This window comes from Anguilla anguilla, chromosome 11 (assembly GCF_013347855.1).
Source record: "Anguilla anguilla isolate fAngAng1 chromosome 11, fAngAng1.pri, whole genome shotgun sequence".
Taxonomy (NCBI): domain Eukaryota; kingdom Metazoa; phylum Chordata; class Actinopteri; order Anguilliformes; family Anguillidae; genus Anguilla; species Anguilla anguilla.
Genome location: NC_049211.1, coordinates 6953280 through 7079330, shown reverse-complemented (window position 1 = coordinate 7079330; position 126051 = coordinate 6953280). Strand labels below are relative to the sequence as shown.

At 44.8% G+C, this 126051-nt stretch overlaps 4 protein-coding genes and 1 long non-coding RNA gene across 16 annotated transcripts in view; 3 read left to right on the top strand and 2 right to left on the bottom strand.

Annotated features, from left to right (window-relative positions):
* Positions 1 to 36945: 36945 nt before the first annotated feature.
* Positions 36946 to 60899, bottom strand: LOC118208158. Its single transcript, XR_004761522.1, has 3 exons — positions 60817 to 60899; positions 44120 to 44349; positions 36946 to 37083 (listed from the first exon to the last, which is right to left on the bottom strand). It is a non-coding gene; the product is annotated as an uncharacterized LOC118208158 (long non-coding RNA).
* LOC118208155 (solute carrier family 2, facilitated glucose transporter member 5-like) lies at positions 58764 to 69042 on the top strand. Of its 3 annotated transcripts, none has more exons than XM_035382546.1 (13): positions 58764 to 58911; positions 59867 to 59930; positions 60874 to 60972; positions 61247 to 61407; positions 62091 to 62215; positions 62511 to 62663; positions 63293 to 63418; positions 64419 to 64606; positions 65177 to 65287; positions 65655 to 65756; positions 66272 to 66347; positions 66756 to 66883; positions 67611 to 69042. In XM_035382546.1, exons 2-13 carry the CDS (start codon positions 59886 to 59888, stop codon positions 67839 to 67841), a joined length of 1545 nt encoding a protein of 514 aa, XP_035238437.1. In that variant the 5' UTR covers positions 58764 to 58911; positions 59867 to 59885; the 3' UTR covers positions 67842 to 69042. The 3 variants fall into 3 exon arrangements, 2 of the variants coding, with proteins under 2 accessions (XP_035238437.1, XP_035238436.1); XR_004761521.1 differs by lacking the exon at positions 58764 to 58911 and having other exon boundaries at positions 59772 to 59930; positions 67611 to 67916; positions 68052 to 69042; XM_035382545.1 differs by lacking the exon at positions 58764 to 58911 and having other exon boundaries at positions 59772 to 59930.
* On the bottom strand, positions 69012 to 84004 carry LOC118208154 (carbonic anhydrase 6-like). 2 transcript variants are annotated; one of them, XM_035382544.1, is made up of 10 exons: positions 83417 to 84004; positions 76350 to 76529; positions 74622 to 74770; positions 74123 to 74218; positions 72809 to 72875; positions 72357 to 72514; positions 71834 to 71960; positions 70538 to 70620; positions 70320 to 70350; positions 69012 to 70210 (listed from the first exon to the last, which is right to left on the bottom strand). In XM_035382544.1, exons 2-10 carry the CDS (start codon positions 76510 to 76512, stop codon positions 69585 to 69587), a joined length of 1500 nt encoding a protein of 499 aa, XP_035238435.1. In that variant the 5' UTR covers positions 76513 to 76529; positions 83417 to 84004; the 3' UTR covers positions 69012 to 69584. The 2 variants fall into 2 exon arrangements, with proteins under 2 accessions (XP_035238435.1, XP_035238434.1); XM_035382543.1 differs by lacking the exon at positions 83417 to 84004 and adding an exon at positions 77404 to 77585 and having other exon boundaries at positions 70320 to 70349; positions 70537 to 70620.
* Positions 82468 to 97795, top strand: LOC118208157 (alpha-enolase). Of its 3 annotated transcripts, none has more exons than XM_035382548.1 (12): positions 82468 to 82625; positions 85850 to 85944; positions 89517 to 89612; positions 91296 to 91354; positions 92174 to 92243; positions 92388 to 92521; positions 92960 to 93182; positions 94788 to 94980; positions 96036 to 96242; positions 96361 to 96469; positions 96692 to 96750; positions 97352 to 97795. In XM_035382548.1, the coding sequence occupies exons 2-12, from the start codon at positions 85860 to 85862 to the stop codon at positions 97416 to 97418; spliced, it is 1302 nt and encodes a 433-aa protein (XP_035238439.1). In that variant the 5' UTR covers positions 82468 to 82625; positions 85850 to 85859; the 3' UTR covers positions 97419 to 97795. The 3 variants fall into 3 exon arrangements, with proteins under 3 accessions (XP_035238439.1, XP_035238438.1, XP_035238440.1); XM_035382547.1 differs by having other exon boundaries at positions 82469 to 82625; positions 94788 to 94985; positions 96041 to 96242; XM_035382549.1 differs by lacking the exons at positions 82468 to 82625; positions 85850 to 85944; positions 89517 to 89612 and adding an exon at positions 89625 to 89655 and having other exon boundaries at positions 94788 to 94985; positions 96041 to 96242.
* Positions 97796 to 104666: 6871 nt separating this feature from the next.
* The window catches only part of LOC118207290 (arginine-glutamic acid dipeptide repeats protein-like), a 183462-nt gene continuing 162077 nt past the window's right edge, over positions 104667 to 126051 (top strand). For all 7 annotated transcript variants that reach the window (XM_035380702.1, XM_035380704.1, XM_035380703.1 and 4 more), the window contains exon 1: positions 104667 to 104928. The gene's annotated coding sequence lies outside the window, so the exon portion shown is untranslated. The remainder of the gene's footprint in view (positions 104929 to 126051) is intronic.

Below are 126051 nucleotides of genomic sequence, written 5' to 3'. Positions count from 1 at the left end.
GTGTTTAAAAAAAAAAACATACATGTCGATGATTATCATAATTCCAAGGTCTTCGGTAAAACAAGTAGGGGGGGAGCATCATTTTTTCAACCAGAGCAAAAATACAAAGTAGCAGTACTTACAGCTACGCTGTCTCTGCGTGGTCTGAGTCTGCATTTGAGGGTAGCGTCGCCCTCCCAGCGAACATTTCTGTGGTGAAAATTGAATGGAGCACTGTCCAGGCTTTCGGGTGAAAACCCGGCTACATTCAGAGTGAAAGTTTTCTGGCCGACTTGGACATAGCCAGGCTATATCCCGGGTAAAACCTGAGCTATATCGGGGGTAGCCGAGTCCATTTACATCAAAACGTCTCTTAACCTCGATTCCCGCCCCTCTAGATGTCTAGATTCCGGCTTTTGCTCAGTGGGCTACTGCTAATGGACTGCAGGACCTATCTGACCCAGGCGTAGACATCCCCACACAGTAAAATGGAAAGTGTCAAATCAACTCTCACGGAGTACATATGGTCCCTATTGGACTCAATTAGCAGTGGACATTTGCTGTGTATTCTCAATTTTATCCTTCGATGACACAGATTTCTGCAATGTACCAAAAAAAAAAAAGTTGATAGACTAATGTTAATGATTTCCAGTTCTGTTCATTTAATGAATCACAGGAGTCTTTCAGGGTCAGGGATGGTCTACTCTCATGGCTGTGGGCCTCAGTACAGGTACACCTTTAAAAAATGTGTGTTTTAACAAGTGTTTCAGTCTTGTAATGAGACTTGAATTAATCTTATTCTGTTTTGTTTAAGTAGAAAATATTACCCTGTTTTAAATGACTGTTTGGCTTGACAAGTGAAATTTTCTTACCCCATAGGCAAATCTGCAAATGACTCAAATTGTGGTCACCTCACAGCAAGAAGGTCCTCGGTTTGAATCTGGCTGGGCCAGTCTATGTGGAGTTTTCATGTTCTCCCCATGTCCGCATGAATTTCCTCTGGGTACTCTGGTTTCCTCCCACAGTCCAAAGACATGCAGTCGGCTGATTAGAGGGTGTATTTCCGCCTCTTGTCCAATGCACGCTGGGATAGGCTCCATTACCCCTGCCCCTGCCCAGAATAAGCAGGTACAGATAATGGATGGATGGATAATAGAAATACGATTATAAATCTTGTTATAAGGCTAAAATCTGTTGTAGTCTGTATTTCCCGGTCACTTGTCTCCCCAGTACTGTCTCTGTGTCTGTGTTCCCTGAGCTGCTTCACTCCCATGTACTTGTGTGATTTCACTATTCGGGTGGTTCCGGGTTTTCGTGGTTTCCCCCCTTCTTTCCAGTCTCGCTTTACTTTCTTCCTGCTGATTTCTAGTTTTACTAATTTCTACTAATCCCTACTAACTTATAGATTGTAAAGTACTAACCTCACTAATATACTAACATGTGAATATTACTAATGGACTAACACACACTAGTTTTGGGTTTTTGATAGTTTAGATCACTATACTAATACATTAACCAGTCTCCCCTTTTCCATGCTGCGCTGTAGCTCCGCCCCTTTTCTTTCTAGCCTGCTCTACGCTGAGTTCTGCAATTGCCTGCACCTGTCTCTTGCTCTAACTGCACCTCTCTCTCTCTGCACGTGTTTACCTGCTTCACCCAGGCCGTCTATTATCATTGTTGTCTATGTGATTCCAGTCCGCGTTTTGTCAGTCCCCTGTCATTGAATTAGTTTTCCTAATGTTCTTCACCTGGATGTTGTTTGTTACTCCTCCCTCACTCACTTAACCCCTCCTTGATTGTTATCTTCCCCAGTGTATAAATGTCAGTCTTTTCCACTTGTTTCGTGTCAGAACGTTGATCATATTCATTGTGCCGATTATTTGTAAGCCTTTGTTTATTGAGATTCTTGCGACACCCCTTTGCCCGACTTCGAGTTTGCCTTCCCCTTTTGGTTTTGTTTGATCTGGTTCGACCTTCGCTTTTCTTTGACTTCTCTTTTGCCTGCCCCTTTGTACCTTCGCTATTTCTGATCTCCTGGTTTTTGACTTTTTTGCCTGTCTTTTTACTTTTCTTTTGGAAACTCGATTCTGTACCGCACTCTCTCTGATCACCTGGCTTCGAACTTCGCACTGATTAAAGACAACGTTTTTTGGATTTCCCTGGTCTGCGTGTGGGTCCTTACACAGAACATCACAGTACGTTCTGACCAGGATGGACCCAGCGGACCCTGCCCAGGTACAATTTGTACTTGGGCAGCAGGGAGCCATGTTGGGACGCCACCAGTCCCACTTGGAGTCGGTCTCTCACCAGCTGCAGACCCTAACCTCCTGTGTGGCGGAGCTGATATCTGCACTCCGGGCTTCCTCGCCTGGCTTCGCTCCCCAGCAACCTGCGGCTCCCGCTACGCCTGACATCCCACCTGTACGTGCTCGTGAGCCCGACCTTCCTCCTCCGGAGAAGTACGACGGAGAACCTGGTGGCTGCCGCCCATTCCTTACCCAGTGCCGGCTGATCTTCCAGCTACAGCCAGCTACCTTCCCCACTGAGCAGGCCCGAGTTGCCTACATCATCACGCAGCTCACCGGGCGAGCTAGGAAGTGGGGAACGGCTGCCTGGGAGGAGGGGCTTCCCTGCGTGCAGACCTCCACGCTGCTCGCAGAAGAGATGAAACGGGTCTTCGACCGCTCCAAGCACGGCCATGATGCGGCGCAAGAACTCCTGCGCATGCGCCAAGGGGGAATGACGGTGTCGGACTTCGCCATCGACTTTCGTACTCTGGCTACCGCCAGTGGCTGGGAGGAGAAATCTCAGTACGACACCTTCCTCAATGGCCTGTCTGAGAGCGTGAAGGACGAGCTGCTGACCCGGGACCTGCCCGAGGACCTAAACGATCTCATTGCCCTGGCTATCCGCGTGGATTCACGCATCCGAGAGCGCCAACGGGCTCGCAGTCAAGGGGTCTACAACCGAGCAGTCACTGAGAGGTCCAGAACCACTGCTGCACCTTCTACCAATCTCAAACCTCCTCCAGTCATGATGTCGGACCCGGAGCCGATGCAAGTCAACCGTGCTCGCCTGACCAAGGAGGAGAGGGATAGAAGAATGCACACCAGGTTATGCCTCTACTGTGGGAAACCAGGCCACTATGTCGCAGCCTGCCCGCTAAAAAGACAACGCCCGCTAGTGTGTCGAGAAGCACTAGTGGGTATGATTCCAACCGAATCCTCCTCCAAACACCGGACTTGCCTGCCTGTCAACATTGAGTGGGATGGACGAACCAAAGGGACCACCGCTCTCATCGACTCCGGGGCCGAGGAGAACTTCTTGGACGCTGGGGCCGCCGAGAGATGGGGGATCCCCTTGGAGAAGATGTCATGCCCCCTAGTGGCCAACTCGCTCAATGGTCAAAGGTTGGCGAATATTACTCACACCAGCGTTCCTCTCAAGGTTCGGCTCTCCGGCAACCATCAAGAGGAGCTTCGGCTCCACATCATTGAATCTCCCCACTCACCCATCATTCTCGGGCATCCCTGGCTTGAGAAGCACAACCCCACCTTGGAGTGGAACTCGCACAAGATTTTGGGCTGGAGCCCATTCTGTTTAGCATCTTGTCTGCGAGAGGCCCATTCTTCTGTTCCTGAGTCACCTCCTCCCGAGAAGCCGACGGACCTGTCGGCGGTTCCTCCCGAGTACCTGGACCTTGAAGAGGTCTTCAGCAAGTCCCGAGCCACCTCTCTGCCTCCTCACCGCCCTTACGACTGCACCATTGACCTGAAGCCCGGCACCACTCCCACCAGAGGTCGATTGTTCTCTCTGTCTCGGCCGGAGACGGAAGCTATGAATAAATACCTCCAGGAGTCCTTGACTGCCGGCATCATCCGTCCTTCATCCTCACCAGCAGGGGCCGGATTCTTCTTTGTGGGGAAGAAGGATGGCTCACTCCGGCCTTGCGTCGACTACCGAGCCCTCAATGACATTACGATCAAGAACCGTTACCCACTCCCCCTCATGGCTTCCGCCTTTGAACTCCTGCAAGGAGCCACCATATTCACCAAGCTGGACCTGCGCAACGCCTATCACCTGGTGCGCATTCGAGAGGGCGATGAATGGAAGACAGCCTTCAACACTCCTACCGGACACTGGGAGTATTTGGTGATGCCCTTCGGGCTCACAAACGCACCAGCTATTTTCCAGACACTGGTGAATGATGTTCTGAGGGACTGGATAAATAAGTTTGTTTTTGTATACCTGGATGACATCCTGATCTTTTCCAAAACTAAGGAGGAACATATCATCCAGGTCCGCAAGGTGCTCCAGAGACTGTTGGAGAACCGCTTATTTGTCAAGGCGGAGAAATGTGAGTTTAGTTGCAACACCACTTCTTTCCTGGGATACATCATCTCCGCCGGCAGCATTCAGATGGACCCCCAGAAGATCCGGGCGGTTGTGGAATGGCCTCAGCCAGACTGTCGTCGGGAACTGCAACGTTTCCTGGGCTTCGCCAACTTTTACCGCCGTTTCATCCGTAATTACAGTTCTCTGGCAGCCCCACTCACCGCCCTCACATCCATTAAGACCCGATTCCAGTGGAACGCCCAGGCTGAAACAGCCTTCCGAGCCCTCAAAAACCACTTCACCTCTGCACCCATCCTTGTTCATCCTGACTCTGCGGCTCAGTTCATCGTAGAGGTTGATGCCTCCAACATTGGGGTGGGAGCCGTTCTCTCTCAGCGTTCCTCCAGGGACAATAAGATCCATCCCTGTGCCTACTTCTCTCACCGCCTGACACCCACAGAACAGAACTATGACATTGGGAACCGTGAGCTGTTGGCGGTGAGGATGGCTTTGGGAGAATGGCGCCATTGGCTTGAGGGCTCTCAAACACCTTTCCTGGTGTGGACTGATCATAAGAACCTGGAGTACCTTCACACAGCCAAACGCCTCAACTCTCGCCAGGCCCGATGGGCACTATTCTTCTCCAGATTTGACTTTACCCTTGCTTACCGCCCCGGGTCAAAGAATACCAAGCCTGACGCCCTCTCCCGCCGGTTTGAACCACCCACCAAAGATCCTTCACCTGACACCATCCTCCCGCGGAGCTGTTTCATCAATGCCATTCACTTGGACATCGAGGAGATGGTTCGTAAGGCCCAGGAGGATGAGGCTGGTCCAAGTAATTGCCCAGCGGATCGTCTCTACGTTCCTGCCCAAGTCCGCTCTCAAGTTCTCCTTTGGGGCCACGCTTCGCAACTCTCATGCCACCCGGGGGCCACCAGAACCAGGACATTTATTCAGAGACGTTTTTGGTGGCCCTCCATGAAACAAGAGATCTTGGACTTTGTGGCTGCCTGCTTAGTCTGTGCCCAGAACAAACCCTCTCACCACCCACCCTCAGGTCTGTTACAGCCCCTCCCCATCCCACACCGCCCCTGGTCTCACATAGCATTAGATTTCATCACAGGCTTACCCCCATCCAACACTTTCACCACTATCCTCACCATAGTTGATAGGTTCTCTAAAGCTGTTCACTTCGTTCCCCTCACCAAGCTTCCCTCTGCCAAAGAAACCGCCAACTTACTCATTCATCACGTTATTAGATTACACGGCATCCCCACTAATATAGTTTCCGATAGAGGCCCCCAGTTCACTGCACGTTTCTGGAAAGCTTTCTGCTCACTGTTGGGTTCCTCCATTAGCCTATCCTCAGGATTTCACCCCCAGACCAATGGCCAGACCGAGCGGGCCAATCAAGTGATCGAAACTGTCCTTAGATGCCTCTGCTCCAAGAACCCCACCTCATGGTCTTATCAACTACCCTGGGCAGAGTATGCCATTAACTCACACACCTCCGCTTCCAAACTTTCTCCGTTCGAGTGCTGCCTAGGGTACCAGCCGCCTCTATTCCCTAGTCAGGAGGAGGAGGTGGGGGTCCCCTCAGCTGAAGCCTTCATCCGGCGCTGCAGGAGAACATGGAAGACCGCTCGCCTCAACTTGCTTCGCGCCAGCGCCAGGATGAAGGTGACGGCCGATCGCCGCCGCTCTAAAGCCCCCTCCTACAGAGTTGGACAGCGTGTTTGGCTCACCACCAGAGACATTCCCCTACGTGTTGAGTCCCAGAAGTTAGCTCCTCGTTTTATTGGCCCCTTCCCTATTGTTAAAATCCTCAGCCCCACTGCTGTTATATTAAAGTTACCCTCCACCATGCGCAGAATTCACCCCACTTTTCATGTTTCCCGCTTAAAACCCGTTGTTACCCATCCCCTCTGCCCTGCCCCTGAGCCCCCCCCCCCCCCCCGACTCATTGATGGTGGTGATGCCTACACCGTGAACAAACTGTTGGATGTTCGTCGTCGGGGTCGCGGCCTTCAGTACCTGGTGGACTGGGAAGGCTACGGCCCCGAGGAAAGAAGCTGGATCCCCTCTCGCTTCATTTTGGATAAGCAGATGGTTAAGGACTTTCATGTCAAACACCCTGTACCACCGGTGAAAACGCCAAGAGGCGTTTCCTAGGGGGGGGGGTACTGTTGTAGTCTGTATTTCCCGGTCACTTGTCTCCCCAGTACTGTCTCTGTGTCTGTGTTCCCTGAGCTGCTTCACTCCCATGTACTTGTGTGATTTCACTATTCGGGTGGTTCCGGGTTTTCGTGGTTTCCCCCCTTCTTTCCAGTCTCGCTTTACTTTCTTCCTGCTGATTTCTAGTTTTACTAATTTCTACTAATCCCTACTAACTTATAGATTGTAAAGTACTAACCTCACTAATATACTAACATGTGAATATTACTAATGGACTAACACACACTAGTTTTGGGTTTTTGATAGTTTAGATCACTATACTAATACATTAACCAGTCTCCCCTTTTCCATGCTGCGCTGTAGCTCCGCCCCTTTTCTTTCTAGCCTGCTCTACGCTGAGTTCTGCAATTGCCTGCACCTGTCTCTTGCTCTAACTGCACCTCTCTCTCTCTGCACGTGTTTACCTGCTTCACCCAGGCCGTCTATTATCATTGTTGTCTATGTGATTCCAGTCCGCGTTTTGTCAGTCCCCTGTCATTGAATTAGTTTTCCTAATGTTCTTCACCTGGATGTTGTTTGTTACTCCTCCCTCACTCACTTAACCCCTCCTTGATTGTTATCTTCCCCAGTGTATAAATGTCAGTCTTTTCCACTTGTTTCGTGTCAGAACGTTGATCATATTCATTGTGCCGATTATTTGTAAGCCTTTGTTTATTGAGATTCTTGCGACACCCCTTTGCCCGACTTCGAGTTTGCCTTCCCCTTTTGGTTTTGTTTGATCTGGTTCGACCTTCGCTTTTCTTTGACTTCTCTTTTGCCTGCCCCTTTGTACCTTCGCTATTTCTGATCTCCTGGTTTTTGACTTTTTTGCCTGTCTTTTTACTTTTCTTTTGGAAACTCGATTCTGTACCGCACTCTCTCTGATCACCTGGCTTCGAACTTCGCACTGATTAAAGACAACGTTTTTTGGATTTCCCTGGTCTGCGTGTGGGTCCTTACACAGAACATCACAAAAATCCTTGTTGACATTTACTTATTTTTTGGTTTTTGCAGTGAAAACACAAAAGATCTATGCATTGTGGGATAGCCTTAGGATACAGATGGCTCTGTGTAGTTCAGTGCCAGCATGGCCATACAGAAGAAAGAATATACTGCAGCTCATTACAGTATCAGCCCCATGGAATCTTGTCTGCTGTTGGGATACCATGCAGATCCAGTTTATCAGTGTGTTTGTGTGTGTGCCTGCGTGTCTGAGCCCTCTTGTGTTTTATTAGCTCTTGGGCCTGACCTCCTGCGGGAGAATAACACTCGCGACTTGTGTGTTTGTTCAGCGCATTTCCTAATCTTGGGGTAACTCGCATAGCTCGCGTCTCGCGTATGATCCATTATACAGGTGGCCGCTTAATAGTGATGCGCGCTCGCGCACATGCGGCTCTGTTTGAATAGCCTCTCTTAACGGACGCCTACCTCCCTCTCGTGTCGCTTCAGATACAAGCGTCTACCAAATAAATGTAACGTAAATGTCGTTTAAAAATGTTTTTAAAAAACGGTAAATGTCGTGCGTGCCTGCCGTAATAACACCTGTTCCATTCCAAATAGCTTGCTCACCCAGGACATTTCGTTACCGTGAGTCAACAAGCCAGCTGAGCGGTCGGGCTACTGTAACCGTCTGGAGACGCGCAGTGAGCTCATCCTCCCCGCGGTGCGCCCGCTGACCTCACCCCCCCCCCCCCCCCCCCCCCCCCCCCCCCCAAGTGCTCTCTGACTCCGAGCCCCCACCCCCCTCTGACTCAGCCCCTCCCAAGTCTAGAGATAACAGATTAACCACGCCGCCCTGTCGTGGAACCGCTGTTTCTCAATCAGACTTACAGGGATGGGGGGGGGAGGGGGGGCAGAAAAGAACTGGCTCCATGTTTTGCACTGTAAACGCTTAATGGTGCTGAGCTTTACAGCTGTCAGGGGGGAAAGACACATTTTTCACTCTCCCCCACCCACCCAGCTCCCCAAGCAACTGGGCCCACTCTGAATCACCCACTTCACTGGTCATCACAAGTTCACACGAAAAAAAAATCCAGAAAATAAAAATAATTTAAAAAACATTAAAACGAAACAAGAAAAACCATATTTTAAAAAAAGAATAAAAACTATTGTTTGAGTCTGTTTACCAACCTTCAGTACCTGAACGTTTCAAAATGGACAGAATTTGGGGTGCTGAGATGGTATCACCTAAGCCTGGGAGACAGGCTGTGTGCTAGCTGAGTTTAAGCTGGATGCCTTCTGGGTCCGGTATCGCTCTTCTGTGCTGTCATCGCAACACATTGTAAACAGCAGCACTTTGCCCAAAAAGTGGTTGCGCATACCAATTAGTCAACACATGAAAGTGTTATCAGTGACAAGGTCTTGCAAGAACAATGAATTTGGTTGTACAACAATCAAAACAGCTGCAATCCAATCAAGATAGCGCTAAATCACAGGCTAGTATGTTCGTAGTGCTTTGCTGAACTAAAAAAATGAAATGGTGCCGTGCGGTGCCCAACATTAATCCATCACTCGTGTTATATTGAACAAACACTGACTTCCTAAGTTGTGTAGGAAAATAAACTGCTCAGAATAACGGCACAGTCCTTTCTCAAGGCCTTTGCCCTGACCGAATCGCAGGCTAACTTAACTCAGGGACAGAATTTCTGTGCTTCTTTGTTACCACCAAGAGGGCATGGCACATGTGTTGACAAGGACTGTTCTGTGCCGGGAGAGAATGATCCACTTTGTCGAAGGCCAAGAACCCCGGAGCAGTCAGTAATATCTTACTCAATAACGTCTTCACTCAACACACCATTCATTGTGTGCTGGGAACCAGCAGGACCACTGATCCCTTATCTCACCAGGGCAGACGCACACACTGTGTGAACCTGGTCTCGTGACCAGGCCGGGCGTGATGACCCACAGTTGTAGGCCCTCCGTTTGACACGGTGTACTGGTGATGGCCTCATGTTCATCCGTGTCACATAGCTATTTACATCGCATCCATTTACATGGACATATACTGAAGCAATGCAGGTTAAGTACCTTGCTCTAGGGTTACAATGGCAGTGTCCATCCCGGAAATCAAACCTGTGGCCTTTAGGTTACAGGACCAGCTCCTTAGTTATTATACTACACTGCCAGCACATGTCTGTCAGAAGCTGCTCTGACACCCCCCCCCCCCCCCCCCCCCCCCCCCCCCCCCCCCCCCCGGCTGCCTGGAAGAGGCTTCCTCTTCTTCTCCTACACCGAGGCCGACCCCCCAGAGCTGGGTGGCGTGGCCGTGCAGTGGTCAGCACTGTTGCCCCACAGGAAGGAGGTTTCCGATTGGCTGGACTTCTCTCTCTGAGTAGAGTTGGCATGTTCTCCCTCTGTGTGCTTGCATGGGGTTGTGCTCTGGGCACTCTGGGTCTTCCTCCCACGGTCCAAAGACACGTAGGCTCCAGGGCGCGACAATCTCAATGTGACTACCTTGGTTAAATAAAGGTATCGTTTAAAAAGAAATTCATCACCCTGCAGCTCACCAGTGCTCACCACCGCCCTCCTCAGGTCCCGCGAGGCCATGACCGCTTCTGGCGGCTGCAGCAGGGCATGTCTGACTCGTCCCAACTGATTACACGCACAGGATGCTACACCCCATCCCCCCCCCCCACCCTCACCCCCATTCACCCCCCTCTGGGAGTGCACAGGATGTAGACAAGGGGCACAGCACGTGGCTTCGGATGTGGTTACACGGCAGGATCTGGCTGAAACATCTGATGACTCCTGATGTTACATCATCTTACTTCCATCTTACTCCGTTAGCAGAGTCAGCTTGCTCAGGCTTTCTAACGCTACACTGTGACAGGACGCCGTATTCTGCGGGGCCCGTTGAAAAGCACGATCTGACCGGGGCCTGCGTTGGGAACTTAGTATCTGGTAAACTAAAACATAACTTGGTTTTTATGAGGGGCATGCATGAGTTGCATAAACCCAGGATTTTTTAAAAAAGGGGCACACTGGGGAAAAACAGGAATTGAAGGAAAATTCCAAATACACTAATTTGTCTGGCATGGTGCTAAAATCAGGATCATGTGGGAGAAAATGCACTGTTTTGACCAACCTTACATAAAAAATATACATAATTCATAGGCTTTCAAGCCGAAACCAGTGAAATAATGATAAGTTGAATCATATAAAAAAATAGTGAATCACATCCGTTTCCAAGCGAGCTCGAGGCTTTTCCTAAAACAACATCAAAGCGCACGGTTCTCACTGCCCTCGTGATGAACCATAAAGATGTCTCTTTTGATTAGGAGGTCGGACTTTGCAGCAAACCAGTTCCTCTACAGAGGTTTTCCAGAGGAAGCTATTTAAAGCCAGGAGTAATTAATGACAAATAGAGTAGAGGGCGGGAAAGAAAGTTATCTAGAAAGTCCAGAACAGACCGTTCCCCTTTTATCAATAAATAAAAACGCAAAAAAAAAAAATAATAATAATCATTTTTTAAACACCAGTAGTCGGCTAACGCTAAAAGCAGCCTTTGTTGCGGGTACGCTTGGCAGCACCCGGCTCGTCGTATCCGTACCGCACTACAGCAGTCGCACAGAAAACACAACTTCCGAAAAAGACACGGCGAGAACAAGGTCACATGACCGCCTTCGTTTTGTCTCGCTGCGACTGGACTGGTTGTCGTTCTGGTTCTGGTTCCAAATTGTCTTTGGAAGCCGTTGCCGTTTGGGGTTCCTCCTGACCCGGCTTGCTGGGTCAGACACGGGCTGGTCTGGCACCGCTGTGGGAAGAATCACCGCCGGCTGCCAGGCAGCAGCCATCGGCGTGACTCACTCTGACTTGGAGTCTCAAAACACCGTTTCTGCAAAACCCTTTAAAACCACAAAAAGAACCTGGAAATCATCTAGTCTTCTTTAAGAATAATATGTATGCAGTCGACAGACTTGATTCACAGGCTTCATAAATTGCAACAAAAGAGATTTTTCAGGAGGAAAGTGTCTTTTCATCAAATAAAGTATGTAAATACAGTATATGTGTATTTTTGACAGTGTTCCCCATTCTCAGTAAAACAGCTGAAAACGGTGAAAATTAATTAATTACTTAATCAAACTGTTGGTACACTCTGGTGGTAAAGCACTGCGGTTAGTCCTAATAAAACAATTTTATGAAGGCGTGCATTAAACCCAGAGTCTGGAACACGATGTCCAGTGTTAATTCAACACTAGCAGAGTTTATATATGAGTGCACCCTGGCCATAGTGGACTCATATAAAACTCTGTAAGAGTTGATTTAACACTGAACAGTTTACTGCAAAGTATTTCCCCTTTGTGTTATTTCAGGACAGATTCACACAGTGCCATGGGTAGAGCTACATGTTACTTTCATCGTTAATGACGGGTCCCTTAGCCGACCATTTAACAAGCTTTCATAAAAGAATGATATTTGCCAGTGGAATTCTCCAGTCGTATTCTTTGTTTTTGATCCTACCGAAGTTTCTGTCAGCAATCGCTGCTTGCCCGCTATGAAATACGTCTAATCAAAGCCAGGACCGGAGTTATAGGTTATTTCACAACCGTTGCGTAGACATAATAAAAGAGAAAATAGAACTGCTGTGCGGCAGATCTGGGTTCCTCTCGGAATTGTGAACACATGTGAAAACATTCACACTTACTGGAGAGCAGGAAATATAACTTGAGGTGTACGAAATGTTAAAAAAAAAGCATTAAATCAAATACTCACCTTTGGCTCCTCATTTTAAGAACTCCTCATTTCTTTCTTTTTTGTTCTATTCCTGAGACAAGGTTTGAACTGAGACCTTTTTAGTAATTAGGGGTCAAATGGTTTGTACTTACTGACCTTCATTACTTCAGTGCAATAGCATGCCATATAACCTAACGAGGTGAGTCTTCAACAAACGGAAGACTCACCTCTTCAGATTGCACCATGGCTCCCCTGACCCCCTTTACATATTCTTCCTTTCTTTCTCTCCCTTTCTTTTTCCCTTTCTTTGAATTTCCTTTAGGACATTATTGCAGGTATAGCTGTGCAAAGATAGGATAGATCTGTCTAGGGGTACTTAATTTTTTAACAAATTGTTGTTTACTAGGTGAACGTTACATTTATTGATCATAAATGAGCCTCTGTGCTCACCTAGGTGTACGTTTATTACGTATTGATTATAAATGGACCTTTGTGCCTTCTTGGTAAAATCACATTTTTGTAAAGCTGAGGGTGACAGTGATGCTCTCCTCTACTGTATGCTGCTTCAAAATGTCAGATGATTAACTGTAATGCTGTAAGGTAAGCAACAGAGTTAAGGAAAGGTCAAGGCTTTACATGTCAATGACATACAACATATTACATTTTTCACGTAGCTTGTGGTGTAACATTTTGGAAGAAATATAAGATTTCTTTCTCGTGCTTTCTCAGAGTCATTCCAATTTAAGCACCATAATTTATTTTATTTTATTTTTTATTTTTTTTGGGGGGGGATATCATGTAAAGTATATATGCAAGGATGTACCAATTGAATGGATTTGCTGTGAATATTTTCAACCTCTTGAATACTATTTCACCTTTTTGAACATTTGTGGACGCTGACCGATGAAGCACCTTACTAAGCAAAATATGTCCATGCATTGGAACTCCCAAGTAAGCAGCGTTCAGACAGAAATAGACAGGTATTATACTGCCATCTAGTGGCTGCTGATGGGACGGTAAAAATTGATGGCTCAGGACAAATTCTCAGTAACTTGATTCTGCTGTTGAACCCAGTTTAACTCTTCATAACGAATATGTTTTATTTCTTAAAGGAGCTAGGTTGCAGTCCATAGGACCTTGTTGTTCTCGACAGCATGTTAAGGTATTTTATTAGATTGTGGGAAGTTTTCCGAACACTTGGAGGAAAGTCACTGCACATATGTTGTGCAAGTTATTACAGTTGTTCCAAAAAGGATCTTAAGGAGTGCTTCAATGATTCACTCAAAAGGCTTCAGTTTACAAAAAAAAAATTATCTCATTAACAGAAATAAAAAGTAAAATCCTGAGATTCAGTTGATATTGTGCCCTGAAATAGGCTGCCTTTTCCTGAAGGAAAGTGTATATAAAGTGACAATTTTAATTTCTGTTTGACTGGTATGCTTTGGTCCAATTACACATCATCTGAAGAGGCCTCATGGTGCTTTTTTTTGTCATTGACAAATCCACTTTAGCTGAATTGTTCGTTCTGCAAAGGCGAAGACGGGGACGCAAGGTCGAACGGGTTTTGAAGGTCATTCGGCTCACTTTATACCACTCAGAGGCAGAGCCGCCTGTGAATTAAATTACCCTCTGCTCAGCTGTCTCTCAGCGAAATGGCCGTTTTCCCGCATGGCCTTAGACAATGTGCTGAGAGCAGAGTTATCGCACCGAGCGCTTTCGGACACTCTCCGCGCCTTAAAGGGAGCGCGGGTACGTTCGCTCGTCCGTCTTCTCGCCCCTTCCCACTAAACAAAAAAAAAAAAAAAGCAGGTAATTAATACCATCTGTCTCCTCTCCAGCAGCGGCCCGATGCCCAGCCCTCACCTGACCGATGCCAGCTGGACAGCTCTGAATAAACTTCCCCTAAACCTGGAGAATGACAGCACATTGCGCCAGTCAGAGCGAGGTCCCCGCAGAGAAAACACAGCACAGGTGCACGCCGGAATCCCCAGGAAGGGGCACATGTTCCTTTAGAAGATATTGTTATTATTTTAAGAGGTATTCTAGGAAGGAACATGCGTTAACAGAGGCACGTGCGTTATTATCCTAATGCCGACAGGGACAGTGGTCGTATTATTTCGAGCAGAATTGCCACCGCATTTTCCCCTTTAAAGATCACAAATTTGTGATTAGAATGTTCTGAACTGGCCATTCTGATTCTGATGTCACAAACACTGCTGGTAACTGAAAGCAACACAGTTCTAGAACACTGAATTAAAAAAAAAAAAAAAAAAAACATTATAGAAAACCTCTAGGGAAGCAGCATTATTGTCTGGATTTACTCTGTTGCCAAGAGTGTACTTTTTGGTCTGTCTCTGCCTACAGGTACAGTTTGTGAGTCTGAGAGCTCATATTCATTTTCACCTCATTAGCCTTCCCTGGCCGCCTCTCCACATGCCACTCCTGTGTGCATGATAGAGGATGACTAATAGCAATCATAGGTGCATGAGGACTTCCTTCATAAAATGCAGCAATTTAAGAGAAGTGGTGATTGTGCTTAGATTAATACCTTTTGCAAAATATTGCTTCACCCCCATCCCTCACCCCACCTCCCTCAGCCAAACCATTCTAAAGACTCCATACCCGTCTTCTTTACTGCATTGCACCAAAGAGTGTGAATGTATGGGAGCAGAAGCCTGGTTGATGGACTTGCACTACACACCAAAGAAACTGGGATAAGCTCCAGCTGCCTGATCCATCCATACAAAGTTAATGACAGTGCAATGCAGCCGCGGAACAGGGGGGTGGGGGGGGGGTGTTCAGGGGTGGGGGGTGGGTGGCAGGGGGTGAGTGTCTTACAGAGAGGTTAGTAGATGAGCGCTACATCTGTTCCGGGGGGGGGGATGGGGGTGGGGGGTGGGGGGTTTAGGTCTTACGCAGAGCGCTGCATGCAGCCGTGGAGGGGGGGTAGGAAGGGGGGGATGTGTGTGAGATGAAGGCCACGATAACGCCGGCTCCCGCTCCTGAAGCCCTTCCTCTGTGGGACAGGTAGCGCGCGCTGCACAGCCACCCCCGCCCCCCCCCCCCACGCCCCCGCCCCCGCCCCCGCCCCCGCCCCCGCCACCGGTGCTGATCGCAGCTCATTCGTCAGAGCTCCCTGCAGAAGCCGAGTGGCGCATTGCTGCTGGGAGAGAGGCAGCGGGAGCACCGCCGCCGAACGGAGGGATCGCCCCGCGTCCACGCACCCGTGGGCCGCCCCCGCTCCCCTCCCGCGTTCCGCTGCGGCACGCCCTCTGCTAAATCCAAAACGGTCCCTCCTGTCCTCCGTAAGCGTCCATACTTCGCTACTAAGGTTTAACATTACCACCATATTATTCTATATCAACCTTTTTATAAATAAAAAAAATCTCAGTTTGGACTGCCCTCTCGTAGTCATCAGTCAGCCTAATTGATTGCTTAATTGCCCTCCCCTGAAACTCCGTTGCATCTGTTCATCGCCGCTTCCTCTCTCTCTCTGCAGAGACCTCTGCTGCAGCTGAACTTGCACGATCGTTATACCAGAGGAGCATTTTTCATGCGCTGCTTGTACACGTGGACAGCAGGAGGAGATTTTTTCAGCAGAGGAGATCAGTAATAGGTGATGGGACACAGTCTCTCCACGCTGGTCCCGCTGCTGGATTCGATACCAGACCATGGGGCCCGTCCGCAACCTGGAACAATGTCATAACAGGCTGAACTGGTATTTATGAAAATGTTGCGTAAATATGACCTTTGAATGAGCACAGGGACAATCAACACACACGCACACATACACACACATGCACAAACACGTGCATGTGCGCGCACACACGCACACAAAAAATGCATGCACGCGCATGTTCACACACACACACACACTGAACGCACGTACATGCTCACATGCACACATGCACAGACACATGCATGCCCTCACGCACACATGAACACACGCATGCATGCACGCACGCACACATGCATGCATACTTTTCGCAAAAAAATTCACTTTCAATTAATTTTTAAAAAATCATACTTTATTAGAGCTGGGTTCTGCATACATATAATGCTGCCTGAATTCACAGACAGAAAGAAACCCAAAGCTTGTACCAATTAAACACCTAATTCCATTTAACTTGCTCTGAGTGACTCATATATGCCGTATATATGCTGGGGTTATTTAAATGCAAAGGGAATCCTTTGGCTTCGCCGGGCTCCCAGTTCTATAGTTTGATAGCAAGCGTTTCCCCCCCCCCTCAGTGTGAAGGACACGTAGCGTCCGCGATGCGATTGGCTCACAATGAGAGGCAATCAAAAGGTGTTTACAGGAAATTGCTTGCGTCGCCTGTCAGCAATCTGCACAGAGAGCGCCACGCTCAGGATCGCATTGCTTCTGCTGCGAATCATTGCACCAGCACTGTGAAACGTAATATGATGACATGACCAGCTGTGTCTAATGCATGGTCAATATCACCTCATTAGAAGAGCCTCTGCAGGAAAAAAATATTATATATATATATATATATATATATATATATATATATATATATCAACTGGATTGATTGATTGAGTTTCATCCAAAAAAATAAACTCAATCAATTTTTGTATAGCCCTGAGAGTAACACATTAAAGTGTGCAACACTTGTTTCCAACATGGTCCTCGATGGAATAATAATATATAAATATACAAATAAGTATTACAAATAATAGTTATAATATGTAGTAGTATCGATTTTATCATTTAAAGGAGTACCATGGTGATTTTCACACTTTCTCGGTTTTATGTGCTATTTGCACAAGAGGCATTGAAGAAACACAATGAGCAAAGTATTAAATATGTCCGTTCTGTATTTTTGGAGAAATATGCGTTTTAAATTCATCGTCCTATTTTCAACCGGTTGAGAAAGTTGTCATTTTGCTACGTCACGAATACAGTAACCACTCCCATTTCCACGCCCCGTAAAGAAATCTGACAGGACACACCGTCCTGCTGTTCAGACAAATATTTGACTAACGTTAGGTTCACTTAAATTAGAGTGCCTTTAGATTATTTCTGGTTATATTCATTTAGCTAGCTAGCTAACGTTAGCTAGCTAGGAGGTTTGCTTTCATAAGGCAATGTTATCGATAACGTTAGCTTGCTTGTTTGCTTTTATGAGGACGTTATAGTTGTTCTTTTATCTTAACTTGGCTAGCTAGATAGCAACAATTATAATTGGATATAAGTCAACGTCCTTACCTTAGCTATCTATCGATACTTGATATAACCTACTACTGAGCTAGCTAGCTTGTGAAAATTCAGTCTCCCAAAGAGAGCGCGTATCATGGGGGTAGCTATGGTAACGGGGCACGGTCTGTCAATCATAGCTAACTGACAGTTCTCATTACCACGCCCAGACGGTTCGGGTGAATTTTTATCGTGGGAAATTTAGGCTTAGAAAAATACGTTTTAAAGTACATTGAAATGACTGAAGAATAAAAAAATTATGCACATTTGTTTTGTTGTTGCCTGAAGACAACTGGGAAGTGTCACGTTCAACCACCATGGTACTCCTTTAATATCTTTGACGAATTAATAGTTTACTAGGTTATCAGCATGAACACGGGTGGGGAAATGGCAACACAGGGACAGCAGTGGAAAGTCCAGCGGTTAGATAGTAAAAGTCCTGCCAGCTGATTTCACTAATAAGTTTTACCTCCTGGTGGAAGAATTCTGCTGATTAGCAAATCCAGGTGACTGGAACAGAACGCCGGGGAGGACTTTCACTTCCTGGACCTGGATTTTCCTCCTCTGCAGAGGGTCCAACCAAAGGGAAAGCACTTCACACCTGGCCTTTCTTCTTACCCCTTACAAGTAACGTGAAGCATTAATTGCACAACTTAATGGACCATTGCCCAATGACAGCACTGTTGCCCTAGGCTTACTCTTTGGAGGCCGCTTCTCTGTAAAGCTGCTTTGTGACAAAGCTCCTTTGTTAAAAGCGCTATACAAATAAAAATTGATTGACTGATTGATTGACAACAAATGTAATGAAAACCCATGAGGCTTATTGTTGACAGCACACACAAAAAATAATTCTGAATGATATTTGTGCACTTCCAGTGCAGAGAGGGTTCACCTGAATTTCTCAATCCCTAAAAGGCTGGGATACAAGGGCTGTTCTAGATTTCAGTTTCAATGCATTGGCTGAACATCTGCGCCCGCCACATTGGGTGATGTGCCCAGCTCGGATATCAGCAATCTTTTTAATGAGGCCAAAGTATGAACTTGGGATACCTTCGAGAGATAAGGATGGCGTTTCAATAGCATTTCGTGTGACACATTTTGTATGAAATATTACATCTAAGACCATCCAGCTGACATAAACATGACAAGTCGTTTAACTTTTTTCTGATAAATGTTTTATGGTAATGACCTGTGGTCAATTCAGCCATTGAAATATCCACACTTATTTTAATGAAAAACTCATTTAGCACTGTATTTGTTTTTGGCACAACTTACAATTTTTTTTTTTTTTTTACACAGGCTAAATTATTCTTCGTATAATTTCTGAAACTTAATTCTTGACTTTGACCCTACTATCAGTACTCCTGATAAACACTACTTACCTGTACATTCGTTTAATTAGAGATAATTCATTAAGTACCTCTCCAAGCAGACACCTTTTTCCTGAAATAAAAATCATCCTCTGTCTGTTTATACAACATGTTTGTTTTTACAGAACAACACCAGCCATGTTCCTGGATATGCACTGTACCGTCCTCTAGGTTTTCATTTCAACCTTAATTTAGCACACCGGATTCTACAAAGTAGCAGCTCAACAAGATCTCAGGCTGTTGAATGAAGTGTGCTTCGTTAGGGATGGAGTGAAAACCTACGGGACAGGAGATCTCCGGGAACAGGGCTGGGCGGCCCTGCTGAAGAACAAGGTCTGAAAAGTGTTGCTTTTTCTCCATGCAAGCCCTTTTTTCATTAGAAAGCAGCGGTATTGTATAAAACACACCCACAGAGGCCTAAGAGACGCAGAGACCCAACACCGATGGAAGAAAAAGGATCTACAGCGTGGAATAATATCTCGGGAACTTACAAATAAAATATTTATGACATTCATAAACATTCTGTTTTATAAGATTCTCCTTCTGACAGACAGCATATTTCTTTTTTTAAAAATGACAGTGAAAGCGGTGGGGGTGCAGAGAGTCCCCCCCCCCCCGGTGTCTTTTTCGGGTTCTTATTCGAGTTGTTTTTAAAGGCAAATCGGCAGTTGGTTGCAGATGCGAACCGTGCTTTAGTTTGCCGGCAGGTGTGTGGAAAGTGAATTGGTGGCTGAGACAATTAATAAAAGAACTAAAGCTGATTGCAGCAGACTGAAACTGAGCACTTGGCTCTCGTGGATTTGTCTAAAGTGTTTCCCATTGCTTACATTAAATGATTTATTTATTTAGTCTATACACTGCTTTCAGTGCTGTAATTTATCACGAAGTTTTGTGATTATTGGTTGGATCTGAAATATTTATTTTCTTGTTTTAATGAGTTAGGAATCTTGTCTAATACTGTTATGGAAGGTAGTGCCAGAATATTGTATATTTTATTTTTAATCATCCTCTCTCCCACTCTGCAAAAGACTACCATCTGAAAATTATTTCCAAATCAAAATTTAGCCAGTTTTGTTCACATCAACACACAGAAACTTGTACTAAAAACATTCACATAATTGTATTCATGCAGCATTACACTACACATTTTAAAAATATACTCAAAGGTGCACACTTCCTTAGAATATCAGAAGAATTTGGATAATGCACTCTTGGTCGTGATTTTATTCATTTTTGTTAATAAGATTTCTTATTCCTTCAACAAAATGCTCAAAAAGCTAGAATCCTCTCATCAGTGTATTTAATGGGTAATTTAACAACTATACTTCTAGGGCAGTGGTAACCTACCCTTTTCCTGGAGATCTGCTATCCTGTAGGTTTTAATTTCAACCCTAATTTGGCACACCTGACTAGATCTCTAGGAACAGGGTTGGTTACCACTTTTCTAGGGCCTTTCAGATGCAGTGGCACTTTGTGCTGGTGAGGGTCTGTGAGGTTGTTGGGGGGGCAATCATGGATCGGGGGCTCAGGTCTTTTTTGGGGGGGCTCTGGTGTCAGGTGTCAGGGGGGGCTGAGCTCCCCTTGGCTCCCCCAAAATTCGAACCCTGCAGTGCGTTCTTTCTTTGCAATTAATCTGCTCGTGTGATGCGTAGATCAAGCTCAATCTCAGCAGTTAAGAACTGGCATAACTCAACATAGGGGTGTTCAAAATGTAGTGTAAGTTTACTTCAGACAGGGCTGAGGAAACACATTTGAATATTTACTATTAGACTTACTTAATTTATGTTAAGATTTTAGAATCCCCTAACCTTTTATTTTTACTTCCCTCAGGGGGGTGGGGTTCAAGTATCAAATTGGAGAGTCAGACCCCCCCCCCCTTCCAAAACCCCCTCAGAATTTGCACCTCTGTTGTAAATTCAGTCCTCTCTGTTTCCTGGGTGTGCTACTCCACCTCCTTACAGTAGAGAGTGTGAGGAGATTGTCTTAGCACATCTATCTCCACTTTTTAAAAAAAACAACAACACTTCTCCCGAATTCTTTTGTGAATTCTACTTGATTGCTGGTTTGAGTCTTTTAAACTTCACCTGCTCCCTGGCTTTTGATGTCACGAGCATTAAAGAGGTTATGAAGAGATGCCTGCCTTATACTAATGTGTCTATGGACAATGACATAATCAAGATAAATGCGTTCAAGATTTAAAGAAAAACATCTGTGGGTAAACCTGACCTAAGGCCCATTTCAGCAATGCCAGAATTCAGGTTCTCCTACCTGTGCCTCTACATCTAGCAATTAATTGAGCTTTAAAATGTAAAAGTTTTAAATTTAGAAACTAACCGACTAAGCTCTCGTTCACCTACATCAGGGGTGTCAGTGTCTGCAGGCACCTGCAATTTCCTTTCAATTAGCAGCCAATTAAAGCATTGAGAACAGGTTGTGTGGATTCAGTACCCAATCAGTGGCTTAAATGAATCACTCATGCTGAAACACGGCAAAAACCAGCAGACACTGCGACCCTCCAGGACTGGAGTTTGAGGACCACGAATAAGAGGACGGACAAAACAAGCGACTGGAATGAATCCATTGACTCTCAAGCCCTATAGGCCCTTAAGGAGAGAACTGGGACCAATGGGAGGGGAGATATATTGCTCTCTGACAGCAAACAGTAGTCTGTGGGCACCTCGCGTGAAATTGGAAGAAACCACAGCGGCAATGGGCTGGGAAGACGAGGTCGACTTTGTCCTCCGACTGCAGACCACCTGAGCACCCGGGGCTCGAACCTGCAGACCACGCGGCAAAGCCCGTGCTTGCGTTTGAGCGTCTTTACAGAATAAGCCGCTCGTGAAGCCTTTCTGTAAAGATAACGCTCACAGCTTTTCACAGTTAAAAGACGTTGTGGTGTGGGGATGGCTGGTTTAAGCAGCCACACCTGCCCTGGGTCAAGCTAATTAGACCTGGCTAGTTAGATAATTGGTTATGAATTAGATAATTGGCCAGGCTAATTGGGCCCAGGAACAGGGGTGGCTGCACCTGTGCGTAGTGAGGTAATCGGTGCGCACAGGTTAAATCTGCCATCCCCACCCACACAGGGGAGCTTCTCTGCCATGACAGTGTTTAAGATCTGCTCACTTGGCTGTAACATCTTGCCAAACCCTCGTAAATAAATGTGGACTGTTGGAACATCATCTCCCTGTGTCTCTGTGCTGGAGGGCCCCTTGGAAAACCACTTCGGTGGCTTGTGGCAGGCGTGTTTGCCACAGACGTCTCCCGTATTTATTCATCCAAAAACATTTGCAAACACCAAACACCAAAATTAACTGTTCCACAACATCAAAATGAATGCATCTTGGGTAATTCTTACTGTACTGAACTGAAAAGTAAGGCTGGACATTCTACTCTCTAATCCCCGGCGAGTTGCAGTACGCCTAAATAAATAAAATAAATAAATGTGACCAAACCGTCCCCAGCGTCACTCAATATGAGCATTGGCTTCACCAGAGCACTGCTTCTCCCTCCCGTGGTACGGATGATGAATGATGCTGAAAGTGGATCGCGTTTGGAATTTTAAAAAAACGGCAAATTCCCTGAGAAAAATGGGCTGAGTTGGCTAATGGAACTTCATATGTGCTGGCTTCAAGATATGTGGCCCATGCCATGGTCATGATTTTTATAAGCTAAGCTCTTCCGGACTCCATAGTCAACTGACATGCTGCGAAATCTTTGCCAGTTCTATTCCTCTTTAGGAAAACATTATGCAACAAAAAATATCCAATAATGCGAAAGTGTTGTAATGTGAAGTCGGTGCTGAAACCCAAAGAGATGCTATTTTTGCCTCCCTGTGTGAATTGTGGCTCATGTTGCCAAGTCAAATAGCAGAATTTATGGGAATTAATGACCCAAGTTCACGCTTTGGAAACTCTGACAGGGTCAGAACTTATTCTGTGGTCGGGAAACAGACCCGCATATCAATGCACCCCCCCCCCCCCCCCCCCCCCCCCCCCCCCCCCCCTGACAGGACGTCAATCCATCGTGGCGGCAGTTACTCCAATCCCTCTAATGTTGAGAGAGCGGGACAATGGCCCCCTCATTTTTCAAACCACACTACAGCAGTGCCAGATGGAGCTTTCTAACTTTAAGCACACCGCGAGCTACTTTAATTAGGGTGATTGTTGCTCTAATCACCGATCTTGCTCAGTGCCAGCACTCTCTGTTATTGCAGTTTTTTTTTTACTGTGGAATAGGTGCCCTCCCTGGGAATTCTGAGGAAGGTGACTTCGAATTTTCAAGGTCCTCAAAGCGACAGATATTTTAATCCAGGAGAACACTTCCCTACCGATAGCTTATAGAACCACACGGCAGCCACAGCGAAAGCTACTGTTGTATGCTGACGCCGCCGGTGAGTCATGTGATCTTGATCCAGGTGAGCCGTTCTCACAAACCTGAAGAGAACGCCGCCGCTGTGGAATTCCCAGCGGGAGACGGTTTTGGGGACAGCGAGGAAAAGGAGCTTCGTCACGCCTAGGACACTCTGCTTTATTTTGGTTATGCATCTTTTATTCATCGCAATCAGGAAGCAATTTTTTTTTTTTTTTTACAGATTTGCAAGTCTAAACTGGTGTAAAGGAATACTTCATCATCATCATCATCATTAGTTATGTTTCATTCTATGAGCAACAAAATTACAGAAAGTGCTTCGCCTCTAAAGAAATGTTGTCAGTCGTGACTGTGGGAAAGGCTGGACTGAAATCCATTTTTCAGTCGTTCTTTAGAGAGAAATCTGGTCTCTGTGTGTTTTTCTTTCACTGTTCTCTCTAGGAAATTACATCAGGCCCCTTGTTATGCACACATTTATTTAATACCCCCCAGGCCACATTGATCTGGACAACCATAAAAATATTTTGATGAATACATTATGTCATCTTAGCGGGTGCCGTGCCGATACAATATATTTTATTAGGGATAAGATTGTACATCGTAACCTCAGGCAAGGGCTTGATGGCGACAGCAAGTACCAATATTTACAAATTGTCAGTTGACATAGTTTTCAGGGTCCCCTACAGGTTTTTTTTTAATTTGCGTATACGTATTTGACATTTACGATTTTAACACGGAAAAAAAGCTGATGCAACATTACGATAAAAATGTACGCTTTTAAAGAGAGTACTATTGGCGGCTGAGATGCATATATAAACACTTTTCCGACAGATTGCTAGCAGCTAATCTGCGACACCGAAATATTAAGTCTTAATGCACCGAACCAGCCTATCACTTTAATGAGATAAATAAATGTTGCATTAAAGAAAATAGTCAACGTATGCTGCCCACAGGGGAACGACAACGACATTATCAAGCGTTTCTGTCTATTCTAGCTTTTGAGTATCTTTTGTGAGTTTTCATATTATGCTTCACTGACTAAAAAAAAAAAAAAAAAAAACAATCTCTTAAATTATGCGATCAGGCAAGCTGGGTGAGCAATTAAATAAGTTACTAAGCATTTTGGTTGTTATTGACATTCACTGAACAGCTATCCTCTGGCCCTGAATTAAAATTGCAAAAAAAAAAGAAAAAAAAGACAGGCAGATAACGCTGGGGAACATTGCTGTTTACATACACAAATACTGTGTGGACTCTACTGGCTTTGACTAATTCAGCCTATGTGCAGAGGAGGTACGAATATGCACATCCACTATATGTACGAATAACTATGCACAGCGAATACACTGCCTAGCAAAGAGAACTGTCAATCTCAACCATGAATATTTCACTTGATGAAATAGCCACACGGCAGAATTAGAGATGGGTGAGATTTGAATGTGATATACTGAACCTCAGTGGGAAGATGAAGGGAAGGGGTGATATGGGGAGAAGTAGAGGGACCAAAATATTCAGCCATTCACCCAACTTATTGAATAGCGCTTTGAATTAGCTGAGGGCGATAATTAAACCGGGCAATCCGCCGATGGGGTGGGGGGGTGGGGGGGTGGGGGGGGGATCGATGAGTCTATTATCTTTGCTCAAAAGATCAATAGAGGAGAGGAACAGGCCCCAGAGAGCAGGAGACGCCATGCCATGCCACCCCCTACCCCCCACCCACCCCCCACCCTGCCATTGCAGACGTCTGCCAACACTAGCTCACAGAAACATGCAGTACCACACAATCGGAATTCTCTGTCATCCGTCACATCCGATTGGATGTCACATCCAGGCACTCCATTCACAACCTGCTCCTGTAATGCTCAAATGGCTGTTTTACAGCCATGTTTTGCATCTGGGAATAAAGCTAGGTGATTGGTTGGTTGAAGCATGCAGCTTAGTCATCACCAGTTATATTGGCAAACACCTCATTTGTGTGTGTGTGTGTGGTGCATGTACTGTATGCGTATGTGTGCACACATGTGCCTGTGTGTGTGTGTGCGTGCGTGCGTGTGTTTGTGTGTGTGTGTGTGTGTGTGTGTTGCGGGGAGTGTGTGGGGGTTGAATCTAAGCCACTGTGCGATTCTGTATATGAAAAATTATTAAAATATATTCTCCTTTTAACTGGATTGATTTTATCATGGGACTGTAAATAGGCTGCTCAATGGTTAGGGTTGTTTCAAAATTATCTTGAACTCATGATAGTATCTCACTTTATCTCAATCCTGAGGGAACACTGGCAAGTTCTGCTTTAAATACATTTACATAATGTACTTTTACCCCTTTCTCAATTTTATGTAATGCAACCCTCAGTGAAGCATTGGCACATTCACACTGTTCATTTAAATTATTCTTTATGTATATATATATATATATATATATATATATATATATTCTCAGATGCATTCTTAAGAGCTGGCATAAGATGTTGAAATGCATTTTGAGGTGAGTTAATTTACAAACACACTCTGAGTACATTTTTTTCAACATTATTTTTTTTTTCTTCTGCTTTTTCAACATGTGTAGCAGGATTCGCCAATATGCATTACACCCATCTCAGGTGATGAGTGGGCGTGGTCCGCAGGCACACTGCAGAGCTCAGCAATGCGAAGAGTGGTGGACCGGTGCGCTCGTCAACAGAAGGGAGGCCTGCGATTGGTCAGTTACTCAGAGCTCAGCTGTTGGTTGGGGGTAATACGATAAGCTGTGCAAAAAGAATGCCCCGCCCCCATATTTTATTTATCAGGGAGGATTCTGTTACCAAAACCGGGGCCTGTGCTTGAAAGAGATGCTGGGCTGGACATTTATTTATTTATTTATTTAATTTTTTTATGCCCACTGAAGTCAGGAGAAGGACATACCTGATGTACACGGTGGATTCCAGTGCAGTGATGTATGTGGAATTTCTGACACCGGTGAAATGTGGTGCATTATTTACAGAGTCCCTGCAGAAAGAAAGAAGATTTATTAACGTTCATAATTAAAATGATATTGTATATTGATTGATTTTCAAATGAAATCGATTATCCATGTGGCCCCAGGATTTTATTTCTTCTCCTGTTGTTATTTATTAATCTTTCTTTGTCCTTTCGGCCTTTTAGGTAACCTAGGTATTGAACAGAGATTAGAAAAATTAAATAACCTTGTATAATAAATACAAGGTAGACAATTGTGAAAGTGAGCACAATGTTAAATCCCATCTAATCTTCCTTTCCATGTAGGTCTAATCAAATATATTAAGCTTTAAATATTTGAATACAAAAGCAAACCACGTCAATAACATGCATTTACATAATATACCATATAGGCTCACAACTACTGCATGAATACAATTGTGAAAATAAAAGATACTGTAAATGCATTGAGCCATATTCCAGAGGGAGCATGCCAGTGTGTGGATTTTCTATTTCAGCCAACAATAGTCAATTAATTACTGCATTAATTCATATACTGTACTAATTAATTTGCTCGTTGCAGAGCGCATCTTGTATGTGGTGAATATTTTAGGAAGGGCCTCCTTCATGCAACCTAAGTTTGACCTTGCATGCAGTCCTCTGCAGTCCATCTCAAGTGACCCTTTTGCCAGTGAAAAATAACCAATCAATTGAAGCTCTTCAGGATGTGGGAGGAGCCAAAGCTCCTGCACTCAGCACTACGGATGTCTGAGCTGTGAATGGAACCCTACACCACCGCTAATAACCGTCAAACCAACAGTCACACCACTGGCGGCTCAGATCAGCGCTAATATATCCCTGAGCAAACATTAACCCGTGAGTGAATTTATAGCAGAGGTGGGCAGCGAGAGCTCTATCTGTTTCTGGTTTTCGTGCCAACTTCTGGCCTTAATTACTTAATTAACCATCACATTTACGACATCTGACATTGTAGCTACATTTCTTCGTAAGTCTATGAATGACAGCCGAAGATAGTTTTGCGTCCCTATATGAAGCGTTTTACTGTGATCGAATCTACGAGTGAACCAGTGTTGGCGTATACAGTTAATTAGCTTATTTAGCCAGGGTAACGGGTGAAAACAAAAACCTGCATACACACCGGCACTCCAGGACCAAAACCTGCTCATCCCTGATCTATAGAAGCTGGCGGTTAACAGCGCCGTCTCCATCGAGGATTAGCCGCAGACGCCAGAGTGCCAGGAGCAGCCTACCGCAACTTCACCTTGAAACGCTACCGTTTTGCCCGTGCGCGCAACGCATCCCCTCTTGCTTACTTGACCTGAGGTTAATGTGAGATGAGCGTAGGAACCCGTCCCCCGCTCACCCCCTCCCCGTGCGAGCGAGCGAACAGCTCGGAGCTTTTTAATGAATGACTCCTGAGCGCTCTGTCATTTCAGCAGGAGCTGCATATAGCGCACGACAGCAGCAGCCAGAGTAGGCGGCTCGTCGCTGCTGCTGAAATGCCCAATAAACCAGGGCCGATCCGGTTCACGATTTTGTGCCAACCTTCTGCTCTTAATTAATTGATTAGCTCATAATCATATCTTGACCTGGCATTTGTTTTAGCACCATTTAGCACAGCCTGCGGCTGTATTCTAAAGATTTTACTATGCTCAAGTACAGAAGTGAATGAATGAATGAGTCATTGCCTTTATACAGCACTTTTCCGAACGCTCAGAGCACTTTGCAGTGATGAGTGGGAACTCACCTCACCCACCACCAATGTGTAGCACCCTCCTGGGTGAAGTGAGCCAGAGTAGTTTATAGAACTGTCAGAAAACTACAAATAAGGTAACTGGCGCACAGACCGGCCCAGTTGTGCACCCCTGGACTAAGCCGTATTTAGCCTTTATGTGTGAGCACAGGTTCCATGCCACAATTCCTTTTCTCCTCATCGGCAAGCCGGAAGCTTTCCTCTTTTTTTTAGCTTTAAAAGGTACCTCTAAATAATATCTAAACAAATTGCCAAGCGTTTACCTTAAAACGAACACCTAAATTAATCAGTTACTTGGTTAAAATGAACAGCCAAATTAGACCGTTAATCGCTTAAAATTTACACCCAAATTAATCAGTTAATCTGTTAAAATGAACACCTAAATCAGTTAATCGGTTAAAATGAGCACCTAAATGAACCAGGTATTCGGTTTAAAGGAACAGCTAAATTAATCAGTGAATCAGTTGAACAGACCACCCAAGTTAAAATGTACACCTAAATCAAGCTTGAAATTAATTAGACTTTTGCTAGTAAAAGGCGGTGCTGAAAAACGAACTGAGGGCGAAGTCCCTTGTGGGGTGTCCTAATCCAACCTTACATCCGGTTAAATCACACCGAGGCTCTCGCCAGGCCGCTCCCTAAAGCCTGCGCAAGGCCAGCTAAACCGAACACTTACCCCAAGGCGCCTTTTAAATAAAATGGCCTCTCTTTTTTTTTTTGTTTGCCTCGGGGCACTGGAATCCGCTCGTCTTCCAGAGGCTGAATTTTCTCCACGGGACACGGCTCCACTGACAGATAAAGCCATGGGCAGAGTAAATATTGCATGAGATTCTTATTTATTTATTTATTATCTGGACTTTTTTTGGGGGGGAGTTCCTGCAGGGCATTAGATCTTTCTGATACCGGCACCTTACAGCCCTTACAGCTCTGCATCGCACACATTGATACACACGAGTGAACAGACCCTGATGATCTCAGGTCAGGTTTCTCGAGCCGCGAGGCAGCCCTCAGGTTTTTTCCTGTAAATGCATTTTAAGAACATCCTTCTATGCGCGGCGCGCGAACGAGGAGCTCTGAGACGGCGGCTGTCTCCGCGGGGACTGGAATATCTGATGAAGCGGCAGGGAGAAGAACGGAGAATCCGCACGGCCGTTTCACGGCGAAAACTTTCGCCCCCGTGACATCATTTGGGACGGCGCTCGGCGTGATGATGGATGTTACCTGCACAGGCGCGCACACACACACGCACACAAGCACGCTGCTGCAGTTTTAAAGGGTTCATTTCTGTCCCCTGAATACTGTACTCGGGATGGGGGGAGGTGGGGGTGGTGGAGGAGGTGGTGGAGGGGTTTGGGGGGGAGGACACAGCTGCTGTATTTTGCGTGGTGGGCCGCTGTGTGGAGTGGGGGAGTGGGGTGGGGGGGGGGGGGGGGGGCATGGAGTTGGGGGGGGGGGGCACATGTGGGGCGGTGGGGGGATGGGGGGGGTTGCAGGAGAGGAGCGTGCTGCTGACCCTGGAGGTTGCTGCGTTCCCCTTTAAAAGTCACGGCGGCGCACACTCCCATACGCAGAGCCCCGCTCGCAGGGTCTGCTGCTGCTGCTGCTGCTGCTGCTGCTGCTGCTGCGGCAGTCAGGGAACACTGCTGAGCGGTGCAGTTTGAGCTGCCAGAGAGACCGAACAGAGGAGGAGGAGGAGGAGGAGGAGGGGGAGGGGGTGGGTGAGGGAGGGTAGGGGGGGGAGGGGGGGAGAGGGGGTGGGAGAGAGAGAGAGAGAGAGAGAGGGAGCTAACAATGTCATTCTGTTCGGGAAGGCGATGCTGCAGTTACTTTCCTGGCTGCGAGCGTGCTGCAGGCTCCTGTCCTCCCTTCTCTTCCCTTCTCTTCCCTTCCCTTCGCGGGACCGGCAGCTCCGGGTGAGTACGCACAAGTTTTCGGCTTCTCAGCTTTTATTTACTGTCGCACACGGGGGGAGAGAGGGCAACTGTGGGCCGTCCCACACAGGGCTGTCCCTCACAGGGCTGCTGCTGCTGCTGATGATAATGAACACCTCAACGCGTGCTACATTATCACCAGCACCACCGTCCTGCACTTTTAGGAGCAAATGTGTGCGTTCTCGTAGCCGTTGGAGAGACTCGCCGGTTGGGGTCCCGTGGGCGCGCGGGGGGACAGACCCCCCCCCCCCCCCCCGCCTCCACAACCCCCCACAAAGAGAACCACAATGTCATAAGCTCTGTGCCAGCCAGTTACTGCACTCTCCCTCGCGGCACGTTAAAGTGCGATTTCTAAAATTGTGTGAGCTTTTCAGAAGATACCAGCCAGCACTAAGAATGCAGTTATGGGACGTGGGGGTTGGGTGTTGGGGGGTAAGGGGGGTGGCGGGGGGGGGGGGCGGTAAATGTACCACGAGCGAGCCAAGACTCAGGGTGCAGTATGTGGTGGTGTACGCGAGCGCGATTACGAAAAAAGATGAGGCTCCGCTGAGGAATTTAAACAGCCTCTTAAGAGGACGAGTGGGGCACTGGTCCCAACTCTCTCTCTCTCTCTCTCTCTCCCTCTCACTCTCTCCATTTGTGGTCCTCGTCCTGGTTAAGTTCTCCGAATCCACGACTCAGTTTTGCGTGACACGGATGTTTCTGTGCGGGCAGTTCTCAGAAAGGAGCTAAGGAGCTTGCGGTAGCCTGAGCGCGGGACGAGTTTCGGGTGGGTGGCCTGGACGGGACGTTGGAGCAGGGGCAGGAGGAACGGGCTGCACTCCTCCTGCTGTGCATGCCATTCAGGACTGCCTCAGCCTCTTTAAACTCCAACCCCCAGGGGCACATGCCCCAGACTGCAGCACTCAGACCGGAGGCCCAGGTGAGGCGTTTGAAGCGCTCACCTGTCTGAAGCACTTGGCGCTGTCAGACATGCTGTGAGTGAATCTGTTCACAGTTGCCACAGGAACCCGGAGTCTTCCTGTTCCCCTCAGGGTCTCTTCACTCTCAGGACGCAAGGTCCTTTCACCCAGCTGGAGCCACAGGCCCCAAAACCCACTGTCCTGGTTGGAGTGGGGGGGGGGGGGAGCGGTGAGGGAGGGGGTGCGTGGTGCTCTCTCAGTGCTGTAGGGGTCAATTCAGGTCTTCAAAAAGAAACCTTCTTTCTTTTCTGATAGCTGCATCCTCATCTGCAGCTAGATGAGCCATCATTATTATATACGCGCTAATGTAAGCCTAAGATAAATGTAACTAATTTTATTACGGCGGCAGCACAGCGAAAAGCTCTGTTTTAGAAAAAGAAAGAAATCGGAACAGAGCAGAACTTGGTTGAAATCTAGTTTCTGAACGCGCCGACGCACACGAGATTACTTGACGTTTTGTCAGGAGTGCAGGACATAATGACTCTGTACCAAATCTGGGTTCATCTGAGGCCGTACCGCGCTAACCTCGCGCAGACCTTGAAGAAATCTCCCCGGTGCTCCAGTTTCACACTTTTTTTTTCGTCTTCAAACTCTGGTCTGATTCTGTGGATCTGTATTGTCTGCTCTGCACTGTTTGTGAAGGATGCAGTTTTCACAGGCTCCTTAAGGACAAGATGCTTCACAGCATAAAAGAGAGAGAGAACTGCTGCAGCTTGAGAGCTCACCTGATATCCTCTGCAGCTTCCTCTCTCTCTCTCTCTCTCTCTCTCACTCTCCCTCTTTCTATTTCTCTCTCTCTCACTCTCCCTCTTTCTCTCTCACTTCTTTTCTTTCCATCTCTCTCTCTGCCCTCTCTCTCACACTCTCTCACTCTCTTTTTCTCCATCTCTCTTTCTTTCTCTCTGCCCTCTCTCTCTCACTCTCCCTCTCAATCTCTTTCTCTCTGCACTCTCTCTCTCTGCCCTCTCCCTCTCTTTCACTCTTTCTCCCTCTCTTTCTCTTTATCTCACTCTCTCTGCCCTCTCCCTCATTCTGTCTCTCTCCCTCTTCTCTCACTCTTTCTCTCTATCTCTCTTTCTTTCTCTCTGCCCTCTCTCTCTATTTCTCTCTCTCTCACACACACACACACACATTCCCAATCTCTGTGTGTGTCTCAGAACCCCTATACATTGTCTTTTTTTTTCTTAACTAAAAAAAACATGCAGCACTCTCTCGGAAGTCCCCCGTGGGCTATTTTGCATGAGCGAGGAGCACCGTGAGTCTGCAAAGTTTCTGCAGCATTCAGTGCGGAGCGCCACATTTCACAGCGGTGACGGCGTCACCCGCCCGCGGAGCCGTAGCGCGAGGATAATGCGCGATCGGTCACCGGGAGTTTTCTAAGCCGTGCACACCGAAGTGTCCTCGCTCACGCTCAGCACGAGGGAACGGGCTCCGGAGAGATCCAGCGGGCAGATTAGCTCCCTGCACTCCTAATGGTGCATTGTCCCATTATAGTCTTACAGTTCTGATGATGTAATCAATGCAGCAGGCTTTGAACTTGCTAGGCTAAGGAGTCTTTGCATTCTCCGACTGACTCTCGTTCGAGTGAACTTCTGCGTGTGCACTGTGCTGTCAGTTTCTGGAGGTTTGTCACCAGGTCTAAGTGGCGGGGGGGAGTAATGAAGTTTCATGGGGGTGGGGGATGCGGGAAGGGGGGGGGTGTTTGGAGAATGCTCGGCAGAGGACAAAACATGCTTTGTGTAACTCCTGCACCAGTCAGTCTTGGGATACTGTATGACCTTCTAAAGTAAGTAGTTCAGAAATTTTGGTTTGCCTTCTTAATTTGGTTATTTCAAAACAGTGGTCTATCAGTCAGTTGGTTTTTAAACAATTTCACTGTTTATACAATTTACACGGTTATAACTGTTATACTGATGTCTAGCAAGTTTTTGGTAGAATGAATATTAAATGCAGAGGCAGAGTATTTTCGCGTTTTTAAGGTATGCTGTTTAAAGCGAATAGCCTACAGTAGGTCCCGTTTGGGAACGAGCAGGATCCGGAATGAGCAGGATCATCTGCGTGCTGCAGAAAAGGACATATGCCAGCCCCTTTCATTGATATTGCAGTGGAGCAGGTGTGAAGCACAGCAACGTGGTCAACCTACGACGTGGACACCTGGTTTCCGCATCCTTCCTCGACCATCTTCATTATTTCATTCACGTAATCGGCACACCTGCGCTGCCACGGACTGTCACGCGCTCCCAAGCGCGCGTAGCCTTTTTGCGTCTGTGGCGAGTCACAGTGTGTTGACTTTGTTATTTCGTTGATAAGGTCATCGCTCCCCGTAGGCTACTACAGGGGCACAATGCAGTTTTAGTACAGTACAGTACAGTAGCCTACAGTACAGTACAGTCGCCGACTGAAGCCCCCACGCGAGGAACTCCGGTGGCGAGCGCGGAGCATCGCCGTAAATCTTACCTCGTGACGAACCTCTGCTTCAGCAGAAACGTGCTAGCCTTACACCGCCGCGAGGCTCCGGGCCCCCCTTTTGTTATAATTCACCGGAGGATTTATGGCTAATAAAATAAGACTGGAGGTCTGACGGCTGTAATAAAACAGCAGATTCATGTTCTGCAGATGGGGTATGGAGGGCTTCCCCTAAATATCGTGATGTCCCGAATGCGGATTCTGCTTGTACGAGCGCCTGCGTGTGCGTTGTGTCCCAGAAAAGAGTGTTATGTGCATAAATTTTCACTTCCCTTCGTCCGATGTGAGAATTTTTTTTAATTTTTACTCTTTATCCATATTGAATTAATTTAATAGTCTTTCACAGATTTTCATTTTATTTTTATGACGGAGTGTAGTCAATCTTATCAATTTTAACAACGGTATCTTCTGCTATTCTACAGAATTGCACAGTAACAGGCCTTCTGGCACATTGTCCTATTGAGAACAATTTTATTTTGCATGCATTTTTGTAATTTAGGCACAAATAGTTATGTGGGCATCTAATGGCTCCCTTTTACCCATTTTTGAATAGTTACACCTACTGATGTAATGCGTGTGCACACACACACACATTCACACTCACACGCATGCACATGCGTGCACACATACACACACGCGCACACAGATATGTATCCATGTTTGGTAACTTGGAATGGAGAATAAAGGGTGGTTTTTAATTACTATTACATTTTTTGTATCAGTTCTGAAATGCAGTGCATTTGCATGTTGTCCCATGCTGTTCCATGTGCTGGAGTCGAACATATAAATGTGGAGAGAATCATTAGAAATCTCTGTTTCCATGCCTTCCCGTACTATAAATCGGAATGATTGTGGGACTGTAAGGAAAGGTTTCTGGAAGAGACAGGAATAGTTGCCAGATGCATGTTATTGGCATCGCTTGGGACAGTGTGTGGAAAGAAAAAAGGGAGGAAAAAGGTATATATGGACACCATTCCCCGTAAGGAGTTACACGTCTGTGGTATGCCACATATTGCATCCTACTGTGTTTAATATCGTTTGTGTTTAATAAGCTGCTTGGACAGCTTTTTCAAGGGCATTTCCCAGAATGCACACAGAAAAGGAGGCCTGCTCAAGCATGGGCCTCTGTTTTGTTTTTTTGTTTTTTTACATATGTGCTTATGTATATATAGCTGTGCAGCTACGCACTGCAATGCACCAATTATGTCTCACAGCGCATTATAACTCAGTTTTATTTTACTGCTAATCATCATAACTCAGTACCTTCGGCGTCGGCCTACCTAGAAAAGACCATTCGTAGAGCACGATTCAAAATACAATTCCCATCATTCACAGTAAGCTTAAGAACGGAGACACATTGTCACAAAAGGGAAGCTTTTTATCTTGAAAAGGAGAGGGATTACGAGTAGGTACAATCGCATTGTAAGCTGTGTTTGTTACAAGTTTTCTTCTTGAAACATTTAGATGCTAGGTACACAATATAAAATAAATTCCATGTAATAAATACGTATGGAAAATTTGCCGACAATTGTAATCATAATCAATAAACTTAAATGCCACAAAATACAATTACATATGATACTCACATTTACTGCATCACAGTAAAGAATTCTTGCTGGGGGATGCTGCCCTTTTTCCCCCAATCAAAAAATGAGAATTTTGGAATGTGACATTGTTATGCATTAGTAAGCCGTTTCAAAATTTTCCTGCACCCATTTACATTATGAGCATAAACATTTCGGACCTCCATAGTGATTCATGACTTCTCCTCACAAAGTATTGATGCTAAAAGTCTGAGTGGTCAAAGTAAGTGAGTCAACAACGGCATAATCGTTATTCAGTCGGATGAGTGATATTGTCAGAACAATCACCTGTGATTTCTTTTTTTCTGATTCTCCTGCTGTTCATTTTTTATGGATGTTTCACTTGTGTTCGTAAATAGCTTTTTAAAATCGGTTAATAAAAATTGAGCAACATGCTGCTCACCAAGCTAAATGTTTACTATTATCATACTGAGAATAATGTTCCTCTTGATATAGGAATACATATTCCTGTGATATAGGGTCGTTCAGTTTAAATCTCAAAGTAAAAACTCAAAGCATCTATAAAATCGATAACGATTTCTTGCCGCAGTAATGTTTTTTGGGTCACAGCTTACACAGATCCAGCTAATTTCAGAGCAGGTCACCCGGCAATGGGTTTACACAGCAGGCCATTCTAAAAAAAAAAATATCTGGCTGGTCACTGATTGATTAATGCTTCCAATCGTCCATTTTATGATTACATAAAATTATGCGATAATTTGCACTTGTTTCTCATTGTTTCCACTTCAGATTTAATTGAAGGAGAGGGGGGGGGGTTTCAATTAAATAGTGCAGCGCTTGCGATGTCCACGGGACTGTTTAAATGAGACGAACTGCCCTGCAAGACAAGGTTTTTTTTTTTTTAAGGCATTGGAGAAATAGATAGGTGCCTCTCAGCTAGCTGTCGTTTGCTTGACGTGACCATTCATCATCTTGCAATGGCCAGGTGCACTGATGACCAGCCTGGGGATAATGACCGATCAGAAAGCAGTGGAATTCTGGCTCCTGGGTGGCATGTTCACCCTAAAGCAGAGATCCCAGATTCTGGAGGGCTTCGGTGTCTGCAGGCTCAACCGGCAGGTCATTTAGGATTTTGAGAACATGGGTGAGTGGACTCCAGTTAACCCAGTGAGTAAAAGCCCAAATCTAGACATCTAGAGGGGTGTAAATCTAGGTCGAGATATTTTTTGACCTAAAACAGACTATGTTAGCCCAGGTTAGCTCCAGTATAGCTCAGGTTTTTACCAAGATATAGCCTGGCTTGTCCTAGTCAGTTAGAATACTTTCACTTTTCAACCAAATGTAGCCATGTTTTCACCTGAACATCTTGACATCTCTGACGTCAATATTTGGGCTTTTGCTCACTGGGAATCAATTAATTAAATTAAGCCCTCCAGTTTGGCAATCCCAAAGCTAAAGCCTGACTTCAGACAGAAAACTCCAGTGACGTGCTCCACAGTCCATAATTGAATTTAAAAAAACTAGCCCAGTGCTAGCTGCAGCCAGAGTCACACACAATTAGCAATAGCATCAACCAGGGAGGATTTCACTCAGCCAGGTGCAAGGCTTTCACTCAGCAGTTTCTTACCTCCTCATGCAAGAGTTACTCCTCTAGAAACAAGGGTGCCTAGTCTTATCCCAAAATGGCTGGTTCGGATAAAAGTTTTAGTTTTAGTTTTAGCCCAGCACTAAGGCACCTGATTCTACTTATCAAGGTAACTGAAGTTAAACTAATTAACTAATCATGGTCTTAATTGAAGACCATGATTAGTTAATTAGTTTAATCAGGTGTCGTAGTGCCGAGCTAAAAAAAAAAAAAAAAAAAAAAAAAAAAGCTCCCAGTGGCCCTTTTCAGATAAGGTAGTACACCCTTGGAATAGATCAGGGGTGGGCAATCTCAGTCCTGGGGGACTGGTGTGTATGCAGGTTTTTGTTTCTGCTGGCCAAATGAGCTAACTGGCTGTATAGAACAACACTGAACAACCCATAGAATAGATCACAGTAAAACGTTTCATAGTGGGGCACAAGAACGGTCTTTGGCTTTCGTTCATGCGCTTATTAAGTCACGCGGCTAAAATGTCAGACGGCGTAAAAGTTAGGGCCTAATTAAGTCATTAAAGGCCAGGAGTTGGCACGAAACACAGAAACAGATGCGACGCACCTCCGGTCCAGATAGTCCTGCACCTGCAGTCCGTCTCTGCCTGCTGTTCCCAGCATGCAGTTCTGCAGCGCAGTTGGCAGAGACTGTGGCTCTTCGGCTGAGCGGGAGCACTGCAGGGGGGAGACGAACAGCCAGCTGAACGCGAGCGCTACGCTACACAACTGGGATTTCCGAGTCTTTTTCTCACCACCGGGGGTGTGAGTGTTTTTCTTTACCTCACTCGCTCGCTTTCTGGGGTTTCAGGGATATTTATTTATTTATTTATTTGCGTATTTGACCAAATTCTCCTTTTTGTTTCCTGTATCTCTACAAAAAAAGAAAGTGCTACACAAATAAAATTGAATTGAACTGAACTAAATTGATTTGAATTGAATTGAAGAGCTTTATTTGTAGTTTGATATTCAGAATTCCTAAAGGCGTGGAATGTAGATATTTTTTCTTGCCATTTCTGAAACGTCATCCGCTTTATATTTTTCATTTCTTTATTTTTTTCCCCTTATTCTCTTCTGTGATGTTCAATGAAAAGAGATGCACGTGCTTGTATGGGCCAGTTAGGTGCAACAGAGGTTTTTGGCCAGCGCAGCAGACCAGGACACTAATGGTCAGGCACATGGGGAGAGGGGGTGGGTCAACACATTAATTTTCATTCATTCATTCATTCATTCATTCATTCATTTGTTAATGTATATTCTGTACAGTAGTAGTTTTTCCAGGTTGGGCTGCCCTTTTCTCACCTGCCCCCTGTAGAGGGAATGCAGTCAGTGACGTTAGGGCACCACATTGAGTCAGTGATTCATTTTAATGTATTCTCCCTTAAAGCTGAATAATGTTCAAAAATTCTATGATGGTTCTAATTTGAAATTAAGCAAATTAGACCATTAAGATTTTCTTTTCCTGATAAGTCATACCATTCGTTTCCAGTGTCATGTTTCCACATATGTACAGTATGTCATGGTTGAGAAGGTCAGAGTGTCAGTTTGCATTCAACTGACAAACTTGTTTTCCACAAAGCTGATTTTCTGGCATTTCTGACACAAGGACCACATTACTGGCTGCCTAGGAACAAATGCCAGTAACCTAAAAGAAGAACACCAAAACCTGAAGATACTATTTACTCCCACACCCCCCTTTGTGTCTCACTCAGGGCATTGTGGGAAACAAACGTGTAATACAGTAAGGCTGTCAGTCAGAGGTGGTTTGTATGTCTTGTTCTTCAGAGTGGTGTGGACACTCCCCAGTTTACTGAAGAAAATCTACCTCAGCCAGAGTGATGGTCCGGCTCAACCTGTTCACTTCCTGGGAGGCCAACGCTTGAGAGGCCATCGGAACTGAGAGACAGGAGTGATGCATCGTGGGTAAGAAGTTGTCAGTCCATTTCGCTCTGATTTTGTGTAATGAAACGTGCTGCTTTCATGTAACGGATTTTTTTTAAATGACAAAATAGTATGTTTCTGAAGGAGATCTATATGTTTTGCACTCGACCACGTGCTAGAAAATGTAGTAGGTCTATAAACTGAAAACTGCGAAAAGCCAGACCTTTGGGCGGGACTGCGCAGGTGATTGATTAATCAGTTGTTTGCCCCTTTCTGCCAAATATTGACCTATTGATTTCGAATGAGTTATTGTCTGATTGTATAACAAACAGGTTAACAAACGTGTAAGTACAGCAAAGAGTTTGTCTACATGTCTACATGCATCTTTTAGATTATTTGATTCCTTGATATATTCATTATTTTAACCACATTAAAATATCCACAGTTCAAATTATTTTGATAGTCAAAACAAGTCTTCATCCATTGTGTATTGGTAAAAATCATGGAAATTCATTAAATACTAAAATTCAAGTGATGTTTAAAATCGTATTTGAATAATTTTTTATTAGAACACTGAGAACAGCAAGTGAACACAGCAGACAGAAGTACAGTACAGTACAGTACAGGGACGGGGTGTAGCACAGTGGGTAAGGAACTGGGCTTGTAATCAAAAAAAGGTCACAGGTTCGATTCCCGGGTAGGACACTGCCGTTGTACCCTTGAGCAAGGTGCTTAACCCGGATTCAGTGTAAATCCAGCTGTATAAATAGATGCAATGAATAAATGCAAGGAATATTATTGCATTGACCAGCTTACCAGCTCTCATAGGGAAAATAGACACCTTTGATAGATGCACTGCAAAATGAGAAACCTAGAACGCCTGAATGGCCAGCTCTCATTATCAAACTTTCATACTTTCTTTAGTCCATTGTTTGAGCAGAGGCCTGACCGTTATTTATCAAAGTAACAGCTCTGGCTCTTAAACTCTGCCAACAGAGTGTTCTTATCTTTCTGTTGTCAGTGCTAAAGAGGTTGTCTTTCATTATTCATGCGCCCACTCCCGTAACGAAGACACAAATTGTTCTCTTCCCTCTCCACCTCACCTGATGTGTGGCGAGCGTTCTGGTGCAAAATGGCTGCCGTGCATCACCCAGATGGGTAGCTGAGGTGAGTTTCCCCGTGATCACTGTAAAGCACTTTGAGTGTCTGGAAAAGTGCTATATAAATGCAATTCATTCATTCATTCATTCATTCATCCATATTGATCAAGGGGCTCCAGAGTGAGCCGTTGTTGAGGAGGAGTCCAGTGCTTGCCCTCTGCTCCCTCTGAAAAGCTCACACTGAGCTTTCTTTGGTAAAGGAAGCAGAACTGAAGACCCGTCTACTACATAAGAGTGCAATATGTCAGGGACATACCTGTTGTTAAAGTGAATGGCAGGGCTTGGCACTGGGGAAATGCATGCTTAGCTAGTTAATTAGTTTTATTTGCCAAGTTGATAAAGACAAAGTCTATCATTGCCAAGAATGACAAAAAAAAAGAAAAAATGTATTTTCATTGTGGTCTTTGACGGTAAACTTAAAGTTAAACCTTTTCAGTTAATCTTGTTATCTTTTTCCAAATTTTCCAGTTTTTTCTGGCTGTTTTTCATAATGCGCGTAAACGTGTTCTGTGTCAAGTGCTGAGGGTAAACCACGTAACCTTTAGCAATCACTGCAATCAATCTTAATGGGTTTCTATATTAAGGTCTTTCCCTAAGGTGACCCCCTCTGTCTGCATCCACTTCTGTCATAATAATTTATGTACAGGTTTTTTTTTGCCTGGCCACAACAGCAAAAGAATAACCAGTTAATAAACAAGCCTTTTATTCCCCATAGAAATGGGCTCGTCACCCGAGGGTTGCAGATTCCATGCCTAGGAAGGGCACACACTGGTGTTGTCCCCATGGGCAAGTTATTTAGCCCGGATTGATTCCGTACACATCAAGCCGCATAATTGGATAATGCAGTGAGCCCTGAATAGGGACACCGGCTTTGCTAGAATGCAGGCTGGATGAACTATTATCATGTTATGGCATATCAAACTTTGGCAGACTCCTGCATATGAATTTTACAGTATGAACTAAGTGTGACACTGTGGTAAAACGGTGTATTTTACATATTAGTTTTTTAAAATTCATTCTTGCAGTCTTAAAGGAAATCTTCTCAAAAATACCTCATAAGCTTATACCTTATAATTTTCTTTTTTTGAATTAGCCTGCTAAAGCAGCCATTGGACATTGAGCAAAAATAATTTCCAATATTGTTTTTTTCCCCGCTTTGCTGCTGAAAGTGAGCTGACATTGTGATTATGACACATATTAAATATGACATATTCTATGCTACACATTAGCCAGGCCTCTTTGCTCTGCTGCTTTGTTACATAGCCAGGTTTGTATTTATGAAGTATCTTTTATACAGTATATGTACATAATGTTTCTACGGTTGACAAGATGTCTGAGATATGCCGGGCTTGCTATGTTACACCAGAAGTGATGGCAAAATGACCTTGCACCCCCCCCCCCCCCCCCCCCACCCATGATTGCATCAGAGCTGAGAAGGACAGAAATTCCACTCATCATGTGGCTGCTGCCATTGAGCTCACGAGACACACACACACACACACACACACAAAAGGGAAGCACAGGCAGAATTTACAACTGCCAAACAATGAGCCCTCCTGTGTTATTTTTCAGACGGGCTACTACAAAAGTGTCTCCAGTATGTCCTACTAATTCCTTACTAATGGGAAGTGTTTTTAATGAAAGACAAGCATGCCCTGTGTTGCTTTCCTCTGGGAAAACAATCAACGATCAAGTCCACCGAACCCACACAGACACCTGACACTGTGAACAAGGTGCTCCCTGTTTTCTGAAGGAGATTCTGGCTTTCTTGTTTCTCTTGGCATCTCAGCTGTCAGGTGTGTGCACTGTGACGTGATGTTGGCCTCCTGCAGTGTATTGAAATAGAAGTCAATCGTATTTAATTTACTCAAAGCATATTTCAAAGTATTACATTTATAATTAATTATTGAAGCTAATAATGACATCTACTGTGGCTCCACCTCCATTGCCTTCATAACTGTATTGCACAGTACTCCTATATTTTTTAAATTATTTTATCATTTTTCTGTTATCATTATTATTATTGCTGTTGTTGTTATTTTTTATTATTATAATTATTGTTGTTGTTGTTATTGTTTTTTGCTAATATTATTGTTGCTATTGTTGTTATTAGTGTTATTAGTGTTGTTATTGTTGTTATTATTATTATTATTATTGTTGTTGTTTTTGTTATTGTTGTTGTTGTTATTATCATTGTTGTTGTTATTTTTATTGTTGTTGTTGTTGTTGTTGTTATTAACCATGGAATTTCAGGAATTTGCAGTTCAGGAATCTTGCTAAAGGGTACAAAGGGAATATCTCATTGTCCCCCAAAAACCTCTGACTTACCCGCCCAGTTCAGTACCTGACAGGTCACAGGGCCACCATGTAGCATTGCAACATGCTGAGCAGTGCGACAGCTGCAATATATTAATAATCCACTTATAATAATTATGTTCTTACAATAATTGATCCTTATTGTAGGAACAGGAGGCTAAATGTTTTTTTTTTTTTTTTCATTTTGTGTCAACACAAAAAATTCACACATAAAGAGTACATTGCTGTTCGATGGCAGAAAGGGGTTTATTGCGTTTTCCAGTTATTTCTTAAACTCACGCTCTAAACTCAAGTCTGAGTGCTGTCGTGAGCGCCACTCAGGTACTCACTTAACCCGTTTACAGGGCGAGAGTCTGGACGGAAAGACTGTGAGACTCTGAGATGAGTCAGTTCCTGTAACGACACAAGTTAGCAGATCAGTGGAGATGGTGACTCATGCTTGGCCTGGCATGGCTTCCATTATCCCCATGGAAACAGGACAGCGAAGACCGGATAGGGCGTTGTGTAGACCTCAATGACAGAACTGAGACACTGGTGTCCCAGGGAAACATTTCTGGGTTGGAAAAGTCTGTGTAAAGTCGGTGAAACACCATCTAGGCGTTCAGGTGAAAACCCGACTTTGTTGGGATGAAAAGTGAATGCTTTCTAGTCGACAAGGAAGTAGCCAGGCAACATCCGGATAAAACCCGGGTTATATTGGCGTCAGCCTAGTTCGTTTAAGTCAAAAACGTCACTCAACCTAGATTTCTACCCCTCTAGATGACTAGAGTCTGGCTTTTGCTCGCTGGGGTACTTGCAGTGTAGCCTACCCGGCATAACCAAGATGAAGGGTATATCTCTTTTGTTAATTATATTTATTTGTCAATGTTTTTAAAAATATTTTATATTTAAAACGTATTTCCCTTCCAGTTTCCTCATGAGTCAGCACTAGTGAGACCCAGTAGTGAGCCTGTGACTATATATACGAGTGACCATGAGCAGTGTTTGGAGGAGAAGTAAATATCTCCTTGACAACAGCTGGAAACTCAGCACAAAGTTGGGAGGAAGTGACACGTGTTGGCTGATGAAATGTACCACACCCCCGGCAGGGCAAGGCCCAATTGTGTGACATTGCTGTGGACTCCCCAGTCATAGACGGGTATGTCATTACTGTAGGTCCAATCCGCACTCATGATAAGCACCATTTCATGCTGTGCCACTAAGAAACCTTAACCTTATTAAATGTTTGGCAGTTTTAAAGATAGGAAAGGGAAAAATGTTTTTATTATTTTCACTGAAGCAAGAGAAGCTAGAAGTTATGACTAAAACTGATTGAACTCAATCCAAATCGTTAGGGTTGGAGAACCAGCACATGACACCTCTAGACAAGAAAATAAGAACCAATGGGAAGCCATAACCAATGGGAGCCAATGGGGGATGGAGAGGTTAAAGCGAGCCTCTTACACATACACTCTAAATATTGCAGGTTATGATTATTTGTCACTCATTTTTAGCTAAGACATACGATTAACATTTTTCAGTTGCCACCGGGTTCTATTTTAAAATGACCGAGGAGAAGAATTGGGGTAGTTAAAGTTGAATGAATAGACATTTAATTTCACAAATGGTTCTGTACTCTGTCCACAGTCTCTACAGTGCAAATCTCCAGTGAGAGATTTTTCTCCTTCTCCCTCAGTTTCTGTTCTGGCTGATTTTCCACGATCAGTCCAGAAGCACAGTGCTGTTAAAGGTGCTGTGAAAGTGTGCAATTCTCTTTGGCTTTAATTAGTTTCCATAGTAACTTGTTAGCCTTAATATTATTGTCATTTATACTGCAAAATATGTATATATATATTAAAGGCATGGAAGGGAAAGTCTTCAAGTATGGAGTCTGTATGGAGACAGAAATTATCATTGTGGGTGTGAAAAGAGTCTCAGAGATGAGATATAACTGATGGGGAAACTGGCATCCATAACATCTGAACACTAACTGAATATTTCAGTGAGATTCAGTGAAATCTGCGGATGCGTTATGCTAAACATTAGTCTCAGCACGTGGTGAATTACTGAGTGGAAGCCAAAAAAAACTGCCAGTTTTTCTTCAAGCTGGATTCCAGAACCACCTCGGGCTGAGCTTCAGGTTTGTGTTTTACGAGTTTTACAAGCTAGTCGCGCACTTGTGGAACATCCTGATCTAGTGCATAGCTGTAATGCTGATGTGTGTGTGTGTGTGACCGAGGTTGTGTGTGGGAGTGCAAAAAAACAAAAATAAGAAGAATTTCATTGCCGTTCTTTTTGATTGGAAGAGCAGCTGTTTGTCAAGGGTGTGAGATCAATTGACCACTTACTAAACTGATGTAAAACAAAAAAAAAATTACCATCCTGATGCTTGTGAGCGGTGGCAGTTTCCGGTAGTGTATACACATGTATCCAATCAGCCTACAGGACCCAGTCGTTTGCACCCGCGCAGGAGATTCGCGGCTCTGTTTGCGGCTCCGGACTGCGAGGCTGAACCTCGGGTCACAAAGCCCTCCATTTTGTAAAGCTGGGAGGTCACGTGCTTCCACCGCTCCCGGATGTGAGTCGGTCGCAGCATGCAGCCAGGGCTCTGGTGGAATAAACGAGAGAAAAAAAAACGGCAAGTTCGAGCGACTCCAGGGGTTACTAATCTCTTTCTTTTATCCCTCCCCCATCTCTCTCTCTCTCTCTCTCTTTCTCTTTCTGTCTAGCTTATCTCGGTGTTTCCTCATATCTGAGAGGCTCAGTCAATAGGCGGGTCATCGTAAGAGCGCGAGGGATGGGGCTGCCTTCTTAGAATAGCTTCTGTGGGGGAATACCAGCTGATAGTGCTGGAATCCAGCCTCCATTGCTGTGTCACAAATTTTGCCACGCCCCGCCCCCCCCCCAAAAAAAAGAAAAAACACACACACATACGAACACACACTCCTACTCTGTACGTGTCCCGTGCCTGCTTAACTGATTCCTGAGTTCAGCCGGAGCAGAGGGCACTTCACCCGCGCAGCCGTTCTCAGGCAGAAGGAATCCGTGTGGCGTTCAGCGCTGGTGGTGTTCAGCGCTGGTGGGGTTCAGCGTGTGATGCAACGCAGGAAGGTGTGACTTTTTCCGCGGGGCCGAAAGGCGCGGCAGTCCCTCCCCGGGCTGGCGCGCCGGCGGGATTAAGTTGCGCGTGTCGCGTCCCGTGCTCGGACAGAGGCGCAGGGCAGGAACGCAGAGGTAGGGCGCACGCGAAAACACCCAGAAGTTCCCACCTGAGACGCGGCAACGTGCTGTGGGAAATACCGAGCTGACGCCTCACCCGGAGGGACTGTTGTTTTTTTTTTCTCTGCACTTTTTTTTTTATTTGTCCTCCATCCTGTTTGGTTTCTTTTCTTTTTTTTTCGTTTTGTTTACTGGCGGAATGTTCCGGGCTCTCTTCCTCTTAGTCGCCTTTATTAAGCTTCCTGTGTGAGCCTGACGCAGCAGCGCTGGCGATCTCAGGAGAGCGGCTCGGTGTCTCGCTAACGCTAACGCTAACCGCTAACCGTGCCGAGGCCCCAGACGGTGGGTGATCTGTGTCACGGCTAGCGTTGGATGACACAGCGTTTGTTCTTCCTTCCCCTCTGCCAGGTGACAGGTGACAGGCGACAGGAGCCATGTAGTGGTGAGTTACACTCTTTAACTTACCTGTCAGAGCAACAGCCTGTCTCACTTCTAATAAGTCGCTGTGGGCTGTTGTTATGTTTTTTTTAAACTAGTGATTTGCTGGAAAATTAGAGGATGTATTCGTCATAATAATTTCTGTTTGGTTAGTCATTGGCAGGTGGTGTATATACTGACTGTAATGTCCAGTTACACTGCTGTTACATTATTTCAGGTTTGAGGTGTACAGCAACTTCGCACAACAGTATATTGTAATATAAAAAAATAATTGACAATAGCTTATTCATTTTTTGTTTTTTTAAATGTCAGGTCTTAATTTTCTGTGCTTGTCTTTCTTATACGTACTCCTGACCGGCCTTGGTACAGTACAGTTTGCCTTGTTTTTGCCGTTTACTTTCACACGAATTCTTTCTTTTTTGCAGAAATGCGGACCTCTGATTTCCTCTTTGAGGAAGGCGAGGGCCGGATGGGAGCCGGTCGCACCGCGGCCGATCCCCGGGTGCGTGCCTCACACAGTCCTGAGAGAACAATGGGCATTCCGCTGCGGGTACGCCGAATTCCTCAGCTGGGCCCACGGGCCTCTGAGACGGGGCCTCGCTGTGAGGCCGACGTACGTGGGGGGTGACGAGAGAGACCCCCCCCCCCCAGCCCGGAGACTCGCTGCCGGCAAAAGAGCACACAGAGCAAAACTGAGAACGATGGAGAAGAGGAACCCCGATGCCTGGCTGCTAAGGTTGTGTCTGAGACAGTGTCTTACCTGGGACTTAAAGAACCAAGACCCTGTGAGTGTGTCTGAGACAGTGTCTTAACTGGGAACCTAAAAACCCAAGCCGCTGTGGTTGAGTCTGAGACAGTGTCTTAGCTGGGACTTAAAGATCCAAGCTGCTGTGGTTGTGTCTGGGACATTATCTTAGCTGGGACTTAAAGAACCAAGCCACCGTGTTTGTGTCTGAGGCATTATCTTAGCTGGGACTTAAAGAATCAAGGCACCATGTTTGTGTCTGAGACATTGTCTTAGCTCGGACCTTAAGATCCAAGCCGCTGTGTTTGTGTCTGAGACAGTGTCTTAGCTGGGACTTAAAAAACCAAGTCGCTGTGGTTGTGTCAGAGACAGTGTCTTAGCTGGGACTTTTAGATCCAAGCCCCTGTGGGTGTTTCTGTGTCAGTATTTATGTGGGATTTAAAGAATGAAGACGCTGTGCTTGTGTCTGAGACATTGTCTTAGCTGGGACCTAAAGGACCAAGCTGCCGTGGGTGCGTCTGAGACAGTGTCTTAGTTGGGACTTAAAGAACCAAGCCACTGTGTTTGTGTCTGAGACAGTGTCTTAGCTGGGACCTGAAGATCCAAGCCGCTGTGTTTGTGTCTGAGACATTGTCTTAGCTGGGACCAAAAGATCCAAGCCGCTGTGTTTGTGTCTGAGACAGTGTCTTAGCTGGGACCTGAAGATCCAAGCCGCTGTGGGTGTTTCTGTGGCAGTGTCTTAGCTGGTTGTTGTGAGGAGTGAGAATAAAGCAATCAGCAAGTATACTGCCGCAAAAACTCTTCACGCTATGAGGCCCCTGCATCTGCCGAGCTGCTGGAGGACGGGCAAGGATGGGCAAGGTAGGTTCACCCTTTATCGTGGTCTCTGCGGTGGTGTGGCAGGGAGGGCATTGAGACGTGACCATGGCCATAATGCTGAAATAGTGCTGCAAACAAATAAACACGAATTATTTCACTCTCACAAAAAAGCATTGCTCTCATTTTATCATAAGAACTTCGCCCTAAGGCAAAAACTGTATTCTTTCCATAGAACAGTATTGAATGTGAGCTAGTTTCATTCAACGTGAGCAAATGTACAAATTTTTTGTGTCTCTAATTTCATTCACGTTCTCATGATCCTAAAACAAAGCTTTTGCTCTATGCATTTTCACCTGGATGTATAGTAGATTATATTTATTTATTTATTTATTTATTTATTTATTTATTTATTTATTTATTTGTTCATTGATCAGGAAAGTTGAAAATCTAAAATATGACTTTGCTCTGCAAAAAAAAAAAAGTGCTTGCTCATAATGACACATTGTGGAAGTGCTAATTATAAATATCCACACACTGTGAGTCACTGTGAAGGTCTGCATATTCCCTGGAACTAGAGATGTGAGCTGTGTTCAGCTGCTAACATGTCTACACATGCTCCAGGCTTGAGCTCAACGGTGTTGGACTGCAGCACTGAAGGGAATTCAGTGTCCCACAATTTCAGTATATTTGAATATAGAAACTGTTTTTTGATGTAATTATATCTTACTCGTATTAGATTATTTAACATTATTCATCCATTCAAAGTTACATTCCATTGTCTTCTTTCAGTTTGGGTTTTTCGATGGCCGCTTGCTCACAAGGATCCGCATAATTTGTGCTTGAATAGTGAGTTGGTACTACATTCACAACCTGTAACCAAAATATTTTTTAATGCAAAAACACATATTAACGGGCTCATTTGAAATCATAAAAACAGCATTTTCTTACTTTCTTCTTTACTTTCTTTTCCACCAATAAAATACATAAAATGTAATTCTACTTAGCATTTATTTAGCAAGCCAATGCAATTCAAATTAACGGTTTTATGGAGTTTTTGGAAGTATTACACTCAGCGCAAAATCACAGCTGATTATGATGTGAAATGTTTCCAGTGCACTCTTTGCTGTTTTTTAGACAATCATCGCACTGAGTTTTGTGACTGTTTGAAATCTGGACTGGAAGTGGAAGTGAGTCTGTTATGTGCTGTGACTGTACGTCACTGAGAGGAAGCAGACATGTTTCTGAGGAACTCCTGTTTTTTTTGGGGGGGGAGGGGGGGTTTCATGGATACGTCTCTGATCATTGTTTGTAGACAAACATCGGGCCGTGTAGAAAAATGTTTGTGCGTCAGCAGTACTTTGTTTACAAAATGTTTCTTCCGCCCCAAAAAAAGTGTCCAGATCCTCCTCATTGACTCACAGCAAGCTCAGCGCCATCTTTGATGCAGTTAATTAGCCTTTGGGCAGTTGGAAACACGGTTCGACTCCAAGTCAGTCCTGTTTTGGAAGTAGTTCACTACGTTCACTTCGAGCATGCCGTATTATGCAAAATAATTACTGCAACTAGCGTGAGGGTTTTCCAAACATTAGATGTTCGATTAATAGACTAAAATGTTCCCAATAAATTGTACCCAAAATTACATTTCATTACATTCAGCAGACATACATGGGCAGACTGACGGTCAATGCAGGCTTGAGGTAAAACAAAACGTTCAAGGGCAAAGGTCAAGGACAGGTCAAAGTAAAAAAATAACAAGCGGTAGGTCTCACATACTAATAGTTGAATACAGTCTGGTGGGCAATCTGGTCTCACAGGAGCCTAGTTGATAACAGGACTAGTCAGCAGTCCGTAGTTGAAATCAGGACTAGTTAACAGTCTGTAGGTGATATCAGGACTAGTTAACAGTCTGTAGTTGATATCAGGACTAGTTAACAGTTCATAGGTGACATAAGGATTAGTTAACAGGCTGTAGTTGATATCAGGACTAGTTAACAGTCTGCTGGCATTCTCCTCTTCAGAATGGTTGTGAGGGTCAGTATTTTGCATTGTGCGTCTGAGCAGGTCGATGCTAGGAGAGCTAAAACTCAGTTTAGGGAGCTGGTTATTCAGATGATGAATAGCTGAGTTGTCAGAAAAAATATTGCCTTGCTAAGGCAATATATGGCAGCGCGCATCTGCCTGACCAATGGCGTCGCATTCTAGAGGAGACGCTGTGCTGCACGGACGGGACGTGGGTGAGGACAGAGAGTCTTTCTCTGCACCCCCCTGTGCCCAATTTTTTTTGATGCACCAGCACAGCATTCTGAGTCCCCAGGGATACAGGTGCAGCAGAAGTGTGGGGTTTTTTTACAGGAACATGGTGGGGGCGCTTTGAATTACACACAGGCCCTCCACTGAAAGGTAATCAGGCATGCTACATCACACTACAACACCTGTGCTCATTAGAAGTCCTGTGACCTGTCCCGCAATGATTGTGTGCACTGGGAATTACTCTCAAGAAACGGTGGGGGCGGGGGCTGGGGCGGGGGTGGGGGCGGGTGGGGGGGGGGGGAGCGTGGGGGTTAAAGGAAACAATCTCTGTTTACCATTCATGTGACCAAGAGCCATTAAGTTATTTCAGGACCGAATATTCTAAATAGGTTACATCATGAATAAAACATGTCGCCCCTGCCAGAAAGAAGCTTGAGCTGACGAACGGTGAGACGTTGGTCTCGTTCCGTTTGAGGGAGAGGGGGGAAAAAAAAGGAGAAACGATTGGAAATCCATACTTGAGTCGGTTACGCGGGAATTTACGGACGCTGACGCTGAGCCCTTTGCGGAAATGCTCCAAAAAAAAAACGTCCGGACTTCTCGTGCAGGGGGACGCAGGCCCTGTCCTTGAAGTCCGCGCTCCGTATCACACTCCTGACACGCGATGCAACCCGAGCGTAGCAGCGAGGAGAGGAGCTCAGGTTTCCGCACTCCGGAGCGGACCCGTTCCCTCACACCGCGCATCGCATGACTGTCATATACCGCGTCCTGAAGACTGCCGCTCTTGTCTGGTCCCTCGTGGGCTTCCGCAGAACCCTGCGGGCGTGTGGGAGACATAAGGGTCCATTTCATCCCGGTGTCTGGTTTCACTGCGGCACAGATCCCATCAAACTCATTTGCTGCACACACAGGTCCGCTGAGAGCAGCCAGTGAGAATTACTGCCTTAAATAAAAATGAAACTGCAGAATGGTCTTATTTTTTACACCATTCCACTCAATGCCTATTAACCCTCAGAAGAGTAGGGTTGTGGGAATGTTTTTTTTTTTCTTCAAAATTCTAAGTCAGTGTTCTAGAACTCCGCTGCTTTCAGTCACCAGCAGTGATTGTTACATCAGCATTAGAATGTTCAGTTAAGAACATTCTAGTCACATATTTGTGATCACACACCATAAAAGGGTTAAAACAAGAGGCCTTTTGTTGATTTCACAGGAGCAGCACTGGAAGCCTTTTTGCTGTTTTTTGGGGGACGGGTGGAGAGGTAGGGGGGTGGGGGGGGGTTAGATGCGTGATGCACAAAGCATTTCCCCGATTATATGAATGAACAAAGCGCCGGGACATCAAGGACACGGGACAGAAATTCACAGCCATCCCCATTCTTCAGACCGGTTCTGCACACACTGCACCTCCCGTGCACTTTAATTTGGCTGATACCGTGCCTTGCGGTTAAAGAGGCACCGGCATCCTCCGGCCAACACCGCTGCCGCTGCCGCTGCTGCAGGCTCCGAGACGGAACAGTATAAAGATGAGTAATGCCTCACCGATAAAAAGAGAAAAATACCCTCAGCAATTCAGCGCTGGCCCTGACGTGAAGAGAAGAATGAGCGTTGCACTGCGAGCGGTGGGGGGGGGGGGGGGGTAGATTAAGTGGGTGAGTTGTAGCTCTCGCATTGGCACGGTGAATCAGGCCCAGCAGACACAGTCTGCTGTCCGAGCGCGCAGTAAATAAACTGCGTGCACTGCGGACCGCGCCGAGGAGGAGAAGAGAGAGAGACTCCCGGCCCCCACTTCCTCTCTCTCCCTGCAGCGCGCAGGTACTGCACTGGAGCCGGAGAGAGAGAGAGAGAGAGGGAGAGAGAGAGAGAGGCAGGTCGATGAAGGGTGAGGGAGGTATCGATTTCCTCTGTTCTTTTAGGCTGCAGATGATGCAATTACTGCAGTGCAAGTACATTTTAAAAAAAATCCTGCATCTCTCAAAACAAGAGGTGAGAAGTTACCGTTCACCAGGTACTGTATTAGCCTGTTCACTGTCAAGCATACTACTGAGCTTACTGTTCACTGGGTACTCTGCTAGCCTGTTCACCCTATTGCACATTCCTGAGCTTATTGTTCAATGGGTACCATGCTAGCCTGTTCACCCTCTACCACATTACTGAGTGTACTGTTCAACTGGTACTGTGCTAGCCTGTTCACCCTCTCACACACTTCTGAGCAGCTCCTGCTACTGTGAAAGCTGCAAGGTGAGTGAGTGAGTGATTCAGTCAGTCAGTCGTTCAGTTAGTCAGTTCTGTTCAATCCAGCGTCTGTCCAGACAAACCTCATCATTGCTCTTTTGTGAAAAGCAGATCGATGACATCAGCAAAATAAGAGCTGTGATATGCTGATCTGGCAGAAGCAGCTGAAGAGGAAGTTCATTTATTTTCTCTTGTTTGTGGTAGCAGAGGTGAAGCTGTCTAAAATACCCACGCTACTTAACCACTCATCCACCCTCAGACCAAATACCCATTTTACTGAACTGCACAGCTACACTCTGTCCTTTTACCCACTCTACTTAACCACTCTACTGCATTCTGTCCTAATACCCACTCTACTTAACCATTCTACTGCATTCTGTCCTCTTACCCACTCTACTTAACAGCTCTACTGCATTCTGTCCTAATACCCACTCTACTTAACCACTCTACTGCATTCTGTCCTCTTACCCACTCTACTTAACCACTCTACTGCATTCTGTCCTCTTACCCACTCTACTTAACCACTCTACTGCATTCTGTCCTAATACCCACTCTACTTAACCACTCTGCTCTACTCATTTTACCTGTCCTGTTCACTCTGTACTCATACCCATGGCTAAGTACCCACTCTGTACTGCTCTTACTGAAAAGGCCAGAAAACCAGCCCCACAGCTGCTGACAGGAATTAAAATTAAGCATCCAGCAGGCTGGCTCCCTAACCTCTGTCTGCTCCCACAAATTAACAGTGCAGCGTGCATCCCCTGGATCTGTTCAACTTTTTGTTTAATGAAGTTGGCACTAATCATCCTTGTGCAGCTTGGAGGTTTTCAGGTGTAGGAAATGAGTCCACACTCTTTCCCCTGCATCACTTTTTTATTTTTTTAAAATGATTAATAATGATTCTCCTTTTGTTGTGTCATGAATCATTTTGCCTTACTTAGTCTCTGTCTGATTTTTGCACAACAATTCAACATTTGAGGGTCATCTTTTTTTATTATTAAACTTCCTTTAGCATGCACTGTGAATAAACAGATTATAAGATTTAAATGTAGCTATAATTAATAAATAGCTATAAGAAATAAATTAGATTAAATAAAAGATCATCCATGGGAGGAAGTTCTTTTAAAAACAGATATGAGATACCAAAAGCTTCATCTGTTCCTCTGACAGTTGTTTGTTCAGAAGTTACATTAGGAATCTAAAATAAGCTCCATGAGAGGATCCTACTGCAGTAGAAATAAAGACTCATGTTTCACACAAAAGGCAGGTGTTCAGTTCAACACAATCCATAACTATCTGTTTCCTGCAGCTAATGCCAGTGTGTGCATCAAGCCCTTGAAAGCCATCCAAATTTTACTCAAAATTTTATAATCGTCTTTTTTCAGACCACAGACTACAGCTAAGCTTGTGTAGAGTGGAGCTGGAGGAAGACATTTCATACGCAGCTTTGATATGCAATTCACAGGTGCCTGATCAACCAGCAGGGGTTGCTAGAACGGATGAAAAGCAGACCCCCAACAGTCTGAACTCTGAACCCATCCACACCCTGGGTGATACAATTTCCAACTGCATATCACCCTGTGGAGTTAGTGGCTACAAATGATAATTACATTTCAAACTATTTTTTTCGTATTACATACGAAAAAGATATTTTATTGGCTGAAGACCTGCCAATTTGTTCCATAAACTATGTGGCTTTCATAGCTACCTGGGCAGCAGAAAAAAATAATAGGGTGTCAACCTATAGTGACTTGGCCCTTAATAAATATCCACAGAAAAGCAATGGGGTACTTACTCACCCATGGTACTTGGTCCCTAACAATCCGAAAGATAAGGGGAGAATATGTTCCTTACTTATCAATTCCCGCCATCTAGTGGTATGTTAGTGTGACTACAGATTACAATCCTCAAAATTACAACCATAGACCCAAAATCGACCAGGGTTTGAAATTATAATTTGTGATTTTCATCCCATGCATGGCAGTGCATTGAAATTTACCACATATACATTTACCACCACCACATATAAAAGTTAGATCTGAAAAACAGATGCTTTCATAAATACACACATCAGTTTACAACCGATAACATGGTTCAGCAATTTAATTCAACAGCAATTTACTTTAAAAAGAATATCTGCATTCAATTGTACTTTACTATTCACAATATAGTACATTTTACATAGTTCCATGGAGTCAATTCAACACCAACAGTGTTTATATAAGCTCCCGGGGGATACAAATGAATTCTATCGCAGAAAAATGTACTCTATTAGATTTTATTTGATATTAAACATTTTATCACGTATGCTAGTTCAAGTCAATTAGATGTAGAGGTTTGACAAGGGCTACCGCATTCAAATAACTGATACAACTACAACTGGTTCATTCATTTTCGGGCCCGTTTAATTCTTAATGTGACTTTTAAACATGTATTTCCAGTCACAATGAGCTATTCTGCCAAACATGTGTACTTTAATGTTGACATTAATGGTCCTGTTAGCAATGAGCATTGCAGGGCTGCACAATGCACAACTGCTAGGTTTTTATAGCTGTGTCTGCTCTGAGCAAAGTGGGTAATGAAATAAACGCATCCTCACCTCAGTGAATTCCCCCAGGGCCAGAACTACGCCCAGCCGTTTTATTAAAGGATATCATCTACAGCTGACCTTGCATGCATGAACGGCTCTGGTTCTTTCACTTTTGATTAACCTCACATTGATCAGGCGTCAACTTTTCACAACCATTGACAGAGAGATACAATGTACTTGTGACAAATTTTATTTGACTTGTACCGCAGGATAGCGCAAAAAGAGAGGAGGGGGAATTCATCCGCTCCTAAATCGAGACTGCCACTTTTCGGGCAGTGCTACATCTGGGTGACATCATCAGGAAGTATTAACTGAGCAGACAGGAAGCTCGCCTTCCCTGTCGTCGTCTTCACTGCTCCGCACATGAGCTCTGTGCGATTACTGCTCCTGCTGCAGGGGCACTGCAGTCGGACAGACAGAGCCCTGAGCTGCTCAGTCTGCACACGTGTATGTCACCTGTGGTTAAACACTACCACACGTGCTTGTATCATATTCTACTCAATCAGTCCGTCGATGGTTCCTCTCAGAGTGTGGGAAATGCATTTCAAGGACGGGCAAAATGCGTCTCATTTGTGCTGTTTGCTCAGTTTGCAAGCTCATACTTGGTCACCATCATCTGCTTTTGCTCATAGGCCAATCACAGGGGCTCATTCACACTGTCCCAGAGGATATTCGCTCATCGGCCAATCACAGGGGCTCATTTACACTGTCCTAGAAGACACTCGCTCATCGGCCAATCACAGGGGCCCATGCACACTGTCCCAGGGGACACTCGCTGCTGACAGGCTGAGCGCCCTCTGGTGAGCAGAGGAGTACTGACACAGAACACCAGGCTGCTGTGACATCACGGTCGTCCTCCAGTGAGCGGAGGAGTACTGACACAGAACACCAGGCTGCTGTGACATCACAGTCATCCTTCGGTCGCCTCCTTTCAAGTCACTTCAAGGGCAATGAAAATGGCTTAGTCACAGGTAAAAAAAAATGGGTGCATGTCCAATTAACATATGCAGTTGATAATAAAAGTGCTTTTAGAAGGTGTTTGGGAAACATGATTATTTTTGCTTTTGCTGTTTTCTTTATACTCTTCCTTCCACTGAGTGGTCTTACTTTGTTTACTGGTGGTGCTGATTCAGTTATTTCCTGATGCAGTTATTTTGTATTTATTTATTTTTCTTTTTAAAATGCGCCATGTATGTAATAAAATGTAATTAGACTGGCCCCCTACATCTAAGGCAGAAGATAGAATGTAAGTTGCTCTGGATAAGAGCGTCTGCTAAATTCCTGTAATCTATCTGTCAGTATGCTTGATCCTCAGATCCTGACATTATGTCATCATACACGCAGCAATCACAGCAGTCAGCACATACAGTATGATTCAAAAAGGTTGGACTCCAAAGGAAATGACTTTCAAACGCTAGGCTGCTGCCATGTATTCTCCATCAACAAAGGGCTTCAGATTGCCTTTGGTTCCACAGCCAAGGGGGCTGTATAATGTAAATTTAAACAGAAGTTGTCATCCAGGTTTTATTGCAATTCTATCTTCATCAAAACAGACTTGATTTATAACTGTGGGACAAACAAGAAAGCCAAGTCATTTCCCACTGCTCCAAGCAGTTACAGATAAAAGTAGTCTGCAGTGTTTTTAGTGTTTTTATGTGTTTGTGATTAACTTCTCGAGCTGCATGTCAACTTCCTAATAAAATGACTTGTCTGCGAATCGATGGTCTGTGGTGTCTGTGATGATTGATTCGTTAAAAAAAGGCTGTTGCAGTGCATTAATCCATAACAAAACCTTTTCACGGAACACCGTGAGCTTGAGGGTAAAATGGCTTCCCTGTGGGGGATGAAACACAGCTAAAAAGCCTCCCCTCGCAGTAGAGATGGAGGAACCGAAGGGTCAAAGGTCAAATGCAGGCTCAATATGCTGACAGAGAGGAAGAGGAAGGACAGTGAACGGACACACACACCCTGAGAGTGTCCCACAGGACGACTCTGCCGCATCCACTGCCCATACAAGGAGCTGTTCCTCTGCCTACTTCCTGTCGGTTTGCACATGGGCAGGCCTGAAATTGGCCGTACCTCCCCCCCAAAAAAAAAACAATTACCCATCCTTTTCTCCTCTATCATGGGCACCCCGCCCACTCAATTCATTTGTGTATTACAGACAATGGAGCTGTTAGCCTATCCACTCAACCAAAACTGAGATAGCGAGGCTTTTAGTCAACACGAGTAGAGTGATGATGATTGGCTCTTTGAACCAACGCCAGAAAGGAAAACGGTATCTGACGTACTGTACTGTAAATGGGGTCTTTTTTTTTTTTTGTGAGTGGAAGAACGGGGCAGCACAACAACTGACTACTCAAAATGATGAGGTCATAATTACGGTGTCCGACAGGGGGGAGAAAAACACATTATTACCTATTTTTCACTGCTATAGAATGTATTTGTTGCGATTGCTGATTTGAGTAATTGTGTTATAATCTTATTTTATGCTGCTCTGTAAAGTGTGGCATTAGGGGCAGAACTGAATTATCGTGCATTTCTCTAGATGCAAGAGGTGGGTAACCTTGGTTATCTTTGAGAGTAGCTTACCCTGGACGTGCTGAAGCAATCAATGGCGGTCTTAATTAAAAGCATGAACATTTTCTTTTCTGGCTTTATGATCTATGAGTATTCTTTGGCTAGGAGTGCTGGCTGGTGGACAGGAAGCAAAGAATTACAGGACGAAGCCTATGCAAATTTGACTGCGCAACCCAGCAAAATGGCAGGACAAGCTGTCCAATCACAGACCTGCTGAGAGGAGACACATCTTTTCAGACAGGGAAAGTATAACTGCAATAATTTTAGTTAATTAATAATGATTTATCTTTTTTGTGAGCTGCCAATTAGAGTACATTTTGAGCCCTCAGTCATGGCAAGCATTAATAATGCTTAATAGGCTTAATAGTGCTTGGACAAAACTTGGTGTGGAGCAACCACAGCGTGCTGTTATGTTGATATTATATACAATAACAAAACAAGTCAATGTGAAATCCAAATGTGATTGTTATCCACTCTCTGTGATGCAGACTCATAAATCATTGAGCATTGCTGGTTAAGGAACTTCATTCTGGTGTATCACTTAAACATTAGTACTGCTTTATTGCTTTATTGTTTTGTAAATTACCCCAGGACCGTTCATCAGTTGATATGTCTTAGAATATTCACAAAGAAACTGTGAGAGCCAAAATCAAAAGTAGTAAGAATTTTTGGCTTTAGCATGACAAGCCGTGCTCACTGTAAATCACTTGCTCTCAATGCGGTTACACGCCCTTTGCTCTGGAATCAAGCAGCTCCACAGACCGCATGTAACCTGGTCATGTCTTTAGGCAGAGTTCAGCAATCATTATTATCCAAACATTAGATAATTATGTAAAAATATGAAGTGATAAAGCCGAGGGGTAGCCTACCCAGCTGGGGTGTGACCGAGGAGACGTCCAAATGCAGAATCAAACGTGTTCAGACATCGCTAATGGATCCAGTGGATCCAGGCATAATGAATCGTCCAGTGTGGAGACTGTACTCACTCTGATCGTTGCTGCTGGGATATTGATTGGAAAGGTGGGGGGAGGGAGGCCATGTTGTTTCTTTATTAAGTGCTGCTTTGAGACGAGAGCGCACCGTTGAGTATGAGCGGTGCGTCGTCGGGACGCGAGCTCATTGGGGCTTAATTGGCATGCGACGTGCACGGCCACAGCCCTTGGCTCTTGACCCGAGGGCCACAGACTTGAATCTCAGTTTAAGCGGCGCTATTAAAATTTCCATCGGCGTTCAGTCCAAGTGAAGCCTTCAGCCTCCATAGGTTCAGCTACATTTGAGGTCATCCTTGTGCAGAGTGTCCTCTAAGGCAATACGATTGAAATAATTGATCAGTGCACTTCTTGGAAAAAAAACTGAGACATATTTAAATATGGGTAACATGCTCTAGACCTCATATTCATTTTTTATTTATTTATTTATTTTAATCCAGGGCTCGATTAGTTGCTATCCGGAGTGCTTTTGGTGGAGCACATCAAATACCTGGATCCAGTTGGGAGTACCAGAGCAGAGGTTTGGGAACCACTGTAATAGTTCAAACTGGATGTCAGTTTGTCAGTTGTTGACAGATGACATGCCATTTATTTAATCCTTTATGGTCCTCTTTTACTACAAATACAAGTCCAGTAGGTGGCACCCTAAGTCTGTAAATGCAGTTTACATGCTGTATACATGTTGTATTGTTGCTCTTCAGAAGGGCTAGTTTATTTTTGCTCACCTGAGAATGGCTAAATCAGGTGATGTCACAAGGTCACCGCATATTTATAGTTTAAACAAACGTGCATGTCCTAGAAGGCCTTTTTACTCTCAGGGTTTTTTAAAAAACGAACCTTTGTCTCCACAGATTAAGTGTTGCATAAGTCTTGAGTCCAAGGGTGTACTGTACATAAATTTAAGTCTGTCTAGGGCCTTTTTTCAACATGTTTTAAATGATTTATACTTAGATTCCCCTAAAAAACGCACCAGTAATTTTGAGATAAACTAGCAGATACACATCACTTTCCAGATGACAGCCATTTGATGGATTCCAGCAGAATCCAGAATTGGGGGGGTTGCTGTTTTTACTCATATAAAACACATGCTGTGTGACTGAGACAGCCGGGGGTTCGAAAGGAACCTTAGTCAGCATTACAGACGCACTGGCAGCACGGCTGGAACAGGAGGAAGTTCTAGAGTGGGGTTATGGAGTTCTAGAATGGATCGAATGGAACACAAGCATGCCACCCATAGCAGAGAGACAACCACAGTGACTCATTTGCAATTTCATGGAAATTGTGGGTTTGTGGAAATAGCCTCAAAAAGTAAGTAAATGTATTTATTTACTTACTTACTTACTTATTTCAGGGGTGTCCACTCTCATCTGAAAAGTGGCAGTTGCCATCGCAGCATCAGATTTAAATGTCGAAGCTGATGTGCATTAGTCCGCACTTTCCCTCTTACAGTAAAGTGGTTTAGAGATTAATTCAGTCCAGTTATGCTGGAAGATTGAGACTGATAATACAATATCAAGTGTCACTGAATCAGAATCAGACAGGTGGTGTGTTGAGCCTGAGTAGGGAAACAAGGACCAAATGAGTACAGTGCTTGGAGTCATCAAAGTACAGCAGTATTTGTTGTGTTCGTTTTTCACTGTCTTTAAACACATCTTTGTTTGGGCACAGTTGTATACTGAAAGAAAAAGTACTCCACAGGGTTGGTTACCACTGCAATAGAACAATACATTATTTTGTTAACTGACTAACAACTAGGCTATATAAGCGATCGGAGTTAGTTTAGCTTTTTAATGCCAATGTTCAAAACTCATGCATCTGAAAATGACGGCGTTAGTGTGAACAACTGTATCTTTGAGAGACTGTTCCGTCTGTTTGGAACTGTTCAGTCCATCTATCACCACGCATTATGTAATATCAGGTAGACTATGCAGGAGGAAGGAGTAATAAAAACAGATAAACAATCTTCTTATCTGTTCTTTTCGGCAGATAGACTTTACCAGAGCAATAAGCTGAGCCTACACTTTCCGTCTGGTGTGTATCACGGGGAATTATCTATCCAGCAGTTTTACGTGGTGATCATTTTTATCGGTAAATAATTTCCCCGGATTAATAAACTCCTCCAATGTGTTGTTATGTACGGCAAGCAGTAAACCCTCTTCCCAGGTCAGATCCAATGTTCAAAGTGCATCTGAAACGGCTGCAGTTTGTATTTTGACTGGTGCTGCTTTCAACGTTATTTCGGTCTGGTGTGCTTCGGTGAAAGGGGGATTCAGTCTGCAAACATGGGATACGAGGAGAACTGCGAGAAGTATGTTGAGAGGAAAGGGGTAAGTTTGTTCATTAAACCGCACTGTCAACCAAGTTGTGATAAAATACTACTGCAAACAAGTACTTTGTAGATACAGTAGTGAATATGCTACTCAATGACATTCAGTCAAATAGTGGGAATGCGCCGTGGTCAAGTTTCAAATTGTATTTGCAATGTGTAACAAGTACAAGTACTGGTACATTGCAATGCTTACGCTCGCTCTTTCTGCCAAATATAAGTAGGCTATAACGATCACAAACACAGCGCAAGTATACAAATCACAATAAAAATAAGTAGCTATGTTTTTTTTTTTTTTTTTTAATGGCATTAAGTGGCTTTTAGTTCCCATAATTCCTGCTGTATGTCAAGAAAGCCTGAACTTCGGACAAAGTGTGAGTATGGTGCTGTAAATTGAGAAGCAGAATTGGACTCTAAATTCTGCAGTGTCCTGACAAATAGCCTAAAATGACTATGAAGTGGACCTGGATTTTCGATCTCTGCTTTTAGCAGACTCCTGCCCTCAACTACTTATAAAAAAGGCATACAAACTTTTAGGCAATGAACAAAGAGAGTGAAAAGACTTGTATTCACAGCAGGCATGTTTGTTTACTGTGCAGTCTGAGGATGAAGCATTTTTGGCAGAGGTGGGCAATGAAGGCCTTATCTGTTTCTGGTTTTCATGCTAACTTCGGGCTTTAAGTACTTAATTGGCCCCTAACTTTTACACCATCTGACTTTTTAATAGTTCTTGATAAGCGCATGAACGACAGCAGAAGACCGTTCTTGTGTCCGTATATGAAATGTCTTAAGGCGATCTGATCCTTGAGTGAAGCAGTGTTGGTGTATACAGCCAGTTAGCTCACTTAGCCAGGCTAATTGGTGGGAACAAAAACCTGCTTACACACCTGCCTTCCGTGGACCGGAGTTGCCCAGTCCTGATATTCGTGTGTTTGCTTCTGCAGAGGTTAACCACTGTGCTGGCCTTGGCTACCCTCATCTCTGCTTTCGGCTCCTCTTTCCAGTATGGGTACAACGTCGCGGTCGTCAACTCCCCGTCGCCGGTAATATGTAATATGAGCTCTGTAACATATCTACCAAATGTGCTGATATTAACTCGCTGTTGAGAACACGCACCATTTTGTGTGCGTCTGGCGTTGTGAATCATTCTTGTGTGCCGTTTCTATGTGACAGTTCAGAACAGGCACCATTTTGTGGGCATCTGGTGTTGTGAATCATTCTTGTGTGCTGTTTCTATGTTGACAGTTGAGAACATGCGCCATTTTGTGTGCGTGTACCATTGTGAATCATTCCTGTGTGCTGTTTCTATGTTGACAGTTCATCCAGACGTTCTACAACAAGACTTACATGGATCGCTATGGGGAACCCATGGACAGTAACTTCCTGACACTTTTGTGGTCCCTGTCTGTGTCCATGTACCCCCTCGGTGGTTTCCTTGGGTCACTGATGGTGGCACCGTTGGTTAACAAAATAGGACGGTAAGATTTCTGAAAGCCTATTGGGAGAACGTGTTTTCTTAGAGCATGTGTTCATCCCCCTTGAGCTTTCTGGTGTCAGAAATCAGTTTTTAGTGCTTCAAACTTTTATTCTAGAATAAATTCAATATCTACATTTTTAGATTTTTTGAATAAATAAAAAAATATTATCTTGAGTTACGGTCACCAGGTCATATGGCTGCTGTAGAGCAGGGATGTCCAGTCCTACCTAAAAAAAGGCCAGTGTGAATGCAGGTTTTTGTCCAAGCCCAGCATTTAGACTTTCAATTCTACTTATCAAGATCTTGATTGAAGACCATGATTTACTAATTAATTTTAATCAAATGTCGTAGTTATGGTTACCATGTGTAGAATTCATTACAAGCTAACGGAAAAATTTTTTGAAGCAACTACTGTGACCGAACATTTTATTGTCCAGTTGGGACCACAAACTGGACCCATCCAAACAATTTGAAAACCAGACATTCCGATCGAAAACCAGGCATCTGGCAACCCTAGTCACAGTGCTAGAACAAAAACCTGCACCCAGAACGGTCCTTTTTCTGATAAGAGTGGACACCCCTGCTCTAGTAGCTGCTAACACTCATTGTCATTTACAAACCGTCTGGGGAGACATTTTCTGGCTGGTTTCTCAGAATGCGTCTCGCCACTCTGTCCCGCCACAGGAGGGGCACTCTCCTCTTCAACAACATCTTCTCCATCGTCCCAGCGGTGATGATGGGGTTGAGCGAGGTGGCCAAATCCTACGAGATCATCATCGTCGCCCGCATCCTCGTGGGCATCTGCGCAGGTCTGCGTGGAAAAAGGGCAGCAGTAACTGCGCCAGACTGGCATTATGCGCATACACAGGAAAATGTCCACTGTTAAATCAACTCTAACAGTGTTAATTCAACTTATAATGGATAACACCTGGTTCCACCTTCCAGAGTGGGATCAAATGTTATCTATTAAGAGTTGAATTAACACTGTTAGAGTTGAATTAACACTGTGCATTTTACAGTGTAGATGGCTTATGAGTCACCATGGCAATCACTCAGTTATTTAGCAATCAGTGATTTAGCGTTGGACTCTTGTGCGTCTTATAGGACTGTCCTCCAATGTCGTGCCCATGTACCTGGGCGAGCTCTCCCCCAAAAACCTGCGGGGCGCCATCGGCATCGTGCCTCAGCTCTTCATCACCATCGGCATCCTCACCGCCCAGGTGTTCGGCATAAGGGGCATTCTGGGTAACAGCTCAGGTACGGAGCGCAGTGTCGGATACCCTCGGTGTCAGGTCTTCTCTGTGTCTTACCTGTGTGTGTCTGTGCCCACACGTCTGAGTCTCTTACCTGTGTGTGTCTGTGCCCACACGTCTGAGTCTCTTACCTGTGTGTGTCTGTGCCCACACGTCTGAGTCGCTTACCTGTATGTGTCTGTGCCCACAGACCTCCTCAGATTGAGTCTCTTACCTGTGTGTGTCTGTGCCCACAGGTCTCCTGTGAGTCTGAGTCGCTTACCTGTATGTGTCTGTGCCCACAGACCTCCTCAGATTGAGTCTCTTACCTGTGTGTGTCTGTGCCCACAGGTCTCCTGTGAGTCTGAGTCTCTTACCTGCGTGTGTCTGTGCCCGCAGGTCTGAGTATCTTACCTGTGTGTGTCTGTGCCCACAGGTCTCCTGTGAGTCTGAGTCTCTTACCTGTGTGTGTCTGTGCCCACAGGTCTCCTGTGAGTCTGAGTCTCTTACCTGTGTGTGTCTGTGCCCGCAGGTCTGAGTATCTTACCTGTGTGTGTCTGTGCCCACAGGTCTCCTGTGAGTCTGAGTCTCTTACCTGCGTGTGTCTGTGCCCGCAGGTCTGAGTCTCTTACCTGCGTGTGTCTGTGCCCGCAGGTTGGCCCTTCATGCTGGCTCTGACGGGCGTGCCCGCCGTCATTGAGCTGTTCCTCTTGCCCTTCTTTCCCGAGAGCCCCAGGTACATGCTCATACAGAGAGGAGACGAGAAGACGGCTCGGAGAGGTAAAACCTTCACTGCACACTCATCAAACAGCACTATATATATATTACATTACATTACATTACATTACAGGCATTTAGCAGACGCTCTTATCCAGAGCGACTTACACAACTTTTTACATAGCATTTTACATTGTATCCATTTATACAGCTGGATATATGCTGAAGCAATTCCGGTTAAGTACTTTGCTCAAGGGTACAACGGCAGTGTCCTTACCCGGGAATCGAACCTGCGACCTTTCGGTTACAAGCCCAGTTCCTTACCCACTGTGCTACACTCCGTCCTATATATATATAATGTACATATGGAGATTAAGATATACAGAGAGGGACTGGGAGGTTGTCTTTCAGAGCGTTTACCCGTCAAACACAACCACATTTGTGATTGAAAGGCCCCTGGTGGTCCTCTCAAATTTCCTACTTCAGTCTGACTCAGTATTTGCCTTTGATAAGAACACATCAGCCCTCTGAATGAATTAAATTGTGGAACGGCAAAGTCTGAAAAGAGAGCTTATGAAAGAAGGGACGCTGCCGACTGGGAAGAGGATCAGGCTTTGGAGAAAATGGGGGGGGGGGGGGGGAACACAATAAATGTGTGCAACAATATCCGTCCTCTGTAAAGCCGGAATAAAGGATCGTTCTACCTGTACAGATGGTACCTGTACGGTTCGGCTTAGGTACAGTGCAGTTGTGGCTCAGGGCAGGCCCAGCTGTAGCCTGTCTGCCACCCTTAGGCAAGATTGCACACCTTGGGGGGGCGAGAAGGGGGTTGAACCGCCAAATTTGATGCCACCAACTATAATGGATGCAGCATGTGGATTTTTAATTTTTTTTCCCCCCTTCGTTTGGCAACCCCCAGACAAATGGTGTTTTAGGTGACCACCCTAGTTGCCTATGTCTAGAGCCTATGCCTGGCCCAGTCCCAGGGTACGGTGGAGGCAGACCTCAGTCACATTGGCCGTGTGTGTGCGTGTGTCCCATCTCCCTGCCCCCCCCCCCCCAGACCTACAGCGCCTCCGGGGCCGGGAGGACGTGGACGAGGAGCTGCAGGAGATGCGTGTGGAGGAGCAGTCGGAGCGGGCGGAGGGGCGCCTGTCCGTGCTCAACCTCTTCTCCTTCCGCTCCCTGCGCTGGCAGCTGGTCTCCATCATCGTCATGAACATGGGCCAGCAGCTGTCCGGCGTCAACGCGGTGAGCCGCGGCGGGCATCGGTGCCACCTCTGAATTCTGCCACCCCACGGAGGCGGGCAGTCCAGAGGGTCAGGAAGTACAAGTCCTGCCATGTGTGTTAGTTCCACCCATGAACTCAGCCAGCTCATTTCACTGATTAGTTCTGCCTCCTGGCTGAGGAATCATGCTAATTAGCGAATTCAGATGATTGGAGCAAAATACCAGGGAGGACTTTTATGTTCTGAACCTGGATTTTCCACCTCTGTTACACTGTCTAATACAGTTCACACAGTCCCACTGAGATTGAGTGTGGACACCTTTTGTGTTTCCATTGTCTGGAGGTTACACATGAAAGTGCATCAACTTAGGTTTCATACCATCCTACGGAAACTTGTTACTCGAAAGTGTAATGGTTTTTTAGTCAAAGATATTTTAATCTGTCAAATAAGGTCTTCTGAGTGTTGCTGAAAAAAGTCATTATGTATGAATAATGTAAGAGAGGGCAGAGCGAATTGACATCCTCCAGGTCATTTTATGATTGTAACGGGGAGAGGCATACTGTTTATGCATCAATGTACAATCTATCTACAGATCTACTACTACGCAGACAGCATCTACGCCACTGCTGGTGTCCGGGAGAATGACATCCAGTACGTCACAGTTGGAACGGGTGCCGTCAACGTCTTCATGACCATAGCTGCGGTACGGCTTACCGCCTCTAGGGGGGGTTTTGTGCCATTTCAGGGTGGCTCAGAAGGCATCTATTGGGCCGTGGCCTTCTTCTTATATGATATTAATAGGGAGGCCATTTTCTGCAGAACATGAATGAAGGAATGTTTTGGGGACAATTAATGTTTTGGCGACAATGAATTCCTAGGCAATAATGAATGTTTTGGCGATAATGACTGTTTTGGCAATGAATGTTTCGCCGATATTGAATGTTGTTTGGTGATAATGATTGTTCTGGCGATAATGGATGTTTCTGCAGTAATGGATGTTTTGCTGATAATGACTGTTTTGGTGATAATTAATGTTTCTGCAGTAATGGATGCTTCACGTCTCCTTTCAGGTGTTCATTGTGGAGGCCTCTGGGCGGAGACTGCTCTTGCTCAGTGGTTTTGGCATCTGCTGTGGGGCCTGCATTCTGCTGACCATCGCCCTCACCTTCCAGGTACAGCATCGTCAAGACAAACAATGCAGCCGCTGTATCGCATGCATGATTACCACCTGCGTGACCACGCTAATGGATGCTGTAGATCTATTATCTGTATTTTTTATCTCATCGGAACAGTAACCCAGGGCCTTTCTAGTACCCCAATAGTTGAAAAAATGAGACTGATATTGTAAAAGAGACTGACGTTGCTGACCTGCTAGTGGCTGTGCACAGTCACTGTTTCACGCATGCTGTACACCCTTGGAAAATCTCATCCATTGATTAAGATTAATCCCAAATGGATGTCAATAAGCAGTGTCATTCAATATGGATGCCACCGTTAAAAGAAAAATGTAAGAAAATAGCATTGGTTGTCTCCTAAAACGGGACGTACACTGTGGTTGTGAGCCTGGAACTGCCTGCCTTTGACAGTGATGCTTGACACATGACCGTTGGTTTCTACCGTTGTGAGAGAGAGGTTAGTCGATAGTGCGACTCGCCCCTCATTGACCAAACTCACCCTCCATTTGCAGACGAGTGTGGAGTGGATGCCCTACCTCAGCATCACCTGTGTGATCATTTATGTCAGCGGACATGCCATTGGACCCAGTAAGTCCAACAAACCACTTGGACATTTATTGAATCTCTGGATGTGCATGTGGATTTTAATCTGGAGTTAGAACTGATTATGAACTGAAGTGCTGTTCATTTACCTCTTGCCCTTCCGTAATGTGCATTTTTAATCAAATGCATTTAAAGCTTTTGGAAATAATTATAAAGAGGTAATTGACCGGAAAAACATTGGGCCGTGACATAAGCAAAGCTGTAAGGTGGATGTAAAAAAAACCTCTGAAATGTGATGTACCACAGAGAAGTGTCTGGAGTTGCAATAGGCCCTGAGTGTTTCATCTCAGAACAAAGCGTTCCACCTGTACCCTGTGCTGCGTGTACTCCCAACTCTGCCCCGGCTTTTTGAAGTTTTAGAAACAACGGCCGTCTGTTATCTCTTGTCTGCAGGCCCAATTCCGTATGTGGTTACCACGGAGATGTTCCGTCAGTCGTCGCGGCCGGCAGCCTTCATGGTCGCCGGCTCGGTCCACTGGCTGTCCAACTTCACCGTGGGCCTGGTGTTCCCCTTCCTCGAGGTCAGTGTTCCCAAAACCGCCCCACACTGCTCCCCCCCCCCCCCCCCAAATCTCTGGGTAGTAGTCAAAAGGGAGGAGGGGAGGGGTGGAGTGCGATATTCCCATGTGGGTAGGCATTAATGGGCACAGATGTGATTTCACTTCTGTTCGTGGCAGAGGTGTCTCTAATGTGTTATTTAGATGAGTGATGTGTTTATCTGGTTCCATTTAAGGCTCGGATAATATTTTATGCGCACTCTAAGTGCAACATCACTGTGCATCTGCATGGGCGTGCACCACTGGCTGATTATATTACATTACAGCAAACATCGCTTCTGCACAGCTGCTGTGATGTCAGGGGCTAAGAGGTTCTCTACAGAGTAGTGAGCACAGTAATGGATTTTGTTGGGTTGCCAACGCTCAATTCCAGACCAAGGTAGTAGATCAGCGCTGCTCAACCCTGTGCCGGGAGATCAACCATGCTGTAGGTTTTCACTTGATTCTAATAATTAGCAGCTCGATAAGATCTCTAGTTCTTGAATGAGGTGTGTGTTGTTAGTGTTGGAGTGAAAGCCTACAGGATGGTAGATATCCAGGAGCAGGGTCGGACAGCCATGGCATAGATAGATATATAATAGATCATCTCTGTCTTGAAGTAAAACAGGGATATTCCCTATGGTTTATCCCTGTATATCTACGGATGGTAACGTAGGGATGTTCTCCATGATTTTCCTCTGTGCGTTTGTAGAAAGGACTGGGGTCCTACAGCTTCATCCTCTTCGCCTTCATCTGCCTGGCCACACTGGCATACATCTGGTGGGTCATCCCGGAAACCAAAAACAAGACCTTCCTGGAGATCAGCCAGATGTTTGCGGAGAGAAACGGGGCGGAGATCCTGGTGGGCACCGAAGACCTGGACCTGAAGGAGGCGAAGCCCGGCAGCAGCTGGCAGGAGGAGACGAAGGTCACGGCCTTCTGAGGGAGGAGACAACACCAGGAGGAGGGGAAGGTCACGACCTTTTGAGGGAGGAGACCACACCAGGAGGAGTCGAAGGTCATGACCTTCTGAGGGAGGAGACAACACCAGGAGGAGGAGAAGGTTACAGCCTTCTGAGGGAGGAGACAACACCAGGAGGAGGAGAAGGTCACGGCCTTCTGAGGGAGGAGACCACACCAGGAGGAGTCGAAGGTCACGACCTTCTGAGGGAGGAGAGCACACCAGGAGGAGAGTGGCTGGCGCCCCTTGGTGTGTTTATACAGTATGTTGAGTTCGGATAGAGCAGAGATGTGATCACCTTGTTGGTTCCTCCTTTTTTGGATTACTATGGAGTGCAGGAATATTGTTTTGTGTATTTATCTGTATCATAAGTTTTTATGACTTGATTACAGGGGCTGGGGTTGGGGTTCAGAAAGATTATCAATGGGGGATAAATGATTATTTTTCCAGTTTTATGGTAATCATCTTCCATGTACCTTTTGGAGGGTTGGGGTAGGATTTGGATTATTTGCAGTCAATTTATGTAAATGTTGCACATACTGTATCTCATTTAGGCATTTTTGAGGAGGGATTCAAACCCTGAACCCCCCCCCCCCCCCCCCCGGCTATGTCTATGGTGTGCATATTTGCATTTTTCCAGCCATGAATGTTTTCACATACAACTGATAACAGTTACCGCCAGTGAGCATCACAAGCCACTGCAGGCACAGGACTCTTCAACTAATCTGATGGTATTAAGAACAATGTAATGTAATCTCAAGGGTTTTCATTTATGCAGGCTAATGCACCCAAAAGCAGCAACACGCTGCTGTAGATTTCTTGTCAAGACAACAACAGATTATTGTTTGCATTAGTACTTGTGCATTACGTTTAACTTTTTCACATTTAAACTTGTACTTTTATGTTCCATTATTAAACAACAATGGAAATATTTAATTTCTTTGCTCAAAGAGCAGGCATTGCTGGGAGCATCATGAGCGAGTCCTTGTACTGTATATGTGTTGAAGTATTAGCAGTTCTATAGTATAATTACTATATCTATGTCACATTACTGAAATAATTACTGAGATTAATTTACTGGTTGCACACCGTTGTCATGGCTTGTCACTGATTCTTTGAGCACACAGCTGCTTGCAAGTATAACAGTGAAAACAGAGGTGAAATAAAGTTTTATTTTCAAAAAGTGTAGTCTAGGCTTGACGTCATTGAAAGGAACAATAGTACAGCTCTTTGTGTGTTGACAGCAAGTATGTCAAGCTTACTGTCAACACTTCATCCCTGCTTTTCCGTTTGTCTATGAAGTTGAGCAGTGTAGCATAAACATGTAAACATAAAATAATGGCCTGTGCCCAGCTGTTCAATATTTGATAAACAGATATGAATATGACAAACCTGTAGACCATGGAACCCTTAGTTTATCTTATAACTGCCCTGTGAGTATGCAAATCATATTGTCACTTCATGTAACATGTAACAGATGCAGTGGCTGATAAGAGATTTTAGTTTTTTCAGAATCATATGAAATAATGTCCTTCAAATAGTTTGTTTTAGGAGTATACATTTGATATTTTACTGAATTCATTGGATTTCTAACTGACCTTTAAGCCTTTATTTTCTGCGGACCTCTTAGCAAGCTGCAAAGCACTGTGTTACATTGCATTGCAGGCATAATGACAGTAGCGACCTGCCAGCGTTGAGACCGGATTGGTCGGGACGGGTCGTCCCTCAGGGACACCGGTGTTCAGCCTCCAGCTGCACCCCTCCATAGAGGCTGAGGTGGGTCACCCCCCAGCTGAGCACGTTGCCCCGGAACGCGCTGCTCTCGCACGACATCTGGTCGCGGATCTCGGAGGCGCTGAGCACGTAGTCCCACACGTTCACGTCCGTCATCTGGCCCACGAAGGCGTCCGCGTCAGACACGCCCAGGAAGCCGTCCTGGTCCTTCCCCAAAACGAGGGTCCCGCCGGGCTGCAGCTCGTAGCCGCTCCGCAGGTACTGCTCCTCCCCCACCATGCCGTTGATCCAGAGCTCCGCCCCCCCGGAGTGGGACGCCCAGGTCAGGCAGTAGCTGCTCCAGCCGCGGGACTGCAGGTTGTGGGGGAAGTTGACGAACTCGTTGCCGATCCACAGGCCCACCTCGTAGCCCACGGCGACGACGAGCTCGTTGTCGTGGCCGGCGGTGGAGTAGGACAGGACGGTGTGGACGGTGTGGACGACGCTGGTGTGGGTGCGGACGTGCATGCAGACGGAAAACGAGCGGAGGGCCATGGAGTGTCCGTGGTGCACCTTCACGTAGCTCCCCACGCTCCTCTCCGTGAAGTGGAGCACCATGGGGATGATAACTCGAGGGCCTGGGGGGGGGGGGGGGGGGAAGAGGAGGAGGAGGGTGGGAGGAGGAGAAAGGTCATCACACAAAAAAAACACCAGGTGTATTTAAAAAACAAGACCACGGGTTCTTACCTTTCTTGGATGTCACTACTGCCCCACCATCGATGCAAAGATGTGCACCAAAAAAACACATAATCATGTCATTACTGTGTGAAATATAGAATACACCCACAGTTTAACTGTTCCTTTTTTTTTTTTACAGCTACAACCAATAGCAGTTTCCACTGATAAATGCAAATGAAGAAAAAGGAAAACGTACGGAGCATCACCGTAATCACGTCTGCGGTACCTGAGTGTATGTGGCTCCCCAGGCTTGTGATCAGCCCCTCAATCTTCAGCAGCTTGGCCTCGATTTCTTCCTGTCTGCAAAATGCTGAACGAGAGCGGAGAGGGAGGGAGGGTAGTGAGCGAGGCAGCGTCGCGGACGCCGGGCCGTCGTATATTTACCAGCGGGATTACTCGTAACTCCGAGCAGTGTAGTGGGTGGCAGTGTAGAGTTATTACATTACATTACAGGCATTTAGCAGACGCTCTTATCCAGAGCGACTTACACAACTTTTTACATAGCATTTTACATTGTATCCATTTATACAGCTGGATATATACTGAAGCAATTCTGGTTAAGTACCTTGCTCAAGGGTACAACGGCAGTGTCCTACCGGGGAATCGAACCTGCGACCTTTCGGTTACAAGCCCAGTTCCTTACCCACTGTGCTACACTCCGTCCTCCGTTATGGGTAAGGAATTGGTCGTGTAACCTACAGGTCACTTGTAACCTTCGATTCCCATTCGATTCCCAGGTAGGACACTGTCGTTGTACCCTTGAGCAAAGCACTTAACCTGCATTGCTTAGGAACTGAATCCGGCTCCAGTTGACGCTGTGCCCTCTAATGAATGTGTCAAAAGTGTGCCGCATTGATTGGCTGGAGTGGGAGTTGGCAGTTTGATGCCAGTCGGATTGTGTGGTGATATGTCCCCGGTCATTAAAAGCATCCAGTGGTCCGGGAGGCCGTCCCCAACACTCACTTTGCTATTGGCTCTCTGCCTGACTTCCTGGGTCTCTGTCGGTTAGGACAGCTGCCTGTCTATCATTACCCTGTACCATGGTGGGTAAGGAACTGGGCTTGTAAGCAAAAGGTCATAGGTTTGATTCCTGGGTAGGACACTGCCGTTGTACCCTTGAGCAAGGTACTTCACCTGCATTGCTTCAGTATATATCCAGCTGTATAAACGGATGCAATGTAAATGCTATGTAAAAAAAGTTGTGCAAGTCACTCTGGATAAGAGCGTCTGCTAAATGCCTGTAATGTAATGTACACGTAAGAACAGACACCTGTGTAATAATCCGCAGCTCCAAAATCAGTTGCTCCTTTCTTAGTGAGCACGCAGACTATTAATCCTCTCGGTTGGCATTTGAACGACTTTAGTTTCCTGTTCCTGTAGGCAAAGGGAGTATTACGTGCGCTCATACAGGCAGAAGTTTAGTATATATTTAGTATATATATATTTAGTATATATATACACATAGTATATGTTTGTGTGATGCCTGTGATGCAATGCAATGGTTCCGAGCCTCAGGCGCGTACTTCCTCTCCCGAGCCGCGGCAGGAAGGAGGACGTCACCACGCGGTCGTTCAGCGGCTGCGCGATGCGGTAGTCGTTCCACAGGGTCTTGTTCTCGTTGTCCATCAGCGTGCTCTCCAGCTTCCTGATCTGGGCGAACGACAGGAAACGACCTCGCTGAGACCAAAGGCGCACACACACAGAGCGTGTTTTCCGGTTCTCGTGGTCTGGATTGCCAAAAGCCCCTGAGTACATATCGACGTAGCACGGGGGGAAGCGAGGAACGTTTTGATGACGGAGAACAGGCCGTTCAGCCTTGTAGCCTACATCAGCGTTTCCCGCCCTTTTTTCTGCAACGGCAACACTTTTTGTAATCAAAGAATTCCACGGCTCACGACGATCCCTTTAGACAGTAAAAACGTTACAAAATGTCGCACAAGTGTGGACCGACTCCATATTTAATGCCCATAATTTTGGATGAGATGTTGGATGTCCACATGCCTTTGGCCACGTAGTGTGTATATATGGCGTTTACGCAGTTCATACCTGGTTGTGGGAGAGCGTGATCGGGGTGTCAAACACGGTCCATATAATGCTTTCATAACACGGGGGTGTAGTCAGCGATCCCTGGTACCTGAAGAAGTGGTTCAGATTCTCGGGAAACATGGAGCGCACGTTTAGATTGGGGAGATTCGTGGACTGCCCTGTGTAGGAAGAGAGAAAACAAGACCAGGTCAAAACCTAGCACATGGCTGGACCGGCCGACCAATGGTGTAACTTCATAACTCGGCCGACCAATGGTGTAGCTTCACCGCTCAGCCACAGGCATTCGCGTTTTTTGGGCTGGCCCCGCTGTTGCGGTCCAGCCAAAAAACAAGCAGTGGAGAAGCTGAGATGTGGACACCTGCAAGTGCATTTCACAAGGCGGTGTCGCCAATGGGGATTTAATTCAGACGTATGTGTCCACAAGTTCGTGCATGTCATGAATAATACATCACCTGCGTACTTGACTTTGGCCAGGTTGGCGATGAAATCGCTGTAGTAAGTGTTCTCAAAATGCCCGTCCTGGATGGCAAAACACACACTTCTGCATTAAGCATTCATCGATCGCGACCGTGGCAACAAAATCGATATTAATCATTTACATTGTGCCGAATCATGGGTAGAGTCACATAACAGTAATATACAGAACATAGAATATATATTATGTGTAATGTAATCCGCTGATAATCGATCCAAACTGCTGCCTGTATGACTGCATGTAATACACCCTCCCTTTGCCTACAGGAACAGGAAACAAATCGTTTAAATGCCAACCAAGGATTAATAGTCTGCATGCTCACTAAGAAAGGATCAACTGATTTTGGAGCTGTGGATTATTATACAGGTGTCTGTTCTTACGTGTACATTACATTACAGGCATTTAGCAGACGCTCTTATCCAGAGCAATTTACACAACTTTTTTACATAGTATTTTACATAGCATTGAATCCATTCATACAGCTGGATATATACTGAAGCAATGCAGGTTAAGTACCTTGCTCAGGGGTACAACGGCAGTGTCCTACCCAGGAATCAAACCTATGACCTTTTGCTTACAAGCCCAGTTCCTTACCCACCATGGTACAGGGTAATGGTAGACAGGCAGCTGTCCTAACTGACAGGGACCCAGGAAGTCAGGCAGAGAGCCAATAGCAAAGTGAGTGTTGGGGACAGCCTCCCGGACCACTGGATGCTTTTAATGACCGGGGACATATCACCACACAATCCGACTGGCATCAAACTGCCAACTCCCACTTCAGCCAATCAATGCGCCACACTTTTGACACATTCATTAGAGGGCACAGCGTCAACTGGAGCCGGGTTCAGTTCCTAAGGCAAAGCTTTTAGCGATGGCTCCACTATGCATACTCCTGACACATTACCGCACTGCATCCTGGGAAACGGGCTGGGCTCCAGTAATCCATTAGCAGCCCTGAAACTGTGTCGACACGCGACTTACAAATTCTGAAAACGGGAATAAAATAGCCTGAAAATGATCTTACTTACATGTCTCCAGCACTCAGCTCCTGCCTAGCCTGGCTATAAGACGCTATCTTTTTTGAGTCTGTGTTTACAACTGTCCCGGCACAGATTCAAGTGCTCCTTCAGAACAAACTGTATGTTAAGGCAGGATAATAAAATGAGCTGAGCTGTCCCATTAAACAGTGCCCCTTGAGGGAATCGAAATTCCGTACGTAGCCTCGTGTGTGCAGACACAAGCGGGAGGGGGGGGGGGAGGCGCAAAGCTTGTGCAGTTCTTCTTATCTCACCTCGTAAAAAAACGCCAGCACAGCCAAACCTCCAGGCTTATCCTTGGCCTCAGCAAAGCTGGCGTACTTGTCAGAATTGTAATGGACAACATGCAGCTGTGATAACAGAAACCAAGAAGATTTAAAAAAAGTCAGTCAGTGTCTAGGATCTGGTGTTTATTTATTTTTATTTTTTGTACATTTTTTATGCATACACAGTAAAATTTCCTGTGTTAATTCACTCCTAACAGAGTTCATATGTGTCCAGTAGGGACCACATGTACTCTACTAGAGTTAAAATAGCTCTGTAAGAGTTGATTTAACACTGGACATTGTACTGTGTGCCGTAAACTAAGTTTTTGTTTGAATTAGCTTTGTTGATTTAAATCAAACAGCTCTGCATGCAAAGCAGCTACAGCAGCATTTCTAATATTCACTGCATTTGCTGTTTGTCGTGCACCGTCTCATGTTAAGACCAAAAGACGATAAGCACCATTGTGTTACCCATGATGCAACTCACCTCGGCCATGTAGCGGATGCCGTCTATGGTGTGCTCCGCCCCGCTGGCCTCCAGGTCCCACCCCCCCCAGTGCAGGTGCATCTGGACGGCCGTGTAGCGGTCCGGGAGCCCCCCAGCGATGACCATGGTGGGGGGCAGAGTGATTTGCACTGTCCAGAGGAGAGGTACCGAGAAAAAAAAAAGAGAGAAGAGAAACGCGGGTTCCATCTTTCCGGTCCTCACAAGGCATGCTAAACCAGAACACACAGAACTTCAGAGCCCCCATATGAGTGACGCGCTATCATACATGCAGACGTTGCTTTTTTTATTTTCAGCAGTTCTTCTCTTCAACGCCTCATCTAAAATAGCCAAAGCCAAAGGGAGACCAAAATGGACATCGCAGTATTTCCTACCATCATCACGGGGCCCTTTACAGCTTTCCGAGCGCACAGTGTAAACATTATCGATTTCCGTACGGTGTTCAGTGTTCAGAGGATTCATCAAAGAGTCCAAACAGCTGTAACCGAAGATACGAGACGCTTAACCATTCCTGGAAACATACGTGTTGCTGCCTGGGAATGTCAGTGAAGATGTATGCCAGCAACAGCAGAGTGTCAGTCGTGATACTTTCTGGCTGACAGAGAATTGCATAATCAAGCGAAACCAGAGAAGATTAGAATGGATCAGAATGACAAGGGGGAAAAAAACTGCTCTGAAACTACAAACTGCCCAAAATGTTTAGAATATCTTATTACAGAGTAAGTTTAGGTGTTATTAATTAAACATTGACAATTTGGAATTTGGATCAGAAATTATACTAAGTCCCATTTATGAATCATGAACCCGTCTACAGAGGGTACAGAAAATTCCAGCTAACACCAGTTGGGATTCTAAGCTGGTTTCAGATGGTTCAAGCTGTGTTTTCTACACTTCTAGTTAATAGTAGCTGGCCTATGCATACTCAAAATTGGTCTCTAGCTGGACAAAGCTCATCAAAGCTGGTCAAGCTGGTAGAGTAAACTGGTGGTCAAACTGGTCAACTATCTGACTATACAGGCTGGTCAGCTGGTTGACAAGCTAAAAATAAAAAATAAGCTGAAAACACAGATTAAACCATCTTGACGATCTTAGGCTGGTTTAAGATGGAATTTTCACCAGGGAGACTCCTAAGTAAATATGAGCTCCTCATGTTCTAGGTCCTGGAAGAGGGAAAAAACGAGGAATATTTTTTTACACTGTGACATTTTGTGTCACCTACACTGAAAATTCCTATGAGATGAATAAAAGCAGGTTAGGTTTAGTTTCATTTTCAGTTGTAAATCAGGCTCCTTGTGTACCATTATGAAAATATAGTAATATATATTTTTTTTTTTTTTAAACATGCTAATGTCGCTTATTTTATTTAATTATTCTGCTGTTTTGTTCTTATATACGTACAATGTAACATTACATTGTGCTTCTACCGTTGACATGGCCTTGAACGCGAAAGGAAGCACAGTTTAATCGCTTAAATCCAGGTTGCGCTTCCGCAATGTCCACACAAGAGGGCAGCACGTTTACGGCTTAGTACGATTCTTTTTTTCTTTTTCTTTTTTGATTGAATAATTTCTCAAAATGAGTTCTCTAAAGCGCATCTACGATGCACCGTAACACAACATGTCACTGAAACTATTTATTCAGAGAAGTATATCCGGTCCGAACATAAAGAAAGTTTGATGTGGATCCCCAGCATAGTACAGGCGGCTGTACCTGAATGTCCGTTGTTGGTCATCCTGAAGTTGCCTTTCTGCGCTTCGTAGCCCAAAAGTTCCAAGTGCAACATCTGCGGGTCGTGCCGCACGCTCCTACGCTGGATGTCAATGGGGGATTGGTTCTGTCCGCCGCACTCGGGGTATTCATCCGACCAGTGCATCTGGTCCAGATCTCCCTCTGAGAAATCCGGGGCGAAGGAAAGCACGAACAGTGCAAGTCAGCTGAACCCTCGTTCATTTACATGAAACATATTCGTTCGATTGAAAAAAAAAATTATAATGTATATTGTAACCAATATTGTATATTGGTCTGAAAACTGTGTCTGCTACCCACCTTTCTGTTAAAGTTTTATTGTTTCAGGTATCAAGAGGGTTTATAAAATAGTCTATGTTGCGAAACGCAAGTGCTCTACTTTTTTAAAAATAGTGGTGGTCACTGAATTATTTTATCTTATTTTGAAATGTCTTTGCAGCCATGAAAAAATGTAAAAGCTAGCCTACTAATCATTCGTGCGTAATTAACCCGCCTGAAAATCTGGTTGGCAATTAGACTATTCAAAGCCTAACTGCAGTAACTACGCAAAGGGTAAAACTGAGAAAAAATGGCTTTAAAGTGTTTTAACAGGCCAGCCAAATGGGTTATAGGCATATAAGTGATAGTGCATTAATTGTACTTGTATTCATGAGGTAATTTTTATGCCCAAAAACCATGACGGCTGGCCAGTTAACACTTAACACTTTAAAGTTAACACTTTAAAGGCATTTTTCTCAGTTTTACCCTTTGCGTAGTTACTGCAGTTAGGCTTTGTAGGGCAGTTTAGTCCAAATTCAACAGACATGTAGAAAGTATTCCGTAACGGCGATGCACCCTTTTATGCAGGTGTATTCTGTCAACATTTCACTATATGAATTGTTCAGTGTTTGACACTGAACAGAGCTTTAGTGCACTCATTTTTAGATGTCCTGCAATACCCTATTAGAGAAATACATGTCTGAAAAGACTAATATAGGCCTACTCTAGGATATTAATAGAAGAAAGCGTATAGGCCTACCTTTATATGACCAATGTATTGCGTTAGTTCCCGCGAAAGCCATGTCTACAAAAATAAAATATATAAAAACTGTGAAAAGTTCCATTGCGTCTTAATCGGGGCAGTACGTCTCAATGCAAATGGAGTTGATATTAGGCAGCGTAAACTCTTGTGAGAGACCTCTATGAGTCAGTGCACTGTTACTCAATTTTACTTCAAAGAAACAGGAATCTGCCATTGATTTCCGGGGCTTTTAGCGAATGGCATAGATACAAAATGCCTAGGGCCCCCAGTTATTGTTTATGAACAGTGGAGGCACACGCGCTACGAAGTACTGTTTTTTTTACCAAAGCCGGAACGTCCCCAAAAAACGCAAGGATTCGCGTATTTGAGTTATGTTGAAAAGTAGGCTTACTCAGACATCCTATGAGTAAATTTGACTGCATTTATTTGCCTCATTTTAGACAATTATTTAAATTTATAGGACTTTTTGGCTTGGACGTGTAATTTATTATTTTAAAACAAGTTGAACGTCACAGCAAAAAGCAAACATTGTTAAATGGACTGTATAATTTAAACAGCCCAATTTATTTATTTATACTGGAGTAAGCCTATTGGAATAGATGAGCGGATGTAATGTACATAACTCAAACAAAAAAAATGTTTGTGAAAATGTCTGTATTGTTCCCGTAAAACTAAGCATGAAAAAAAGGGCTGCTCATGATCTCGTAAACAGAGGCAAGTTAGAAGTCTGAAGACTTGGTTCCCATGGGGTTAAGTACAACGTTCTAGAGCTGAGGTGACTCCACCGGTTTCCCATCCTGGAAGTTGTCGTTCCAGTTTTTCCTTTTTGATTTGTTTTTATTATTACTATCGTTATTTAAATAATGTTGTTGCTTCACAGAGTGTTAGTGAAACCGTCCCAAAATCAAAAAAAGAAATTAATGGTCATTTAGTATATCAGGGAAGAAATAATAATAATGACATGCAGCACATTTTTAGAGTTTCCAACAGGTGCAGTCATAGACTTTTGTACCTTCTGACCTCAGCTAGACATACAGAAATTGGATTCAGATTCATCACAATAAAGTCCCCAAAATTTGTTTTTGTGTGTTTCATTCTTATTGCCTTCTGCTTCTTTTTTCTTTCTTAATTGCCCTTCAGATTGAATTACCACATCCTCTTGCCCTCCCAGTTATTAATTATCCACACAGGGTGTTTCTGCCTAGATAGTTGAGACATTGCCAATAACTTCTGCCCATACTTGCCAATTAACATGAAGACACTTGCGGGTAGAGCTGCTTTTTCATTTGTTTATTTTTGCAGCATGCAATTCCGTAAGCATCCACTGCATGTCCCTATAACCGCATTTACAAAATCCATAGATCAGAACAAAACATAGAACTACATACACTACATTTCCAAAGATATATGGACACCCTTTCTACTTAGTGACTTTGGCTATTTCAGCCACAGGTACATAAAATCAAGGATACAGCCATGGAATCTCCATTGACAAACATTGGCAGCAGAATGGGTCAATATTGAAGAGCTCAGTGACTTTCAACGTGGCACTGTCAAAGGATGCCCCCTTTCCAACAAGTCGGTTAATCAAATCTGTGACTGTAAAGTCAACTGTAAGTGCTGTTATTGTGAAGTGTAAATGTACAGGAGCAACAACGGCGCAGTTGCCAAGCGATAGGCCACACAAGCTCACAGAACGGGACCGCCAAGGGCTGAAGCGTGTAGCGCGTAAAGATCATCTGTCCTCAGTTGCAATCGTCTGTTTTTATTTTATACAGCTCATCTTTATCAAGGGTGTGAATAATTTTAGAAGACACTTGTATTCTAGAAACGTTCTGATCCAAGAGCATCCTTTAACTTTGTGCCCATGGACTCAGTCTACGCCAACTCACAATGGCCTCATAACCTGCTCTATATAACCTATAATTTAGCTGTCTGGTTACCGACCAAATCCTTAAACTGTAGACAATGCATAACACTAAAAATTTAAATTGGCAAATAGTTATTTCTGCTATTTCTAATGGCTTATTTTTTAAAGTTGCATATGCCTAACCATAGGCAACACCTTCTTTATCCTGCTATGTGTTACCATTTCCCTAATCTGCAGATGCCCAGAGCATTTTGTACACAACATTGTTGAGATCTGGAAGGTACACTTGCTAACAGAACAATTACTTATTGTCAGACAGAGAATCTATATAAATCTATAGATTCTGTTTCTTTTTTCTTGCTGTCCCCACACTGAAAACTTACGTTACACAAAAAAAAGTGCAATACATCGGTTTACTTTTGTTCAGGAACATTGTTTTCATGTTTCCGATTAGCTAGGCACACTTTAACGTATTGATTACACACATAATGCTTTAAATAACTAGCTGTCTCAAAAGGAAAGATGGGGGGGAAAATGACACACGCATATAAAAAGGAACCGCGCACAGATGCTTATAGACTCCCATGTCTGCATGTGGATGTACTGTATTCAACATCACGCAGTGCTTCTACTGAATGAAAGCAGCAATTGTGTAGTTCTGTTAGAACATTCCAGAGATAAGTGCAATTATGCACTAGGTGCTTTGGGTATGAAGGCAGGAAGAAAATGTGTGTAGATATATGGATAAAAAAGTAGGTTACTCATTTACTTTTGATTACATGTGGTTAATAATGCGTGGCTTTAAAATAGGCTGCCTGCAACCACAGATTTGTCAACAGTGGTTTTGGTGCAATTTCTAAATGATCTGCTGTTTCTCTCAGGTTGGTCAGGAACACTTGATTTGACAGCAGGTCATGATTGCAAAATTTATGTTGGGTATGTATGACTTAATCGTGTTATTATGTGCCAAAAGAGTGCATAGAAATTATTTACCTTTAAAGACATTTACCCCAGAATTTTCAAGCAGTTGTACAACATATAATTGTATACCTGAACTGTTACCAACTCATATACCTAATATTTATCTGCTCCATAAATAGTTTTTAGTTACAAAATTGATATTCAATTTCCTCAAAAGTGTGTGCTAAAGAATATATATTATAACAGTTCAAACTTTTTTTTGTATAGTTTTTGTTTTCTTTCAGCATTTAGTCTGAGTGCTGTTGACCACAGGCTGCAAAGCAATAGCAGATTACACAAATGTCCAAATACAAAGCAGAAGCTGCAGTTTAAGTCAACTTTTACTTTGTTCAAATGGACAAATACAGCTAAAAGTGATAACGCACACATTGGTATGCCCACACAACTAGAGTTCCATAATCGCGTTGTATTTACTCTGTTTCACAATAAATAGATTGTTGGCTCATCAAAGACAACTATAACTTGACCAGAGCCTCGCTTTCTGACAATAATTCATTGTAGCAACCGCAGATACACACTTCTCCTTTTACTACGTATCGGCAGGTTGAAGCAATGGGTGTGTCGACAAAAAAAGTTTTTTTTTCTGCTTAAAGGGAGCCCTGTCTTTTATGCCCGGTTATGCCCATGCCCGTGTCCATCTAGGCAGGTTTTTTAAACGTACGTGCATAGCCTCTCAAAGATTCTCATGCTTGTGGACACCACAAGATGGCGCAATCCAGTATATGTTCTCAAGGTCATTGCGACTAGCTTCCATAGGTGATGCTCTGTAGTCTACCCACAAATACAGTTCTGTGATTGCAGGATCGTACCTCCCGTCCCGGCTGCAATAGACCCTAGTGTATCAAGTTGAGTTGAACTGCAGCGCGTGACACGGGACTGAAATACAGAATCAGTTTTAAGATTCAAATATTTTAAAAATCCCCCTCCGTTTTTTCCTTCCGCATTTTCTTGACTCCCCAAATACTTAACGGGACTGTATTCTGCATACGTAAAACCTGTGAACACAAACACAAACGATTCGTATGCACGTAATAAATGCCGTGCTCCGTCGGTTTGGTAAAATGACTTCGAGATACGATTATTTCTTCAGACAAAATGCTAATAAAAATATTATTATACAGCGCATTTTAACGAAAGCTTTCCCACAAAAAGACACCATGTTCCATTCGCTGCACATGCCCGCTCTCCGCAGCACAATGACATGCGTTAAAAACGTGGATGCACGTGGTATTTAGGCAGCGTTTATATAATGATGATAATCTATTACGACTGACTTTGGCCAACCAGCTAACGCGTGATAAATTTTTATATTTTTGTGTAGCGAATATAATTAATATAAATATTATGCTATGTTAACCGCCGAATGAAAAAAAAACAAACGGCGTTTATTGTGCCCCAAACAAATTGCCATCTAGTGCCATTTTCACGATTAAATAAACCATTTTCACGATTCCGCAACCTCTCGCAAGTAATCTATAAGTATCCACGCGCGTGAGAGGCAGATTACATGGCTGATGCCAGCATGGCACATTTCATTTCTAGACATGAGTCTACGGTTAACACTCAGCAGCTTTTTTCCCTATATTTTGACAAGATTAAGCGGCCACAGCCGTGGAAAAGCAATGCGTAACGCCATGTTCCACAGATGCGAATGTACCCAGACGGATTGTGACGCAGCGACTCGTTGCCTCGGAGCACGTACTCCAGTTTGCGCTACTGCGCTTGTCTGGCTGGCATTGCACCAACCTGTAGTAAAAGGAGAAGTGGGCATCTGCAGGTTGGAGCTATGGGTGTGTCGACAGAAATGGCTCTGGCGAACAGATATTCTCTTGTGCGATATTCCACCCCGAGATTTTCTTGAAATCTTATTAAATGAGAATTTATGAAAGCCGTAGAGTGTGTGCGTGTTTAGAGATGTAACAGCCAACCTTCCCCAGTAGAACAAAGGGAAGCGCCCGTCATTTTTGCTAAGCCACAGTTTTCGGTTGTAACGTTATGTCCTGGCAAGCATAGGCTACGTTTACTGCAGAACTTTATGTTTATGTAGGGGGTATGGTTTCACGTTAAATTAGTACATTGGCACCGATGCGTGCAATAGTCCGCATGAACGCACACGTGGACTCCTGTGTGCACGAACAATGTGCGACTGATTCAACGGTAACGTGCCCACTCCCTCGCAACATTTAAAGGCGTGTCGCGTGAGGCAGGTCGAGCCAATCAAATGGCGAGAAAGCCTCGCTCATGCTCCATTTCGGATGTGAATCACTTCTATAAGGATCTGAACTTGAACTCCATCCTTCTCTGTGCCTACCCTCCTGCAAGATAAAGACGCGCATCTCCCCTTCTGCACAAAGAAGACTTTAACGAGGTAAGCTGAATTATACTATTTGTGGGGAAACCGAAATAGACTATTTGTGGGAAAATTCTCATGATTTAACCACCTGATTTTTTCTAACTATTCATTGTTTCTCGGTTTTACTTTACATGGTTAAATTTAACGTTGACTGTTATGAAACACTAGCCTATAGCGAGCTAGGAGCTTACGTATTTTGGTTAACATTGCAGGCTGTAATATATTTCTAGATAGGCGACGCTTATTATAAGCTTGCAAACGCTAGCCGGGTAACAATTTTAGACTACTTGTATGAAAAGGTTCATATTTAGCGTAAATATCCGACACATTTTCATATTAATATCTAATGTTATCTAATGTCCTTAGCTAATACTTTTATAGACATAGATATGTTGGCAATTTTGCAATAATTAGATTTTCTGTTTTGCTGTCGGATGTGACTGGGCCAGAGAAGGGGGTGTGTTCGATGGCAGCAAGCAACTTCCCAATGTGCAGTCTCTTCTAGCTAGCCAGCAAGGCTAGATGCCGAACAGCACATTAGGACTTGCTACTAAGTTTAGAATCTAGCTGACATATATAAATGTAGAACATAAAGGTAGATTTATTGTAGCACTACGGTTTTCCGTGGTTACGTTATAGGGATATATAATATACAACAGGTTCGTGCTGGCTAGCCGTTTATCCACTGTCTGGTAACCTGTAGAGATGCGACAGTCGTTTTGCAGCGGGCGTCACGTTTTCCGATTCACCTTTCATCGAACAAGACAGCCTTTGTACACAGGTCACATCCGTCACTTGTAACTTACGTTATATACGTTGTAGATGTTCCATGGTAGACGACAAGTTGGATGAACAGTCAGTACCGAATGTTCGCCTGCTACAAGATGGCATGCGATTCGCTTGACATTCAACCGTGAAAGGTCGTGAATGGGGATTTTTTTAAAGGACGGTTTTCTGTTAGCAAGTACACACGATCTCCCTAAGATTAAAAAATAATAATAATAACATAACTTGCATGGTGCATTAGTAAATCCAAGGGAAATGGGTAAAATAAATGTATTGCTCAGTGGCTAGTCATTGTGCTTTAAGTAGGGAAAGGTGTGCAGTCGCAGTTCCTGTGAATTTATGTTTTTTTACTTATGCAACTCCTGTCATGACGGGTTCGCAGTTTCCCAGTAGAACTGTTGAATCCGACACAGAGCATCCTTTCTGCCCGTTGCCAGAAACACACGATTCTGCGCAGTGCAGATAAGGGGTCACGTGGCACTGCCAGTTGTCAATTTGTACCTCTGCTGTGCTGTGGCTTGAGGCATGTTTCCGCATGTGAACGTTTTCCCACTGCTCTCTGCAATGGAATGGAAAAACTGATCCCAGCAATCCATTAAGTATGGATGAACAAGATATCCAGACATGTAAAAAAAAAAGTTTAAAAAGCACAAAAAGGCTATTCCTTTCACAACCTGTGGAATCACTTAGGGTTGGTAAAGGCCTGGCCCAAAACATTCCTTTCATTGACAAAGAAAAGGAAACATTAAAGCTCTGCAGATTTTCCTTTTATGCTGTGAACGAGCAGCACAGTGATTTATCCTGGAGAGCCTTGTACTTTGGCTGAACTTTTTGTGTCTCCAACTCCCTAGAGAAGTGATTTTCCCATTTCTTGGGCTATGACACAGCAAAAAGCGCCAAGTGGGTCAGATGCCGTTCATTTGGTCCCAAAGTCCTTTAGATAACTGTCACAGAATTCTCACACAGTTTGAAAAATCTTGAGATTCCACAAATTTAGATGAATGAAAATCAAAGTATTTAAATAATCTTTGAAAGAACGACATTTCAACAAGGCCCTATTTTTACAGGCATCGTTCAAGCGCAGCGTGGCCCCATACCGTGATACAGCCTCCTGATACATTTCTGTGGGGCCTAGAATTTAGGGGTGTGGCAGTTTGAAAAAAGTTTATGAATTGGTGGCACAGTTACAGTATTTGTGGATGCCCTGTTGTGTGGATGCCCTGTAAAAATGTTTAGCATTTAGCTCTTCTTCCTGCCCCCTATCTTCAGTTCTTCAGATTTTCCTTTGGATAGGTGCCAGAATTACCTCTTCCCATTGGTTTACAGTATGTGTCAGATCTGACAGTTGGTACTGTAAATAGCACATAATTCCTTCACTATGTATCATTCCTCTTCTCTTTGTTTCTGTTTGTTGCCATAACAGCAGCCGTCAGTCAAAATTAGTCATCATTTTTTGTAATTAATGTCGAGAAGATACAGAGCTTGTGTGGCTTCTGCTGTACACACGTGTGTGTTCATTTCACTTTGCTGTAAGGCTCTATTTCAGACCGGCTGACAAATGCTCCCATTCGATATTTATGTCTTTTAACCGTGCTGATTAAACAGTGATGTTGAACATTTTTTATTTTGCTAACTCCGTTAAAAAACGGACTTCGTTTTATAGTGAACTGTATTTGAGCCCCAGTTAAATATTTTAGTTTTCTTTTGTTTTTGTTGTAAGTTTTTTTTGGATGTAGACAGTTACAGTAAAGCCAAGTCCTATGATGGTCTTAACATCTCCATGACAAAGTGGGTGTGGCCGCATATTGATAAGACTGCAGCCGCCACGCCCACTTGTTGCCACCTTATACAATAGCCATGAAGTCAGCATTCATGATTTTTCCCCATCATGCAGGCATGCAGGCACACCCCGGAGTCTTCTGTGGATAGTGGGCTTTTAAGTTTGCGTCAGTATTTTCTTTTTTCTTTTCTTTTTTGAAGTTCTCCTGTGTCACACTAAAACAGAACGCGTGTGTGCGTGCATGTTTTTGTGCTTCATCACTGTTTTTGGACATGAGCATCCAAAAATGAATCGTACATGCTGATACCTTACACAAGTGCCTTACGTACAGATTTATGTAAATTCGCACCAGGAGCATAAGGATAGAGCTATCATCATGCTGCGATGGTTCTGCCTTGTTTTAAACGCAGGCCAGTGCTGTTGCTGGTGATTGCTGGATTCACACCCTACCCACTTCCCAGGGAAGGGTTGCTGAGCTGTGGACAGAGTGACCGTTACGAGTGTGATTCTGGGTTTTTCGGTTTTACAGACGAGACGAGACCCTTTGCTTGTGTGCGTTTTGTCCCGAGGCTCACGGGACGGGGGGGGTCGGATACCCCTCGAATAGGGAGCGCGGCGGCGTGTGATGTCAGCGTCTCCAAAATGCTGAGCCTTTCCCTTTCCCCCTCTGCAGATCCAGCACCATGTCCATCCTGAAGATCCACGCTCGGGAGATTTTCGACTCCCGTGGGAACCCCACCGTGGAAGTCGATCTCTACACCAAAAAAGGTGTGGTCACATGGAGGAAGCTGCTTAATGGCTAATGGGGTCGGATGGGAGGGGAGGAGGGGGGGGTGAAATTATATAAAAAAAGAAATGAATATTTATTAAAAATTGATGAAAAAGAATTCACTTGAAAGGGGAAGCACACTTCTAATCAATGCATAAGTCTGCACTATATATGCAGAGGCTGGGGAGCTGAGAAGCCAGAGTAGCATGGGACCAGTAGAGAGGCAGGAACACATTAATATTTTAATATATTTTTCCCTGTTCAAAAAAGAGTCCTGGCTGAATTACAATGTTATGGTCACGAGAACAATCGGTGTACCTTCATCACAATGTGCGCGGGTCACGTCCTGTTCCTCTCCACCAGGCCCGTCTCCCATCGGGGAGTGTACACTCCAGTGGCCTGGAAACAGGAGATCAGATGGTAGTTGATTAAAAATAGCGTATGTAACGCTACGCCGCGTGGATGTCATAACACATTTCTGTGATCATTTTATACCTACTGTAGGTGCGTCTTACTGTAAGTGTACTTGTGAAGAAGCTGGCATTACAAACCCTTAGCTGAAATAGAACCGTTCCTTTAAATGGATCATTATAAATAGATAAATAAATAGATAAATAAATAAATAAAACAAGTCATTAACTGACGAGGGTTTCGCGTGGTCACACCCACTAAGTGCACCTTCTATATTGCTATAACACAAAGGGCAGAAGCTCAGGGTGATGATTGGCTGGACCGTAACAGCTGTCTGTGACTGAGTGACTGGGTGAGTGATGAAGTTACACCATTGGGCCGGCCGCGTTATGAAGTTACACCATTGGTCGGCCGGATGGAGTGTGTTAGGTCCAGCCATATACTAGGTTTTGACCTGGTCTTGTTGCTATGGTTTTGCCAAGCGTTTGTCCAGCACAGTAAATCACCACACGCATTGTGAGCTGGTGTTAGAAAGTGCCCTCGTTCTGTGGTAGCATGTTAAAGCAGATGCAGACGGATGAATGCCTCTTCGTTTTAATCGGAAAATTCCGTTAATTTGTTTATGCTCTTATTGGCTAAAACAAGGCTTTAACTGTGAACTGGGCCGATGAAAAGACTGTTAATTAGATAGCACTCCTAAGTGACATCACTGGAGGAGGCGGTTGACGGAAAAAGCGGTCTTTTAATTACAAGGGCCCCAATTTAGATTAGCTGAATAAAAAAAAATACTATGCTGCACATAGTCACATTGTAAGACAGCAAGGGTCACATACAGGCCAGAAGTTTCTTATTTAAAACGGTCCATACTGTTTATCAGGCTTGCTTTGGCTTTTTGGAGTGTTTTTGGAGCCAGTCACCCAAATTTAATGGGTTTCTAACTGATAATGTTTATTAATGTGTATTCAGTGGTGAAGGACTTCTTCTCCAAAGGTTTTGCTTTCTGTTTGTCTAATTTCAAATTTGCCATTTTCCGGCCCCCAGACAGATCAAAATGTTGGATAATTTTCCCGATGGTTCCAAAATGGTGATTCCTTTATGATGCTTCATGCTGCGTTGTCATTCGAATGTAGCCAGCCAGCTAAAAGCATGGAACAACCAGTTATACTGGGTGCAGTTCGAGTCGATCTCCAGTGATCCGTCCCAGGGGCTGAATGAGTTGCTGTTGTTGTACACAGCATGCTTGTCTGTCTTCGCAAACATAACCTAAACGCCTTTCCAAAGGTTTTAGGGGTGCTTTTGACCTAACGCCAGGAGGTTACGCAATAGCACACGGGCAGAGGACGCTGGCTGTGCAGTGTGGAGACTGACCACTGTGGAGAATCTGAAAATGAGCCAGATACACGTTCCAGATCGAGCCGTGCCTTTTAGTAGAGCGCCATTAAATGCCTGGTTCTCCCCGTGCGTTCCAAACATAACTTTATGCAGCAACTTAAGAGAAGTATTTAAATAGTTTTTTTTTAAATTAGTTTTACTTGTCACTGATTTTACAGAATATATTTTCAAGCACTGATTTCATGGTAAACGCCATGTTAAAATGCCATTTGGTTAATGGCTAATGTGTATTAGCATCATGTAATTGGATATTGATGAAATGGGGGTGAATTCCTGCCAATGCTCTTTTCTGCCTGCCAGCTTACAGTACTTACACTGTTCATTTGAGTCATTCACTGTACTAAAACCAAAAAAAAAAAACTGTATTTTTATGGTGGAAAATTTTGCAAGATTTCACAGTTTTTTTTAAAACACTGTCAAAGTCATGAAGAACAACATAAATAACTATTATTAGTTAACCCCCATTCCATAAAATAACAGGACTTTGCCCTTCATTAAATGGTTTTTCGCTGACAACTTTGCTGTCCTTTTCTTATGGGTTTTTTTTACTGTGTAGAATAGCAGATCCTTTGAAGATACTTTGAAACTTCTGGCAAAATTTACACAGCAAACTTTTTTTTTCAGCCCAGGCCAAGCTCTACATATATTTGATTGCTGTAAACACCCCTCATGTGGGCCAACTGTAAAAAGTGAGATCAGAGAGACTGAGATCTTTGCCCATGTTACATTTAACAAGGGAAAAATATTAGGTTCAAAATATTACTTGGGGGGGGGGAAAAGGGGATTTAGCTAATGCAAGGAATCAATAGCTGCGATTTACAAACGTGTACATACCTCTTGAAGATGTATGGCAAATCTGGTTTGACACACATCAGCGATTCTTTTGGTTGGCACAAAGTCGAGCAGGTGGCACAACAATGGTTTTCTTGGTGCAGATGATTTGCTAAACCCCCTGGCTCACGGGCTGGAATCTTTTAATGCGTCTCTGGCTCAACTCTGTAGGCCCTCTTGATCTCTAGACGCCGGCATGCCGCGGACGCAGGTTCACAGTAATGTAAGCACGGCGAATGAACGCTAGGGCCTCCACATTCCTCACGCTCGGCTGAGCCAAAATGGCTGACTCGCGTGGACGTGCGATGTTGGATTCTGCTTGGCGAATGCCTTTGGCAGCGATTAGTTATTTTTCCGTCTCATCATGGCACATTCATGTTGCCACCACCCCCCCCCCCCGCCTTCCCCCCATTAGCCCCAACCAGCTTGTCTAATGGGCACTGCAAGGTCTCCCTGATGTTATTGTTTTTCCAGTCCTGCCACTTGCTAATCTTCCATGGCCACACTGATATATAGACTATAGTACTAATACAGTATTTTAAATGGATATACAGTACTAAGGGACTGGAGACTGAATTAGTATAATAATAAGTATGCATTGTAGTAACATAGCTGTACTGCTTCATAAAAATGCCAGGCGGTAAATCCAGCTCTTAGGAGTCACAGGGCTTGTTGCTGGCTTTTGTGTCTTACCTTTTTAATTATGCCTTCGTTCCTTTTTATGTTGTCACCTTTGATGTCAATCAGTTGTTAATTGAAAGGTAACCCTTCAACATCTAAGCAACATTTTTATAAAGAAGATTCTCCATTGTCCGTCTCCATAACAGGATCTCTCTCTGTACTTTGTTGAGCTGATTTTTAGTAATTTCCTGTTTCTTGCATGGCAGGTAATGGAATCTTTTGCTGAACATCCTTTTCTCCTTGCGCTTCCCCTCAGGTTTGTTCAGGGCTGCCGTGCCCAGCGGCGCCTCCACTGGCATCTACGAGGCTCTGGAGCTCCGCGACAACGACAAGTCCCGTTACCTGGGCAAAGGTGAGTGTGGGCGACAACGACAAGTCCCGTTACCTGGGCAAAGGTGGGTGGGGTGCTGCTCTCTCGCCTGTCAGCTGAAAGGGTCACCCGCTTTCACTCAGAGATGAACCTCTGCAGTCTCACTCGCTGTAGCTGTTCATTACGAGTCTGAGATATGATTGTTTTTCCTCAGGGACAGCCAAAGGCACTACCTGCGAGGATCAAAAGCACACTGTAAACCAAAAATCCTCCGTGATGGGGGTTCTTCTCATTTTCATTTTCTTTTTTTTAATGTTTTTTTTAATACTTTGATTAAAATGAGCTTAGTCCCTGGAATTAATTAGTCCCCTGGAATTAAGACTAACTAGGGCAATAGGAAAGCTTAAATAAATCACATATTCTAAGTGGTTTCTGTACCTCATTTGATGTTTTCAGAACCCCCTTTCCACTAACTGCAACCGTGCAGAACTATGGGATTACAGTTCTGGGTGTTTAAGTCTTTTCTGTGAGTCTAAATGAGAAACATTCAGTGTAGAAATGTATAGTTTTAGGTCTAGATGACTGGGACCAGGGATGTAGGCAGTTTCCAAACCATGTTTCCCTGTCTATGAATTGCCATTGTTCAGCTATTTTGTTTTTTCAGATTAGCCAAAATAACAAAGAACACCAGTAGAGTGGGAAGAAGCAATGGTCTGTAATAAGCAGTAGCTATACCAAACTTAAAATGGAGAGTATTTTATGATCCTAGTCTGATTTGATTTTTTACTTGAACTTGCTAAGCTCAGACAAGCCAAACTTTTCCCCAAGAACAACTTTGTTCCAGCAGATTGTCCGCCATCTTAGAAAAGACATTTGATATTTTCAGTCACCCCTGATTGGTTGGTCTGTTGCTGTGTGAAGAGATACAATGGCAACATCAGCTCTGATCCTGTCAGCTTTATGGTTCATATTTTATGGCTCTACTCTGTTTGGTTCTACAAAACAGAGAAGTGTTTATATCCAACACGCTTTTTGTGTTACTACGTTTATGTTACATTCAACACGTTTTGTGTCAAAGTTACTACGCTTGTGTTACAAATGTACGGATTTATGTTACAAAGGGATACTATTTATTAACACAGACTGTCCTGAAAGTAACACGAAATGTGTTGTCCTTGACCAGACTTGGAGGTGTGTTACAAAAACGACGCACGTTATTATGAGATGTTTTTGACACACCTGTTTTGAGAGTTCAGTTTGTGGGGAAAAAAGGGGCAGAGGTTCCTGTGATACTTTTTTCCTCCTCTTCCCTCCATCCTTACCATTTCTCTTTCTTTTCCTCTCCGTCAGGCGTGAAAAGAGCCGTTAAAAATATTAATGAGTTCTTGGCGCCCGCTTTGGGTAAACAGGTAATCAAAAGTGTGTGGCATAACCCTGTCTAAAGGAAAGACCTGTTTGAAAAGGTTTGATGTCTCACAAAAGCATGGTAACTCAGTTTGGCTTGACAACTAACTCAAAGTGGGCGTGTTTAGACGATGACAGACATAAATCAACATTAACACCTTCCTCAAAACAATGAAACTGTTTGAACTTTACACTCAGCTATGCTGTTTTGGTGTCTCTGGGACCCTCATGAAAAGGTGTTGCTCTGTGATCGACTAATGTGCCTACTCTGCATGTTTGTACTTTCCCCGGTTTAGTGATGTATCTGCTTGTTCCTTGCAGGTGTCTCAAAAGCTGTTGATCATATCAATAAAACAATTGCACCTGGCCTGGTTCGCCAGGTAGGAACATTTGAATATTTTCACTAACCCAAATATGTAATGTTCTGAGGCTGAAAAAAACCTGCTATATGTGCTGTAACATTAAATTCCATTGACTGTTAATGCTTTTCTGTACAATGTTCTGCATTAATTGCATTTAGATTATTCCAGTAAGTATCTTCATCTGCAACTAACAGCCTTAGTTCAAACAAAATGTTTATGGAGCTTCTATGTAATGGTGTGTGCCCCGGACTCCGTACTTTCAACTGTGAGAAGATGTTTAAAATCCTGTTATGCCTGGTGGTAGTGGTGGAACACAGTTAGCCATCGAAAAGAGGGTGGTCTTAAAGTGCCATTAGACTACCCCTAGAGAGACGCCCCTTTGTAGGGTTACCCCAGGGAGATGTGCCTCTCCTGATACTGTGTGGCCTGTCTGTAGTGTAAAGCGAGACTGGTCAACCCTGGTCCTAGGGAGCCGCAGGGCCTGCCGGTTTTTGTTCTCGCCTTAAATACAACAACCACTTTAGACCATAATAAACCAGGTGGGATGAGTTAACTGTGCAATGGACTGCTTTAATTGGTTAAATAAGTGCTGATAACAAGCGAAAAACCCTGCCGATCTCCAGGACCAGGGGTTGATTACCTCTAGTGTAGATAAAGAGGTTAATAATCTTAACTATTTTACTGAATATTGATTATGGGTGAAAGTCTTAGCCCAAGATTAATTTGTATGGTGTGGTGAATGAGTTGTGCTCATGTGGAAGACGTGGTTAAGCTCTGGTCTGGGTTTGGCGATCTCTCCACACCCCGCTGATGATCCCACTGTCTCTCGTCCCTCAGAACGTGTCAGTCTTGGAGCAGGAGAAGATCGACAAGCTGATGCTGGACATGGACGGCACAGAGAATAAGTGTAAGCAGTGCACTATGCGTTCATGCATTATGTTGAGTTCAGGTGCCTGGTGCCTGTTTTTAACCAGTAGCAATGTTACCTGCATTGTACCTGATGTGTAAATGGATAGATGCATATGTATTTTCATGACCTTCAAATTTTCAGCCAAGTTCGGCGCTAACGCCATCCTGGGCGTCTCCCTGGCGGTGTGCAAGGCCGGTGCCGCTGAGAAAGGCGTCCCTCTTTACCGCCACATTGCCGATCTCGCCGGAAACCCGGAAGTCATCCTCCCAGTTCCCGTACGTCACGGCTAGAGTACTCTTAATGCGGGAGCGTCCTATTGATCTGCTTGAAATTGAACCTGGCTTGTTTTGTTATGCTGCCTTATCGAGTCATTATTTTTGTCATACATTATTAAGTGCAGTGTATAAAATATGGTATTACGTAGAATAACGGAGCTGGATGCTGATTGGTCAATACAGCATTACACCCGTATTCTAATATAGATAAAACACGATATGTTGGCAGCAACGACTCATTTATGGTGCGCCTTTAACAACTCCCTTTAGTCTTGACTTTATTTACAATGTAGCGCAGCCTCGCGTGACTTATCGCTTCATGAAGTACCGAATGAAAGAACGTACCCTTTAGTTCCGGAGCTGTGTGGATTTTGTATTCTGCGTGCGTCCTAATGCGGGTGCTTGTTTATTCGCGGCTCTTCCTGCTCTGCTTTCCAGGCCTTTAACGTGATAAACGGAGGCTCTCACGCCGGGAACAAGCTGGCCATGCAGGAGTTCATGATCCTGCCCGTGGGCGCCGGCAGCTTCAAGGACGCCATGCGCATCGGCGCTGAGGTCTACCACAACCTGAAGAACGTCATCAAGGAGAAGTACGGCAAGGACGCCACCAACGTGGGCGACGAGGGCGGCTTCGCCCCCAACATCCTGGAGAACAAGGAAGGTGAGAGGGAGGCGGGGACGGGCTGACATGCAGAGCCTATAATTGTGACATATCCATATGTAAAAAATGAGAATTGTGGGAGTGCTGTTGCTCCTTACACTTCTTTATTAAAGATTTTTTAACCTTTCTTTTGCACATAAGAGTAGCATACAATGGCAAAAAATAGTCAGCTAAGCATACCTGATATTGACAAATTATACTAACTAATATTCTTATACTGTAATAGTATAGTTCAGGTATACTTTGCATACTGTTTTTTCTTATGGGATGGGATGCCAGTATAGAACAACAATCAATCAATCAGACAGTCACATTTTATTGTTATATAGTGTATTTTGCAAAGTACACTTCACTTATCACTGTACACTTCACAGTTTACCCTGGCCTAAACCCCCACAGAGAACAGCAGAGCTAACAGTGGCTAGGAATCCCTGGAGGACATGTAGGAAGAAACCTTGGAAGGAAGCAGACTTAGTGGGGCGGGGGGGGGGGGTGTCCTTCTCTGGCCAATTCAGGGCATGGGTTCAAAAACACAGAATCAGTCAGTGTCTGACAGGTTGTGTGAAACATCAGAAGGAGTTTTAACTCAGGGGTCACAGGTTAGAATCTCTGGTGGGGCGCTGACAGCTGTACCCTTGTGCAAGATACTTCACCTAAATTACTTCAGTAACTATAAGTGGATCGCATGTGAAACGTAAGCAGCGTAAGTCACTCTGAAGAAGTGCGTCTGCTAAATCCTAAACCCTTTATCATGTAAGATCACACATATGTGATTAGAATGATCTTAACTGAACATTCTAATGCTGATGTAACAATCACTGCTGGAGACTGAAAGCAACGGAGTTCTAGAACACTTAGAATTTTGAAGAAGAAAAAACATTCCTAAAAACCTCCTCTTCAAAGGGTTAAATGTAATGAGTATACAGTAGAACACCCCAGGGGGGATATCCCACTACACAGAATGCCTGCCTGTACTTCTGTGCTGTGTGTGCTGTCTGTCTCTCTTAAAATACTTTTCCTGAGAGTCCCAGGTGGTTTACTAATTAAATTTAATTAGTGTCAACTTAATACTGTAAAGTGAACACGCTTGGTAACTGGATCTGTTGAACCCGGGCCCAGCTGTCAGGGGTGCCTGAAGTGGCCTCAGTGGCTGCTTCTTTCCGACCATAGCAGCAGGTCCACTGCAGTATCACTTAAGCACGGTTACATTTCCATGTACTGTAATAACACATCCCTCCCCTTATCTGTTGAATTGCAGCTTCGTTGAATATTTTTTGAGGTGACTGATTTCAGACAATTGATCCTTACTGAATACATTTGCTGCTGCGGTGATGTTGTACCTAAAAGTAGGTTAGAGCACTTTCTGTCTATTAAGTTGTCTCCTCAAGCAACCTCAGAGCAGCCACTTCTGTTAATTTTTTTTTTACCAATCTCGTTTGACTGTGGACACTCAGTAATTAGTCAGACTGAGATGTTATCACGGCAGCGCTGAGAGATAACAGCGTTCTGATCAAATGCTCAATAGTCACGTATTCCAGCCGCACACACACAAATGTAACTGAAGGACTTCAGTTATTGATCGTTGTCCGATTCCTTTCCGTCCAGCCCTGGAGCTTCTGAAGAACGCCATCGCCAAGGCCGGCTACACGGACAAGATCGTGATCGGCATGGACGTGGCCGCCTCCGAGTTCTACAAGGACGGAAAGTACGACCTGGACTTCAAGTCCCCCGACAACCCCAGCCGTTACATCAGCCCCGACCAGCTGGCCGACCTCTACAAGAGCTTCGTCAAGGACTACCCAGGTGCGTTTCCCTGTCTCTGCTGTCCCTGCTCTTTCTCAGATACCTGGCATTGGCGCAAAGGAGCGGTATATATAACAATAACTTTATTTATAGGGCACTTTTCAAGCAGAAAGGCACAATGTGCTTCATAACGCATCAAACAACTTTAAAACACATGCATAAAAACATAAAAACCTAGTAAGAAATAAATGAACATGAGGTGATGCATGAGGTTGGTGAATGAGTCCCGGACATTAGATAGGTGAGTGAGTGAGTGAGTGAGTGAGTCCTGTACCTCAGATAGGTGAGTGAGTGAGTGAGTCCTGTACCTCAGATAGGTGAGTGAGTGAGTCCTGTACCTCAGATAGGTGAGTGAGTGAGTACTGTACCTCAGATAGGTGAGTGAGTGAGTCCTGTACCTCAGATAGGTGAGTGAGTCCTGTACCTCAGATAGGTGAGTGAGTGAGTACTGTACCTCAGATAGGTGAGTGAGAGAATCCCGTACCTCGGAGAGGTGAGTCTCGTACCTCAGATAGGTGAATGAGTGAATCTCTGACCTCAGATAGGTGAGTGAGTGAGTCCTGTACCTCAGATAGGTGAGTGAGTGAGTCATGTACCTCAGATAGGTGAGTGAGTGAGTCCTGTACCTCAGATAGGTGAGTGAGTGAGTGAGTCTTGTACCTCACATAGGTGAGTGATTGAGTCTTGTACCTCAGATAGGTGAGTGAGTGAGTGAGTGAGTCCTGTACCTCAGATAGGTGAGTGAGTGAGTCCTGTACCTCAGATAGGTGAGTGAGTGAGTGAGTCCCGTACCTCAGATAGGTGAGTGAGTGAGTCCTGTACCTCAGATAGGTGAGTGAGTGAGTGAGTCTTGTACCTCACATAGGTGAGTGATTGAGTCTTGTACCTCAGATAGGTGAGTGAGTGAGTGAGTGAGTCCTGTACCTCAGATAGGTGAGTGAGTGAGTCCCGTACCTCAGAGAGGTGAGTGAGTCTCGTATCTCAGATAGGTGAGTGAGTGAGTCCTGTACCTCAGATAGGTGAGTGAGTGAGTTTTTCGGTTTGTTTGCCCCCAGTGGTCTCCATCGAGGACCCCTTTGACCAGGACGACTGGGCCGCCTGGTCCAAGTTCACGGCCAGCACCAGCATCCAGGTGGTGGGCGACGACCTGACGGTGACCAACCCCAAGCGCATCGCCAAGGCGGTGTCGGACAAGGCCTGCAACTGCCTGCTGCTGAAGGTCAACCAGATCGGCTCCGTGACCGAGTCCCTGCAGGCGTAGGTGTACCCTCCGGCCCCCTCCCTCCTCCCGTCCCGCATTAATAATCACCGGCACCGGAACACCCTGCGCTGAAACCTGACTTGGTATCTTCCTCCCTCTCCCTCCCCCCCACAGCTGTAAGATGGCGCAGTCCAGCGGCTGGGGTGTGATGGTCAGCCACCGCTCGGGAGAGACTGAGGACACCTTCATCGCCGACCTGGTGGTGGGACTCTGCACTGGCCAGGTAGGCGGGTCCATGACCTTTGACCCTGGTTTAGCACTGTTTCCGCTGTCACAGAGAGGCTTTACTTTGCATCATTAGTTCAGATATGGAAAAAAGAGTTCACTTAATGTTTCAACCAATTACTTACTTATTTTATTTGTATACGATATACTGTGTATTGTATCCATAATCCATGAAGCAGGTTTGTCTTCTTTAACTTGGGGTGAATCTTCCTTCTCCTAGATCAAGACCGGAGCACCTTGCCGATCAGAGCGTCTGGCCAAGTACAATCAGCTTCTCAGGTGAGGTCACATGTTTTTAAACAAAACGAAATACTAGCATCGTTAGCCCTACTCTTTATGCTCTTGCAGTAAGCGCTCAAAAAGGCCACTTAACCACTACACTCTCAGAAAAAAAAAGAAGATTCTATGGCTTCTCTCCATAGGGGAGCCTTTTTCAGTTATTTTTGGAACCCTCTATGGTATGTGTGAAAAGATAGGGTTCCTCTATGGAGACACACAGGAGCCTTTTGGAACTTTCTCCTCTGAGAGTGTACACATGGGGGTAGCATGCAGCTTCCTGCTGATGTTTCACGAACACGAGGACCCCATGTTCTTAATTTCTTTTTTCTTTTTTTTTCTTTTTTACCTTTTCCAAATATGGATTTGCTATTTTAATAAAGGAATTTAAATATATACTGTACCTCATCTCAGAATAGTGCCTTGGAAGCCTGAAGTCGTCCTTCTTAACAAAAACATATGGTGGTTAAAAGTGTACATTTGAATGTGCACATATTTAAATGCCAAGACAACAAACGTTTTTGATGTTATGTCCTGGTATTGGGTTGGGGGAAAAAACCGAAAAACGTTTCTTGAATGTTTTTTCTTTTTGATCTTCACGCAGGATTGAGGAAGAGCTGGGAGACAAGGCTCGCTTCGCTGGCAGAAACTTCCGGAACCCTCTCAACTGAAGCGGGGGTCCTGAAGGCCTTCACGCTAGCCACACCCGGTCGCTTGTACTAGACAGAAAGGCACTCGGAATGGCATTGAAAGCATCCTAATCTAGGCTATCGCCACCTTCGTGTAACCTACTGCCCCCTAGGCTTTTGGCTTGTCAATAACACTGTGTTTTTGCATCGTGTGCCAGGTCCCCGTTTGTTTGATCGTTCCGTTTCTATCCTCGTCGTACTTGAGATGTAGTGAATCCCGTTTTTGTGTAAGACCTAAGTCAGCTATAGCTATAGATAGCACTTGAGAATAAACGCAATGTGTTGCCTTTCTGACAAGTTGCACCATTACTTGTATGTGTGGCATAACCATGAAATAAACAATCCTCGATTAAAAATGAGCTGTGCTGCACTTACTTCGTCATCCCTGTTACAACGTGAATCCTGTGTTTTTTGTTTTTCCCATGCACAAGACTATTAGCGCGTGAGTTGCTGGTATCATTCTATATTTCACAGACACGTTTGTGTCTCTAGGAACACGAGACAACACCTTAGTTTTCGTGGATCTACAGAAAAACTGCAGCGCTCATTTTTACAAATGGTGCGAGGGCTTTCAAAGGACCTGGGGAGTTTGCTCCATCTTCATAAAGATCACCTCTGGGAATCTGGAGCCCAATGTGTCCTTCAGCACTGTAGTCACATGATGTTGAATATGACCAGTTTGCCCATTATCATTATGAACCTGTTTCTGTTTGTGAAAGTAAAGTATCTAAACTGTTAGTTATAAACTGGTCATTACAAACACCTGGTTCCTGATGAGAAGACATTATACATCTATTAGATTATCTGTAGATGCATTGTCTCTGTCAACATCCATCCCGTTTTTTTCTTATTTTTCTTATATTTACGCATTACAAATCTGTTTTTTCCAATTAAATTCCCACAGTTGAAAAGCAATAATGCTAGGGAATAATGTACTGGGTGGTTTTTGCGATGCCATCCACTAATCCTATGAGGAGCAAATAATACAGAGTGAAATGGTAGCCATTCTGGCTCTTCAGGTCACCTGCTTCAGGGAGTGCTTCCATAACATTCAGGCAGCTGTAGCCTAGCCTGCTATGGGTATTTGTGTAACAGGAGTGGACAGACATTACTGCATCCTTGCCCCAATCTTGCCCGAGGAGTCCTTGGTCTACAGATCTTTTTTGCTAAAAATGTTCGCTGTAGTATCATCTGAATTTGTTTACATTTCATGTATAATGAAAGTGCTCTATATCGCGTAAGTACGTCTTAAACATAGCAAACACTGACATTAAGTACTTCATGAAGCTTTCATCTGACAATTTTGGTGACATGTTGTATATGAATGTTAGTGTCCATTGACATTTGACCAAGGCTTAATATGGATGTTGCAAGGGTTAAATATCAGTGACCCCTACAACATGCATGCAAGTCAAAATGTTTATCTGCTCTTATGCACTCTGTCCAACCTCTCTCATCTTAAATCTAAATACGGTGCATTCATTCAAGATCCCCTTGCACCACCTTGTGGTCATGGCCTGACACTACCTTCCCTTTATTTTCAATCGAGAATGCCCTGTCGCTGTTGTTGCGTTTTAGCATTGATTAGCGTAATTTATAACACCGCATACATTAACATTTTTCGATTTAATATTTTTATGTAATCCATGTGTGGTATGAGTATTATATATTGCACATAATAAATTTAAAAAAAAAAAGATTTCTCAAATTCAGGTTCTTACAGGCAAGCCCATGTATGTGTAGTTAAAATCATTTACCAAGCCAAAACCACCACTCAGCATAATTCATACATTTCATGATTTTTGTTCCCAACTAAACACTTGAATAAGTGATATCGTTCAAAATAGTCTGTGCTTTTGTGCTGCGGACACAACATGGAGGTGAACACATCCAGTCAGAAGCCTGAGAAAATCAATATGCTGAGAAAAAATCCCACCCACCATCAATCATGTCCTCCACTGTGAGTTGGGATTGTTTCACAGATTGTGTGGTATGATTTCATTTACTTGAAATTTTCACTCTTAGTTCACTTTTTTGCAGTTGTTAAGATTTCTTTTTTAAATTCAATATTTAAAAATCTAAGAAATTTACTAATTTAAACAACTAGGCCAGACTGACGTAAATGGTCCCAGGGAGCAGTCATTGAACAAATTTTCCAAACCTATAAGATGTTTTTCTTTCCTCAATAAATGTACGCAGGTGGCAGGGCTGGAAATTAGAACATCATGTTAATGACACTAAATCCACTCCCCCGATTACAATATCAATCGCCAGTAAAAAGCTTTGGCTGAAATAATTAGCAAATTATGTGTGAAGAAATTCAAACAAGATAGTTACCTCTAATTACCACCCCCAACCAGCTTTATTAAATATTCAGTTGATGTTCTGAAGGTTTGAAGGAAACCTTTTCTGTCTTATTTGTGTGGAAATTAATGTTTTCTTTTTTTAATTTTAGTATACGGTTATAATGAGAGTTTTACTGCCCTCTGGTGTTTATTTTTTGTTCTGCACGTATGTCCATAAAGGGTAAGCACCACATAACGGCATCTGCCAAAGATATTAGACTAATTTATTTCAGTCTAGAGATTTTTCAATAAATTAAGCTGAAATTGTTGTTAGTATGGCTTCAGATCTGGCAGATTGCTCATTCCTGACGGAAACACCCGAAGTCACACCGGAAAACTGTGATACGTGAGGTAATACGTGGAAGACAAGCAGCTCTGCTATTATACATTTTGGTTGAAAATAAAAATATATATGAAAATACTAAATATGTATGTGTTAAATAAATCAGTGATGCAATGACATAATGATTTAGACATGCTTCCATGTATTCATTAAACTCTTAAATAGCCACTGCATGTTATTTAGTCTGTGTCTGTTAATATCCACAGAACTTTAGGTGTTAAGGATAAAAATACAATAAAATATTTGGATGAGAAATAGCCACTGCATTATTCATTGTATAAAGATCTTGTGAATTAAAATATCAGAAGCAAACCATTTCATTGCAAAGATCCTCAGCCATTGGTTGAACATTTTGAGAGCCTTGTGATAAAAAAAATTGGGAACCTCTGTTTTCCCATAATGCACTGTACTGCAATATTTTCACAAGAGCTGATCTTGTGTTGAAGAGGACATTGAAGAGGATACCTTTTTATTATTTCACTGTGTGATTTATAAATTTAGTGAGAAGGTATGATAAATAGATGACAAGAAGGCCTTGGCACTCCACTTACACAGATACCTTGATTGCTTTTGGAGTACCAGTAGTAAATGTCAAATATCATTTTAGTATATACTGAATTAGTGAATCAGTACACCTGCATGTGCATGTGATAACAAAGACTGCTAGGTGTGAGTGACTTGACAGTGATGCAAGGGGAAAAAAAACACATTCTGATTTGCAGACCGAACCTTGATACACAATTGTAATGTAATGTAATGTAATGTAATGTAATGTAATGTAATGTAATTGGCTTTTACACAATTTTTCAGAGCTCAATAGAATTGCTGTGGTTTAAAAGGATTAATGAATATCATAATAACATATTTATTGTAATTGGCTTAGTATCACTTGTATTACTGCATTCACCATGTAAAGGAGACTACAGACATAGTTTTGGAACAGCTGCCAAAGCAAGGTACCTTTGCAATGGAAATGAGACGGGGGCCATCTGCTTGGTGTTGGCAGGAATGATGAAGGCATTATGTTTGCAGAATACCTATTAAACACGTATTCTTTTAAGCTACGTGGAGAAGGTAGTGCATTAATTCATTTGGGTTGGCAAAAGCCCTGTATTAACAATCCACTTGTTCCTGTTCTGCTGTTTTCACTTGAATTACAAACCGTTTGTGGATTTTCCTGCTTTCTTTATTGCGTTTTTTCTTCTTCTCTGTAGCGTTTCTTTACCTTTGGCGAGGGCATCCTAGAATCTCTTTTTATTTCAGTATTCATTCATCCTGTCATCTTGCAGTGAAATAACAAGCCATCCGTTACAAAGACAATATCCTTTCAGTAGGTCTCCTGACACCTTAATCATAATGAGGGAAAAAAACAGCCACCTCTGATCATGGCACCTTACCGACAAACCATTTTTCTGCTATTTTTTTTTCCGTCTCTGGCAATGTTGTTGCAAGCTTTCCAGTTTATAATTCCCTCAGTTTCTCTACACCGCAAAACAAAGCAACCTCCCACGTTTTGTGCCAACGCAGACTCTCAAACGGAATCCTCAAGTCAAACCTAGTGTTCAAAATATTTTTTTTTATACTATGTTAAAATCAAATGTAGATTATTTGTATAAGGATTTTTCTGTTCTCTCTAAACAGCTTTCATCTAAATGTAGTACCTGTGTGAAACTCTGTGTATGTGACTACTGGACTTAAACTCTATTGGAAATTTAGAACAGTGTTCACTCTGAAGTGAAAAATGCTAGATTGCTTTGCTGGTCTTATGAAACTACAACCCATTTTATGCAGTATACTGGTCCATGAATGTGCCTAATGTGTGCCACATACACACTACATTTTGAAAAGTATGTGGACACCCCTTCTAGTTAGTGGTTCAGCTATTTCAGCCACACCCATTGCTAACAGGTGCATAAAATCAAGCATACAGACATGCAATCTCCATTGACAATCATTGGCAGTATTGTGGGTTGTACTGAAGTGCTCAGTGACTTTCAATGTGCCACTATCATAGGATGCCACTTTTCCAACAAGTCAGTTTGTCAAATATCTGCCCTGCTAGAGCTGCCCCAGTAAACTGTATGTGCTGTTGTTGTGAAATGGAAACGTATAGGAGCAACAAGAGCTCAGCTGCAGAGCAATAAGACACACAAGCTCACATAATAAGACTGCTGAGTGCTGAAGCGTGTAGCGCATAAAAATCATCTGTCGTCGGTTCCAACACTCACTACAGAGTTACGAACGACCTCTGGAAACGACGTCAGCACAAAACCTGCTCATCAAGAGCTTGTTCCCCGGAGTGATGAATCACAGTTCACTATTTGGCTGTCTGACTGATGAATCTGGGAATGCATAGTGCCAACTGTAAAGTTTGGTGCTGATCCGGGGCTGTTTGTTTATGGTGTGGGCTGGGCCCCTTAGTTCCAGTGAAGGGAAATCTGAAATGTTACAACATACAATGCCATTCTATAGAATTGCATGCTTCCAACTTTGTGGCAACAGGTGGGGAAGGCCCTTACCTGTTCTAGCATGTCAATGCCCCGTGCACAAAGCGAGGTCCATAAAAAAATGGTCTGCCGAGTTTGGCGGGGAAGAACTTGACAGGCCTGCCCTGACCTCTACCCCATCCAACACCTTTGGGAGGAATTTGAATGCCTACTATCAGCCAGGCCTTACACCAAACATCAGTGCCCAATCTCACTAAAGCTCTCGTGGCTGCAAATCCCTGCAGCCATTTTCCTAAATCTACTGGAAAGCCTTCACAGAAGAGTGGAGGCAGCAAGGGGGGCGGGGGTAGGGGTCCAACTCCATATTAATGCCCATAAGTTTGGAATGACATGCTCAACAAGTACATATGGGTACGGTCTTCAGGTGTGCACGTACTTCAGGCCATGTAGTGTATGTACAAAAAATGCTGAAGCTTGGAAGCAAAATCAGAAATGAGGACAGCCTGTAGCTGGGATTTTACGGCTCATTTTCACCACTGCTGAGATTTCTCGACACATAATGAGCAGACACAACACTTTCCGATTACAAAACAACATGCACGATTACCAGCTGTGAACTGTAGCAATGGAACACTCCACTCATATCCATACCAATAACACGTACAGCGTATTTGCCTAAGTGTCTATATGTCAGTGGCATCAGAGATCCATATAATTCAAATATACCATAAGCAGTCAGTACTATAGGCTTCTGGTTCATCTGTTATTGATATATTGTAGCCTTTGAATTTTATCCCCCACCTCTGCGGTCCAGCCCCTCTTTCGTCATTGCCTCCACCCTGCCCACATCTGTCGCCACCTGCTGTTCCCCATCACCGCCACCTGGCCCCACCCATCATCTGAGCCACATCATAAACCTTATAAAACTGACTGACATGTTGGTCACCAGTCAGCACCCTGAGCTGACCAGAGGAGGATGGGTTTCCCCCTTGAGCCTGGTTCCTTCCAAGGTTTCTTCCCATCTGCCACAGGGAGTTTTTCCTTGCCACTGTTGCCTTAGGCTTGCTCCTGTGGGAGTTTAGGCCAGGGTTGTCTGTAAAGCGTATTGTGACTGCTGTAAAATACGCTATACAAATAAAATTTGATTGATTGATTGACTGATATGTTAAAGTGTTTCAAATTGTGCTATTTTCATTTCACGTTCTATCTAGGGGGCACACATTTTGAGCCAAAAGGAAACATACATTAAACAGTTTGTCAAAAACATATTCATGCAGTGACAACAGATGGTTGCCCCAAATGACACTACCACACCAGTTCAACTGTGCTAAGCAGGTGAAATGTTTGTTTACAGAATAACTGGCTGAAGCATTGAATAATAGTGAATAGAAGAACCAATTTAAGTTGACCTCATTTAAGTTGAGAACAGTTCAAATAAGGATAAAACCCAAAGGCAAGGCAGAAGTCAGTGAGTTATATAAAAACAAAAGTAACAAAAATATTTTTTTTTAAAGATCATTTTTTTCAATTTGGTTTAACAAGTTTAAAAAAATGTAGTGCGTAGGCTAATGGTAGAATTGGCTAAATTATGTATATGGTTTTTAAAGCTAAACCCAAACATAAGCTTGCAATGAAACGCAGGAAAGTAGCTCAGTCCCGTCCAAACGCGTCTAGATAATAGCACGCTATCTACAACGGCTAGATGCAATAACAAGAAATGTTAGTGCCTAGTCTGCAGTTTTCTCACCCCAAAGCTCGCTAGTAACGTTATCGCTTTTAACGCAACTGATATCTTCCTGTGATACGGTAATATTGTCTTGCGTTGTGGAGTAAAGTTGTCTTAACATTCGAATGAATGATTTATGTCATGAGCAATACGGCTTGCTACAATCAATATAGCTGGCGTTAACATTCACTACCTGTCTGTTCAAGTCATTACGGACACGCTCTGTCTAGCCACTCTCCCTTTTAAATCACTAATTGTTAATCCTTATTGGCTGGTATCGTGCCAAAAACATCAAAGTAGCCTATCACAGTGTCTAACACTGGAAGGAGGGATGGACCTTTTTATTTTACACCATTCCCTTCGCAGGAAGGAGGTCTCAAGCTGGAAGTGTCTTTCTCTGACTGAAGAGGGAGCGAAAAATCCCAACATTGATATTTACTCACACTTTATTCTGAACCATAAATATTTATGACAGGGACAAGAATGATCAAGACCGACCGCTTACGTTTATAGAAAACACAGAAGTGGTAGCTGCCCACTTTCCCAACACTAAAGATACCATTGCCTCCTGTTTTGTTGTTGCAGCCAGATCTCAAACAAAAACATTGATGTTGTAGAACAAGATAAAAAGGTAAGTTGAAATGGCACCATGTAGAGCCACTGTGCGCACAATTGATGTTTGAGAACACTGTATTTGTAAAGTATTGGTTGTTTTAATGTGGCAGTCAGTCGCGAATGTCAAGACAAGGGCCTTCAGTTAAATACTATGTTGGCTAGCCATCTAGCTAACGTTGGTTAATATTAGCAAGCTAATTACCTAGCTATACATCAAATAAGACAGCTATGTAGCTCGCTAGCTGGCGATAGTTCTCTAGCTAGCTTTAAACTATTGTGGTGCTTATAGCGGTCAACTTATTTATCCTGCTAACGTCAGTATAGTTAGCGTCAGTTCACCATGGACCCTTGAGAAACTATTATAGATGGCTTATCAGCTAACGTTAGCTAGTTAGCCAGGTAATTTACCTTTATCATTTAATATTAGCTTGAAAAAAGTCTTGTAATAAAAAAATTAATAGCCTGTCCCTTCGTGACCAATTTCAGTCGTAATAGCTGGGTAGTTACCGTTAGTCATCCATCTATAATGTAGCTAGTTAACTTAGCAAGGTAATTAGTAAACGTTACTCATTGGTTTTGTCAGTTCTTGTATGGTGTTGATGGATAGCTACCACGTTTTTTTATTGCATCGGTTACTTCCTTATGATTTGCAATATCAACCAACGGCAACATTAAGTGTGATGAACTAACAACTTGTCAAGCTGACATAGATGTTGATGGTGTGAAATATTACTACCTCTTAAACCTAATCTTCATATAACGAGAAACTACCGCTAGCTAACGTTGTCGCTAGGTCATTTGCTGATAGAATGTAGCTACATTTTAATAACAAGCCTCATCTGATAACGTTCTTTGATAACTAAAGCTAATATGGACATGTAACGTTAACGTTGACTGGGAAGCCTCCTTGTTTGAATTCTTTATAGTATGCAGTTCGGCAAATAGTTATTTCCTGAAGAGGTTACTAGTTTGTTGAGGGTATTATTAAGGACAATTAATCTCGATAATATTTGTGCCACGAAGCGCCAGATTCTACTAATCGAATTGAAATGACAGACATATCTTTTTAGTTGACTGGCTAGCAAGCTACAGCTCATCATAGATATCAGTCTAATGAGTCTAGACAGGAGATTACAGCTGATGAAGTGTTCTTAAAAATCTGTATCAATTTAATTATTTTATAGCTTGCTAGTTTTTTTTCTCTCCAACAGAATGCTTCTAATATTAAAACATTAGGTAAATTATGAGAGTGGTTTCTGAAATTGGTTACGCATTGGGCATGAAGATTAGGTAGCTAGCTAGCTAATTAAATATTTTTCTTTCGGAACGGTGGTAACACGTTAGACAATCGCCCTAAGCAACCGGCTAGGAGATGTCTGAACAAAACGGTGTTGTGTTCAGCCTGAGTGTGCGTTATGAATGGCTGCATGCACTTCCCATAACCCCAGTCACAGTCACACGCTGCGTTGCTTGTTTGGTTGACCATTGTGGTTTAGATATCAACACGGTGATCTTATTTAAACGTGCTGCGTGCATGGATACACGTTGCACCTTTGTTCTTCCTTCCTTATGCGGAAAGTCCCAATCACGTTAATCCACACCGCACAGGAAAAAACGCTTTTAATTCCCTCCATTTTTAGAATAGATTATTCAAATTACATTAATGTCGCGATTGATTAATGCATGTTGTGTGAGAATAAGTCCACGACGATTCGACAGCCTGTTGTCCTTTATAATAAACGGTTGCAGTAATTAATAGTAACAATGTAATGATAGTATTTGACAATGAAGTACACCGAGTTTGAATTCTAGACGCTTTATTGAATGTATTAACACGAAGCCATATTATTTTCACTAGCAGTGAAAACCTGTGAAGATCCACCCTTGAAATGCTGGGCTATGTACTGTAGTTCAATCATTTTCAAATAAGGAATAAAAAGCGTAGGATTAGACAGTAGACATCATGGGTTGGTTTTTGCTTCAGGGTAAAAACTCAAACAATTTGAGAATAAAGTAAGTTGAACTTTTACGTAGTAAAACGGTCAGCGTTAAAACAACTCCGATAGAGTACGTTTTATTCTGATAGATTACATTGGATCCTTTTTGCCCTTAAATGGCATAACCTGTAGGGGTTAAATCAACACTAGACCTTTTATGCTGTGTACTGTAATGATTTGCGCCGCAGGAAGTACTTCCCCTTATTAATTGTATGCACATGCCCAGGAAATGGACTCCATGTGAGAAAATGCCTGCCTGATCACATCAGTGTCTGTTTGGAGTGGGCACTGCACCATTCCACAATATGTTGTCTGGATGTTTCATATTGCTGCTGCCACAGGGCTTTTCCTGGAGTATAACAGAAGAACACATGAGTCTAACAACACAGGGTTTTAGGGGAAATGTTTACTTCCGACTGCTGGTTTCCTTCCATTTCCACACAGTTTGCCTGTAATTGTTTACATCAGTGACATAATCATAGGAAAGCAGTGGAAATTCTAACTTGGTTGGAATAAAATGCAAGCAGTTGACCCTGCAAATATTGGATAAAGGCATGCTGTTTAATTATCGAGCTGCAAAAATTTTTTTATCTGCTGCTGTGGTTCCTTATTGTTTGCATTTCTGTTTAGAGGAAGATAGTGGTGCATGGATCTAAAGGGTGCAGGGGGAATGCACCTGAGTTTCCTTGTTTAGGGATGCATGGAGAAGTGTGATGCAGTGGGAAATCACCTGTGTTTCCTTGTTTAAGGGTGCATGGACATGAAGGGTGCAGGGGGAAATCACCTGTGTTTCTTTGTTTAAGCGTGCATGAACATGTAGGGTGCAGGGGGAAATCACCTGTGTTTCGTTAAAAAATCTGGTGTTGGCTGACAGAATGTATAGGCCTAATCATGAAATATCTACACCTTGGTATAAATGTGAGTATCTGAAGACTTTTTAAACAACAGATGTCATGCTGCTGGCTTCTGAGTTTCATGTAATTGTTTAAGGCTTACTTTTTGAGTGACGTTTCATGTTTTCATCATGCAAGTAGATTTTTGTTGTCACAAGCTGCTGTTGAAATTGTTCGGGATCATTATGTACTTTTCTCTGTGTGTTGGCCTGTGCCTGTTTTTACAGAACATTAGCCTATAAAACCGTTGGGTATGGATTTTGGCACCAGTTTGGTAAATTGACCGTTCAGTACTTAGTATGATATGCTGAAGCGAGTATCTTGGATAAGCAGTACATCACCTCAATAGTCAGGGAGCTGATTGGGCAAAGGTGCTGAAGTGACTTAAGCACCTGAATCTGTATCCTAGTGAAATGCAAGGCAGAAAAGCATTCAGGGGACCAGTAAGCCCTGGTTATCAAGCGAACAGTGCCTTTAAGACATTGGCATGAAGACTGGATTAAGTCAGTGTATTCTCACTGATAAGAATGTGGAGAGATATACAAGTCTTGTGATATGCTTGGATATAACTCAACAAAAGCACAATTTTAGAATGTGGTCAAGAAATTTCAAATCTAGATGTACTGTCAAATATTAACAGTATGCTCAATTACACATGTGACTGTAGTGTTTTTTCTTTTCTGTAACGCAGCTGTAAGATTTGTAGAATAATACAACTTGATTAGCTTTTGTATTTTAATGTTCATCCATGTATGGGCAAAACCTGAAGTTATCAAATTGAGAGTGTTTTCCTGATTTTATTGATTTGGTGTGCTGTTATGTTATCCAGTGGCAAAATCTCGAGGTGTGTGTTTGTTCAAAATTCTGGAAAAATACATACTCGTCTGTATTACAAATGCTGTGTAACAGCACATTCAGAGACCATCTATCTTTCATTATTCATTAGAATATGTCCTGTGTAATTGTGCATGCTGGGTGCACAGATGCCATTATGTAAGAAAAGTCAGTTGAGGGGGTAATAAGCTGAGCTGCGCTTGAATGGATTGTTGTTTTTGTTTCATTGTTAATACAGTGGTGGTGTGTGCAAATAGTGTATTCAAATGAAGCAGCGCTTTCATACAGCTACACTGCCAACCATCATTGTCTGTGTAGCCTCTCCTTACACTCTGATGAAATGTGTGGCTCTTTCCCTTTGACTTTTAAATGTAAAGAGTATTTTTATGACTTGAGTTTTTTTTATAATGGCCTGTTACAGTGAGCTTCACACGGTTGCTGTATTCAGAGCTGTTTTTCCCCCATCAAAACCGCGCGAGTTTCTCCTCAGATATGAAACAGAAAGAGAGCGGAAGTCGTAGTCGCGCGCTGTTGCGAGCCTCCATTAGCAATCATTCAGAATTCGCCCGGGGGCACTGAAATGTTCATAATGGGTTCGGAAGAAAAGCTACGTCTGAATTGTGCAGCGGAATCGGGGCTGGCAGTTAACAGCGCTCTTCAGATTCCCCGCATTTTAAAATTTTCTGGTTTATGCTTATTTTTCCTCGGCATGTTTTCTCGCCTGTCTTCCCCGATTTACTGGCGTGCGGGCTATCATACAATGTGGTTTAACAGGCTAAATCCTACTTGTTGTTTCAGTATGTTTTTACATGTTTATCCTGGGCCTAACGCTGTGGTTTATATACATTTTTGAATCTGCCTTTTGCAGAATCTATTGTCATCAAAAGGCACATTCTGTATATATTTCTCTTCTCACTCTCTAAATATTGGCTTGGAGGTATTTCCACTGACTTTACCTACACATAGGTGCATGCCTCGAGAAAATGATCTGCTAGGGTTGTGTGGCAATAATTTACTCCTCTAATAATATGAATTTATTTAGGTTCCTTAACAAGTGTGTTAATCAACAATATTATTATATATATATATTATGATCCCAAAGTTTTCCCATAATTGCCTCATGCTGTCGCGTTCTCTTCTAATTAAATTAGGAACGGAGTTCAATTCAGTAAAAATCTATTTCATCATTTTAAAGGATACAGGCTACATTTAAGAGCAGCAGGAACCTATTGCCCAGGGCTCATTTGAAAAATAGATTTCTACCTCAGTGGGTTTAATCTGGATAACTGTTTAAAAACAGCTTTTTAAAGAGGTAAATCCCCCTGATATCTTGATGTGACGTTGCACTCAGTTGTTCGCAAACATACTTTAGTGAATTGCCACGATGCACGGGGCTAGATGGATGAATCTTTTACACTGTCAGTGGGCCTGGCCTGTATCTTCAGTGCCAGCGTAGAGACTGAAGACCCTTTACCTACGGGTTCACACAAAATATGCGGATTTAAGCAAATTCTGCATAATTTTGTAATGTAAAGAAAAGCAATGTTACGCAAATGTTAGGTCCTCGGTGTTTCGCAAGACGTTTTTACACAATCGCCCCTTGAATCACTATTGCAGGTGTAAACGCTAGCTGCTAAAGAGGGCTGTCAGACCTCTCACCCGGTGGGTTCTGATGTAATAACCAGCTCTGTGAGTCGGAAGTCGGACTGCGAGAGAGAATTCTCTTTGCCATGCCGTAGCAGACCCCTCTCTGCCCCCCCCCCCCCCTCCCGCTGGGGTGTGAGTGAGAGCCCCAGACTTCTCGTGCTCTACTTCTGAACGGTGGGTGGAAGTCTGTCGTCAAACACTTCTTTCAGCAAGAGATGTTTCTCTTAAGGCTGTTTAAAAAAAAAAAAATAAAAAAAAAAAATTCTTCCAGGGAATGTGCCATGGCATATTGCCTTCACTGATGGCTGCAAGTTGCTTTTTGGAATCTTATATTTGTGAAATGTTGCTCTCGTGAACTATTTTTAGATAATATGCACATGTTACAAGGATGGTATGTTAGTTTCTCTTATAGATATCTGTTTGGCATAATATGGCATAACACTGTATGTGAGGTAATGTTACTCATTATTTGGCTTTATTTTCATGATTCTGATCTTATATGTGCCAATACCCTTCAATTATTGTTGTTTGTTAAACAAATTTTTTTTTTTTTTTAACTTGATACATTTTTATCATGTTTCTGGTAGATCTGAGCCTGGAGTTAGTGTTTTGCCTAGTACCTACTCCTGTGGTACAGATAAAAATTTCCTGTGGTGGTCTTGGTCTGAATAAAACGTAATAACAAAAAATCATAAATATTCACTAAGTACATATGGTAAGTACGCATTAATGAAAGCAATCACTTTCAATAAAAGCACTGAGAAATTCTGTCTACAAGAAGGGTACTTAATGGATGGCTTCCACACAGATGTGTATATGCTAATTTGCCCAATTAAAAAATTATTAAATTATTAAATGTATTGTTCAGGGCATTTCTTTTATCTTTCTGCTTGCTTCAGGAAATTAGAATCTTTAAGCCAGTTATACTTAAGATATCACATAGGCCTATGCTGTGTGTTTGGTGGGATTGTTAATGGATTTAATACGGTTTGAACTTCCATTTCATGATTTAAAAAAATTAAAATATTTGTGTTAGAACGCCTCATGATCAGTCGCACAGTGGAGTGATGTAGCAGTCAGAGAGGATGTGCAAACGTGCTCCTGTCTCAGCCTGTGGGAGAATTCTTCTGCGAGTTCACACAAGGATCTCAACACAGTGCACCATTTAAAATCCTTTTCACTTTCAAGAAAGCACATTGTTTTAGAATCCACGCATTTGCATCCTGTTTCCAGCCATTACGGAATATTGGGCACGTAAACCTGGCTTCCTTTAGATAAAAAGTCTCCTCCAGAAGACGACATGGGGGCGACATAGCTCAGGGGGTAAGACCGATTGTCTGGCAGTCGGAGGGTTGCCGGTTCAAACCCCGCCCTGGGCGTGTCGAAGTGTCCCTGAGCAAGACCCCTAACCCCTAACTGCTCTGGCGAATGAGAGGCATCAATTGTAAAGCGCTTTGGATAAAAGCGCTATATAAATGCAGTCCATTTACCATTTACCAAGACAGGATGTGATGTCTGCTGTAGAGTTTGAGAGTTTGTTCTTTGATGTTCTTTTCCTTCGACAGTGATGCCCTCAAATGAAAACGCAGTTATACGGCAGGTGCTACTCACGCCAGGCGTATGCGTAGTTCTGCTGTGAAGTCTGCAAGCAGATCGTTCTGAAGACCTGGGGGTCAAAACATTCACCACCACACAACGATATGAAATGATCTTTGGAGCACGGTGTACCTCTTCACTTAGCCTATTTACTTCTCTTTCCTAGTGCCGTATTTATTTATTTATTTATTCGTGCACATATTTTTTTCCCGTGTGTTCTTTCTTTCCCCGGAATAAGTCTGCGATGCGCGGAATGACGTTGGCCTTTGAGCCTGTTGTTGTTCTGATGGCTTGCCTGGTAGCTGCTGACGCCGTTATGCATATTCACAGGTGTTTGAGCTAATTAGGATTTGCAGTCGGTCCTGCTCCCATACTGAGAAAACCCATGTCCTTGATGTTCTCCTGGAATCCTATTGATTTCCAGGGCAATGTCAGAAAGACTGCTGGTAAATTATTTTTGTTTCCTTTCAAGTTTCTCGTTACTAGGTGCATGTACATGCCTCCTTCATCTAATATCCATGCCTAATGCCCATATACTCCAGAGATGAGTACGCTCTCTGTGTACACCCACTCAATGCTAGTAAAAATATGCCACAAGTCATCTTAAGTACAGATTCTTTTTTTAATGTATTACATTAAAACAGGAATTGTTTGTTTGCCTTTTTTTATGTTTTGTGCCTGTGGGCTTTGGGGTGTTTTTTTTATTCATATCGGGATTATGTTTTAGTTGTTGAGAAATATTTGAAAGGTCCTTTGTCATGTTATGCAAATTACAAAACCCATTTCCTAACAAGTGTTCTTAAATTGTTGCTGTGAGCTTGTATTTAGGCTAGATGTTTTTAAAAAGACACATCTGCCTACATGTTCGTGTGTGTGTGTGTGTGTGTGTATGTGTGTTTGTCAGCTTGTGTGTGTGTGTGTGTGTGCGTGCATGTGTGTTTGTCTGCTTGTGTGCATGTGGGTGTGAATGTGTGTGTGTGGAATGCATACGTACATGCACACATACACAATTAGTGGGTGGACGGAGTGGGGGGGGGGGGTGGGTGTACGTTATGAAAGATTATATAGGGTGGTGGGTTGGGGTGGGTGTGCGTTATGAAATATTGAATGTAAAATATTACTTGTTCAGACAGAGACTCTGAGGGGCAGGGAGAATTTATTTTAAGTGGTATTCAAGAGTATATGAGGCTATAAATCAAGCTCAAAATGAAAATGTGATGGCTTTTTACATCCGAGCCTGCTGAGCAGTACATTAAACAGACGGTTGCTCGATAATTAAATGTGAAGCGAGGGCTTTTTTTTCCCCCTCATGTCTTCTGCGTTCGTGCACTCATAAGCTCAATACTCCCCCCTTCAGTTTTAGCACTGACGCTTCTGTTGAAAGGAATCTTTTTAGGAATGTTTCATTGACTGAATTTTTAACATTTTTCACAGCGAGAGCACCTCGAATAACCTACTCGATTTGATTTTAATCTGTTTGACAGCAGCCTTTGTAATCTCAATGCCATCCTTTCTAATTTTGACATTTTTTCTTCATATGAGCAGGAAGGATTGCTTCCCCCCAGCCCCCTCCACACCCCCTCCCCCCCCCCACACACCCACACACACGCTTTACTTTTGGAAAAGCAGGAAATACAGGGGTGAGAGGGGAGTGGGGGGGAGAGAGGTGCAGGGAGTGGGAGAGGGAGAGGAGCAGGGACAGGGAGAGAGGTGCAGGGTGTGGGAGAGGGAGAGGAGCAGGGACAGGGAGAGAGGTGCAGGAGGTGGGAGAGGGAGAGGAGCGGGGACAGGGAGAGAGGTGCAGGGGGTGGGAGAGGGAGAGGAGCGGGGACAGGGAGAGGAGCAGGGTGAGAGAGGAGTGGGGGAGAGGAGAGCGGGGGTGGGAGAGGAGCAGGGTGAGAGACAGGGGGGACAGGGAGAGCAGTAAATGGGGTGCGGTGGATGGGAGAGGGAGAGGAGCAGGGGACAGGGAGAGCAGTAAATGGCGTGCGGTGGATGGAAGAGGGAGAGGAGCAGGGACAGGGAGAGCAGTAAATGGGGTGCGGTGGATGGGAGAGGGAGAGGAGCAGGGACAGGGAGAGCAGTAAATGGGGTGCGGTGGATGGGAGAGGGAGAGGAGCAGGGACAGGGAGAGCAGTAAATGGGGTGCGGTGGATGGGAGAGGGAGAGGAGCAGGGACAGGGAGAGCAGTAAATGGGGTGCGGTGGATGGGAGAGGGAGAGGAGCAGGGACAGGGAGAGCAGTAAATGGGGTGCGGTGGATGGGAGAGGGAGAGGAGCAGGGACAGGGAGAGCAGTAAATGGGGTGCGGTGGATGGGAGAGGGAGAGGAGCAGGGACAGGGAGAGCAGTAAATGGGGTGCGGTGGATGGGAGAGGGAGAGGAGCAGGGACAGGGAGAGCAGTAAATGGGGTGCGGTGGATGGGAGAGGGAGAGGAGCAGGGACAGGGAGAGCAGTAAATGGGGTGCGGTGGATGGGAGAGGGAGAGGAGCAGGGACAGGGAGAGCAGTAAATGGGGTGCGGTGGATGGGAGAGGGAGAGGAGCAGGGACAGGGAGAGCAGTAAATGGGGTGCGGTGGATGGGAGAGGGAGAGGAGCAGGGACAGGGAGAGCAGTAAATGGGGTGCGGTGGATGGGAGAGGGAGAGGAGCAGGGACAGGGAGAGCAGTAAATGGGGTGCGGTGGATGGGAGAGGGAGAGGAGCAGGGACAGGGAGAGCAGTAAATGGGGTGCGGTGGATGGGAGAGGGAGAGGAGCAGGGACAGGGAGAGCAGTAAATGGGGTGCGGTGGATGGGAGAGGGAGAGGAGCAGGGACAGGGAGAGCAGTAAATGGGGTGCGGTGGATGGGAGAGGGAGAGGAGCAGGGACAGGGAGAGCAGTAAATGGCGTGCGGTGGATGGAAGAGGGAGAGGAGCAGGGACAGGGAGAGCAGTAAATGGGGTGCGGTGGATGGGAGAGGGAGAGGAGCAGGGACAGGGAGAGCAGTAAATGGGGTGCGGTGGATGGGAGAGGGAGAGGAGCAGGGACAGGGAGAGCAGTAAATGGGGTGCGGTGGATGGGAGAGGGAGAGGAGCAGGGACAGGGAGAGCAGTAAATGGGGTGCGGTGGATGGGAGAGGGAGAGGAGCAGGGACAGGGAGAGCAGTAAATGGGGTGCGGTGGATGGGAGAGGGAGAGGAGCAGGGACAGGGAGAGCAGTAAATGGGGTGCGGTGGATGGGAGAGGGAGAGGAGCAGGGACAGGGAGAGCAGTAAATGGGGTGCGGTGGATGGGAGAGGGAGAGGAGCAGGGACAGGGAGAGCAGTAAATGAGGTGCGGTGGATGGGAGAGGGAGAGGAGCAGGGACAGGGAGAGCAGTAAATGGGGTGCGGTGGATGGGAGAGGGAGAGGAGCAGGGACAGGGAGAGCAGTAAATGGGGTGCGGTGGATGGGAGAGGGAGAGGAGCAGGGACAGGGAGAGCAGTAAATGGGGTGCGGTGGATGGGAGAGGGAGAGGAGCAGGGACAGGGAGAGCAGTAAATGGGGTGCGGTGGATGGGAGAGGGAGAGGAGCAGGGACAGGGAGAGCAGTAAATGGGGTGCGGTGGATGGGAGAGGGAGAGGAGGCAGGGACAGGGAGAGCAGTAAATGGGGTGCGGTGGATGGGAGAGGGAGAGGAGCAGGGACAGGGAGAGCAGTAAATGGGGTGCGGTGGATGGGAGAGGGAGAGGAGCAGGGACAGGGAGAGCAGTAAATGGGGTGCGGTGGATGGGAGAGGGAGAGGAGCAGGGACAGGGAGAGCAGTAAATGGGGTGCGGTGGATGGGAGAGGGAGAGGAGCAGGGACAGGGAGAGCAGTAAATGGGGTGAGGTGGATGGGAGAGGGAGAGGAGCAGGGACAGGGAGAGCAGTAAATGGGGTGCGGTGGATGGGAGAGGGAGAGGAGCAGGGACAGGGAGAGCAGTAAATGGGGTGCGGTGGATGGGAGAGGGAGAGGAGCAGGGACAGGGAGAGCAGTAAATGGGGTGCGGTGGATGGGAGAGGGAGAGGAGCAGGGACAGGGAGAGCAGTAAATGGGGTGCGGTGGATGGGAGAGGGAGAGGAGCAGGGACAGGGAGAGCAGTAAATGGGGTGCGGTGGATGGGAGAGGGAGAGGAGCAGGGACAGGGAGAGCAGTAAATGGGGTGCGGTGGATGGAAGAGGGAGAGGAGCAGGGACAGGGAGAGCAGTAAATGGGGTGCGGTGGATGGGAGAGGGAGAGGAGCAGGGACAGGGAGAGCAGTAAATGGGGTGCGGTGGATGGGAGAGGGAGAGGAGCGGGGACAGGGAGAGCAGTAAATGGGGTGCGGTGGATGGGAGAGGGAGAGGAGCAGGGACAGGGAGAGCAGTAAATGGGGTGCGGTGGATGGGAGAGGGAGAGGAGCAGGGACAGGGAGAGCAGTAAATGAGGTGCGGTGGATGGGAGGCGTGTCCTCTCTCTGAGGTGTCGGCCCCGCTGACGGGGGGGATCCCGGGCGAACGTCGGCGCGTTTCCCGCGCGCTCTTTTGGCCGCGAGCCGATTCGTCAGCATCAGGGCAGGAGCGTTCGGCTCCTCCCCCCGACACCTGCTCACCGGCACCTGCTCTCTGACAGTCACCGCGGCTCGCCCCAGATCTACCCCCCCCCCCCCCCCGAACCGCGCTCTCCGCGAACAGACAGCAAGCACAGTCTGTGCCAGTGGGGGTGGGGGGGGGGGGGGTGTACACATCCTACCAAATCATCCCTGTCATGTCAGCAGGTGCAGGTGTGGTCTTGGGACCCGGCGGTTCCTCATTTGCTGTAATGAACTGAGGCCAAAATGTCCGCTGCACAGCCAGCTGCGGAACACAGGACTGCAGTGTCCTGCATTACAACGAAGCGCCACACGTGTAACTGGTCCGTTGGGCCTGGCGGTTCTTTAAATTGCGAGGATGAAATTTTAAGAATTTTTTGGGCTTTCTTTTGTTTCAGAGGGGGGAATATTTTCCAGCTTGCTCTCCGAGATTTCCTGGAAAATGAGCTCTTTCTCAGATGTTGTATTTCACCTCGGGCTTGTTCCTCTTTTATCCACAGTGCCGCTTTCTCTCTGTGCCACCATTATGAGGAGTTTACTTTGTGTTATTGTGAAGTGCGCCATTATGAGGAGTTTACTCTGTGTTATTGTGAAGTGCACCATTATGAGGAGTTTACTATGTGTTACTGTGAGTGCACCATTATGAGGGGTTTACTCTGTTATTCATTATGAGGAGTTTACTCTGTGTTATTGTGAAGTGCACCATTATGAGGAGTTTACTATGTGTTACTGTGAGTGCACCATTATGAGGAGTTTACTCTGTGTTATTGTGAGCGCACCATTATGAGGAGTTTACTCTGTTATTCATTATGAGGAGTTTACTCTGTGTTACTCATTATGAGGAGTTTACGCTGTGTTATTGTGAGCACACCATTATGAGGAGTTTACTCTGTGTTATTGTGAGGAGTTTACTCTGTGTTACTCATTATGAGGAGTTTACGCTGTGTTATTGTGGAGCACCATCATTATGAGGAGTTTACTGTGTTATTGTGAGCGCACCATTATGAGGAGCTTACTCTGTGTTATTTTGAAGTGCACCATTATGAGGGGTTTACTTTGTTATTCATTATGAGGAGTTTACGCTGTGTTATTGTGAGCGCACCATTATGAGGAGTTTACTCTGTGTTATTGTGAGGAGTTTACTCTGTGTTACTCATTATGAGGAGTTTACGCTGTGTTATTGTGGAGCACCATCATTATGAGGAGTTTACTGTGTTATTGTGAGCGCACCATTATGAGGAACTTACTCTGTGTTATTTTGAAGTGCACCATTATGAGGGGTTTACTCTGTTATTCATTATGAGGAGTTTACTCTGTGTTATTGTGAGTGCAACATTATGAGGAGTTTACTCTGTGTTATTGTGGAGCTCCATCATTATGAGGAGCTTACTCTGTGTTATTTTGAAGTGCACCATCATGAGGGGTTTACTCCCAGTCTATAATTGATCTGGTGCAGCCGGGAGGTTATCAGAGGTTAGTTTGCCTCCTCGGGGGTTTACCTGCTACACGCAGGTGAGCTTTCATCTCGGAGTCCTGCCGTAATTAGCAGGCAGAAATGGGCCGTTCGCGCTTCTTTTTTCGAGAGGTGGAATTGATGAGAACGCCGTCCTGCTTGTAAGCTGTGCGTCGGGAGGAAGAGGGGTGGAGGGCTGTGAGGAATGCAGATTCCATTTTCTCTGCATTTGATCATCCCCTGTGTGTGTGTGTCCTGCCTCTTTGCATCTTCAAACAGCATGATTTGATGAAGGGTGTATCACGTTAGGGTTTTTCCAGTACACACTTTTTTTGCCTTCAAAGTCCCCCCCCCCCCCCCCCCCCCCCTTTTTTAATTTTCAACACTTGATTGATATCCATATTACTCACCCTGTCCAATTAGAAGTTAATTGTCTGGACATTGTGGCGAGATGTCCTTTTTTCATCAAAGAGGTATTGACGGGTGTTGAAGAGCAGCGCGCTCATTAAATGTATCAATATGTCAGCACTCTCTAACCGCACTGCACATGACAGCGCGAGCCTCGGTTTTTCCTCAAAAGAGATTTTTCCACTTACGAGTGCCAAGACAACAGTAATTGGCTGCTGGAGAGCCTCTTACATCTGTGTTGTCTTAAGACACCCGGCTGACGCACAGGCTTCACTGCTAGAAACGGACAGTCTTGTTTTTTTCTATTCGCTTTGACATTGAGGGGCTGATCCCATTGAGTGCTTCTGTTGTGTGCAGTTTGAAATTTTATCCCCGGTGTGGATGGAAATTCATACAGCCGCAAAACATTGTTTTGCATTGTGCGGCACTCTTTTGTCACATCACACTGAAACGCTGGTATGTAATGTGTTAGGCTGTTTGCAGGTGTGGAGAGTTGCTATTCTGCCAAAGTAATGTCCTGTTTAATGCGTGTAAAACGTCTCATCAGAAATGTTGTGAATCACTTCCTTTCTGCTTAGCAACAGCTGTTAGCTCTGCTTAGCGTCCTTAATGCAGGTTTGTTGCTGAATTAATGAGCCAGCGGTTTGATGATTAAACTGCCTGGCAGTTGACACTCGGTTGGTGATTTCTGCGCTCGCGAAGGGTTTGACTGCACTGTGCGACGTTGCGTCATCAGGTCACGCTTGGTGAAAAAGCCCCGACACAGCTGCACGCTAATTTTATTCCTGGGCCCTCAAAACACTAACTGGACATGTACATGTGTCTGGGACGAGTCTTGTTGCGCAGCAGACCCCCCTTGCTTAGTTAATTTATGCCTCCGCTGCCTTTTAAACGTGGCATGACTGAGAAACTGCATTAGCGTTTGTGAGTCTTCTAGCCTGCTCACATGAGGAAAGGAAAGATTTGATTTTATTCATGCGTGTGTGTGTCAGTTTGTACAGCCAGAGGGCAGCTTCAGCCATATTTATTTTCAGTGGGATAAGAACAAGGGTCCATGTTGAAATTCAGATTGGTGTCGCATCGCTAGGTTTTTATTTCTGTTTATTTATTTTCGACGGAAGTGATGTCATTATTGTAATTATTCCTGCCGTTATTGAAGTGTAAAGTGTGTCCAAGCCATAGACGGTCCAGGCGCGCTTTTTTTTAAAGACGCTGTGCTCTGGCGGTGCCTTTAAATGACTCGGGGACTGCCGAGTACTTTTCCAAGATTGCTACACGATGTCATTCCAGATCGCACAGAACCGTACTGCGGGGAGTCCTCCCGCCGAGATCGGAAGAGGATGTTTGCGATTTCAAAGTAAAAGGAGCGCATGCGGCGATAGAAAAGTACCCTGGGATTATGCGGATATGAAAATGTTACAAACCGGCTTTCTTTGTGTTGGGCATGGTATTTTCAGTATAAGAAGCCTACATAATCAAATGGGGGGGAAAAGACATACAAAAAACGGTCCCTTAGTGCTTGGAGTGTACAGTTGTTTGTGGCACTGCAGATGTGTAAAGTGGTTAGCGATTAGCATGGTGCTGAGCTTGTGTGTTACCAGCCTATATACGAACCCTTTGAGTAAAGACTCCTCTTATGTTTCAGTGTTGCACACTGGGGAAAAAAAATGTTTTGCTCAAAAATAAATCTGGCCAATTTAATGAATTTCTTTTGTCTTTTACCGAAAACCAAACGATACAAAAACCTCGATCAACTGTCCATTACGTAAAATCAATTGGATGGTGCGATCATTCTGATTGCTTCCTGACAAACCAAAAAGAAAGATAAATGAAAATCAATACCCAGAAATTGGTTGGGGGGCTGCTTCAAGGCTGGACAGTTGAGGCATAATGTGTGTGTAATTGATTTGTTTCTCCTGGGAGTCGAATCAATAATTACGACGCACGGAGTGTCATTTACATTTCTTTTGTTTGATGCTCTTTACTCCTGATACCGTCTTGTGTTCCGGTGACGCCGTTACTCAACCTGGGTCTTTGTGTAGAAACGTGGGCTTTGTCTGTAGAACAGGACGGGGCCTAAATGCAGCGCGTTCGTGTCGTTGTGTAGAAACAGGGCAGCAGAAACGGTTGACCTCAGCTACGTGGGTGTCAGTTAGGTTCAGCTATGCTGAATGCACGGTTGTAACAGAGCAGGAGAGACCGCATCGCTCCACTGTCTTCAAGCTCCGTCCATTTTAAAATGGCGCCGGGTGAAAAGCACAGTGCGCGAGTGTCCTTGTTAGCTCAGGTACTGAGCCAGGTTGGACAGGCGTTCCCAATGACGGCACAGCTCTCTGGTTCCAGCTTTACGTGTGCTGCATAGAGAGCTGAGGCTGTGGGGATTGTTCATTGGAAAGAACATGCACGTAAAAGATATTGGGTGGCAGCTTGCCTGGGTGTTTAGGTGTGCTTTCTAAGTTTAAAGAGGCAGGTTTTCTGGAAGAGTATGTTTTCTGGAATAGGCTATATGTAGGCTATTTTTTTATTGTAAGTGTTCTAGAATGCCATTGCTTTCAGTAGCCAGTAGCCCAGGTGATTGTCCTGGTGGAATGTTCAGTTGAGAACATTCTGCTCACGTATTCTGCAGGTCTTACACCTCAAAGGGTTAGGGTTAGGGACCGCTCGCCCATACGTGTCTCACTGGGGCTTGAAGTTGAGCCGCCTGGCCTTGCAGACGTGAGCCTTCTGGTTGTGTGAACACAATACGTTGCACTGCATTATTGCATTACAGGGATTGGCAAACACCGTTATCCGGTTTTTAAAAAACAAAGTATCCATTTATACAGCTGGAAATTTATACATGAGCGATGCAGGGGTAAGTACCTTCCTCCAGGGCACGGCGGCAGCGTCCTGCCTACCTGGCAGTCGAACCTGAAACCTTCAGGTTACGCATCCGGTTCCTTAACCGTTATTCTACACTGAGCCACCCCTGCGCTGGACTGGTTTAGATGATAAAACAGGCTGAGCCGCAGTGGAGTCTCTCTCTCTCTCTCTCTCTCTCTCTCTCTCTCTGTCCTCCCTGGCTCCCTTTAGCCCGACAATGAGGTCATTGGACATGTGTGATATTGGCCACAGTGGGGCTTCCAGTTTAATACCTGCTGCTGCTGAGAGAATACTGAGCTGTCAGAAGCAGAGGGAGGGAGAGAGAGGGAGAGTGAGTAAGAGAGGGAGAGAGTGAGGGAGAGGGAGAGAGGGGGAGAGAGAGAGAGGGACAGATAGAGGGAGAGAGGGGGGGAGAGCGAGTGAGAGAGAGAGAGAGCGAATGAGAGACAGATAAAGAGAAAGGAAGAAAAAAAATAGTAAACAATAAACCACGGCGGGCCGGCGCTATCTAATGGATCAGTCTGTAATAAATCTGTTGGCCGCGAGCTGTTGTCACGCCAAAGATGACTTTATTGTTTCGGCTCAAAGGAAAGGAACGCAGGGAGGCCGGGGCGGTCTGTCGACGCGTTTGCTCGACCCGGAAACGCCGCGTTCGCGGGGACCGCTTGGGAACGGTGTTCCAATCCGGACCGGATGGACCCCGGAATGGCCGCTTGCCCTTTGCGTTCCCGTCAGTCCCCTTAATCTCCGGGCCGTCTCCTGTCCCGTCCTCGTGTCCGGTTTTCACTTCCTGGGAATTAGGCCTGAAATATGCAGGAGCGGACATCTTCATCACAACGCAGTTTTTTAAAAGATTTAAAAGATTTTGAAAGACAGAAGAATGACAGGAGGGGTCAGGCTGAATGTCTTTTTGCTTAGGAAATGAGCGTTGTCAGATTGGAGCTGGAACAGGGGTTCCCAGCTGGCCGTCTACAGTGGCTGGCTGGTGTGATACTGATGGGCTCTGACAGAAGACAGAGGCACTGGTCTAAACATAGGCTAGTGCTCTCTCCCACAATCTCTCGAGCTGAGAGATTCTCTGCATATGCATGACCCCCCCAGTCATGGCTGAATAGTTCCTTAAATGAAAGGGGAGGACTTCTGAGGCGGAATGGGGTTTTTTGCCGTGTAAAGGATATTTGTGAGTGTGTGTGTAGCTGCTGTCCCTGTGGGGAAAGGGGTATTGAAATACTGATGCCTGTGTTAGCCGTAACCTCTTTTAGAAAGCAGGTTTAAAAGAAAAAAAAAAAAAATCTAATGTGATGTCAGCAGTGGTGAAAAGGGCTGACTTGCCACATCGGAGTGTATTTCATTCAGTTCAGAAAGCCATGGATCACGTCAGCACGAGCCCCCTTCCCCCCCCCCCCCCCCCCCAATAACCTGTCCTATAACGCCATGCTTATTTCAGGGACGGTGTGTTTGTGGGGAAAAAAAAGGGAGGGTCGTTTCAGATGGAAATACATTGTTTCTGTAGGGCGGGAGAATTTTTAATGGCAGCGGCTGATTTATGTTCCGATTTGAGCCCCGCGTTAAATTTACGGTTTGAGGGGAAGGCGCTTTTTTCCCTGGGAGGAGAGAGCGGTTTGTTAGCATGTCCACTGGCGCGTAAGGCGGCGTAGCGTCTTTCTCTCTGCTAGCGGGACAGCGGGCGGCTAAGCGGTCCTCCCTCTTCCTCCTTTCGGAGCGCAGCGAGCGGGGCGAAATTAGGTTTTTCTTCTCTTCCTCCCCTCTGCAATATTTACTGGAATATGCTCCAGTAAACACGGGAAAGACTCCCTCCCAGCCCCCCCAATCCCCCCCCCCACCCCCGTTCTCCTTGTCAGCACAAACGCTAGAACAAGGGCGAGTTTAGACCTATGTTAATGAACTGGGTAGGGGTGGTGTTGTTGCTGCAGCCTAATTTTGAATATTTAAGGGCGGGGAGCACGTGCGTGTGCGTTTCCCTCTGCTTTTTAAAAGAATTTACGCGCCGAGCCTCGGCTGCTGTCGGGGACGCGCGTAAAGTGGAGTATTTTAACAGGATTATGGATGTTTATTTTATGGGTCCGTAAAACACCTGATCATAAGAAGGGCTGCGCGTCTCGTTAAAATAAAGAGATTCGCTTGTTTGGAATGGTAAACAGCTGGGGGGGGGGAGGGGGGAGGGGGGAATAAAAAAATACCCCGTTCTTCGTGGGTTTCCTGTAATGATTCGAAATTGATGTTTGCGATATGGCGCTAAATCTGCGGGATACGGAGGCAATAAAGGGAAGAGGGGGAAGGCAGCGAGGCCGAGAGGCAGAGGAATAAAAGGCAATGAGCCCTCCACCATCCCCGCCTCTCGCGCGGAATCGAGCGGCAGAAGATACTAATTAACTCTGACGACAGCGCTGCTCAGAGCAGAGCCGCGCCCGCTGAAGAGCCGCCGCCGCCGCCGCCATTCCCGCCAACACGCGGCGCTTTCCCCCTCGCGGCTTCTCCCTCGGTCACGCACACCGGCGGCCCCGTGCGCGCTCGTGGCCCCCGTGCGCGCTCGCGGCCCCTGTGCACGCTCGCGGCCCCCGTGCACGCTCGCGGAACGTTATCGGAGAAAATGTCGCAATGGCGGCGGCGTGAGAGAGTGAGAAAGAGAGTGCGAGTGTGTGTGTGTGTGTGTGTGAGTGTGTGAGAGAGAGAGAGAGAGGAGAGCCCTGATTGGCTGCTAGCCTCCCGGAGCCCCGGCAGTAAATCAGTGAGCTGGAGATGGCCTTTGTGATGGTTATCTGCTCATGTGAGGCGCCGGGTTCTCCTGCTGCTCGTGAGGGAGGGACCAGCACATTGATTTCCTCATTGATTTCCTACATCAGTCCCTTTTTCCCCCTCCACGGTACTGAAGTCGTTCTCTCTCTCTTTTTTTTTTGGTTGTCATCTAAAGGTTTCTTTGAAGCCTTTTAAGTCTTCAGGGGTGTCCAGTGCTTGGGTCATACGGCTGTAATTCAGGGCCATTGTCAGGCGCGGTTGTCGAATCAACAAAGCTGGAAAAAAAAAAGATGCCAGTTCCAGTAGCCGTATCGCATTTCCCGCTTTTCTCCTCTCTGAATGATTCGGACCGAGAGAATAAGCCCGCTTTCTTTTGTCTGATGATTTATTTTTGTACGCCGGTGTTGGTTTTTTTTTCTTCTCCCCCCCCCCACTCCCACTTCTTGTGCTCGTAATAGGAGTTGGCCATCTTGCATGTAGGTGCATCTTTGTCTTGTCTACCCATAATCCCCGTCTTTCCCTTTTTTTAAAGTGTGTTTTCATCTGCTCCCCGGCGTGCGGAACAGTGCGGATCTGTGCTCAGATGTCCCCCAGGAATCAGAGCCCCCTTTGTTGTGAAAAGCACTTAGGGAGCCTGTGGGTTCGGACTCACAGTCACGGGCTGCTTCTGGCTGCTGCCCTCCCCTCCCCTCTCTCTCTCTCTCTCTCTCTCTCTCTCCCCCTCTCCCCGCCTCCCCCCTCTGGGGGATCCTGAGCCCAGATTTCACAGCTTAGAGCTGAGAGCTGACAGGCCTCCTGTGCCACTGTTTGATTTTCACTGGGGTTGGGGGAAAAAGGTGCCAATCTAATATTATTATTATTATTATTATTATTATTATTATTAACAGCAGCAGCAGCAGAAGTAGCAGCAGCAACAATAATAAATCACATTTATTACATAATTTTCATTGTAGGAACAGTCTCAAAGTGCTGACTTCTGTTATAGTTGTGTCCTTTCCACATACGTGCAGTTGGTATTCGTGTGAACTGAGGAAGCTTTTGCAAACTGACTGTAGTGAACAGGTTAAATATCAGAGGACACGTGTGTGTGTCTGGGGAATGGGGCCTTGCATGTGCACATTTCTCCCTGAGTTATACCTGGACATTCTGTATGGTATACCTGTAAATTCTCTGGGGTCTACCTGTCCATTCTGCAGGGTTGACCTGTCCACTCTATTCTGTGGGGTATACGTGTACATTCTGTGGGGTCTGCCTGTCCATTCTGCAGGGTCTCTAGGTGTCTGTATTAATTTCTGCCTTGCTGTCCTGTTCCGTGCTGTGTTGTCCATTTGTTCAGTCAGGTGACCATCTACCTTGGTGAGGGGCAATCTTTCATTGTTATATCCATTGAGGTGCTCTGTTACCTTCCATTTTAATCATCGAAACCATCGAAAGGTGAGAAATAACTACCAGCTCGGTATTCAGTTGCAGAGGGATTTCATTTTCACAGAAGACCCAAAGACAACTGGCGCGTCTCACCTATTTCATGTAAAGTCAATAGGTGAGAGGTCAAGGGTCAGGGGTCAGGGAAAAGGGGCATGGCACACCAGGAAGCCACTGACGTTGGGCTCCTCTGCTTGATCACTGAATACTGATTAACATCGGTGTGTGTGTGTGGGGGGGGGGGGGGCACATATGTTTTGACAAAAAATGTTCTGCCTCCCCTGCCATTGAGAGAATTCAGTTGAGAGAGGCGTGTGAGTTGCACAGTGGCAGTGTTCAGCTCTGTGGAAGTGACACAGTGCGCCACTGTTTGCCGCTGTTCTCCCTCAGAAATATTCCACCGCTCCTGATCTCATGATCAGACCGCCGTTTGTGCCTTTCGCTGCGGTCACTAATTCCCTTCCCGCGATTCGCCGGTCATAAGCGGAATGAGCAACAGAAATAGAATGTGCATTTTTTTGTATCCTGTAAGATTGGGTTTCGGTGCCAGGACACACTGAGCGCAGGCAGATGTGTGTGTTTGATGTTGTACTTAACGGTCACTCATCGCAGGGATGTGAGTCATTGTGTGCGTGCTGACCGCTCGGCGTGAGCCGCGCTTCCCCCCGACCGCACAAAGCCGGCTCTCCGACAGGCTGTCGT

Excerpts from the sequence above, each read along its gene's own strand:
- LOC118208155 (XM_035382546.1), top strand. The coding sequence starts at position 59,886 with ATGGGATACGAGGAGAACTGCGAGAAGTATGTTGAGAGGAAAGGG. Across the intron at positions 59,931-60,873 it reads AGTATGTTGAGAGGAAAGGG|AGGTTAACCACTGTGCTGGC; the intron begins GTAAGTTTGTTC and ends TTGCTTCTGCAG. Across the intron at positions 65,288-65,654 it reads TCTTCATGACCATAGCTGCG|GTGTTCATTGTGGAGGCCTC; the intron begins GTACGGCTTACC and ends GTCTCCTTTCAG.
- LOC118208154 (XM_035382543.1), bottom strand. The coding sequence starts at position 77,488 with ATGGAACTTTTCACAGTTTTTATATATTTTATTTTTGTAGACATGGCT. Across the intron at positions 74,219-74,621 it reads GCATCCGCTACATGGCCGAG|CTGCATGTTGTCCATTACAA; the intron begins GTGAGTTGCATC and ends CTGTTATCACAG. Across the intron at positions 70,211-70,319 it reads AGTAGTGACATCCAAGAAAG|GCCCTCGAGTTATCATCCCC; the intron begins GTAAGAACCCGT and ends CCCCCCCCCCAG.
- LOC118208157 (XM_035382548.1), top strand. The coding sequence starts at position 85,860 with ATGTCCATCCTGAAGATCCACGCTCGGGAGATTTTCGACTCCCGTGGG. Across the intron at positions 89,613-91,295 it reads GTCCCGTTACCTGGGCAAAG|GTGTCTCAAAAGCTGTTGAT; the intron begins GTGAGTGTGGGC and ends TGTTCCTTGCAG. Across the intron at positions 96,470-96,691 it reads TGGGACTCTGCACTGGCCAG|ATCAAGACCGGAGCACCTTG; the intron begins GTAGGCGGGTCC and ends TCCTTCTCCTAG.